The 144,179-nt window shown below is 42.2% G+C and overlaps 1 protein-coding gene across 1 annotated transcript; it reads left to right on the top strand.

The window, feature by feature from the left end:
- Positions 1-22,634: 22,634 nt before the first annotated feature.
- On the top strand, positions 22,635-133,464 carry ca9 (carbonic anhydrase IX). The gene is made up of 12 exons (XM_060821209.1): positions 22,635-22,885; positions 50,837-50,866; positions 56,778-56,945; positions 69,638-69,780; positions 74,881-74,973; positions 76,469-76,532; positions 87,188-87,345; positions 94,437-94,566; positions 103,683-103,727; positions 114,668-114,691; positions 120,631-120,718; positions 130,349-133,464. The coding sequence occupies exons 1-12, from the start codon at positions 22,780-22,782 to the stop codon at positions 130,407-130,409; spliced, it is 1,110 nt and encodes a 369-aa protein (XP_060677192.1). The 5' UTR covers positions 22,635-22,779; the 3' UTR covers positions 130,410-133,464.
- Positions 133,465-144,179: the final 10,715 nt, after the last annotated feature.

The raw sequence follows: 144,179 nt of genomic DNA, 5'->3' as shown, positions 1-144,179 counted from the left end.
TCAGCATTTCAGAACTTTACATGAAGTTTCATTTTTATTCTTCCTGCTAAAATGGACAATTTCATATTTTTCACATTATACTCCATTTGCTACAGATTTGTCTCGTCACTTAACCTATCCTTACCTTTTTGTAACCTCCTTGGGTCTCTTCACAACTTCCTTTCCTGCCTACTTTTGTGTCAGCAGCAAATTTGGTAACATATATCCATCCCTTCATCTAACTCACTCATATAAATAATGAAGAGTTGAGGCCCCAGCACTGTTTCCTTTGGCACATTATTCATTATGTCTTGCTAACCTTAAAAAGACCTTATGCCCCATATTATAGAGGACCTATTATAGTGGAGGCAATGGCCTAGTGGTATTATCGCTGGACTCTGAATGCAGAGACCCAGGTAATATTCTGGGCACCTGGGTTTGAATCCTGCCACAGCAGATGGTGGAATTTGAATTCAATAAAAATCTGAATTAAGAGCCTGTGATCCATTTGTTGGAAAAACCTACCTGGTTCACTAATGTCCTTTAGGGAAGGAAATTGTTACCCTTGCTTGGTCTGACGTACAAGTGACTCCAGACCCACAGCAATATGGTTGACCCTTAACTGACCTCTGTGATGGGAAATAAATGCTGGTTATCCAGAAATGCCCATGTCCTGTGAATGAGTAAAAGAAAATACTACATCCTGTTAGCCAGCCAATCTTCTAATTGTGTCAACAGACTATCCCTTACACCATGAGTTTTATGTTGTGCAATAACTTTTGATCTGGTACCTTCTCAAATGTCTTCTAAGAATCTAAGTGCAATGCACCTACTGGTTTGCCTTTATCCACAGTACAAGTTACCTCCTCAAAGAACTCCAATAGATTGGTCAAACATAACCTCCCTTTCACAAGACCACGTTGACACTGCCTGATGACCTTGAAACTATCCAAGTGTCCTGCTGTAACAACATTAGTAATGGCTTTTTAACATTTTTCCTATGACAGATGTTAAGCTAACTGGCCTGTCATTTCCCTAGTTTCTATTTCTCTTTTAGGATAAAGTAATTAAATGTAATTAATAGTGACAGTCCCAAATCAAGAAGGTTTAAGACATCAGCAGGCTCACCAGGCACTTCTTTTCAGACACTAAGTTGAAGTTCATCAGGATCCAGACACCTGCCAGCCTCCAGCTCCAACTTGCTCTTATGAAAACAAAATATACTGAGCATGCTAGAAATCTGAAATAAAAACACAAAGTGCTGGAGAAATAGTTGTGGAGAAAGAAACAGAGTTAATGTTCTGAGTTTGATATGACTTCTTCACAGACATGATGGGCTGAATGACCTCATTCTGCTCCTATAGCTTATGGTCTTATGTAAACCAGAATGGTACATAATTTTCCAACTATGGCCTAACTAATATATACAGCTACATCATAACCTCCGTGCTCTTGCATTCAATGCCTTGATTAATAAAGGCCAATACCCCATATGCCTTCTTAATCACTTTATCTCTCTGTCTTGATGCCTTCAAAGATTTAGGAATATGCATGCCAAGGTCTCTCTAATCCTTTGTTTTTCTTAAGTTTTACCTTGCCTTATCTTTCACTTTGTTGGTCCTCCCTAAATGCAATAACTTACACTTTGTAGAATTAAATTCCATCTGTCCTGGAGTAAATGCTCCCCACCTGCTATTTACCACACCACCAATTTTGTGTTATCTGTGAACATACTAATCATACCTTTTACATTCATGTCTATATTAGTAATGCACACAATAAACATCAAGACACACGGCATTAAGCTCATTGTACTCCACTGGACATAGGCTTCTAGTCACAAAAACATCCTTCGACTATTTCCCTCTGCCTCCTGCCACTAAGCAAAGTTTGGATCCAGTTTGTAAAATTTCCCTGGATTCCTCAGACTCTTAGTATATAGACTACGTAAACTGTACTACCTTCAAATGCATGCCTAGTCATCTCCTCGAAACTGTCATAATTTATTAGACGTGATTTCCCTCTTACAAAGCCATACTGATTATCCTTGAATAATCCTGGAATGTCTTTATAGAGATTAATTCTGTTCCTCAGGATGTTTTCCAATGGCTTCCGTACCACAGATGTTAGCCCCTAATTTCCTCCATTGCCTCCCACAGCAGCATCGGATACCTATCATCTGGTCCTGGGAATATATCCACTTACAAGCCTGTTAAAATCACTAAGACCTCCTCCTCTTCAATGTTACTTCCTTGAAGTCTATCACAGACCCCCTTCTTAATCTCTAGATTTATATTGTCTTTCTTTAGTGTAAACACAGATGTAAAGTAGTCATTAAAACCTCAGCTATGTCTTTTAGCTCCAGACACGGATTGTTATTTTGACCTCTAGTGATCCTTACCGTTTTTCTGGTTATTCTCTTGCCCTCTAATGTACCTATAAAACACATTTGGATTTTCTTTACGTTACCCACCAGTGTTTTTCCATGTCCCCATTTCTTTTTTAAAATGCCCTTCTCACTTTCTATACCTCACTCTAGAATCTGCTGTTTTGAGACTTTGATATCTACCAAAAGCTTAATTTCCTTATATCCTTTGATATCCAGGGTTCTCTGGACTTGTCAGTCTCACCTTTTACCTTTAAAGAACATGTAGGTCTTGCATTCCCATTATTACCGTTTTGAATGTCTCCCCTTGCTCTGCTGTAGAATTTCCAGCAAGTAGCCGCTCATAGAGTCATAGAGATGTACAGCACGGAAACAGACCCTTTGATCCACTTGTCCATGCCGACCAGATATCCCAACCCATTCTAGTCCCACCTGCCAGCACCCGGCCCATATCCCTTCAATTCTATTCATATACCCATCCAAATGCCTCTTAAATGTCACAATTGTACCAGCCTCCACCACATCCTCTGGCAGCTCATTCTATACACGTACCACCCTCCAATTGAAAATGTTGCCCCTTAGGTCTCTTTTATATCTTTCCCCTCTCACCCTAAACCTATGCCCTCTAGTTCTGGATTCCCCCACTCCAGGGGAAAGACTTTGCCTATTTACCCTATCCATGTCCCTCATGATTTTATAAACCTCTATAAGGTCACCCCTCAGCCTCCAACCCTCCAGGGAAAACAGCCCCAGCCTAATCAACCTCTCCCTATAGCTCAAATCCTCCAACCTTGGCAACATCCTTGTAAATCTTTTCTGAACCCTTTCAGGTTTCACAACACCCTTCCGATAGGAAGGAGACCAGAATTGCACGAAATATTCCAAAAGCGGCCTAACCAATGTCCTGTACAGCCGCAACATCACCTCCCAACCCCTGTACTCAATAATCTGACCAACAAAGGAAAGCATACCAAACACCTTCTTCACTGTCCTGTCTACCTGCAACTTCACTTTCAAGGAACTATGAACCTGCACTCCAATGTCTCAAAGTTCAGCAACACTCCCTAGGACCTTACCATTAAGTGTATAAGTCCTACTAAGATTTGCTTGCCCAAAATGCAGCACCTCACATTTATGTAAATTAAACTCCATCTGCCTCTTTTCAGCCCAATGGCCCATCTGATCAAGATCCTGTTGTAACCTGAGGTAACCTTCTTCACTGTCCACTACGCCTCCAATTTTTGTGTCACCTGGAAACTTAGTAACTATACCTCTTATGCTCATATCCAAGTCATTTATATGAATGATGAAAAGTAATGGACCCAGCACCGATCCTTGTGGCACTCCATTGGTCACAGGCCTCCAGTCTGAAAAACAACCCTCCACCACCACCCTCTGTCTTCTACCTTGAGCCAGTTCTGTATCCAAGTGGCTCATTCTTCCTGTATTCCATGAGATCTAACCTTGCTCACCAGTCTCCCATTGTTGAATTCCTTACTGAAGTCCATATAGATCACATCTTCTGCTCTGCCTTCATCAATCCTCCTTGTTATTTCCTCAAAAAACTCAATCAAGTTTGTGAGACATGATTTCCCACACACAAAACCATGTTGACTGTCCCTAATCAGTCCTTGCCTTTCCAAATATATGTACATCCTGTCCCTCAGGATTCCCTCCGACAACTTGCCCATCACCAATGTCAGGCTCACTGGTTTATAGTTCCCTGACTTGTCCTTACCGCCCTTCTTAAACAGTGGCACCACGTTAGCCAACCTCCAGTCTTCCGGCACCTCACCTGTGACTATTGATGATACAAATATCTCAGTAAGAGGCCAAACAATCACTCCCCTAGCTTCCCACATTGTCTAGGATCTGATCAGGTCGTTCTAAATTAGAAAAATTGACTTTCCCCAATTCAGAACCGTTTCATCCCTTCCTTTTTCAATAAGTATGTAAATTGTCCTAAACTATGGTCACTATCATCAAAATTCCCCCCCAATACCACATCTGTCACTTGCCTGACTTTGTTCCCCAAAAGTCCCCTTTCTCTTGAAGAACCTTCTACAGGCTGGCTTCAAAAGGACACATTTTAAGAATTCCACCTTTTCTCTCAGCCTTTCACACTTTATCTATCCCAGTTAATATTGTTGAAACAAGTTGAAATTCCCTTTTAATATATTACCCTACATATCTGTCTTTCTGTCTCTCCCTGACTGGGGGTCAAAACTATACCTTCGAAAATATGAGAAACAAGACAGAGAATGCTGGAGAAACTCAGCAGCTCTGGCAGCATCTGTACAGAGAGAAACAGAGTTAGCAGTCTGAGTCTGGTATGACTCTTCAGAACAACCCTAAGATATCATCCCATCTTACTGTAATAATTAGCTCCTTAGTCAGTATTGCGAAACCACATTCTCTTTTACACTGTCTCGTCATTTTGTCGAAGGATTCTACACACCCAATATTGAGCGGCCAGTCCCTCCTTCAACCATGTCTCTGTGATAGCAATGATATCACACACCCCTGCTTTAATCAACACTGTCAACTCATCTGGTCTTATTTGCAAGACTTCTTGCATTAAGACAAATGCCTCCCAGCCTTGCCATGCTCCCCTGTGCCTTTATTTGCACTGCCCTCTAAACTGACTTGATTTTTCTCCTATGTTAGTCTGTGGATCGTCCCCTACTATTCCTCAACTCCATATCCCATCCCCCATCAGATTAGTTTAAACCCTCACCAACCACACAAGCAAACCTCACCACCAGGATGTTAATCCCATTCCAGGTCAGAATGAGCCTTTAGTAAACACAAAAATAACCAAGCATTATAGGGGAACGTTAACTTTATGTGAATAAAATGTAGACTAAGAATTTACAGAGAGGGATGGGAATTAATTAAAAGAAGATTAAACTAAACCACAGCAAATAGAAGAATGTTAATACTCAATCTTATTGCACATTGTAAAGTAATTATGATAAAATTTTATAAAAAGGCATAACTTAAGAGAGAAGTACAAAAACAATAGGTTATCAAAGTTTACCAGACACATTAAAAAACCAGTGAGTGAATATTTTATATTGCAACCAAAAAGGAGCAATGAAACTTTATTGGTCATATCATATTTACTCATGTCTCTCTTTCAGCATTGATTCTTCTCAGGTTGGTCACATTTCACCTTTTGATAGAAATGGGATTGTCATGAAATTTGAAGTCAGTATGGAATTCTTTCAGGTATTAGGCTGGAGTATGAATAGATAGGCAATACTGTCGGTCTACTTCAAATACGATTGGATAGAGGTAAATGCAAAAAATGTTTCAGTTTCCTGGGGTTTTTGCCATCCTTTAACTCCAAGCCTGCTGCTCCACCTTTTTATTACAAACACAATCAACATTTTCTGATTTATCTTTTTTATTATTCCCTCTCAGTATTGGACTGTCCTGGACTACATGACTTGACCCTTCACATCAGTTTCTTAAATAAAATAAGTTCCACAAATCTTTTTCAAAGTAGTTAAATTCCTTGTTTTGTGGAAACTGAGTGAAGATTTCTCATTTACTGAGCTGGAGATTTTCCTGATGTAATATTAACCCATCTGTTGATAATACACTAAGTGTTTTCTTATCAGTTTTCCTCTTGCAACGCAGGTCATTGAGTTTTTCTTGTGTTTGTGATTTTTCTTTTATTTAACCTTGTCTCACTAAGTTAAAATCAACTAGGTAAAAGTAAGGACTGCAGAAGATGGAGATCAGAGTCAAGATTAAAGTGGTGCTAGAAAAACACAGCAGGTCAGGCAGCATCCGAGGAGCAGGAAAATTGATGTTTCGGGCAAAAGCCCTTCATCATCATTCCTGATGAAGGGCTTTTGCCCAAAACGTCAATTTTCCTGCTCCTCGGATGCTGCCTGAACTGCTGTGCTTTTTCAGCACCACTCTAATCTCCATTCACTATGTTAAAAAATCATACTACACCAGGTTATAATCCAACAAGTTTATTTGAATGTACAAACTTGGACTATAACCTTGTGTTGTTGTATGATTTTTAACTTTGTCCACCCCAGTACAACACCAGCACCTCCACATCGTAGTTATCTCACTAAATAATGTCTGTGTGCCCCTGTTGATAATAAGAGAGTTTTCTCAGATTTCTTGAAATGGGTTGTAGGGGTAAGGGTTTTTACAAGGAAATTAGAAAAATAACTGCCTCAGGTTGGTTTGCTGATGGGTTGCTACCTCTCGCCTTTGTTCCTGGGACAGGTTGATGGAGAAATTGGGGACATCATTAACTGAGGCCACAATGTAAGTTATTAAGAAGGTGATTAAGAGATTTTCCCTCTCAGATTTCAAGCTAGCAGTCAGGAGAAAGTGAGAGTGCAGGAGAAGAAATTCTTTGAGTGCCAACTGACAATCTGTGAAAGCTTTGATCAGTTACAACTGCGGACCTAACCAGGCTTAGGGGTAATCTTGCAAAGAATGCCAGCTCGGGAATGCCAGCATAGCTTGAAAGGTGAGTGCCAACTGCCTGCACTTCGCACTGACCAGCACTTTGCCTGCTACAACTACACATACCCGCTGCAAGCCAACAAAGGGATACAGGAGAGCTTTATGCAGCTTCTTTCTCCTATTCTACACAGGGGCTATGGCACGGAGGTTCTTGGGAATTGATACAATCTGAGACCAGGCTGAATTTGATTGCAATACAGATCCTTCATTAATACAGTCTGTCCATGTTTCCACTATTCCATCTACTAGTGTTTTGCAAAGCAATACAAATGATTTGGATGTGAATATAGGAGGTATAGTTAGTAAGTTTGCAGATGACACCAAAATTGGAGGTGTAGTGGAACAACAAACCTCAGAGTACAATGGGATCTTGATCAGATGGGCCAATGGGCCAAGGAGTGGCAGATAGAATTTAATTTAGATAAATGCGAGGTGCTGCATTTTGAAAAGGCAAATCAGGACAGGATTTATACACTTAATGGTAAGGTCCTGGGGACTGTTGCTGAGCAAACAGACCTTGGAATTCAGGTTCATAGTTCCTTGAAAGTGGAGTTGCAGGTAGATAGGATAATGAAAAAGTAATTTGATATGATTTCCTTTATAGGTCAAAGGACTGATTGCAGGAGTTGGGAGGTCATGTTGCAGCTGTACAGGACATTGATTAGGCCACTTTTGTCAAATTGTATGCAATTCTGGTCTCCTTTCTATCAGAAGAATGTTGTGAAATTAAGAGGGCTCAAAAAAGATTTACAAGGATGTTGCCAGATTTGGAGGATTTGAGCTATAGGGAGAGGCTGGAGCTGTTTTCCCTGGAGAGTCAGAGGCTGAGGAGTGATCTTATAGAGGTTTATCTTATAGTGGTTTATAAAATCACGAGGGTCATGAATAGGTCTTTTCCCTGGAGTAGGGGAGTCCAGAACTAGAGGACATAGGTTTAGGGTGAGAGGGGAAACATTTGAAAAGGACCTACGAGGCTCAGCAATCACTTCTCTAGCTTCCCACAGAGTTCTCAGGTACACCTGATCAGGTCCTGGGGATTTATCCACTTTTAACCGTTTTTAGTAGAATGTGAGATGACTGGAATGAAACTTATAAAATTCTGCAGGAATCTTCAGATGGTAGGTGTAGAGAGGATGTTTCCTCTTATGGGAGAACCTAGAACTATGCACTATTGTTTAAAAGTCAGAATGTCACCAATTGAAACAGAGATTATGGAATATCTTCCTCTCAGCAGATCATGTATCTTCACTTCCTAAAAAGGTGATGAAAGCAGATTCCTTGAATATTTTTAAGACAGAGATAATTCATAGAACCCAATGAATCATAGAGTCCCTACAGTGGAGAAATAGGCCATTCGGTCCATCGAGTCCACATTGACACTCTGAAGAGCATCCCATCCCGAGAAACCTGCATTTCCCATAGCTAATCCATATAGCCTATACATCCCTGGACACTATGGGCAATTTGGCATGGCCCATCTACCTAACCGACACATTTTTGGATTGCAGGAGGAAACCGGAGCACCTGGAGGAAACCCACACCGACACAGGGAGAATGTGCAAGCTCCACACAGTCAAGTGAGACTAGAATCAAACCTGGGTCCCTGGCGCTATGAGGCAGCAATGCTAACCACTGAGCCACAGTGCCATTGTTAAGCAAGGGAGTGAAAGGTTACTAAGGGTAGATGGGAATGTGGAATTGAGATGATTAAATTAAATCAGCTGTGGTCATATTGAAAGGCAGAGTGGGCTCAAGGGGCTGAATGGCCTACTCCTGCTCCCAATTCATAGCTTTGTATGAACACCAAAAAGACTAAAACAGTGGAGGAAGACATGTGAACAATGTAGAGTGAAGATCGAAGTGGGTTATTCACTCTGAAACAAGTTGAATAGTTTGTCTGCTTAGGTCTTAGGGAAGAAGTCTACAAGCTTGCTCACTCTAACTCCACTCTGACAGGGAATGAAAAGAATTCAGCTGTCTTTGGGTGCAGCTCTTCCAAAGGAAATGAATTCACCGCAGATAAATGTGAGGGAGTTCATTTTTGTTGGTAGAATAGGGAGGTCACCTATTACTTGGAAACTGCATGTCTGGGTGGGGAAGACAAACACAGGAATCTCCAAGTACAAATACATCAATCACTAATTGCTATGGCACAGGCCAGTGAAGTCATAAAAAGTAGTTAAAAAAAAGTTGACTTTATTTCGAGTGGAAGAGAATTGAAATGGAAGAGACTTATGCCTGTATTAAAGACTGGTTCGACCACTCTTACACTGCCGTAAATAAACAGGGCATTGAGACATTGGAGAGGGTACAATCTGAGAAGATTCCAAAGGGTGGTACAGGCAATGTGGGAGTGTGAATTCTGAGAAGTACCAACTTGATCTTGATAAAAAGATTTGATCCTTTCCCTCTTGAACAAAGACATCTGACAGGAATTTGAAAATGATGGAAGTTTTGACAGTGTGGGTACAGAGGGAATGTTTCCTCCTGTGGGGAAGAGGCCATCGTTCTGAGATAGTCACCAAGAAATCCAATAGAGAATTCTGAAGAAATGTTTTTACTCAAAGAGTGGTAAGAATCTGAAACTTTTTATGGCAAAGGATAGCTAATTGGAAAAGATCAACATTATTTACTAATTCGCTAACTTGGGCCACTTACAGACTCCACTTGTTTTTCTGGAGCCCACAGACCAACCTTCCTGACTGCCAACTCTGCAGACCCTTCCTCTCCTGTCTGCCAACCCCTACAATCCCTAACTCTCTAGACCTACCCATTGGTCTTAGCTCTCCTGCTTGTTGATCCTTTCAATCTATAAATCTCCTGTCCCTCTTGCTTGCTGCATCTCTCATTTGCCAACCTTTCCCACTTGCTGCTTCTCTCTCCAAATATGTTTTCGTCTATGTTAACTAAATCTTTCATGGCCTTTTACACCACTATTAGCTCTCTTTCCAAAGTTCTTTGCTGCTCATGCCAGCACATATAGGTAGGATCAATCCCCTTGTCCTAAAACTGCCCTAGTACACCTCCTTTGTATCCTCTCAAGAGCATTCACATCTTCCCTACTGTGTGGTGTTGAGAGATAGATACACAACACTAGCTGTGGGTTAACCAGGGCTATACTAATGTTTTGTAGAACTTCACTGTATTTGTATGATGTCCAGTATGCTTTGTCAACTGCTGTCTCAATACATTCTGTCACGTTCAAAGATCTATTCACATTGAACCTCAGGTCCCCCTCTCCCTACACACTCTTTAGAACTGTGTTATTAAGTTTTTAATGTCTCTCCTTATACATTCTGATAAAATGAATCATCTTACACTTCTTTGCATTCAGTGTTATCTGCCACTTGTTTGCCCATTCTGCCACCCACCTAAATCTCATCACAGAAAACTGGCACACTCGCCACTGTTTGCTATACATCCGAGTTTGGCAATCGTTGATAAATTTTGAAATTTTAGTAAAGATTAGTCAACATGTAAACCCAAAGGACTTAAAAATCCTTTTTGATGGTGCTGTTAAGGAGACATTCCGATTTTAACCAATGAGCAGACGTTCAGCTTTCTGACTGAAAAGATTTGGTTGTTCAAATCTGAAATGGGAGCCATAAAGATCAGCATCTCAAGCCAACTGACATTGTGATCTGCTTCCCCATTGTCTTTAATCACATGGTCTTGGGCCAATACTGATGCCCATGTCAACATGATCAATATCAGAAGTCACTGAACTTGGAGGACTAACATGTTGGTGCTCAAAGGCCATTCATTGTGCTGAGAATATGGACTCAACACAATTGATATTTATGGCTAATAATGCAGGAAATTTGTACATTAATGCCAGAAAAGAAATTCTGCCAGGTGATTAAAAAAAACAATGCCCTTCAAGGAAGGGAGCCTGATAATCCTAACTCAATGAAGGAATTCAGGGATACAAATCCTGGAAAATTCTGCACAGGTTTGTGAGGCAACAGTACGTTCAAGGGATGGAAACCAGAAAATGCTGGAAATGCTCAGCAACGTTTTTGGAAAGCAAAACGGAGTTATTAATATGGTTTAATGGCCTTCGTCAAAGCTGGTCATCAATCAAAAGTCCTGAGGGCCAAGTGGTGAGCCACTGGGCAAGATCTGCCTGGAAAGTGCAGTGATTGTAACCAGGTCAGCCATCTGGACCTCATAGAATAGGAGGTGTTTGAGTGGGGCTATTAATCTGGTCCAATCAGGGAGCCCTGGCTGACAGATAAGAACTGGAGTGTCAGACATCCTGTTCACTCTGCGAAGCTCTCCCAGCATCACCCTGTTAAAAAAAAAGAAGATGAGAAGCGAGCAGGAGCTCAGTCCTGGTTTCCTCCAGATGCCATTGAGAGAGCCAATGTGGCACCAGGGAAATGAAGGCCGGAGGTGCAAGCAATCCAGGGACATGCCATTTATCCCATTGAATCCCAGAAAAGAAGGGAAAGTGAGAAGAGGCTGAAAGGTTGGAAAGTGAAAGAACATGCCAAGGTGTCAAGGACCCCTCCCCCACACCCAACGGAGGAAGAGGAGCAGCAGAGTGGGAATGAGTTCCAGCTCCAGGAAGTGGGTCAGCAGTAACCTTAGAACCAAACAGGTGGCATGTGTCAGGGCATGGGCATAGGGGAAGGGCACAGAGGAGCATGTACCCAGCCTTCTAAATGAAGAAGACATCACCTAACCTCCTTTCCACTGTTCCTAATGTGGAGCTCCATGTGTCCAGTAATGGATATATGGAACACTATGCCTTGGGTTCTCTCTGGGTTCCTTCTGCCTCTTCATTCAGATACTCACTTGCTGTCTTATATGTCCCACTATACTGTCCTCCATGAGGGTCAGGATGGAACTCCTGCCCCTGTCTTCAGCCTTTCTAGATATTCTGGATCACCTTCTGCTTCAAACTGAAATGTGAGCATCTCCCAGTGAAAACAGACACAATGCCAATGCACCACGTCAGCCAGGAGCCTGTGATGGGGTACATGAATGCCTCTGTCGTGTGGGCACCCTTGAGGAGGTCAGCAATGATTTGCCATCAAGGTGTAGCTGTCCCTCTGGCAGGCTGTGCCACTGACTAACCTCGTGTGCTATTGTCTGGGATGGTCACTCCTTCTCCACTATGCACACCCACTCGCTTTGCTCCAATCAAAGGGATAAAAAGCACTTTGGCAGAACGAACATGGCCAGTATCAGGATTGTGGCATTGGGTCCTGGTTCCGTTGATATCCCTGTGGCTGTTAACCTCCTCAGTGGCTTCCATTCCAGTTTGCTGAATGAGTCACCTCCTTCTGTCTTGGCCTTGCATTCTGGAGGAGAACTTGCTGGGAGGCTTCGCTGAACAAGCAATGGGGCTAGTTAGGCTCTTTCTTCTCAAGAGAGTGGTGCTGGAAAAGCTCAGCAGGTCAGGCAGCATCCGAGGAGCAGGAGAATTGACATTTTGGGCATAAGCCCTTCATCAGCACTCCAGATCAAAGGCTGATGCCTGAACCATCGATTCTCCTGCTCCTTGGTTGCTGCCTGACCTGCTGTGCTTTTCCAGCAACACACTCTGAATTCTGATCTCCAGCATCTGCAGGCCTCATTTTCTCCTCAGCTCTTCCTTCTGCCATTATCATTATCGCTTTCCTCCTTTCACTAAGGGGTTTCAGACAGTCATTGTTCCTTTCAGTCTTGACAGCCCTTCAAAATATAATGGGATGAAAATTCCCAGCAATTTCTATTTTTGTTTCTGACTTACAGCATCAGGAGTTCTTTTGGTTTTTATTTAACATGATTGGAGGCCTTACTTTTGATGATAGTTGGGACGTCATTTCTTTAGAAAATTCTATATGTGGAGACTAGGACAATATACACAAGCAAATTCAACTTCGTTCCCTCTATTGATCAAGGCTGATCATTGTAATGTGTGACGGGAATCCTTTCTGAGGCCCTGTGAAATGCTGGCCTGAGCGATTTGCATGACCTTTCTTCACTTTGTGAATGGAGCTGCATGCCAATCTTGTGAAGAGAAGCAGAGCTGCCAACCAAATCTGCCTCAGTCCAGACACGCTGGGAAACAGCCCAGTCAGAGCAGATTTAGTTCAGTCAAACCTAACGCCTGCAGGTTTCAACACACCGCCTGTCACTGAGCAGAGTTTCTGGGTATTGTCAGATGGCCTTCCCGTGAGTAGTCCCTGGAAAATAGAAAAACAGCAGCCAGGAATTACCCTCCATGAAACAACTATTTGTGTGGTATTTCTAGAATTTCATCTTCAATCTACATTATTTATCCTTGCTTGCCATTGTTATGTTTTCCTTTGATTGATTTCGATTTATTTTCCTTTGATTGATTTATTAAGTGAACTGCTCACTTTTGCCTGCCCTTGATCAGACGCCAATCTGGACTGATATCACATCTTTTACAGTTAGCAGCCTTTCAAAGTGTTTATCATCCAATGGGACTGAGGACTGTTTATTCAGGTGGACTTACCTGGAAACTTCTGTGCATCGATACAATAAAGAACCAATTTAAATCACGAGCCATCTGAGTCTGCTGTGGACCTCATTATGTTACTCAAGCAGAACCTCATAAAAAACAGAGGTAGGAGGAAAATGAACCCTGTCTACCTCCTGGCAAGGTGGAGAGAGAAATTTGCTCCTACATGTCACAGTTCTTTCAACCGAATATCAGGAAATGTTGCACAAAAGGAAATGCTCCAATTATTTTGCTTTTGGTTCTTATGACAAATATTACCTCCTTGACCTTAAATCCATTTCCCCTAATTTCCTCACACAAGCTGGGCCAAGCCATAAGAATCATTGCCATTATGCTCAGACCTGAGCTTCCCACTGCACACATTTTTCCAACAGGAGCAAAGCTCAGTAGTGCTCTTCCTGCTCCACATTGGAAGCTGGGAACATTTCCAATACTCAAGGTCAGCATATGTGCAGTACGTGTCTCCAGCTACAGCTCTTAGAAACCTGGGCTTCAGAGCTGGAGCATTGCTTGGGGACACTGTGGAGTATTCTCAAGGTGGAGAGTAATGTGGAAAGCACATGCTGAGAGATGGTCACACCACAAGCTCAGACTCCACACACATGAGACAGAGCAAGAGGATTAAGCAGGCAGTAGCTATTTCCCTGCAAAACAAATAAGCCGCTTTGAGAATGGCTACTCAGGGAAAACCAGCCAACTTCTTGCACACGGTTGACTCTGCTGCACGGGGGTGAGGGGGTTGGGGGGGGGGAGAATAAAAATGTGGAAATTCAATAGTTATAGAGGATTTAATTGTAAGAGGAATAGACAGACATATCTGTGCCTGCCGATGAGACTCCAGGAGGGTATGTTGCCTCCCTGGTGCTAGACCTGCTGAGTTTCTCCAGCCATTTCTGTTTATTGGCCTTTTCTCTAGCTGGTTCCTCAAGATATTGGTCAAGGAAAAATTCCATATGCACTCCAGAAATTCCTCCTCTATGGTATGCAGATGTTGGAGATAAGAGTGAATAAATATGGTGCTGGCAAAGCACAGCTGGTCAGGCAGCATCCGCAGAGCAGGAGAATTGACATTCAAACATAAGCTCTTCACGATGAAGAGCTTATACTCAAAACATCGATTCTCCTGTTCCTCCGATGCTGCCTGACTGGCTGTGCTTTCCCATTACTATACTTTTTGTCCCTGGTGCTAGAGTCAAGGATGTCTCAGACCGGCTGCAGGACATTCTTGAGGGGGAGGTTGACCAGCCAGTGGTCATGATACACATTAATACAGACGACATAGGTAATAACAAGGGATGAGGTTCTAATAGTAGAACATAGCAAGTTAGGAAGTAAGTTGAAAAGTAGAACCTCGATGGATTACTATCAGTGCCACATGCTAGTCAGAGGAAAAATCCAAGATACATCAGATGAACATGAGGCTGAAGCGATGGGCAAGGGCAGGATTTCAGGTTCCTGGGGCCTGTAGAGATCGGACCAGTACAAACTCGATGCATTATTCCCGGGCAGGACCAAGGGGGGATATTTTCTACAGTGGCTGGGGAGGAGTTAAACTACAAAGAGATGGAAACCTATGCAAGGAGTCAGAGGAAAAGAAATCTAGGACAAGAATAAAAGACAAAGGATAATAAGTAAAGTGATAAGTAGAGAAACCAAGGGTCAAACAGGGATACGGTGAAAAATAATGTGATAACTAATGTTAAAAAAACAAGCCTCATGCTTTAATGTGCTGGGCATTCACATTAAAATGGATGAATTAATCATGCAAATTGATAAAAACAATTATGATATAATCAGGATCGTGGAGACATGGATGCAGGGTGACCAGAGAATGAAACAGTCAAGGGTATTCAATATTTAGGAAGGATGGACAAAAAGGAAAAGGTAGAGGAGTTGCATTACTAGTTAAAGAGGAAAGTAATACCACAGTCAGGAAGGATATTAGCTCTGACAGTGTGGAATCTGTATGTGCAGAGCTGAGAAACATCAAGGGGACAAACAACATTGTAGTGTAGGTCATATATGGACCCCCAAATTATCAGGGTGATGTTGGCAATAACAATAAATGTGCAATTAGGGATACATGCAATAAAGAAACATCAGTAGTTTTGGGTGACTTCAATCTGCAGATAGATTGAGCAAATCAATTTAGTAACAATATCATAGAGGAGGAATTTCTGGAGTGCATATGGAATTTTTCCTTAACCAATATCTTGAGGAACCAGCTAGAGAAAAGGCCAATAAACAGAAATGGCTGGAGAAACTCAGCAGGTCTGGCAGCAGCTGTGGAAAGAAAACAGAGCTAATGCTTTGAGTCCAGTGACTCTTCTTCAGATAGATCTTCTGTTCAGAAGGAGGTCACAGCACTGGATGTGTTAGCTGTTTCTCTCTCCATAGGTGCTGCGTTTCGTCAGTAAAGTCCGGTTTTGTTTATTTCAGATTGATAAGATCCACAGCTTTCTGTTTTATTTTAGAGAACAGGCTGTCCTAGGTTGAGTATTGTGTAATAAAACATGGATAATTGGCAATGAGCAACCATAATATGATAGAATTCCTCTTGAAAATGGAGAGTTGATGTAGCTGATTCTGAGACTAGGGTCCTGAATGTAAACAGAGGAATCTACCATGGTATGGGCTGTGGGTTGGCTATGATAGATTAGACACATTACTTGAAGGAATGATGACAGAAAGACAATGGCAAGCATTCAACTTGCACATGGGTTAGCGGTAACAATTCATCATTCCTGCCTGGCAAGAAAGCAATAGGGGAAAGTTGGTCAAACATCGCTTACAAGGGAAATTGAGAAAATGATAGATCCAAGGAAGAGGCATACACAAAAATACAACAGACCTTTGGAATAGGAGCAATTTAAAATTCAGCATTAGAGGACAAAGTGATTGATTAAGGTAAAGAAATTAGAGTACAAGAATAAACTTGTGGGGAACGAAAAAGACAGTAAAAGCTTTTATAGTTATGTGAAGAAGAAAAGATTGTTGAAGACAAATGTAGATCTCTAACAGTCAGAAACTGGGCAATTTCTAATGGGGAGCAAAGAAATAGCTGACCAACTGAATAAATACTTTGGTTCTGTGCCAAAGGAGGACACAAAGAACATAGCAGAGATAAAACAAGGAACTGTGGACGCTGAAGATTAAGAATGATGGGGAACACAGGGTTTAATGAGAGTGAGGAACTGACAGTAATCAGTATATTAGTAGTAGAGAAATGGTTGTGAGAATCCCCACACCCTGACAATGATTTCCCAGAGTTGTTAAGAAATTATGGATGTATTGGTGGTCATCTTCAAAGATTCTTCAGACTGTGGAACAGTCCTACAAGTTGGATGGTGACTAATATAACCCCACTATTTAAAAGGGAGGTAGAGAGAAAACAAGGAATTATAGACCAGTGAGTCTGAAGTTGGTAGTGTCATAATCATAGAGTCATACAGCCTGGAAACAGACCCTTCAGTCCAGCTAGTCCATGCTGACCAAGTTTCCCAAACTAAACTAGTCCCACTTTCCTTTTTTGGCCCATATCCCTCTAAATCTTTCCAATTCATGTACCTATCAAAATATATTTTAAATGTTGAGTCTGGTGTAGGTTGTAGGGAAGATGCTAAAATCCATTATCAAGGATTTTATAGTACAGCACTTAGCAAATAGTGGTAGAATCAGACACAGTCAGCATGGATTTACCAAAGAGAAATCATGATTGACAAATCTACTGGAATTCTTCGAGGATCTAACAAGTAGAGTTGAATAGGGGAAGTCACTGTATTTGGTTTAATTGGACTTTAAAAAGAATTTCAACAAAATCCCACATTCCAAAATGTAAGTATATGGGATTGGATTTGGGATATTGAGATGGATGTAAACCTGGATAGCAGACAGCAAACAAATAGTTGAAATAAATGGATACTTTTTCTGAATGGCATACATGGTTAATGGGGTACCAGAGAGATCAGTGCTGGAATGCCAGCTATTCACAGAATATATTAATGATTTGGAGGAGGAAACCAAAGGTAATATCTCCTAATGGGTAGATGACTCAAAGCCGGGTGGAAGGGTGAGCTGTCAGGAGGAAGCAGAAATGTTGCAGTGTGATTTCGACAGGCTGAGTAAGTGAACAAATGTATGGCAGTACATTACACATAAATGTGAGATTATCCACTTTGGTAGCAAAAACAGAAATGCCAATTATTATCTGATTGGCTATAAATTTAGAGAGGTGATTGTGCATACAGGTATAGCAAGTATATAGGTACAGCAGGCAGGAAAGAAGGCATATGGTATGATTTGAGTGCAGAGCAGGCAGATTCTGCGTCCACCCAGGACGTGGATGCACTGGCGTTGAACTGGGGTGGACAAAGCCAGAAGTCACACGGCACCAGGTTATAGTCCATCAGCTTCATCTAAAATCACAAGCTTTTGGAGTCCTGTTCCTTCCTCGGGTGGAGTGAAGAGAAAGACGCAGGCACAGAATGTGTGGGCAGAGAGATCGGAAGATCATACAAATAGTGTGAGTGAGTGTCGACAGGCTAAGTAACAAGTCTCTGAAGGTGAGTAAAACGTCAACAGCTGAATAGCCAGTGAAGGCATGAGCTAAAATTTGATTAACTGAGACAGAGATAATCATAAAAAAAATTTAAAATAAGGTGGTGCTGGAAACAAACCAAACGGCTCGAATAACATGATAGATATAAGAATCGTATGCCAAGGGTCTAACCAAAATAACAAGCGAACCAAAACATAGAACACAGAACATTACAGCACAGTACAGGTCCTTCGGCCCTCAATGTTGCGCTGACCTATGGAAACAATCTGAAGCTTATCTATCCTACACTATTCCATTTCCATCTATATGTTTATCCAATGACTATTTAAATGCCCTTAAAGTTGGTGAGTCTACTACTATTGCAGGCAGTGCGTTCCATGCCACTTCTACTCTGAGTAAAGAAACTACCTCTGACATCTGTCCTAAATCTATCACCGAGTAAAAAGTGAGGTCTGCAGATGCTGGAGATCCGAGCTGAAAATGTGTTGCTGGTTAAAGCACAGCAGGTCAGGCAGCATCCAAGGAACAGGAAATTCGACGTTTCGGGCCAGAGCCCTTCATCAGGCTTTGGCCCGAAACGTTGAATTTCCTGTTCCTTGGATGCTGCCTGACCTGCTGTGCTTTAACCAGCAACACATTTTCAGCCTAAATCCATCACCCCCAGTTTAAAGCTATGTCCTCTTGTACTAGCCAACAGCATCTGAGGAAAAAAACTGTCACTGTCCACCCTAACTCTCTGATTATCTTATATGTCTCAACTAAATCACCTCTCAACCTTCTTCTAGCAAAAACAGCCTCAAGTCCCTCAGCCTTTCCTCATAAGACCTTCCCTCCATACCAAGCAACATCCTAGTAAATCTCCTCGAACCCTTTCCAAAGCTTCTAAATCCTTCCTGTAATGCGGGGACCAGAACTGTACACAATACTCCAAGTGCGGCTGCATTAGAGTTTTGTACAGCTGCAACATGACCTCATGTCTCTGAAACTCAATCCCTCTACCAATGCACACTGTATGCCTTCTTAACAACCCTATCAGCTTGGGTGGCAACTTTCAGAGATCTGCAAATTTCTGATTCAAACTGCCAAATCTTCCTCAATCCAACGCCTCTGTATTTTGTGCAAAAGCCTACTGTGGTGAACCTTATCAAATCCATATACACTTTACCCTCATTGACCTGTTAGGTCACCATCTTAAAGAACTCAATAAGGTTTGTGAGGCACGACCTACCCTTCACAAAACCGTGCTGACTATCCCTAATCAACTTGTTTCTCTCAAGATGATTATAAATCATATCTCTTATAACCTTTTCCAACACAACCAAAGTAAGGCTCACTGGCCTGTAATTACCAGGGTTGTCTGTACTCCCCTTCTTGAACAAGGGGACAACATATGCTATCCTCCAGTCTTCTGGCACTATTCCTGTAGACAATGACAACATCAAAGCCAAAGATTCTGCAATCTCCCTTGACTTCCCAGAGAATTCTTGGATAAATCCCAATCAGCCCAGAGGACTTATCTATTTTCACACTTTCCAGAATTGCTAACACTTCCTCCTTGCGAACCTCAACCCCATCTAGTTTAGTAGCACTGTATCTCAGTATTCTCTTCGGCAAAATTTTCTTTATTCAATGTGAATACTGATGAAAATATTCATTTAGCACTTCCCCAATATCCTTGGACTCCATGCACAACTTTCCACTACTATCTACTATACAAATTCTGTACAAACTAATTAAGGAAGAGAGATTATCAAAGTGACATGTGTCAAGACAGGATAGTAAGGAAGATTTTAGAAATACAGAACAGTATGATGGGGATTACATGTAGCACGATGTGGTTCCAAGATCACAGTTGTGGTGATCTTCATGGTGTGGAACTTGGCTATCAGTTCCTGCTCAGTGATTCTGCGTTAGACCATATGATCTTAAGACATAGGAGTGGAAGTAAGGCCACTCAGCCCATCGACTCCACTCTGCCATTCAATCATGGCTGATGGGCATTTCAACGCCACTTATCCACACTCTCCCCGTATTCCTTATTTCCTTGCGAGATTAAGAATTTATCAATCTCTGCCTTGAAGACATTTAACGCCCGGCCTCTGCTCCGCTCCAAGGCAATAAATTCCCCAGGTCGACCACTCTCTGGCTGAAGAAATGTCTCCTCAATTCCGTTTGAAATTGACCCCCTCTAATTCTAAGGCTGTGTCCACTGGTCCTCGTCTCCTCACCTAACAGAAAAAATTTCCTAGCGTCCACCCTTTCCAAGCCATGTATTATCTTGTAAGTTTCTATTAAATCTCCCCTTAATCTTCTACACTCCAATGAATACAATCCCAGGATCCTCAGCCGTTCCTCGAATATTAGACCTACCATTCCAGGGATCATCCATGTGAATCTCCGCTGGACATGCTCCAGTGCCAGTATGTCCTTCCTGAGGTGTGGGGACCAAAATGGGACACAGTACTCCAAATGGGGCCTAACCAGAGCTTTATAAAGTCTCAGTAGCACATCGCTGCTTTTACATTCCAACCTCTTGAGATAAATGACAAAATTATATTTGCTTTCTTAACCATGGACTCAGCCTGCAAGTTAACCTTTAGAGAATCCTATACTAGCACTCCCAGATCCCTTTGTACTTTGGTTTATTTGAATTTTCTCAGTTAAGAAAATAGTCCATGTTTGTATGCTTTTTTCCAAAGTGCAAGAAGTCGCATTTGCTCACATTGAATTTCATCGGTCATTTCTTGGACAACTCTCCTCAACTGTCTAAATCTTTCTGCAGCCTCCCCAGCTCCTCGTTGTTGTGTATTTTGAAGGCCGCCTTGGAGGGCACTTACTAAAAATTGGGAACTGAGGTCCTTGACCACTGAAATGTTCCCAGATTGGGAGTAAGCATCCCTGCCTGGTGATTGTTGCACAGTGTCCATTCCTCTGTTGCTATAGTGACAGCATGGTCTTACCAATATACCATACCTCAGGGCATTCTTTCCTACAGCGTACGAGGTAGACAACATTGGCCAAGTCACACGAATACCCACCATGTATGTGGTGGGTGGTGTTGCTACATGTGATGGTAGTATCCATGTCGATCTGGCATGACTTGCAGAGTGGCAGGGTTGTGTGGTGTGGTCGATGTTGGCCGGAAGACTGGTAATTTGCTGCAAATGATGGCCTATTTAAGGTTTGGCAGTTTTTTGAACAGCCTTATACAGGGCCTTGGTGAGACCACACCTAGAATATTGTGGGCAGCTTTTGTTTTCCTGTCTGATGAAGGATGTTCTTGCTAAAGAGGGAGAACAGTAAAGGTTTACTAGACTGATTCTTGTGATGGCAGGCCTGGCATATAAGGAGAGATTTTATTGATTAGGATTGTTTTCACTTGGATTCAGAAGAATGAGGGGAATCTGATAGAAACCTATGAAATTTTAACAGGATTGGACAGGTTAGATGCAGGAAGGATATTCCTGATGGTGAGGGAGTCCAAAACCAGGGGACATAGTTTAAGATTAAAGAGTAAACCTTTTAGGACTGAGATGTGGAGAGATTTCCTTACCGAGAGGGTGGTGAGCCTGTAGAATTCACTACCACAGAAAATGTATTCAGAAAAAAACCTACTTGTTCCAATTAATTTGTTCCTGTCTGCTAACCAGATTTCCATCCATTTCTATATCCCACCTCCAACCCCATGTACTTTAATTTTACGCATTAGTGTGTAATGTGGGATTTTGTTGAAAGTCTTTTGAAAGGCCAAATAAACCAAATCCACCGGCTCCCCCTCATCAACTCTACTGGCTACACTTTCAAAGAATTCCATTAGATGTGCCAAGCATGATTTCCTCTTGCTGACTGTGTCTGATTCTATCACTGTTTTCGCAGCTTTAAAATCATTGATAATGGACTATAATGTTTTCCCCACAACTGACACCAGACTCACTGGTCTATAATTCTCTGCTTTCTCTCTACATCCCTTTCTAAATAGTGGGGTTACATTAGCTACCCTCCAATCTGTGGGAACTGTTCCACATCATAGTCTGAAGAATCTTGGAGGATGATCACCGATGCATCTACTGCTTATAGAACCACTTCCTTAAATACTGTGAGATGCTGATTATCAGGATCTGGGGACTTAATGACCTTAAAACTCATCAATTTCCCACGACCCAATTTCAGTTCCTGCCTCTCACTAAACCATGTTCCCCATCATTTCTGAACTTCAGCAACTGCAGTTCTTTGTTTTATTTCTGCAAATCTTCTCCTATTCTTCTCCACCATTTTCTTCCTGTTAAAGAAAATTCACTGATGGCTGAGGTTTCATTCTCCTATTTATACCCTCCTTTGATCTATGCCTTTCCACTGTGAAACCACTGGGATTTATTTTGTCCAGTAAAAGTATTCAAATGCCATGTTTTGAAACTAATTGGTATAGTTTCCTAGTAACACATTAATGTAGAAATTTAAAAATGTAAATAGAATTAATAAACAGGACAAGAAAATCTGCTGTTCCTCTTTAAAACACCCTAAAAAACATTACCTTTAATCCTGCACTTTGTTCCTACTATTGTATCAGTGTTGCACACTGTGTGGAATCGCATTACAGGCTGTAACTCTCAGCAAAGACTTATTTTTTGCCTGCCAAAATAATGCAATGTGGACACAAGGACGAAATATCACCTTTAATTGTTGTTAGGTATTTAAGACAGCATGCCTTTCACTTGACGTTTAACACAGAAAGCATTGGAGAAGGCAGAGCTACAGAAACAGAGATCACTCAGTGCTTAATGCTAGTGAGACCGTAAATTAGCTGAATAGATTTGAGACAGCCTTCAGAGTTGATTGTGAGCTCACTTCAGGCTTTTTAAGTGAAGGCATAATAGTAGAATGCTTTATATAATGCGCAGATTATTGTTTCTGATACTGACTCAGCTGTTAGCAACTGGTACATGTGATATAAGCCCAGGTCCTGAGCAAGAAGGAAAGCATGAAGGTAAGGCAATTTGTTCCTAAGTCAGGAAATGTTTTATTTCAATTGATTTGAACAGTTGTACGAAGGGGAACAAACTGATTTCTTGTATTTGTTTCTGCAATCTCAGAAATGTACTTTCAGCAAATAGCTGTTAACAATGTCAAATTCTTTTTGATAAGAAAAGGAATAAAAGTTTAAAGATTTGTATATGTTTTAAATTATGTGTTAGAATTTTTGTTAAATTTTAACAAGAACTCATTTCCCGAGCCACCTAGTCAAATGTTTCAAAGGCAGACTGATACCTTAAAAGTATAAAACAATCTGTCAGGGCTTTTGTATATAGCTTCTGTACAGTGCAGTCACTTCAGTTTGTGAAGCCTCAAGACTACTCGAGAATTTAAATTGACCCTGAAAGTGCAAATGTATTTATTCACCTCCAAGTGATCATGTGTTGTTAGTATTTGCTGTTACTAACTGTTGCTGAATGTATACAATATGTTTTACTGTTTCCATATAATCAATTTTTTTCACTGATCAATTTATCCTGCATAGTCCTTGTAATAACATGCACAAATAAGTACTTAACAAGTACTTAAATAATCAGACATTTCAAAGAGTATAGGAGTTGGGAGGTCATGTTCTGCCTGTGCAGGACATTGGTTAGGACATTTATGGAATACTTTGTTCCGTTCTGGTCTCCCTGCTATAGGAAAGATGTTGTTAAACTTGCAGAGGTTCAGAAAAGATTTACAAAGAGGTTGCTGGGGTTGGAGGGTTTGAGCTATAGAGAGAGGCTAAATAGGCTGGGGCTGTTTTCTCTAGAGTGTTGAAGGAATATGGGTGACCTAATAGAGGTTTATAAAATCATGAGGGGCATGGATAGGATAAATAGCCAAGGTCCAAAACTAGAGGGCATAGGTTTAAGGTGAGAGGGAAAGATTTAAAATGGACCTGAGGAGTAAACATTTTTCAAGCAGAAGCTGGTATGGGTATGGAATGAGCTGCCAGAAGAAGTGGTGGAGGCGAATACAATTGCAACATTTATAAGACATCTGGATGGGTATATGAATAGGAAGGGTTTCAAGGGATATGGGCTAAATGCTGGAAAATGGTAACATATTAATCTAGGATATCTGGTTGGTATGAACGAGTTGGACCGAAGGGTCTATTTCTGTGCTGTACATCTCTATGACTCGTCATGGGTGTTCGTGTGCGCATGTATAGGAAAATGTATGAAAAGTAGTCAATTGAAGCAAATTTAGAAAGAATAAACTCTTTTAAGCTATGGAAAATAATGCAGATGATCATCTGGCTTTGTACATCAAGATATCAGCAACTATATATTTAAAAAATATTGCAAACCATTTTGGGGGGTATGAACTTATGGACAAGAGAAGCATTTTACCATATCAGGTGAATTTAAAAGATCCCACTGTTATTTGGAGAAGAGCAATCAAATTTTCCTGGTATCCTGGCCAACGTCACTCAGATTTCCTGGTTATTGATCTCATTGTCACTTATGGGATCTTGCTATGCTTGAGTAATCTGCCATGCTTCCTTACATTTTCACAATATGACCACTATACAGTAATAACTAGTTGTGAGTAATTCTGAGGTTTTGAGGTAACGAAAATTCTGTATAAATATAGATAAGTATATATAGTGACACTGTGTAGCGCACACACAACTATTTTGTCTTTAAGTTTAAATTCATACTCAATGCTTTTTTTTGTTTAGTCTGTGTTATAATCTCTTTCTCTACTCCTCTCTCTAATTTCTTCCTTCCTTGTTCGGATCTCATTTCAACTCAAGGCCTAAAATTGGTTAGGATAAAAAAAAAGCATCAACTGAAAATAGCCACTAACTGTCTTGGTGAATCTGAGAGCTTTTTGATATTGCGCGCTCTCAGTAGCTGTTTTTGAAACCTGATAGGACGGTCACTTAAACTTTAAAGGGTTCTTTTCCACTTCTCTTTCCTCACTTGTCTTTCTCTTGAGTATATTAACTTGTGTTGATAGTTGAATGCTGGTGTGTTAACAAGGAGTGGGTGAATTTAAGTGGGTGCATTTAGCGGGAAGCAGAGATGAAATGCAGGACATAAACCGCTGTGGGGAGCTCTGTGTAAGGTAGGGCCATTTTACCTTGTGTCTTGTTTGAATAAAACAGGGCAGATTCCCACACACACTAAGAGTGACATTATGGGTGGCAGACCGGGAAAACATTCCAGGCATAAAGGAATGATTCCTGACGTAAAATAAGCACTAGGGTGGGCAACTGGGAGCCAATCCATTTCCATGCTTCTGTGATGCCATTGCCAGGAGAGAAGACCAAGATTAGGGACATGTCCGGATAACTTGCAGATCCGGGTAAGGCCTTCCAGTTCCTCCCCATTCAGGAGGTTTCCAATGCAAATTAAATCCAGTTCACTAATCTTTCTCCAATCTCTCCGACAGCTACCATGGTTCAGCTGTCCTGGTTGACACTCCAGTTGGCCTTCTGATTCTAAAAGTCAAAAACCTATGGCCGTGCTCTTTAGACTGGGCTTCCAGGTCTGCAGAAGGGCCCAGCCACCTTTCCTGGTCTCCGATATATTAAGAAAGCTGTGGTGTGAGGATCTGGAGGCAGTATTTGGGAACAATCAAGGAAAGAAATGCAATCACAGACTACATTGCTCTGTTTTAAGAAGATCTTAAAATCTACTTGAGAGTTTCAAGGTATAAAGGGCAATTGCGAACTTAATAATCTGCCAAAATTAAAAACATCAAAATCTGTAGCAAATTTTGTCCTGGCCTAAGCCCACAAGACATAAAAGCAGAATGGACAATTCAGCCCATTGAGTCTGCTTGGCCATTCAATGAGATCATGGCTGATCTGATAATCCTCAACTCCACTTTCCTGCCTTGGCCCATAACCCATGATGTCCTTATTGATTAAAAAATCTGTCCACCTCAGCCCTGAGATTACCTGACAACCCAACCTCTACAGTAATGAATTCCACAGATTGACTGCTCTCAGGAGAAATAATTCCTCCTCATGTCTGTCTTAAATGGGCCACCCCTAAATTCTGAATATTGAGTAGAATTGCATTTTTCTTGTGCTTAAAATGGCTCTTTATGAGGAATCAATTAATTCTTCAGAACACGCTTGGGTTTGTTATTGAAGCATCAAATATAGTTAACCCATCATGGGACTTGTGCAGTAATGAGCAGTGACCGCAGTCTGATCAAAGGCACCATACTGACAGTAGACTGCAGCACTCCATTGGCTGTACGATGCTTTGAAAACATCTTGAATTTATGAAAGGCAAAAAATAAATGCAATTGTTTTTTCAGTCTTTGCCTGAGACTGGTAGATGCTGAGTGACAAGTTATGGTTCAACCAACCCACCATAGAAATTGTTGTTGACTTTGGACTGAGAAGCGCTTGCAGGAGAGTTATGAGATGCTTAATGGAGGAATTTCCATGAAAATCTGCATGAGGTTGGCTTTAGAGTGGCTAATCACACGCATAACCTACCAGTGGTCATATAGCTGTAATTTCAGAACAAAGGGTCAGAAACTAATGCTAAAGAAAAGGTTTAGGCCTCCTCTCCCTCAGCTGAGTACAAAAGATTATTACTCAGTGGTCTCCTTCTACCCCTGCCAGTTGGCCTTTCCTTGCATCAGTCTACATGGTGGAAGACATGAGTGAATCTGGGGGCAGAGGTTTATTTGATAGCCATTACCAAGGAGAAGATGCTAGAAAAACTGAATGGTCTGAAGGTGGATAAATAACCTGGATCAGATGGACTACACAGTGTTCTAAGAATATAGCTGAAGAGATAATGGAGGCATTAGTGGTGATCTTTCAGGAATCACTAAAGTCAGGGAACATCCCAGAGAACTGGAAAATTGCTAAGGTTACTCTCCTATTAAAGAAGGGAGTGGGGCAAAACATTGGAAATTACAGGCCAATCAGCTTAACCTTGGTCATTAGTAAAAAGGATGAGCTTTCTGAATACTTGGAAATGTATTGTAAAATAGGAGAAAGCTGAAAATTTGTTGCTGGAAAAGCGCAGCAGGTCAGGCAGCATCCAAGGAACAGGAGAATCGATGTTTCAGGCATGAGCCCTTCTTCAGGAATGAGGAAAGTGTGCCAAGCAGGGTAAGGTAAATGGTAGGGAGGAGGGACTTGGGAGAGGGGTGTTGGAAATGTGATAGCTGGAAGGAGGTTAAAGTGAGGGTGATAAGGTGAGGGTGATAGGCCGTAGTGGGAGTGGGGTCGGAGAGGTCAGGAAGAAGATTGCAGGTTAAGAAGGTAGTGCTGAGTTCGAGGGTTGGAACTGAGACAAGGTGAGGGGAGAGGAGATGAGGAAACTGGAGAAATCTGAGTTCATCCCTTGTGGTTGGAGGGTTCCTAGGTGGAAGATGAGGCGCTCTTCCTCCAGCCGTCGTGTTGCTATGGTCTAGTGATGGAGGAGCCCAAGGACCTGCATGGGAGGGAGAGTTGAAGTGTTGAGCCACGGGGTGGTTGGGTTGGTTGGTCCGGGTGTCCCAGAGGTGTTCTCTGAAATGTTCCACAAGTAGGCGGCCTGTCTCCCTCCAACCACAAGGGATGAACTCAGATTTCTCCAGTTTCCTCACTTCCCCTCTCCCCACCTTGTCTCAGTCCCAACCCTCGAACTCAGCACCATCTTTGTAACCTGCAATCTTCTTCCTGACCTCTCCGCCCCCACCCCCACTCCGGCCTGTCACCCTCACCTTAACCCCCTTCCACCTATCGCATTTCCAACGCCCCTCCCCCAAGTCCCTCCTCCCTACCTTTTATCTTAGCCTGCTTGGCACACTTTCCTCATTCCTGAAGAAGGGCTCATGCCTGAAACATCAATTCTCCTGCTCCTTGGATGCTGCCTGACCTGCTGTGCTTTTCCAGCAACACATTTTCAGCTCTGATCTCCAGCATCTGCAGTCCTCACTTTCTCCTAAAATAGGAGAAAGTCAGCATGGTTTCAAGTTCTTTTAGGAAGTAATAAGCAAGTTAGACAAAGGAGCTAATAGATGTTATCTACTTGGACTTCCAGAAGGCCTTTGACAAGGTGCTGCACAGGCAGTTGCTGAGTAAGATAAGGACCTATGTTTCAGAGGCAAGGTGCTAGCATGGATAGAGGTTTGGCTGTCTGGCAGAAGATAGAAAGTGGGAATAAATGGGTTCCTCTCAAGATGGCAACCAGTGACTAGAGGTTTTCCACAAGGCTGTATTGGAACCATAACTTTTTACTTCATACATTAATGATCTGGATGAAGGAACTGAGGGTATTCTGACTATGTTTACAGACGATACAAAGATAGGTGAAGGGGCAGGTAGTATTGAAGAGTCAGGGAGGCTGCAGAAGGACTAGGAGAGGTTAGGAGAGTTGACAAAAAAGTGGCAGATGGAGTACAATGTGGAAAAGTGTGAGGTCATGCACTTTGGTAGGAAGAATACAGGTGTAGACTATTTTCTAAATGGGGAGAAAATTCAGAAATCTGAAGTGCCAAGGATTTGGAAGTCCTAGTCCAGGATTCTTTTAAGGTTAGCTCGTAGGTTGAGTCAATAGTTAGGAAATATGATGTTGGTATTTATTTGAGAGGACTTGAATATAAAAGCAAGGATGTACTTCTGAGGCTCTATCAGGCTCTGGTCAGGCCACATTCGGAGTATTGTGTGCAGTTTTGGGCCCCATATCTCAGGAAGGATGGACTGCCCCTGGATCAGGTCCAGAGGATGTTCACAAGAATGATCTCAGGAATGAAAGGTTTATCGTATGAGGAATATTTGAGGACTCTGGCTCTATACCAAATGGAGGTTAAAAGGATGCTGGGGGATTGAATTGAAATTTTCAGAATACTGAAAGGCTTGGATAGAATGGCCATTGGAAAAATGTTTCCATTGGTAGGAGAGAGTAGGACCTGAGGGCACAGCCTTAGAGTAAAGGGAAAACCCTTTAGAATGGAGACAAGGAGAAAATTCTACAGCCAGAGTGTGGTGAATCTATGGGATTCATTGCCTCAGAAGGTTGTGGAGGCCAGCTCATTGAGTATATTTAAGACAGAGATCGGGGTTCAAAGGTTACAGGGAGAAGGCAGGAGAATGGGGTTGAGAAACACATGAATCATGATCAAATGGCAGAGCAAATTCGATAGGCCAAATGGTCTAATTTCTGTCCCTATGTCTTATGGTTTTCCTATGGTGCCAGAATGGGGAGCTGACTGAGTATTTGCATAAGTTCTGAATGAGGTTAGAATGGCTTGCTGGTTGCTTCTGCATGTGCAGGGCTGACTTCCACCTGGAGTTAAAAATGGGCTTTATCCAATTGGTGCAAATTAGAATAAATCATGACCCGTAATAATTAAAGACAATGCCAACCATGCATTGACCCACCAATTAACTGAATCAATTATAAAATAATAGCAGAAAATGCTAAAACAAAAACAGGTATTGATGGAAAAGCTCAGCAGGTCTGGCAGCATATATTGAGAGAAATCACTTTATGTTTCAGGTCCAATGACCCTTCTTCTGATCTAGTAGAAAACACTGGATTCACTCAGTAGGCTGCCTTCATTTGTGGCAACAGGAAAGCAAATGTTTAAAATTGGAAATGCCTCTAAGCAAAGTGAGGAAACGGAGGATACATTATGATGCCTTGTGGTATTTTTGGGTTGATGGTGCAAAAAGTGATGGCCGATTACTTCAAAAACAATGTCTGGCCGAGGTGTAAATGGAATGTGTAGAGTCACCACCAAGCATTGCTAGGGGCTCAATACTGAGTATGGAAAGCTGTAAAATGCCTATTTAAAAGATCTTGTGTTGAGATCATTAGAACAGTTTAGAAAACCATGTTCAGACACATCAGACTAGTAGTGGAGTGAAGAATAAAAATGATGCGCAATAGGATGCTTTGGGTGTTGCTTGAGGACTGCTTGACAGAACACCTCCAATATACATTTATGCCAGCTGCTAAACCATGCTCAACCAAATCTGGTGCTTGGACTCAAATCATTCTATTATAAAGTGCGCCTGACATAAAATATACAACAACATTGAGATTATGCTTGGTTTCCCCCAGAGTAAAGTTAACTACGAATGCTGTATTGTAAGTTGAAAGACCGAGAACTCAATCACTGTTTATTTGGAAGGACTATTTGGCACCTCGAATGCTGAGAGGGAAGGTCATAAAAGAGCAGATGCTGCACCTCCCGTGTTTCCACAGAAGGATGCAATAGGGGGGTGTAGATAGGTTTGGGGGAATGATAACAGCAGACATGTGGGAAATGGAACAGAAATACTTGGGGGCCCTATGATGAGGATAATCCTCTGTTAAGAAAAGGGAAGGTTTAGTTTAGTAAACTGCACGACCAAAAGAATTGGGAGAATGGAGTATTGTCCTTTTTGGAAAGCCAGGCAGGAGGAACATTGGAAAATGAGAAAGGAAACCAAGCATAATCTCAATGTTGTTGTATATTTTATGTCAGGCGCACTTTATAATAGAATGATTTGAGTCCAAGCACAAGATTTGGTTGAGCATGGTTTAGCAGCAGGCATAAAAGCTATATTTTAGGAACAAACTTTGACTTAATGGAGATGAGAGATGTGGAAAGGCAAAGATGTTTAGGCAAGGAATTCCAGGGTTTAGTGCCTCAGCAGCTGGTCAACACGAAAGCCATTGCCATATGCCAAGACCTCTGGTTCTGCAATTAATGGTTCAGTTTTTTAAACTTCTCACGCAGAAGCAGGCTTATCAGCAACACGGTAAAAACAAGGACTGCAGATGCTGGAAACCAGATTCTGGATTAGTGGTGCTGGAAGAGCACAGCAGTTCAGGCAGCATCCAAGGAGCAGTAAAATCGACGTTTCGGGCAAAAGCCCTTCATCAGGAATAAAGGCAGAGTGCCTGAAGCGTGGAGAGATAAGCTAGAGGAGGGTGGGGGTGGGGAGAAAGTAGCATAGAGCATAAGCAACATGGTCTGGATATTTTAATAAGGCTTAACAGGCAGGAGAAAGTATGTGAAGTGTCATATCTCAGATTCCGTCAGACCCTCTGGATTGATTACAGAATGTGGCCCTACAGCTGCATAAACATTTTAGTGTTTTTGTCTTTTCTAATGGGGAATGATGCAAAGGAATAAGAAAGAAGGAAGAGAAGCAAAATAGATACCTAATGAAAGACTGGTGAACCTGTCTCAGGACAGTCAAAAGCATCCCATCACTCTGCATCTTTTTAGTAGCCTCAATAAGAAATAATATGTAAAGTACGATTTTCTCTTTTGGGGAGAGGAAGTTTATCACTTAGATTTTTTCACTTGTGAAATATGAAGTTTTCAACAGTAACTTGATATAGTTGTATTCTACAGTAGCCATTATTATTCATCAACAGGAGAATTAAAATCATATTTCAAGGATCCTGATTTAAGATTTTCAGGCATTGATCAATTCAAGCAAGACTTCATCAAAAACAAAAGATCTTCCTGTTTTGTTCCACTCATGGGTATCTGGCTGTGGTCTGAGGGAATAAACAGCTGCCACTTGACCTGTTGACTTTAACAGATGGAACTGACCAAAGCAGACTGTTCACATAATTGTCTTCTTTCTACATTCTATGGTTTTATGGCTAACATTCGCAAAACTATGCACATGAAGTGACAAGAATACAGAACATGCTACCACGTGGAGATGTTGAAGTGATTGGTCAAGAATTCATCCAGGATGTTGCTTGATGAAATGAGGGAGAATGGGTTACAGGAGAAGTCGTTGGAGAAGGAAGAGTGGAATTATTCACTCAGGCCTTTGCAAAGTCCCGGCCTAAGTCCATGGCCTTGTGAGCTGACAGAGCTTCATGGTGGCAGGCTACTTGAAGCCCCCTACTGCCAGCCCCACCTCCATACCAACAGTCGCCATGGCAACAAGGCCATAGCGCAGCTGTAGGCCTCCTTGAGGAGGTGCTCCCTCCTCTACAATAGTGGTCTGGGAGCCCTGGTAATTTTGATTTTACCCATTTTATGAATTGGTGCTGAGAATCTTTCTCTTGCCTGCCCGCCGGGCTGTCAGTGCCTCAGGGCTACAGAAACTTCTATTACCCCTCCAACATCCGGGCAGGCTAAGTCACCATAATTGCTCAAGGAGTACATCCTCTAACCATTCGTCGGATCATATAAAAATCGGGTGCAGGACCACATCTGACATTATGTAGTTGGGAATCATATTTGATTCCAAAATTGGGTCTTGGTCTCAAAACAAAAATGCTGCCTATAACATTTTATAACATTTAAACCTTCCAAAGAGTACCATCAAAATTGGCACCACGTCCACACAACATTTCATGAGTATAGCCTTTTTGGAATGTGAATGCCTTCTAAAATTTTATTACAGAATTATTAGATTAGATTCCCTACAGTGTGGAAACAGGCCCTTCGGCCCAACAAGTCCACACCGACCCTCCGAAGAGTAACCCACCCAGACCCATTTCCCTCTGACTAATGCACCTAACCTATAGGCAATTTAGCATGGCCAATTCACCTAACCTGTACATCTTTTGACTGTGGGAGGAAACCAGAGCACCCGGAGGAAATCCATGCAGACACAGGGAGAATGTGCAAACTCCACACAGACAGTCGCCTACCGGAAGCAGCATACTTGCTTAGAATTTGTTCAATGAATCTTTGTCAACAAGCATTGAGGTCTGTCTCAAGATTACCCATATAATCACACCCAATATTCTTGTGGGGTAAGCCTGGAATGGGGGAAAGGTGCTTTGGGACAGCATGGTGGCTCAGTGGTCAGCTCTGCTGCCTCACTTCACCAGGAGCCTGAGTTCAATTCCACCCTCGGGTGACTCTGTGGGGTTTGCATATTCTCCCTGTGTCTGTGTGGGTTTCCTCCAAATGCTCTGGTTTTCACCCACAGTCCAACGATGTGGAGCTTAGGTTGATTGGCCACACTAGATTGCCCTGTAGTGCTGGAGGATGTGCAGGCTAGGTGGGTTAGCACGGGAAATACAGGGTTACAGCGATAGGGTGAGTCTGCGTAGGATGTTCTTCAGAGAGTTGGTGTGGACACGATGGGCCATACTGCTTCCACACTGTAGAGGGATTCTATGATGCTGAGTGGTGTCCTCCAGTTGGGAAAGTAAAATGTACAATAGTTTCTCTGTTACTTCCTGAAAAATCTAAAGGAGCAGTCATGCTCAAAAGTATTTCCCCAAATATCACCACAAAATAATTAACATGCATAATAAGAACAAGTTTTAAAGTCACAGGAGTTGATTGAATAGCTGATAGTGCTATTACTGTTGCTGAGCATTATTCCTTTATTATCTTTTATCCATGCTGTCAAATGTAAAATTTACATACATCACAACAAAGGGTAAAGAACACTGTTACTGAATTAGAAACCTGTTACTGAATATTGGGACTTAATCATCTTCCAAATGCGTCTGGTATTTCTTGATATATAAAACTGTAAAGTTGTAGATAATTGCCAATTCTGCACTATTGGATTCTGGGCAATCCTGCCCTTGAAGGTGGTGGGGAACTACCTCATTGAACTGAAGTCCATCGGGTGTTTGTAAATCCACGTGCTTTTAGGGAGGGATTCTGATCCAGTGACAATGAGGAGTGGCAATAGAATGCTGAGTGTCTTGGACAGGAACCAGCTGGTGATGCTGTTATGAATATGCTGCCCTTATCCTTGCAGAGGATATGGGTTTGGAAGGTGTGTTGGGAGGTGGGGGGGGAATTGTGATGAGTTGCTGTGGTATAACTTGCAGATGTGTAAAAAGTGAGGTCTGCAGATGCTGGAGATCAGAGCTGAAAATGTGTTGCTGGTTAAAGCGCAGCAGGTCAGGTAGCATCCAAGGAACAAGAAATTCGACGTTTTGGGCTAAAGCCCTTCATCAGGAATCTTTAGCCCAAAACGTAGAATTTCCTGTTCCTTGGATGCAGACTGACCTGCTGCGCTTTAACCAGCAACACATTTTCAGCTATAACTTGCAGATGCTAAGGACTACTGGTACTTTGCATTGATACAGCAGTGATTGTTGAAAGTGGCTGATGGAGTGCCACTGTGGACTGCTTTGTCTTGGATGGTATTGAATTGTGTTATTGAAGCCGTAAATGAAGTGTATTCTACTGCATTCCTGAATTATGCTTTATGAATAATGGTCAGTGACTGGCAACTGAGATGAGTTTTTGATGTAACTATTATGTTTAATCATAAAACTTAGAACATAGAACATTACAGTGCAGTACAGGACCTTCAGCCCTCGATGTTGCGCTAACCTGTGGTACCAATCTGAAGCCCATCTAACCTACACTATTCCATTTTCATCCATGTGTCCATACAATGACCATTTAAATGGCCTTAATGTCGATGAGTCTACCATTGTTGCAGGCAGGACGTTCCATGCCCCTATTACTCTCCATGTAAAGAAACTACTTCGGACATCTGTCCTGTAGCTATCACCCCTCAATTTAAAGCTATGTCTCTTCGTGTTAGCCATCACCATCTGAGGGAAAAGGCTCTTAATGTCCACCCTATCAAATCCTCTGATTATCTTATATGGCCCAATTAAGTCACCTCTCAACCTTCTCTTTAACGAAAACAGCCTCAAGTCCCTCAGCCTTTCTTCATAAGACCTTCCCTCCATACCAAGCAACATCCTAGTAAATAGGTGAAAATGAGGACTGCAAATGCTGGAGATTAGAATTGAGAGTGTGAAGCTGGAAAAGCACAGCAGGTCAGGCAGCGTCTGAGGAGCTGGAGAATTGACGTTTCAGGCAAAAGTCCTTCATTAGGGGCATCTTAGTAAATCTCCTCTGAACCTTTCCAAAGCTTCCACATCCTTCCTATAATGCGGTGACCAGAACTGTGAAGAAAGTATATATTGCATGGAGTAGAATACATTCTGGTCTAAAAAATTGCCCTGTGTCTGAGCATCAGCATACTTTTTTCCCCTTTGGCAAAATTTCATTTTTCATTTCACATTTTTGTGAAATTAGGAAACTGGGTGTGTAATTCAGTCTTGTGCAAATAGAGACGGCACAGAAATCAGCAATTAGTTTGCAATAGGCAATGACTAACAGATAAAAGCAATGACTGCAGATGCTGGAAACCAGATTCTGGATTAGAGGTGCTGGAAGAGCACAGCAATTCAGGCAGCATCCGAGGAGCTGGAGAATCGACATTTCGGGCAAAAGCCCTTGGGGAAAAAAGTATGCTGATGCTTAGACACAGGGCAATTTTTTAGACCAGAATGTATTCTACTCCATGCAATATATACTTTCTTCACAGTTCTGGTCACCGCATTATAGGAAGGATGTGGAAGCTTTGGAAAGTTTCAGAGAAGATTTACTAAGATGCTCCTGATGAAGGACTTTTGCCTGAAATGTCAATTCTCCAGCTCCTTGGATGCTGCCTGAACTGCTGTGCTCTTCCAGCACCACTAATCCAGAATGACTAACAGATAACAGATCACTTGTCCTTTGTTTTTCATTGGGAACAGATAGTCTCTATGCTTGCTTGTAGTGTGATCCATACAGACCATTAGGAATTGTCCTCATACAAGAATCTAATGTGTGAGTAAAACATATATCAATTCAAGTGCATCAAAACTGCGGAGAAAGAATGTCTTTTCATTGCATTTTCATGGCATTATGCCATCATAAAATGTTTGCAAATCAATGATTTACTTTAAAAGCAGTCTGTGTTGAAATGCAAGGTAACTAAAACCGCTCCAAATTTTCTCAAAACAACACCTCACAAGGAACAATTAAGTTAAGTGAGCAGATAATCTGTTTTAGTTTGTTGATTTAAAGGATAAATATTAGCAAGGCAACTTAGCTGTTCTTCAAATTGCAACTTAGAATTTCTTTTTTTGATAGCCATCTGTTAGTTGAGATTGCACATGTTTTTTTTATGGGGAGGGAATAGGATGTGGTTGGGTGGTGGTGAAAAAAATGACAGCAGAAGTAATTGCATTGGATTGGCTATCCAATGAGTTCCCATCTCTGACTATTTTTTTCAAACCAAAGCATTCAAATTGGTGACTGCAATATACCCATAAATAGCTGGAATTCAGTTTAAGGCCAATTTAGAGGCAATTTAACCTCCAGCCCCCTAACGTGACCATCTGGAGACAAATGCTTGCAATCGTTTGCTCATCACCCACAGAGAGACCGAGAGAGAAAGAAAGGGCATGAGGAACTGGCTGCCAGACCCATCAGTAGTGTAGTACCTCTGCCTGTGCTTCTTCTCCTTTCACCTTAGCAGTATGTATCATTTACACTGGGTCTCCCAGACACTCTGCTTTGGCCCTGCCCCTGTTCTCAGACCATTCCAGTTTCCCAAGCACTTGTCGAAGCGACTTCTTTATTTGTATCTTCTAGGGGAGATCATTTCCAATATTGTGTTGTATTCAAGTTCTGTTTGTGAATTGAAAAGGAAAGTTCAGCCCAATTGTCTCTGTTTAACACTTCACCAAAAGGCGTAATCTCAACCCTCACCAAAAGGCGTAATCTCCAATAGTGCAACATTTCCTCAGCATTGCTCTGAAATGTGAGTCTGGATTATTAGCTTGGATTTCAAGAGTAGGACTTCAAACTACTGCTTTGAGGTGGGCAAGTCACCCCTGAGCCAACACATACCTTTTGAACCTGAAGTAGTGCTTTGAAAACTCGGGTATAGTTTTCTAATTAAATTCAATACTCTATCAATCACAAATGCCAACCTTCCATCTAAAGAATTCTTCCACCAGGCCCGCTGTCTAGGAAAGGCTGTCAGCATTCTCAAAGATCTATCCCACCCTGGCAATGCTTTTCTTCAACCTCTACCAACGGGAGAAGGTACAGAAGCCTGAACACACACATACACACACCAGCTGGTTTTGTAACAGTTTCTACCCACTGTTGTTAGAATACTGAATGGACTCACAAACTCTTAACATTCACCTGTACCTGTGTTTTCGTTTTTGCTGCTGTTTACCTATTATTTACTGTCTATGCTACTTAACTCTGTGATCTGCCTGTATTGCTCACAAGACAAAGCTTTTCACTGTGCCTTGGTACACGTGACAATAAATTCAATTCAATTTATATCAATCTGGTCAAATAAGGGAAGATTATGGTTGTTTAGCCACTGCTTAGCATTGTAAAGTTGAGATTGCATTATGAAGTACTTCATTATGAAATTGTTTAGTTCCCTAGTTTGACAAGAGATTAAAGTGTTAATGTCTTTATTAAAATATGCATAGAGAAATTACAATTGTGCCGTGAAGGTATGTTTTACTAATAGCTCACAGCAAAATTTCAACATAATGTTGACAAAAAAATGGTAGTCAGGAAACTACTAGCACATAAAAATAAGCCATTAATATTCATATTTAAACAATTTGTTCTACACAGATTAATTCTGATAAACTCTGCACATTGTCGGTATTCATGTAGCCAGTGGTGAGAGCGCAAAGAAATTCCCACCTACACAGTGGATTCAGAAAGCCAAATGGCCATATCCAGAACCATTTGTTCAAAATTTCCCCAGTGTTGTTCCGCTGCATTTATGGTAGTAAACCTTTTGCTAATATACCAAGACTTGCGTCATTAAGGATTGTTGCACTTGGTTGCTATGAATCATGATACTGATCAAAGTGGCCTACAATTATTAACCTGTTTTCATGGACCATTAATAATCTGCTTTCAACTATTACTATAAAAGCTTAAAAATCATTCTTTAAATGTATTAACTGGAGTGAGGAACAAAATAACCAACATAGAAAATCAACATGAAAAATAACCAGCATAGAAAATCAACATGGGTGACTTTTACACCAGTTCAATAGTATAGTTGTTGCAAATGCTTTGGGAATTAACCTCCAAGCATTATTGTACTTCAATGACATCGATCAATTGTCTGAAAGGAACATTCAATAACTCTAATTCAAAAACTGAAATTCAAAAATCAATCTGCCTGGTTTAGATTTAAATAACTTATAGTTAACTTCCAAATTTTAGAGAATGCATCTCATTGATTCATTCTCTATGGCACACATCTATCAATCAAAGTAAAAAATTGCACAGCACCAGCTTATAGACCAACAGGTTTATTTGGAAGCAGTGCTTTTGGAGCACTGCTCCTTCTGAAAGCTAGTGCTGCCAAAAAACCTGTTGGACGACAACCTGGCGTTGTGTGATTTTTAACTTTGTCTACCCGAATCCAACACCGGCACCTCTAAGTCAGCTATCAATGAGTCTACTTGACAACCAATAAGCACTCTCTTCTCATACAGTACGAAATGTTATTTTCCCCAATAACTTTGATATCTCTTGTGCCACTTCAAAAGCATACACTTTAACCCTTAGTAAGTATAATTTAGTAAGCTAACTTGGGATGGCACAGTGGTTCAGTGGTTAGTACTGCTGCCTCACAGCACTAGGGTTCCAGGTTCAATTCCAGCCTCAGGCAAGAGTCTGTGTATTCTCCCTGTGTCTTTGTGGGTTTCCTCCCACAGTCTAAAGATGTGCAGGTTATGTGAATTGGCCATGCTAAATTGACCATACTGTTAGGTGCATTAGTGAGAGGGAAATGGGTCTGGGTGGGTTACTCTTCAGAGGGTTGGTGTGGACTTGTTGGGCCGAAGGACCTGTTTCCACACTGTAGGGCAACTAATAACACTATCGGCTAAGTGCATTTTTGTACACAATCGGGCATTTGGTCAGCTTCTGATTTAGATCTAACTTGGAAGTTAATCTATATGTCAGAACTTGGTGACCAATTCTGTGTTCCATTTGATTTATCTCTGCAAAGAAGTCTTCTTGCCAATACTGGGATGATGCCATATCTGAATGTGATCATAATCTTTTGAGAAAACAACATATCTCATTTCTCAGCTGCTGTACTTTGCTAATGCCTTGGATAGTTTAGACATTACCTTGAAGGTAAAATGGAAGATTTCTGTGCTTCACAGCTTAAATGTAGGATTGTCACCTCTTTTTATAACTTCTCTGTATGAATTCCATTGCTTGCAGCTTTAATAAACAGTTCTTCCATTAATCATAGTTTTACTGAATAGTTCTTGTGCCTCATGGTTTAAGTGAATGATTCTTACCTTTTCATGGCAGCTTTAATAAAGGATCACTCATTTTCCAAAGCCTGAATTGTCTCCCAAATTTTCTGTTCCAGTTATGGCAGGTCTGCTTAAGCTTTTAATCTGCCTAACATTGCATAAAATCTAAAGAACCAGGCAATTTTCTGGGGACTTTGGTTCAAATCCAACCAAACGGTGAAAGTTGAATTTTTAAAATCTAACAATCACCACGAAACCATTGTTGCAGCATTTACAGAATGGTCATTGGACCTGAAGCATTGACTCATTCTCACTTGACTATGCTGAATATCTGCTGCAATTTCTGTTTTTGGTTTCATGAGACATTTTTGTAGAAGGTCATCTGGTTCACTAAAGTCCATTAAAAAAGAATTTCTGCCATCTAGTCTAGTCCCACAGCGGTGTGATTGACTCCTAACTGCCCTCTGAAATGGCCTAGCAAGCCACTCAGTGGTATAAACTGCTTAAAACATTTCAAAAAGGAATTAAAGCAGATGCAACAGCCAACAATGAGGAAGACACCAGAAATGACTTTGACAATACAGTTCTGTTGACCCACCAAAGCCTCTTTATTAACTTCTGGGGGCTTGAGCCAAAGTTGGGAGAGCTGTCTTTCAGGAGAAAGTGAGGACTGCAGATGCTGGAGATCAGAGCTGAAAATGTGTTGCTGGGAAAGCGCAGCAGGTCAGGCAGCATCCAAGGAGCAGGAGAGTCGACGTGTTTCGAGCATGAGCCCTTCTTCACCTGGATATGCCCTGTCCCACTGGTGAGTGACACTGGGAGTATACAGTCAGAAGGAAGTTATCCTAGGAGTCCTCAACATCAAGTCCAAACCCCTTTTAAGGTCCTTCACAAGTGGGAGTGGTGGTGGTGGTGGGGGGGGGGGGGTGGTTTTGCGGGGGTCAGGTGCGTCCTGTTGTTTATAGCGTACCATTGTCCCATGACTGATGAATTCATAGTCCTCCATGCATGAAGCACTGAGGATGACAATGGCATAGAATGGACTCTGGGTGGGGATTTCAATGTCCACTACAAAGAGTGGCTTGGCACCACTACAACTGACTGAGCTGGTCAAGTTGTAAGGGACATTGCTGCTTGACTGGATGTATCACAAACAGTGAGGGAATCCGAGGGAAAAATATACTTGGCCTCAGCTTTAGTGATTTGCCTGCCACACTGAATCTATCCATGACAGCATCAGTACGAGTGACCACTGCACAGGCTTCATGGAGATGAAGTTCTCCTCCACTTTGAGAATGTTTTCCATGTTGTGTAGCACACCACCATGCTAAACAGGATAAATTTCAAACAGCTTGAACAACTCCAGACTGGGCTTCCATGGGGAGCCATGGGCCATCAATAGCAGTAGAATTGTACTTAAATACAATCTGAAATCTTATGGTCCAGCATATCTACCACACTATTAATACCAACAAACCAAAGAATCCACACAGTAGGGAAACAGGACCTTTGATGCAACAAGTTCACAGTGACCCTCGGAAAAGTAACCCACCCAGACCTATTCCCCTACCCTCTATTTACCCTTAACTAATGTACCTAACCAAACATCTCTCAATACTATGGGCAATTTAGCACATTTTTGGATAGTGGGAGGAAACCCATGCAGACGTGGGGAAAATGTGCAAACTCCACACAGATAATCAAACGCAGGTCCTTGGTGCTGTGAGGCAGCAGTGCTAGCCACTGAGCCACCGTGCTGTTCCATACTTCAATGGAAAATGTAGGAGGGTATGTCCCATCAGGCAAACCTAAATGTGAGGTAGGGTGAAGCTATAAAATAAACTACTGTGTGCCAAGCAGTAAGTCCCGAGTGGTAGAGAGAGAGCAAAGCAATTCCACAATCAATCTGATCTGGTGTGCTGCCACTGGTAAGGAATGTGAAGGATGGTGAGACCACTTCAATGGCCAATTAATTATGGTCTCTTCCTACCATTGTTGGCACTGTATCTCTGGCACTTGGGCCTTCTGCTGTGTGGTGATAGCCCCTCTGTGACCTGTGGCAATGCCAACCTGCCAACCCTCCATATTAACAATGACTTCCTGCCCATAACCACCAATATCAACCAGCCCCACATCCAGCCTTTGTTGGGTCCTGCCTGACTGCCCCTTGTCTGGTGGTGAGACTGACATGCATCAATGTGTGTCTATCTGCTGGGTCCAGGCCAAATTCTTGTGGCACCATTGGGATTGCACTTGCCCAGCAGCATTTGGAGGTGGCCTCTCATCCCATTTTTAAAAGGACAAGAGGCTTGACGCAACTCCTTCGCCACAAGTTGGGGAGGTCACATTGGCACAAAGGTCATTGGAGAGGCTGGAACAGTGTTGTCCGGCTGCCCTGAGAAAATGCAGCCCTTTGACTGATATTTACAGCCAGACAACATTGTCCATTGCTCACAAAACTCGATTGTTCCTCAACTCTAACAATATCATCAAGTTCTTCATTTAATATCCTATGTGCCATTCAATTTCCCAGAATGTCATTGAACTGTTGTCTAACTGAAGCCTGGCACAGCTTTCATGGCAGCTTAAAGTGGATGAGTATTGATTTATTATAAAGGAGAGAATAGGAATGTTCCCTTGTTTCAGTGAGCATTGTGGCCTTTCAGATTCCAGTTGGTCATTAGAAGCTGAACAATGTTCTGGTAAACATAGTGTTGGTGCAGTCAATGTTGTTACCTTGAATGCAGGAACCAATTATGCTCAAAATCCTAGAAGCAGTCTTGAGGCAATGCCTAAGTTTCTGTTTTTGGGCTCAACTATACAATATTTGATTTTGTTTTTGCATTCATTCAGTGTTGGCACCGCTGGCTAGGCCAGCATTTATTACCCAACTCTAATTGCTCAGAGGGTAGTTAGGAGTCAACCACATTGCTATAGGCAACAGATAGGCCAGACCAGGTGAGGATGGCAGGTTCCTTCCCTAAAGGACATTACTGAATCAGATGGGCAAGAGATCCATCAACAGAGCCAAGATGATTCCCAGTGTAAAAGACTAGTCACAACCATTAAAGGTACTGGGGTGTAGAGTTCACAAGGAGGTCAACTGGAGTCCGTGACATGAAGGTAGTGGGAGTAGCAATTTTTAGCTTGTGGGAAGTGGGATTTAAATAGGTTTAATACTCTATAAATAGAAGAAAGACAGACTAAAATCAACCCAGTGCATCACAGTCTACATGTTGATTAAAAATAACTGGAAAGGATTTGAACTTGTGATTAATAAGACAAATTTTGGATCTGAAGCCATACAGTATACAAAGTTGTTCCTCACCCACATTTTGTCTGCAATTGGAAAAAATCATAGAGACAATTGGAAAATTACTCCTGAGATTTATCCCTCGTGACTACACTCTGAAAACAGCAATTAAACATGAAGCAATCGCATCATGTTGTGTAACTTCGGGCACAGATCATCGCTAAAAAGCCAATAAAAACACTGCCTACTGAGACCACAAGCAAAGGTCTAACAGGTAAGGTGCAAACACATGCTTAAATAAAAGAATTCACAGGAAAGTTTCTATACAGGTCTTTCCAATGGGAGGTGTAATGGACACATGGACTATTAATTCTGATCAATCTCCTGTGGTCTTGCATGAGAATATGGCAGGCACTGTCTTTTGGTGAATATTTGACAGGATTGATGGTGCTAGGAGTCTGAGCTATTTTAATGATAGGCTTTCATTTGGGTGGGTTTGGAAAACTATTGAAACTGATGCAGCATTCACCAATAGCTTGCTGATGAATGCTTGTGTGGAAAATATCCTCCCACTCTTCCTTAAATCTTTCCTGGAACACACCTTTTTATCCTCATCACATCTGTGATGTAGTAAATTTCATGTAAATTGTGATGCTGTAATTGGTCACATGACTTCAACATCAATAAAGTCCCCATTGTCCTACCACACCGTAGAGCTGCTCTCTTATCAGAGAGAGGTGATTGGTGGTGGTTTAACCTGAGGATCACCAATGCCTCAGGTGAGGGGAAGAGGTTTAGAAGGAAAATTGAACCCATGCTGTCGGCATCATTCTGTGTAACAAATCAGCCAACTGAGCTAACCAACCCCATACAGCATCAATAAGAGAAGACAGCAGCCTGGAGTGAAAATGTGAGCATCTGAGAACCTATCGTGAAGAAATATAAATGAGTAGTGCAACTGTATATGGGTGTTTAAGCTTTATTTACTGATAAGGAGCAAGGAGCTTCAAGATAAAGCAATATTTTCTGTCACCTCATCCTCCCTTTATCTCCTTTTTTCCCTAACACTACTTCTTTCCCAACATTACCAAACCCATCTTTCAACCACCAACTTACTTCCTATATTTTGCCCTTCTCAGCTCAACTAACAATCAACTCCTCAATCATTCTTTTCAAGCCCTCCATCCCCCAACTCAAAGTATCAGCTGTCTCTCTCTCTCACACACACAAAGGATATCTCCCCATTAATCCTTTTCTCTCCCTTTAGCTTCTCTTAACCTGATTCCTCCAAAGAATCTTGACCAAGCAGTGGAGGTTCAAGCTGACAGTGGAAATAACAGACAAAGTGAGATTCAATATTAGTATGTACGCTCATGTGGAATCAAAAAGATAGTAAGTTAAGCAGAATTTATTCAAGACTTTGCTGAGGCTATGATTACAATACTGGTTGCAAATATACCAGTTTATTGACCGTACAATACTTGCAGTTTTGTGCAGCTACCAATGATCAATTTTAATCCAGAACCTTTCACTAGAGGTCAGAGGCAATAATATTTTTTCTAACAAAGTATGAAAGGATAATAATAAAGCTATTCTGAGGTCTGTACCTCCTAAATGAAATGAATGGCCTCTTATTGTGGTGTGACCTCAATTCTATGAAATGAATAATATTTGTTCACAAATCAAAGCTGTTTTCCTGACTGCAGATTTTTTATTTAAAAATAAGAGTATATTAAACAAAATTGCAGTGAAGTCTGCTTAAGGCAAAAGAGACCAATCATAGTTTCCATGCAATCCACTTCAGTTCACCTACTTGAACCCTCTAGGTCAGTTTAATGTATTTGTGCCCTCAGTGTGGAATTATTTGTGTGCATTTGAAGTACATTATTGTAAGCCCTATGGGGCATGCATTTTCCACCCATAAAAATTCATGAATGTAAATTTGTGCAAGATATACTGAACACAATGTCATATCAGGAGTGCAAATTTGCAAAGCCTTTAATGTTGTATGAATTATCCAGCATATTTTCATAGCTGTCAATTTACTAAAGCTATCAGATCTGGCTATTTAGAAATATTATTGATGAAGTACTTATTTCTTCTTATACTTTCTTGATGCTATCAGAATCCTTCTGATGCCTTTTAATGTACACAGCATACTCTCTGTCAAGGATCTGATATCTGACATGGTTTGTTTTAGTTCCTGGTTGAACGATCAATTTAATCTTTTTTTTTAATGTTGGTCACATACGTTCCACATATATTCTTTGGTATTTCAATCAAACATGCCAGTAAGTTTATTTACGCATCTGATTTGGAGCAAACAATATTAAAGATGTATGTTTCAAAGTCTCCTTGATCTGTCTCATGTGGCACTATGGTGATTTTATAATGACAAATTTCATTATTTTCAGTTATGTTCTCATTGTTTCTGATATATCTGCATCAAGCCAATGTACTTATCCCAGCATACTGCCATGGTGAGATTTGAACAACTGGTGAGCTCAAATCCCACCATGGCAGTTTAAGAATTTTACTTAAGCTAGGGACCTTCCTTTGTTTCAAACACCTCTACTTTATACTTAAAACTCTCTACCTACCTTTTATTTAAGCTAATATTATACTCTTAAAAACTGTTTTAAAAACAAAAGACTCTGCAGATATTTCTTAGTCATTGGCTGTTTCCATTAAGACCATATCATGTTTTGAACTCCGCAGACTGTGTGTGTGTGTGTGTTGATTCTCATGATGATTCAAGCTGCTGTGGGAGAAGTGTGAAGTATTCTATTTAGCAGAGGTTGCACATGTGATGTGTACACAAATAGAATCCAAAAAAACCACCTGACGATTTTTATAATGTTTCCCACCTCCATCAGCCAATGACTTGTGACTCCTCGCAATACTTGGAGAAAACACTGATATCAAGAAACAGTTGGAGGTACAGGATACTCAAGGCTGTGGGGCCCTAACAACATTCCAACAATAGAACTGAAGACTTGTGCTTCAGAACTTGCCACTCCCTCAGCCAAGCTGTTCCAGTGCAGTTACAAACTGACATGTGCACTCCGATGTGGAAAAGTGCCCAACTGCCCTGACCATAAAAAACAGGACAATCCCAACCCGGCCAATTACCGCCCCAACTATCTCCCCTTGATCATCAGTAAAGAGATGGAAGGTGTCATCAACAGTACTTTCAAGCAACATCTGTTCAGCACTAGCCTGCTCAGTGACGCCCTGTTTGGGGTCCACCAGGGCCACTCAGCTCTCGACCTCATTACAGTCTTGGATTAAGCATGGACAAAAGAGTTGAATTGGAAGTGATTACACCATATGTCATGGTAGGATTCAAACCTGGGTCCTCACAATATTACCTGAGTCTCTGGATTAAAAATACCACTAGACTATCGCCCTGCTGTGTAATCCAGTTGAAACCTAGAAGATCTTGTTGACTGGAAAAATTGTATATCTGGAGGATATGTCCACTGTACGGGAGACTAAATCTTGAGGACATAGTTTTACAATAAATTATTTCCCTTTTTAAGATGGGTGAGTAGAATTTTTTTGTTGTTTTTAGCTTGAACAATTCTCTTCCCCAGAGCATAGTGGCAACAGTGCCTTTAATTCCCTTACAAGGCTGAGTTACATTTCTGGTAGACAAGGGAGTTTGGTGGGGAGAGAGCAGACAGAAAAGTGAAGTTGGGACCATAGATCAGCTGTGATCTTTTATTAAATGGCAGAAGAATCTCAAAGGACCAGATGGCTTATGTCTGCTTCTACATTCTGTTTTGAGCAATAACAATGTTAATGTAATGCTAACCTTGCTGACCCCACATTGCAACTTTGTTTTAACTATTCTTGTTGCAGATGGTACCATGCTCTGAGATTGATCTTTGCTGACCAGATGTGTCCTTTGTAATTCCTTGTGGTCTCTGTGGGTTTATGTGTTTTCTCAGGACCTTGCTTTAGGGGCTGAGAACAAAGGTTCATGACATTGCCACACTAGTCTGTTTCTATATGGAGTTACATACATGGATGTAAGAGTTTTAAAAATATTTTTAGAACTACTTCTCACAAACTCAAAATAATGCTCGATATAGTTGAACAAAAGATGCACTTGGATAGTCAACATATTAACTGAGGGGAATTGCACATTGATAAGATAAAAGAAAGATGCTGGAGATCTGGAACTAAAATAAACTTAGCAGATCTGACAGTATTGGGGAAGAGCAAGATGGAGTTGATATATTGAATTCAATGTCACTTACATTGGTAAGAGGCATATTTTCCTAATGTTGAAAATTATTGAAGCAATTGGTGAATTCTTCTCCTTCTGCTTCTATATGAATCAGCAAAAGTATAGATAATCCTGGAGACACAGTCAAAATAACTTATTTTGTGCCAAAGTCTACCCTATCAGTTACATCCTCAAATGTAATAAATTTGTCAATGATTTATCTTAAGTAATACTATGCTAGTAAGGAACTTGGAAGGAATGCCGGCTGGAGTAATGCCACTGATTCTGTTCTGAATGACGAAGCTTCAATGTCCAATGGAACAAAGTGTGTATTACTATCTGAGTCCACAGCCATCAACTTCCTGATGGTTATGATCAGCTAGGAACTAAACTGGGAAGCCATATAAATACTGTAGCTGCACCGCAGGTCCATAGAGGATGAGAATTGTGTAGTAAGTGACTCAATGCCTGATTCCCCAAAGCTCACCAAAATATATAGTGGGAATGTGATGGAATACTCCCCCTTGTCTAGATGAGCATTGCTCCAAAACCACAAGTGTGATGCCATTCCAGCAAAAGAACCCAGTTTGATTGGCACTCCATCCATCACCTTAAACATTCACTCTCTCCTTCACCAAAATGCAGTGACACCAATATATACCACATACAAGATGTACCACTGTAATTTTATCAAGGCTTCTTTCACAGCAATATATGGTGACCCCCTACCACTTAGAAGAGCAACAGAATTTCACCACCTGTGAGTTCCCTTCTAAGCCATGAATTATCTCGAGTTAAATATATACCTATAACCTCCACAGTCCAAAAACTATTTGCTCAAAATACTAATTTGTCCAGAAATTTCTTAAGCAAGGTACAACATCATTTTTGTGCTTCAGGGAACAGAACATATAGTACTTGGATAACTAACATTATGTTAATTACTGCTTTATTGTATGTTATCACTGCTTGATGCTGCAGGTAATCTGTTTTCTGCTTCACAAACTTTTGGTTAGGCACTCTAACATCTTTCCTTCTGCAATCCATATATTTGTAAAATTACAATGACTAATCCCCAAAATTTCAGACTGGAAAAAGTTGTAGAGGTGGCAGTGGAAGGTGAACCCACTGCAGGAATAATCAGGGGATGCAAATTTGCAGAAACTTTACATGTGGGAGAGACAGCAACTGAAAGGTGGAATCACGAGCTGTTTCTCTCCCATCCGAGCCTCACAGTGAAAAACAGCGGTGATTGGAGGGGCAGCAAGCAGTTGGGAAGCTAAGTGGCAGTGGTGAGTAGATCATAGGGGTGTGGCAGTGGGTGCTGGAGGGATAGAGAGAGGCTTTGGCTGGGCAGAGGCTGCTGTTGTCTTGGGCTAGGGTGAGTGGATGATGAAATTGTCCATCACAGCTGAGGTGGGGGTGTTAGGGGCAGCTGGTTCCAGGGCTGGTGGGGCTGCTGGCCCTGGGGCTGCCCATTAGGGGGCAATTGTCTGGTTCAGAGGGATTCTACTGGTGAATTTTATGGGGGCTGGAGACTGTAATGGTGGGACAGGGAGCCTCCAAGGTGGTTTGGAGGGAAGCTACAGAAGTGGTTGGGTTGCAGGGGGGAGGGGTAGAAGGAGGCTGCAAATACCTTACCAACAAGGGATTACTGCCTTCCTGTAACCAAGGCTAACTATGAACCAAGAAAACCTGATTTCACTGGGGTAATAAATTCCTTAAAAATGCATGCAAGAATCTCCAGCTCTCTTGCCTATGTTCAGGAACTATAATTTGGAGGGAAGAATGCAGCAATACTTTAGAGGAGAAAACACTGTCAATTATTAAATTTTAAATTTGAAACTAGGAACTGAGATGGAGTAAAAAGTGTAGTCACAGCAGAAATAATGTCCTGCAGCTTTATGCAGAAGTGACGCAACGCATTAGGTGTGATGTCATCAGTCCCCAAAAGGGATGTTCAGGTGATTTTTTTTTTCTCTCAGTTATTTTGTTAACTGTGCACTTATCCCTGTTGCACTAATTTAATTTGTTGATGAGAAAATTAGTGCTTTTCTTAGATGTTCTGGCTTTATTTTCAATGGAGGATTCATAATTATTCAAGATGAATTTTTCCATTTCTGCTTCTGTCATATGTCGAGATGAATAAAAGCATGCTGTGACGAATTACTGAGAATAAAAAAGGAATGCCCCAATACCAAAAAGATGTCCTTGAAAATCATACAATCGCCCTTGAAACTCAAGATGATCCATCTTAAAATTATTTTTGCCTCCAGTGCATCAGCATTTGTCCTATGTCACCAAAGTCAAAATTGTGGAACTGTAAACCTTACAGCACTGTGTAGGTCCACTTAAACCACCTTCTCCAAAGCATTGCATGGCCAACCTCATGATGGCTTTGTTGTGAATGCTTGGTTCAGCTCCAAAACTAATGAAGTGACTACTTAGGAGCTGCTTGTTTACTCAGCTGCAAAGGAACCATCTAGCTCTGTTTGACAGTTTTGAGCTAGCAATAACTTGTCTCTCTTTCAAGCTGTTTCCTTCATGTCATTGTGTCCACTTGGACACAAATTAAGAGGAATTAATTGGATTTAAAAAATTTTTCAGTGGGACATCCTCTGGCGGTGTTTGTTTTTTTTTCTACAATATCAAAGGGACTTTCTTTCAAGGGAATGTTAACTCCTTTCTCCTTAACACTTCTTGAGCATTTCAACATTTGTTTCTGTACATAAAAACTGAAAGAACAGCGGCTGCTGTAAATCAGAACAAAAAACAGAAGTTCCTGGAAAAACTCAGCAGGCCTGGCAGCATCTGTGCAGAGAAATCAGAACTAACATTTCAGATCAGGTGACCCTTCCTTAGAATGGGGAGAGTTACTGGACCCGTTATGTAAACGCCGATTTCTCTTCACTGATGCTGCGAGATTTGCTGAGCTTTTCCAGCAACATCTTATTTTGTTTCTGAACCTGGTGGGAGAATGCAAGGGATGCACACAAGAGGAAGTGAAGGACACATAGGAGATATGAGGAAGATGTAGGTGCATGGGGAAATAAAATGAGATGCAAAGATTATGGAGCTGGCAGAAGATGAGAGTTACTGTTCTGGAAGAGCATGAATGGAACTGGGGCAGTGCCCAAATAAACAGACTGGGACTTTTTACTTCACTGGCTACACTATCAGCTTACCTGCATTGCAGGCTTGGGAGGTATCAGGCCCCCTCTCAAGCTTGCAGCAACTCCCAGAGAACAAAATACCAGGTGAGTGAGTTCAATTTTAGAAATCCGGAATGGGACATCAAGGAGCAGCCTGCCCATAGTTTTGGAGCGGTGGACAAAGCATTTCAGAATTTATCCTGAATTTCGGAACTATGAACTTCTATCTAGATTTGTTGGGTGCCAGGAACGCCTAAATGGATAAAGTCTTTCGCAGCACCATGAAAAATTATATCATGAAATATTATCACTTATGGACCATAAAATGTAAATTTTGGTACCACAGAAACCTACCCATTCCTTTTAATGAAATCAGAAAGACGTTGACCTTGTCATCAACTCTGTTTCTACTTCAAAGTTAGGAATGCAAACTAGGGAACAAATATGTCTTTGGAGTCCTGTGGTCTATTTACAGAAACATATTTTCCTAAAGTTTTCATTTATTAGAGCATGGTAAATCCTTTGGGTCAAAAATCCCACAGCGCCAATGCACCACTCGAGACACATTAGAGAAGAACCTCTTCTTCCCACGATTTCCAAAGTTTGGGTTATTTAAACAATTGCATTGGAAGGCCGGGCCTGTAGGGGAGGTCCACCCTGCTGAGACAACTGTACCTCCAAGTAACTGATCCTTCTACAATTGTTTTCTCTTTGCCTTTCGGATTAGAGGCTTCAATGTAAATCCAAGTGGTGACCAGGTCTGCTTTCAGCAGCTGTTGATCAGAGGATTTTAGGGAAGAATTCACTGCGTAGTCTGTGAGTGACCTCCTGGAGACATCCTGAACATACCGCATTAATAATGGTGTATGACAGAAATGTTTTCCCCGTAAGGTAATTTGAATAGTGTAAAAGGAGCAGAAACTCTCCAATATGAATTTCCTTTGTTTTTGAACTCTGTTGCATGAGGATCATCCCAAAGAGTATCAAACATGTACTTTATGATCAGAATCAATTACATGCACTCAGCAGTAGGTCTTTTTCAAGCCCTAGACGTTTATCCCAAATGATAAACAAAAAGACTAGGACAGTAATAATATTTGTTTTATAGTGTAAAATGGCCTGTTTTGGCCTGTTAGGTCTTACCGCTAAATGCTGATAGGACTTTTAAAAATTGCTGTTTGTAACTACTCTTCAAATTTGTTATCTTTCTTGGTAAACAGCTGTTGACATGCTAACAGTTCTTTTTCTGTTTTCTTCCCCCAAGGTAAAACGCTTGCCCATTGGAATTATGAAGGTAATCTCAGCTGTCTGGATATGCAATCTGATTCGATGTTAATCTTAACAGTTAAATCAAAGATTAATAATGATGGACAGCAGCTGCTTGTTTAACATGAGCTGATGTTGTCTCTTAACTGCACGAGTCAAACAACGAAGCAGCTACACTGAGAAGTTTTCTTTTATTCACTCGTAGGATGTGGGCATCAGTAGCTGCCCAGCATTTATTGCCATTCCCAATTGCCTTTGAGAAGGTGGTGAAGAGCTGACTTCTTGAACTACTGCAGTCCACATGATGTAGATTGACCTACAATACATTTGGGGAGGAAATTCCTGATATTGACCCATTTCCTGAGGGGCCTCTCAATTGGCCTGTAACACCTTGACTGGATGGCCCAAAATCCTGTTCAGATTTTTTCCATCAATGTTATGCTTGCTAATGGTAGGAAATTCCCAATGTAAGCTCTGTCTTGCTAAGCCAGTTCTGGTGTCTGAAACGTTGTTTGTTGTTGTAGACAAGATATCTTCATTTTAAAAAACTTTAGCACCATCAAAACGGGCATGAGTGCATATTTACCACAGGGATGGGAATACATTGGCTCTGTAGCCTTAATGACAACTCATGTAAGGTCAGTTTGCAGAGATGCGAAAGTGAACTGATACTTCAAATAATTCATTTTTGACTTTTTTTTGTCAATGATCACATCAATAGAGGTTTATGTAGACGACAAGGTGACCGTCAAGCTGCTAACTGCCTCCAGTAAGGGGCAGAGACTTTAGGGATCAGGTCTTCTCATCGAGCTCATCTTTCTAACACCAATTTTTGAGTCAGGAATACATGCTATCTTCATCAGAAGAAATGTCCTACCAACCCTTTAAGAATGTTCTGAAATTCAATGAGGTCACCTCATTCTTAAATTCTAGGGAACACATAAAACAATCTCACTTAACCCCAGGATTAGTTTGGGATGAACCACTGTTGCATTCTTACTGGAGGAGATAGATCGGGAGACCAAACTATATGCCAGTTTAAAACAAAATACTGTGAATGCTGGAAATCTGAAAACAAAACCGAATATGCTGAAGAAACTTGGCAAGTCTTGCAGTATCTTTGGAGACATAAACAGTTAATGTTTTGAGTCCAGTGTGATTCTTCAACAAAACTGTATTCAGTATTGCAGGAATAATCTTACCAAGGCTGTATCTAATTGGAGCAACACATCTTATTTTTGGAGAAAGTGAGGACTACAGATGCTGTAGATCAGTGCTGGAAAAACACAGCAGGTCAAGCAGCATCTGAGGAGCAGGAGAGTCGATGTTCCGAGCATAAGTTCTTCATCAGATTCTTGATGAAGAGCGTATACTTGAAAGGTCAACTCTCCTGCTCCTCAGATGCTGCCTGACCGGCTGTGCCTTTCCAGCACCACACTTTTTAGATTTAGATTTAGATTACTGACAGTGTGGAAACAGGCCCTTCGGCCCAACAAGTCCACACCGACCCGCCGAAGCGCAACGCACCCATACCCCTACATATACCCCTTACCTAACACTACGGGCAATTTAGCATGGCCAATTCACCTGACCCGCACATCTTTGGACTGTGGGAGGAAACCGGAGAACCCAGAGGAAACCCATGCAGACACGGGGAGAACGTGCAAACTCCACACAGTCAGTCGCCTGAGGCGGGAATTGAACCCAGGTCCTTGGCGCTGTGAGGCAGCAGTGCTAACCACCGTGCCTCCCGTTGTTGACATCTTTCATTTTCACCATCACATTTAGGGTATTGAAGTACAAAGCAGTATACACTGATTTTATTGATGTTGTTTCACCTTCATGGTAGCTTTTGTTGACTTGAAGTTGGACATTCAGGCCCTTTGAATATTAACACTTCCTAATCCCTTGTTTTCTGTCAGGCAAGTCAGAAAATTTCCCAAGTTGAGCTATTTGCCTCTGGACGAATTCCAGCATTTCATTTGCAGAGCTTTAATAAAAAAAATGATTGGCAGTGATTAATAATAGGTAAAAACAATGACTGCAGATGCTGGAAACCAGATTCGGGATTAGTCGTGGTGGAAGAGCACAGCAGTTCAGGCAGCATCCAAGGAGCAGTGAAATCAATGTTTCGGGCAAAAGCCCTTCATCAGGAATAAAGGCAGAGAGCCTGAAGCGTGGAGAGATAAGCTAGAGGAGGGTGGGGGTGGGGAGAAAGTAGCATCGAGTACAATGGGTGAGTGGGGGAGGGGATGAAGGTGATAGGTCAGGGAGAAGGGTGGATTGGATAGGTGGAAAAGAAGATAGGCAGATAGGACAAGTCATGGGGACAGTGCTGAGCTGGAAGCTTGGAACTAGGGTGAGGTGGGGGAAGAGGAAATGAGGAAACTGTTGAAGTCCACACTGATGTCCTGGGGTTGAAGTGTTCCGAGGCGGAAGATGAGGCGTTCTTTCTCCAGGTGTCTGGTGGTGAGGGAGCGGTGGTAAAGGAGGCCCAGGACCTCCATGTCCTCGGCAGAGTGGAGGGGGAGTTGAAATGTTGGGCCACGGGGCGGTGTGGTTGATTGGTGCAGGTGTCCCGGAGATGTTCCCTAAAGCACTCTGCTAGGAGGCGTTCAGTCTCCCCAATGTAGAGGAGGCCGCATCGGGAGCAACGGATACAATAAATGATAAAAGTGGATGTGCAGGTAAAACTTTGATGGATGTGGAAGGTTCTTTTAGGCCTTGGATGGAGGTGAGGGAGGAGGTGTGAGCACAGGTTTTACAGTTTCTGCGGTGGCAGGGGGAAGTGCCAGGATGAGGGGGTGGATTGTAGGGGGGCGTGGACCTGACCAGGTAGTCAGAGGGAATGGTCTTTGCGGAAGGCGGAAAGGGGTGGGGAGGGAAATATATCCTTGGTGGTGGAGTCTTTTTGAAGGTGGCGGAAATGTCGGCGGATGATTTGGTTTATGCAAAGATTGGTAGGGTGGAAGGTGAGCACCAGGGGCATTCTGTCCTTGTTATGGTTGGAGGGGTGGGGTCTGAGGGAGGAGATACGGGATGTAGACGAGATGCGTTGGAGGGCATCTTTAACCATGTGGGAAGGGAAATTGTGGTCTCTAAAGAAGGAGACCATCTGGTGTATTCTGTGGTGGAACTGGTCCTCCTGGGACAGATACAGCGGAGGCAGAGGAATTGGGAATATGGGATGGCATCTTTGCAAGATGTAGGGTGGGAAGAGGTGTATTCCAGGTGGCTGTGGGAGTCAGTAGGTTTGTAAAAAAAATGTCAGTGTCAAGCGTCATTAATGGAGATGGAGAAGTCCAGGAAGGGGAGGGAGGTGTCAGAGATGGTCCAGGTAAATTTAAGGTTAGGGTGGAATGTGTTGGTGAAGTTGATGAATTGCTCAACCTCCTCGCGGGAGCACGAGGTGGCGCCAATGCAGTCATCAATGTAGCGGAGGAAGAGGTGGGGAGTGGTGCTGGTGTAATTACGGAAGATCGACTATTCTACATAGCCAACAAAGAGACAGGCATAGCTGGGGCCCATACGTGTGCCAATGGTTACCCATTTGATCTGGAGGAAGTGGGAGGAATCGAAGGAGAAATTGTTAAGGGTGAGGACCAGTTCGGCCAAACAAATGAGTGTCGGTGGAAGGGTACTGTTTTGGATGTCGTGAGAGGAACAAACGGAGGGCTTGGAGGCCCTGGTCATGGCGGATGGAGGTGTAGAGGGATTGGATATCCATGGTGAAGAGGAGGCATTGGCGGCCAGGGAAACGGAAATCTTGGAGGAGGTGGAGGGCATGGGTGGTGTCTCGAACCTATGTCAGGGGTTCCTGGACTAGGGGGGGATAGGACAGTGTCGAGGTAGGTAGAGATGAGTTCAGTGAGGCAGGAGCATGCTGAGACAATGGGTTGGCCAGGGTGGTCAGGCTTGAACCGGGGGTAGAACCGGGCAGTGTGGGGTTCCCAGACTGAGGTTGGAAGCTGTGGGTGAGAGATCTCCTGAGGTGATGAGGCTCTGTATGGTCTGGGAGATGATGATTTGGTGATGGGAGGTGGGGTCATGGTCGAGGGGTGGTAGGAAGAGGTGTCCTCGAGTTGGCGTTTGGCCTCCTTCACCGCCGCACCCTCGCCACAAGATGCCTGGAGGAAGAACGCCTCATCTTCTGCCTCGGAACAATTCAACCCCAGAGCATCAATGTGGACTTCAACAGTTTCCTCATTTCCCCTTCCTCCACCTCACCCTAGTTCCAAACTTCCAGCTCAGCACTGTCCCCATGACTGACTTGTCCGGACTTGTCCTACCTGCCTATCTCCTTTTCCACCTATCCACTCCACCCTCTCCTCCCTGACCTATCACCTTCATCCCCTCCCCCACTCACCCATTGTCCTCTATGCTACTTTCTCGCCACTCCCACTCTCCTCTCATTTATCTCTCCATGCTTCAGGCTCTCTGCCTTTATTCCTGATGAAGGGCTTTTGCCCGAAACGTCGATTTTACAGCTCGTTGGATGCTGCCTGAACTGCTGTGCTCTTCCAGCACCACTGATCCAGAAAGTGATTAATAATAATTGATACATTGTGAAAAGAAACTCTTGACAGCAGACCTAAATATAATCAAATATACATTGACATTAAATGTTTTTAAATAGGCATATTGTGTCACTTCTATCAAGCTCAAGCTATCTGTACAAAGTTAAAAATCACACAGCACCAGGTTATAGTCCAACAGGTTTAATTGGAAACACACTAGCTTTCAGAGTGACGCTCCTTTATCAGGTCTATCACCTGATGAAGGAGCGTCGCTCCGAAAGCTAGTGTGCTTCCAATTAAACCTGTTGGACTATCACCTGGTGTTGTGATTTTTAACTTTGTTCACCCCAGTCCAACACCAGCAGCTCCAAATCATAGCTATCTGTAGTGAGTGTAGTACAATCTAATCAGCAAGCACTATAACTCTACATCATTCAACTCATAAAGGTCCCAGAATTGGTCTGTGGTCTGTTCCAACTGTGCTGATCTTAGCTAAAATGTGTTTTAATTGGTCTTCGTGCCTCTAGTTTAAGGAAAGGAACTCTTCCTGTTTTAGATCTGCTGGCCCAATTGGACGGTTGGAGATTTGGATATCAGATGAGGGTTGAAACTTGCTCAGCAGTGATGGTCCCTATGTTTTTGAATAACCTGTTGCATTAAGCAATCACATACCATGAAGCGAATGTACCAGTTTGACATGGAGTCAGAGGGCACCCATGGGAATTGTGACAATGTTTTGGCAAACAATTAGCTAATGTTGGCTAAGATCTTGTATTGCAAAATAACACTGCTCCTGCCTGCAATTTCCCACCCATTAACTTTAAGACAGGGGTTATATAGGGCAAGGCAATATTTTCTTGATGGGCATGAAGGGCATCACGTTAGAATTTTATTTTCATATTCAAGCTGAGTAAACACCTATGGGATGGGAAGGAAGAGGAACAGGATGTTTGTGGTAAAGCTACTAAAATATACAGTAGTAGGAAAAATGCTTGCTTTAAGAATATCAACAGATTGACAAAACTAAGTCAAAGTTGTTAAAGTTGATAATAATAGTACATTATGTTTTCATGTAATTTGGTCTACTGTTTACTGAAGTAAGACTAATTATGGTCTATTTAATGTAATAGCTCTTGGGAGTATGGGTGGTCATGTTGATGTGCCAAATGTTAATATATTTCTTAATCTGAAAAGAGTATTCGTCATCTGGTTAGAAGTTGTTCAACTACATCAATAGCTGTGTAAACTAGAATGTAGTATAAATGTATAACAGCTGTTCCAATTGGAATTTTCACCCTATGAATTCATTGTGTACACTTTTACCTCCAAAAATACACATAATAGTAAGAAAACATTTGCAGCCCATCTGTTAATTGTAAGGAATCATACCTCATGGTGGTTTGTGCTTTTGTTTTCCTTTAGATCAAGACTGGGTCAAAGGCTATCCATATTGTAATGGGGATGCACAGTCTCCTATTAATATCAACACTCGAAAAACCATAGTCAACAAAGAACTTCCTTCAATCACTCTTGAAGGATACAATCTAAAAGAAACTGAACAGCTTGATTTATCTAATAATGGGCACACCGGTAAGTGTGAAATCATCATGGTTTTCATCTTTGCATATCATTTAAATTCATCATAAAACATGAGTAAATGGAAATGGGGTACATAAAAGACAATGAAATGTTCGATCAGCCTGATCATATTGAATGGTGGGGCAGACTTCACAAACTGAATGGTCTACTCCTGCATTAGATTTTATATTTTGACAATAAAATCTAAATCTTAAAATCTAATACCCACGGTGGCTGTCCCATTATTCAATAGGCTTATGGCTAATATGAGATCTCAACTCCAATTTCCCCTCTTTCTCCATCCCTGGAGTTTATCAATCATTGTCTTGAATATCGTCAACAACAGATTATCCACAGCTCTCTGGGGTGGAGAGTAGAGATTTCCAAATCTTTCAGCAACAATATTTCTCCACATCTCAGTCCTAAATCATCAATGCTAATCCTGAGATTATCACAAAAAGTAACAAAGAACTGTGGATGCTGGAAATCAAAAATGAAAACCAAAATTGCAGAGAAAACTCAGCAGGTCTGGCCGCAACTGTGGAGAGAAAGCAGAATTAATGTTTTAGGTCCAATGACCCATCTTCAGAACAATTGAGATTATCACCTTGAGTTCTAGAGGGAAACAGCTTACCATCAACCAATCTGTCCCATTCTGTAATAATTTTATATATTTCGATAGCATTGCCTCATATTCTGCTAAATTCCAGAGAATGTAAGCCAACTCTCTTGAATCTTTCCTTAAAGGACAAATGTCTCATCCTGTGAATCATTTAAGATAAGATTATGCAGAATGGGGGTGATATGTTGTGAAATCCAATCATATCCTATGAGGTGTAGGTGCATAGCTCCTTGAAAGTGGTGTCGCAGGTTGACAGTGTACTGAAGAAAGCATTTGGTATGCTTGCCTTTATTGGACAGTGCATTGAGTACAGGAGTTGGGAGGTCATGTTGCAGCTGTACAGGACATTGGTTAGGCCACTTTTGAAATATTGTGTGCAATTCTGGTCTCCTTCCTATTGGAAGGATGTTGTGACACTTGGAAGGGTTCAGAAAAGATTTCCCAGGATGTTGTCAGAATTGGAGCGTTTGAGCTATAGGGAGAGGCTGAATGGGCTAGGGCTGTTTTCCCTGGAGCGCAGAGCTGAGGAGTGACTTTAAGAGGTTTATAAAATCTTGATGTTTATGGATAGGGTCTTTTCCCTGGGGTGGGGAAGTCCAGAGCTAGAGAGCATAGGTTTAGGGTGAGAGGAGAAAGATGTAAAAAGGACCTAAGGGGCAACGTTTTCACAGAGGGTGGTACATGTTTGGAATGAGCTGCTAGAGGAAATGGTATATTTACAACATTTAAAAAGGCATCTGGATGGTTATATGAATATGAAGAGTTTAGAGGGATATGGATCAAGTGCTGACAAATGGGACTAGATTAAGTTAGGATATCTGGTCAGCATGGATGAGTTGGACCAAAGAGTATGTTTCCGTGCTACACATCTCTGACTCTATATCCCTTATGCTTCAGATCGAAGTAATACTGATGATATTTTGGGAAATATCATTGATTGTTTTGACCAGGCAGGTCTCATGTATTTACCTAGATTATAATAAAAATGGTGGCTGGCAGGTTTGAGTTTGGACTACTCCCAAAACCCACTGTTGCCTTTATAACAAAATGACTTCTGGCTCATGAACGATACCACGGAAGATGCTATACCTAACACACATTGCATATCATGCTGATTGTTCCCAATTATAAAATTGATACACTGTTCCCTCAGCAGGGTTACAATTTCAGATTAAGGAAAGCAAATTGTAACTGAGCAAATATGGAGTGCACACATCAACATGTTGCAAGCAGTCATCTAATTTCTGAAAGCTCAATAGCAAGGAGCAGATGAAGCATCAATTTTAAAATTGCTCAAAAGTCAGCTGACAACTCCTTTTTATAATTATCTAGTGTCAGAAGTAAGATTTATAAACCAATAAGCAAATATTATGAGCATCTGATTATATCATAATATTGTGTCTTAACGTTTCTGATGTTCTCCATCAGAGTTCAGTTTTTGAGCCTTTCCAAAGCCTTCACTCATGAAGAAATTAATACAATAATAGGCACAGCATAAGCATCCATCAATGTCTGAAATCACAAGGTTCAAAAACGATTAATATTAATGTTGGCCAGAATTTTATCTCACCATTTGTTTTTTCATTGAGAAAGATGAGCTGAAGAAACTCGTAGGATTTGATCTTTATTTCTCTCTGTGGAAAAAGTGTCAAAACAGCATGAATCATAGGCTTTGGAACTGAGCTGAGGTAACATGCAAAAGAATTGCAACCTGTTAAAAATCCATGCTGTCTGCCTTATCAGAAATGGGGTGACCTGTTTCAACTGAGGAATTCTGCTTTCCACAAAGATGTATACCTGACTCCAAGTGTTTGTCCGGCTTTTGGAATAATCTGCATAATATTTCCAGGTTCCCAGGGATTAAGGGTAGCAAGTGGCTAAAGCAAGCCTTGGTGACCATCCACAGCCAAAGTTTGCTGCTAACCTCAATGTAAGTTCATAAACAGAAAAAAAAATTTGTGTGCATGAATCCAAGCAAGATAGAACCACTGAATATCAAGGCTAATCAAACAGTGCCTTACATTTTAGTTTTATTATGGTTATAATGGGCAGATATTATACTGGATGACATATTTCCCTTAATATTGCTGCAAGGGCACAATTGCCAACAGATGTACGCACATATGAAATAGGAGCACAAGTAGACCATTTTGCTCCTCTGATGCTCTGTCTATTAATAAGATCATAGTTCATCTATTGTATTTTCAATTCTACATTCCTGTCTACCCACAATTTCCTCTGACCAGCTAGAATCTATTTGGCTCTATCTTAAATATGCATTGACCCTTCCTCTATCCTCTTTGGAAACAGAGCTTCAGCGTTACGCAAATCTCAGAATTTCTCCTCAATTCCATTCTTAAAGAATGGTAGGAAATTTTATACAGTGCTTCCTAGTTCTGGACTGACCAACATCAGGAAACAACATCATCTACTTGTAAAGATCATTTATGATCTTATATATTTCAAATAAGTCACCCTTCACTCCTGTAAACTCCACAGGAATCACTTTGGATGCTGCCTGAACTGCTGTGCTCTTCCAGCACCACTGATCCAAAGGAATCAAGCCGATCATGACCAACAACTCATCTTAAGCCATCATTTAAATATCAAATTTGTAAATTTCCTCTGAACTACTTCTAATGCATTTCCATCATTCCTTAAAGAAGACCAAAACCACACCCAGTATTAAGGATGTGGTCTCACCAACATCCTTTAAAATGGAGAATAACAGCCTTACTTTCATGTTCAATTATGTTCTTCATAATCAAGAAGACTAGGGGAAGGTTGATGGTTTGAGTTATACCTGCAGACTAGGTTTTTCTGACACACTCACCAGAACATCTACATCCCTCAGGAGCTCAGAACTCTGTAGCTGTCCTAAGTTTTCCTCATACTCCACATGTTTATTCTTCCTGCAAAAGTGAACAACTTCACATTTGACAATTTTGACAGTATTAGGCAAGAACTTTCAAAAGTTGAATGGAGACAGATGTTCACAGATAAAGAGACAGCTGGAAAAAGGGAAGCCATCATAAGAGATAACGTGAGTCCAGAGGCAGTCCTGTTAGGGTGAAAGGAAAGGCTGGTAGGTGTAGGGAATGCTGGATGACTAAAGAAGTTGAGGTTTTCATTAAGAAAAAGAAGGAAGCATATGTCAGGTAGAGACAGCAAACATCGAATGACTCCTTAGAAGAATGTAAAGGCAGTAGGAGGATACTTAAGAGGGAAGTCAAGAAGACAAAAAAGGGACATGAGATAGTTTTGGCAAATAGGGTTAAGGAGAATCTAAAGAGATTTTATAATACATTAACGACAAAAGGATAACTAGGAAGAGAATAAGGCCCCTTAGAGATCAGCAAGGTAGCCCATGTGTGGAACCACTGGAGATGGGAGAGATACTAAACAAATATTTTGTATCAGTACTTACTGTGGAAAAAGACATGGAAGATATAGACTGTAGGGATATAGATGGTGACACCTTGAAAAATGTCCATATTACAGAAGAGTAAGTGCAGGATGTCTTGAAACACATAAAAGTGGATAAATCCCCAGGACCTGATCAGGTGTACCCAAGAACTCTGTGGGAAGCTAGGGAAGTGATTGCTGGGCCTCTTACTGAGATATTTGTATCATCAATAGTCACAGGTGAGGTGCCAGAAGACTGGAAGTTGGCTAATGTGGTGCCATTATTTAAGAAAGATGGTAAGGAAAAATCAGGGAACTATAAACCAATGAGCCTGACGTCAGTGGTGGGCAAGTTGTTGGAGGAAATCCTGAGGGACAGGAATTACATGTATTTGGAAAGGCAAGGACTGATTCGGGATAGTCAACATGGCTTTGTGCGTGGGAAATTATGTGACACAAACTTGATTGAATTTTTTGAAGAAGTAACAAAGAGGATTGATGGACCAGAGTGGTGGACGTGATCAATATGGACTTCAGTAAGGCATTCGACAAGGTTCACCATCGGAGACTGGTTAGCAAGGTTAGAGCACACGGTATACAGGGAGAACTAGCCATTTGGATATAGAACTGGCTTGAAAGTAGAAGACAGTGGGTGATGGTGGAGGGTTGCTTTTCAGACTGGAAGCCTGTGACCAGTGGTGTGCCACAGGGATCAGTGCTGGGTCCACTACTTTTTGTCATTTATATAAATGATTTGGATGCGAACATAGGAGGTATTCTTAGTAAGTTTGTAGATGACACCAAAATTGGAGGCGTAGTGGACAGCGAAGAAGGCTACCTCTGAGCACAATGGATCTTGACCAGATGGGCCAATGGGCCGAGAAGTGGCAAATGGAGTTTAATTTAGATAAATATAAGGTGATGCATTTTGGAAAGGCAAATCAGGACAGGACTGATACACTTAATGGTAAGCTCCTAAGGAGTGTTGCTGAACAAAAAGATCTTGAAGTGCAGGTTTATAGCTCTTTGAACGTAGGGTTGCAGGTAGATAGCATAGGGAAGAAAGCATTTGATATGCTTTCCTTTATTGGTCAGAGCATTGAGTACAGGAGTTGGGAGGTCACTTTTGGAATATTGTATGCAATTCTGGTCTCCTTGCTACGTAAAGATGTTGTGAAATTTGAGGGTTCAGAAAAGATTTACGAAGATGTTGCCAGGGTTGGTCCTATCAGGAGAGGCTGAACAGGCTGGGGATGTTTTCCCTGGAGTGTCAGAGGTTTACAAAATCATGAGGGTAAATAGACAAGGTTTTTCCCTGGGGTGAGGGAGCCCAGAACTAGAGGACATAGGTTTAGAATGAGAGCAGACCGATTTAAAAGGAATCTAAAGGGACAACTTTTTCATGCAGAGGGTGGTACGTGTATAGAATGAGCTGCCAGAGGAAGTGCTGGAGGCTGGTACAATTGCAACATTTAAGAGGCATCTGGATGGGTATATGAATCAGAAGGATTTATGGTCCAAGTTCTGGCAAATGGGACTAGATTAGGCCAGATGATTAGATTAGATTCCCTACAGTATGGAAACAGGCCCTTCGGCCCAAAAAGTCCACACCAACCCTCTGAAGAGTGACCCACCCGCACCTTGTATTTTGCCCTGACTAATTCACATGGCCAATTCACCTAACTTACATATCTTTGGACTGTGGGAGGAAACCCACACAGACACAGGGAGTATGTACAAACTCCACACAGACAGTTGCCTGAGGCGGGATTTGAACTTGGGTCCCTGGTGCTGTGAAGCAGCTTTTACCTAGCAGTGCTAACTACTGAACCACAGTGTTGCCCCAACATCAGTATGGATGAGTTGGACTGAAGGGTCGGTTTTCATGCTGTACATCTCTAACTCCATGACTCTTCCTGCTAGATGTTTGCCCACTCATTGCATCCGTCTATATCTGTCTACAATGTTCTTATGCCTTCTTCACAAAATACATTTCTAACTATTTTGGTATTGTCTGCAAGTTTTAGCTCCCAATACCTTCACCCACCTCATCAAAGTCATTGATGTAAATTTGAAAAAGGTGAGGTGCCAGCAAAGAACATATGGGACTCTACTCATTACATCCTGCCAATCAGACAAAGATCCATTTATGCATATTTTGTTTTCTACCAGCCAGTCAATCCCCTATCCACATCAGTATATGACTCCCTACACCATAAGCTTTTAATTTCTGCAATAAGTTATGTTGTGGCACATTATCAAATACCTCTGTAAATCCAAGGTTAGCACATTGACAGGATCCCCTTTCTGCACACCATGCGTTACTACTTCAAAGGATGCCAACAAATTGGAAAAATAAGGTTTCTCTTTGATAAACCCATGCTGACTCTCCCAGGTTATTTGAAGTGTGCAGCTGTAATTCCCCATGACAGAGGTCAAGCTAATTGGCTTGTAGCTTCTTGTCTTCTGTTTTCTCCCCCCCCCCCCCCCTTACTGAATGGTGTAACTCTGCCAACTCCAGTGTCAGGAGGCAATGCAGCTACTGGAAGTACATTTGCCATCCAAATTTATCATAGTCAACCAGGGGAGCTGATAGAACTATTATCCAGTTCTTCCTTTTAAACAATTTAGACAACTCCAACCAGAGTATTTATGAATGAATTTACCCAGGCATCCCACAATACTGAATCCGTCAAATCAGTATAAACACAAGCTAGTACTGACGCAAAACAACCCCAACTTTATTAGGAAACAATGCTATCTCTAATCTTGTTCAGCCGTTTACGTTTACAATACTTCCCAAGTCTCTGGGACACCCGCACCAATCAACCACACCGCCCTGTGGCCCAACATTTCAACCATCCCTCCCACTCTGCCAAGGACATGGAGGTCCTGGGCCTCCTTCACCATCGATCCCTCACCACCAGACGCCTGGAGGAAGAACGCCTCATCTTCTGCCTCGGAACATTTCAACTCCAGGGCATCAGTGTGGACTTCAACAGTTTCCTCATTTTCCCCTTCGCCCACCTCACCCCAGTTCCAAACTTCCAGCTCAGCACTGTCCCCATGACTTGTCCTACCTGCCTATCTTCTTTTCCACCTATCCACTCCACCCTCCTCCAGCCCCTGACCTATCACCTTCATCCCCTCCTCCACTCACCTATGGTACTTGATGCTACTTTCTCGCCACCCCTACCCTCCTCTCATTTATCCCTCCACTCTTCAGGCACTCTGCCTGTATTCCTGATGAAGGGCTTTTGCCTGAAACGTCGATTTTACTGCTTCTTGGGTGCTGCCTGAACTGCTGTGTTTTTCCAGCACCACTAATCCAGAATACTTCCCAAGTCTCTTGTAGATTTGTGCAGTTGTGCTCTCTGCCTCTGTAGGACTGCAAGGCCTCACATTCCCTCGTGCTCTCTCTCTCCACACAGTCAGTGGGTCTCTGCCTTTAGTCATGCTGGTTTCCTCAGGAGGCCCAAGAGCATCCAAGAGAGAAGTCTGCACGTCAACCCTGTTTTTACAGCTTTTTGGATAGTTTTCTGGGTCTTTCTATAGTTCTGACCAATCAGGGAGACTCCCCTATTTGTTTGAAACATATCAGTCATTTAAACGGCATGTTTGTGTCGCAAGACCCAGTGCCTTTCTGTCTGTACTCACCTTTGGTGGATAAGTTATTGGAGGTATGTCTGCCCAGGATAATACTTGCTTTTTAGATAGGTGCTAATGATATTAGCATTGACTGTTGAGTTTGCATTGTGTCTGGCATGAGAGCTTTTGTGATATCAGATTTTCACTTAGTCAATGTACACAGCATCCCTTGCTGTTTGGCCAAGTTAGCAATCTCTCTGTTTTAACAATGAGTAGGCTGCTACATAATGCAGGTAAGTCACTATGTTTTAAGAGAATGCTAGTTTGGCAAATATAAGGGGGTAATAGTTCTGGAAGGGCTGTGTCATTATTCAACTTAGAGGGTATAAATTAATGTATAAATAAAATGAATTTAGATGTATTGCTTTAAACAGAGTATTTTGATAACTTGCACAGACACTTGGTTAATGAAAAGGTAAGATTCAAATTAGTTTGTTCTTCTTAGGTCGACATATGAACAGAAATAGGTCTTCAATCTCTTGAGCTTCTTTCACCATTCAATTACAGAATGCCAAAACTTTATTTACTTACATTTTGCTCCCCAAGGCTTTCATACACTTGGCTAACAAATATGTAATAGCCTTTTACATGCCCATTGGGACTTCATGGTTGTGAATAAAAATTCATTCTCTAAGCAAATGTGATGCGTGCTTATTTGATTTTTGTAGGTAAGCGGTTTGTTTTTATGAAGAATCAAATGATTTTCAAGTCCCTCCAAAGTGGCCGACAGGAACAGGAAATGCATTACTCGTTATGAGAGTCAGTGCCATTTCCTTTCCACTGCTATGCAAATGGCAGATAGAACAAGTATCTTTCTTAATAAGTGTCCAATTGACACTGTAGCCAGCAGTAATCGATTGGCTTTGGCGGAAACCTCTTTGTGGCTGAATAAATAGAAACATTTTAACTGCATCCATCAGATTTACCTGTTTTAAAAAGTGAAACAAAAGCAAACAGTTCTCAAGAAGAGTTGCTGATTCTCAAATGTTAACTCTGCTTTCACTCCACAGATGCTACCAGACCTGCTGAGTCTCTCCAGCAATTTCTGTTTTTGTTTCAGATTCCTCTACTTAAATATGTTGGAGAAATTTAGAGACAATTTTGTCATTTTAGTGCAAAAACATGAGCTATTATTCAGATCATTCGTCTGTTTACTTTGTAAAGTGAAAAGTGCATGGTCTTCTCACACTCCACTAAGCATTTCCAAATCCCTCCCCTATTAGTGCCATCACATGAGCAGTTATAGTCGTGGTCATAGAGATGTACAGCATGGAAATAGATCCTCTATTCCAACCTGTTCAAGCCGACCAGATATCCTAGCCTAATCTGGTCTCCTTTGTCAGCACTTGGTCCATATCCCTCTAAACCCTTCCTATTCACATACCCATTCAGATGCCTTTTAAATGCTGCAATTGTACCAGCCTCCACCACTTCCTCTAGCGGTTCATTCCATACACGTACCACCCTCTGTGTGAAAAAGTTGTCCCTTAGGTCCCTTTTATATCTTTCTCCTCTCACCCTAAACCTATGCCCTCTAGTTTTGGACTCCCTAACCCCAGGGAAAAGACTTTGTCTATTTATCTTATCATTGCCCCTCATAATTTTGTAAACCTCTATAAGGTCATCTCTCAGCCTCTGACGCTCCAGGGAAAACAGCCCCAGCCTATTCAGCCTCTCCCTATAGCTCAAACCCTCCAACCCTGACAAAAACAACCTGTATGAAACAAAACTGCCAACTGCATAAGTTTGAAACTGCTTCATACACAAAATTAATCAAAATATGACTCTGTAATCAAGCCAGCTCTCAAAATGACATAAAACAATTACTTGAACAGAAAAGCAAAACAATTAACTATTTTGGCAAATTATGTGGTTATATCACAGTAAAATTGCATTCAAATGTAACTTTGCCATTATGATGGCCTAACTGTGGTGTGTATGAGGGAACCAAATGATTGTATGTATCTACCTGTGGTAGATAGAGAACACTTTTTTCCACACCACTTAAAATTCTAACTGCACCAATTCTGAGCTCATCTCTTACAAACATCTTTCCACTTAATTTCAGTATTGATGTACCTTTCTCCACTAATCCTCACAATTTCCCTATTTTTGCAGTGAAACCTCCAATTTATCATGAGCACCAGGTTATAAAATCAATAATTTCACGTGGGACATGCTTGAGAAAAAAACAATAATCCATAATGCATTGAAAATCTTATTTTTGTGAATATCTGTGCTAGCTGGAAAACCTTATTACTTGTTTTTAACAATTCCCCTTCTACAATTAGGGGAAGCTTTGTAGTATTGTCATGGATGTTAATCCAGAAGCTGAATATTATAATATGGGGACCTGGATTTAAAATGCTGCCATTGCATAAGTTGGAATTTGAATTCAATTTTTTAAAAATCTGGAATTAAGAGTCTTATGATGACTGTGAATAGATTGTCAGAGAAAGACCCATTTGGTTCGCTCATGCTCTTTCGGGAAGGAAACTGCATTCATTACCCGGTCTAGCTTACATGTGACTCCAGACCTACAGCAATGTGGTTTACTCTTAACTGCCCTCTGGGAAATTAGGGATGGGCAATAAATGCTGCCTAACCAGTGACACCCTCGTTCAGTGAATGGGTTTTGTTCTTTAAAATCCGATCTTCATGTGTACAGTAGGTCTAGCAGCAGCTGTGGAGAGAAAGCAGAGTTAACATTTGACATCTGAAGACTCTTCTTCAGGTTGTTAATTCTGCTTTCTCCCCACAGATGCCACCAGACCTGCTGAGTTTCTCCGGATATTTGTTTTTTGTTTCAAATTTCTAGCAGCCAAATGAAATAGTACAATAAAGGCCAGTGACCCATCACCAAATCGCCCTTTATTTACATGTGCCTTGTACATTGACAGCACAGTTCTCTTGTTCCTTGTCTAAGTTTATAGTGAGAGATGCCTGTAAATGAGTCAAAATATTGTACAGTGCGATAGCTGAACTTAAAATGGGGAAATGGCTTTCCTTGATTCAATAAACCCTTGCTTCACCTGAAGACACCATGTGCTTTCCAAATCCTGTGTGTATCCAGGAAGGTCAACTATAAATAAGATTTAACAGATTATTGAGTCAGAGTATTGAGTACAGGAGTTGGGAGGTCATGTTGCGGCTGTACAGAACATTGGTTAGACCACTGTTGGAATATTGCATGCAATTCTGGTCTCCTTCCTATCGGAAAGGTGTTGTGAAAGTTGAAAGGGTTCAGAAAAGATTTACAAGGATGTTGCCAGGGTTGGAGGATTTGAGCTATAGGGAGGGGATGAAAAGGCTCGGGATGTTTTACCTGGAGCGTCGGAGGCTGAGGGGTGACTTTATAGAGCTTTACAAAATTATGAGGGGCATGGATAGGGTAGATAGGTAAAGTCTTTTCCCTGGGGTTGGAGTCCAGAACTAGAGGGCATAGGTTTAGGGTGAGAGGGGAAAGATATAAAAGAGACCTGAGGGGCAACATTTTCATGCAGAGGGTGGTACGTGTATGGAATGAGCTGCCAAAGGAAATGGTGGAGGCTGGTACAATTGCAACATTTAAGAGGCATTTGGATGGGTATATGAAAAGAAAGGGTTTGGAGGGATATGGGCCAAGTGCTGGCAGATGGGACTAGATTGGGTTGGGATATCTGGTCGACATGAACAGGTTGGACCAAAGGGTCTGTTTCCATGCTGTACATCTCTATGACTCTATTTAACAATAATATGTTTTGTATATCTCAGATTCTGAAGTATAAATTTAATTCACTGCATATAAAGTTGTATACAGTGTTATAAAAACCAATATCTTCAAAAGTGTGAGAAGGCTGATATTAAAGGATAGAAAAGACCATTGAAACATTACAGCATGACAGAAGTGTTAACATGGGAGCAAAGAGGTTTATTGAAATGACAAGGTCACGGTTATTCCTGCAGTTAGAATGGAGGTCTGAGTCACCCAGTCTGCATTTAGCTGCACCAATGTAAAAGAGACCACATTGTGAGCTGCAAATGTAATAGACTAGGTAGAAAGAAGTCCAAGTGAAATGCTGTGTATTTGGGGTCTTGGACAGTGAGGAGAGAGGGGGTTAACAAATATGTGTGACACCACCTTCTGCGATTTTACATGGGTAGGTGCCATGTAACACTTCTTCCTAGGCCCGGTGGAGTGTTCACAAATGAAGAACATCACAAGGTCAAAGAGCAACATCTCATTCCCCATTTAGGTATTTTATAGCTTTGAGGTCTCAACAGTGAATTCACTAACTTCTGGAACTAATCATTTTACGTCTGCCCTCTATTTTTCTAATTTATTCTCCCCCACTACTACCATCACCCACAGCCATTTCATGTTTGTATCTTAATTAGTTTGTACCTAGTAGAAAGGACAAATTCTCTCCCTTTCAGACCATAATTTGCATCCTTTTTTACTTTTCTCTGCACTTTTAACAATCCCTTGGTCTTTTGCATTAGTCCTCTTGGTCCTCCTCTGCCCCTATCAAATGTTTAGAAAATAATTTATTTTCTAGCATCTTTCCATTCTGAAGAAGAGTCATACCAGACTTGAAAGATGAACTGTTTCTCTCTCCACAGATGCTGCCAGACTGGCTGAGTTTCTCCAGCATTCTGTGTTTGTTTCCGCAGTGTTTTGCTTGATAAAATTATCCTGTTGGGTCGACAGCCTGTTTCTGGGCTTGAACCTCTAACCTTTATGTAAGAATTTGCTAATGACTCCTAAACATGAGAATGAATTGTTTGTGAATATTTTCTGAGTTCTGGGAAATATTCTTTATTTCAACACAGCAATTGCCTTGTTCGTGATTTTTGTTTCTGATTACAGATACTCACCATCCCAAAATACCTGTGATACTAAGGTGAACCTGTGTGGAATATAACTCGCGGCACCAGTTTGTGCTGCTTAGTAATGTTGATTAAAATTGTAAGAGAACATTCACGTGATTCCATCTGGTTTAATATAAAAGAACAGTAACATTGTTGCACTTCTTGTTTTTTTCTCAAGTTCAACTTTCACTCCCAGATTCAATGAGCATAAGCGGCGGTTTCACACAGAAATATCTCGCATCGCAGCTGCATTTTCATTGGGGATCAGCGAACACTCCAGGATCTGAGCACACAGTGAATGGTACCCATTATGCTGCTGAGGTAATACTGTCGGCCTTTGTTGATTTTACTATGCAAAAATTGGTGATTATTTTGTTGATTCATTACAGTTTCAGTAATTATTTTTCATTTGGATTCATTTTAAAGAAAAACGTCTTAAGATTTAATTTTTCTTTAGCTATGGGCTATACCACAACTGGATAAATGAAAGAAAACCATTGCAGCATGATGTTGTCATAGAATCCACAAAATGTGGAATGAGGCAGTTTGGCCCATCGACTCCACACCGACTGTCCAAAGAGCATCCCATCCAGACCCACCCCACTACCCTAAACAATGGTTAATCCATCTATCCTGTACATCCCTGGACACTATATGGGCTGGTTAGCCTGGCTAATCCACCTAACCTGTACATCTTTAGACTGTGTTGGAGGAAACTGCAGCACCCAGAGGAAACCCATGCAGACTTAGGGAGAACATTTTCTGAGGCTGGAATCTAACTCGGGTTCCTGGTGCTGTGAGGCAGTAGTGCTGGCAGCATGAGGTGGGTGGCACAGTAACTCAATGATTAGCATTGCTGCCTCACAGCACCAGGGAACCGGGTTTGATTCCCATCTTGGGCAACTATCTGTGTGGAGTTTGCACATTCTCCCAGTGTCTGCATGGGTTTCCTCCCACAATCCAAAGATGTGCAGGTTAGGTAAATTGGCCATGCTAAATTGCCCATAGTTTTAGGTGCATTCGTCAAGGGTAAATATAGGGTTGGGGAATGGGTCTGTTAGCTTTTTGGACCGAAAGGTTTGTTTCCATATTGTATGGAATCTAATCTAACCACTGGGCTACAGTGCCAACTGCATCTTCCAAAGATGATGGTTTTTGAAAGATGTTATTTCTGTGCCAAGTGCCCTTTGCTAGTTGTAAGATGCACCATGTTTGCTACCATGGCCAATGGTCATTGAAGATTGATAGTTAATATTGGAATAATTCCTCATTGGGGAGAAAGTGAGGACTGCAGATGCTGGAGATCAGAGCTGAAAATGAGTTGCTGGAAAAGCGCAGCAGGTCAGGCAGCACCCAATGTGCAGGAGAATCGACGTTTTGGGCATGAGCCCTTCTTCAGGAATGAGAAAGTGAGGAATGCAGATGCTGGAGATCAGAGCTGAAAATGTCATTCCTGAAGAAGGGCTCATGCCCGAAACGTCGATTCTCCTGCTCCTTGGATGTTGCCTGACCTGCTGCGCTTTCCCAGCAACACATTTTCAGCCATAATTCTTCATTGACCATTTTAACAGGTGCTCAAAGTGACAGTCTGGAATATGACAATTAATTACATTCAACCTTGCTTTGGCTAAAAACATCCTACTGCACAGGGCACATTAACCTGAAGCCCAACGTCATACAGCATGTGCAGGGAATCTGTAGGGCAAGTCTGAATTCCATGTTCTTGTTCTGTGATGTGGTTTGCTGAAAGAACTCATGGTGTCACAAACAAGAAGAATATCGGTATTGTTTCCCCCTTTATTGTCAAAATGACTAACCTCAATGTGAAGTAAGCAACAGGTTCTAACCAGGAGAAATGGTTTGTGTGCATTTTTTGTTAAAACTTTATTTTTTGCATGTGCGAACTGCAATTTAAGAAATTGATCTATAACTGAATTCATCATTCAGTGAAGTATTGCTTTTACAGGCGCTTTTCCAGCAACTCATTATGCTGAATGTCATTAAATTTTTTTGAAATTTAGGAATTTTTAAAAAGCACTATTTGAAATTTATTTGTCTTGTATGCATTTAAGACAGTTCACAAGAATAGCAGATGTACATTTTTATATTGCATGAGAAGAGTGTGCAAATGAGCTGACAGGCTGACTCTGGCAGAGTATTGCCATAGAGAATGGTCTGTATTTAATTCTGTAACGAGAGTGAATCTAAACAGAAGAAATGACTATAGTATGAGAAGCAAGTTGGTTATAGATTGGGGAGCGTTACTAAAAGGGATGACCATGAAAAGGCAATGGCAAACATTCAAAGAGCGTGAATAACTTACAAAACGTGTTCACTCCTCCCTGGTGCAAAGCCTGTAAGATAGCCAAACCACGGTTTACAAGAGAAATTAGAAAGTATTAGACCTAAGGAAGAGGAATCCACATTGGCCAGAAAAAAAACAGACCTGAGAATTGGGAGCAGTTTAGAATTTGAGAGTGCAGGATAAAGGAGGGATTGAGAGAGGGAAAATAGAGTATGAGAGTAAGGCTGTGAGGAGCAAAACAAAACTGCCTGTAAAAGTTTTCTTGTGAGAAGAAAAAGATTGGTGAAGACAAAAGTAGGCCCTTTATGGTCAAACAGGGGAATTTCTAATAGGGAACAAAGAAATGGCTGACCAACTAAATAGATTTGGTTCTGTGTTCACAAGGGAGGACACATAATATAACAGAAATATTGGAGAACACCAGGTTTAGTGAGCGAGGTGTTAAAGGAAATCAAGATTAGTAGGTAAATGGTGAAGGGAAATTTAGATTGAAGCCTGAATTCCCAGGCCCTGATAATCTACATCTGAGTATTTAAGGAAGTGATCTTAAAAATAGTGAATGCATTGGTGGTCATCTTTTAGGATTCTATAAACTCTGGAAAATTTCCTTTCACTTGGAGGTTAGTTAATACAACCCCACTTTTAAAAAAGTGAGGTAGAGAGAAAACTGGGAATTATAGGTCAGTGGGTCTGAAATTTATAGTGGGGGAAAATGCTAGTGTCTATTATTAAAGATTTAATAACCGAGCATTTTTGGGGGAAGGAAATGGCAGGATCAGACTGAGTTGGCATGAATTTGTGAAAGAGAAATAATGCTTGACAACTTTATTGGAACCCTTTGTGGATGTAACTAGTAGGGTTGATAAAGGGATATCTCTGGATATGGTTGATTGGACTTCCAAAAGACTCTTGACAAAGTCCCACATCTAACAGACTAATATATAAAATGTAAAGCACACATGCTTGGGGTTGGTATATTGAGATGGATTAAAAAACTGGTTGGCAGACAGGAAACAAAGTGTAGGAATAGACAAGTCTTTTTCAAGTGACAGGTAGTGACTAGTAGGGTATTGTGGGAATGTAGGCAAGGACCCCAGCTAATTGCAATATATATTAATGATTTAGATGAGAAAAACGTAATATCTCAAGTTGTAGATGATACAAAGCTGGGTGGGAGGGTGAGCTGTGAGGATAAGGCAGGAATGCTTTAGGGTGATTCAGATAAGTTTAGCAAGTGGGTAAATAGATGCAGTGTAATGTGAATAAATGTGAAGTTATCCACTATAGTGGAGGAAGGCAGGTTATTATCTGAGATAGAGAAATGTGCCCATGTACCCTAGTCACTGAAGGTAAGCACACAGGTGCAACAGGCAATAAAGAAGGCAAATGGTATGTTGAGCTTCATAGAAAGAAGACTCAAGTGCAGGAGTGGAGATGGCTTGCTGCAATTATACAGGGTCTTGGTGAGACCCCACCCAGAATATTGTGTTCAGGTTTGACCTCCTTTATCTGAGGAAGCATGCAGTGGAGATGTATGAGTTTGTATTGGCTCGGCTTCTTTCACTAAAGTTCAGAAGAATAGGTGGCGGTGCCTAGAAATCTATAAAATTCCAGAAGACTATGCAGGGTGGATGCTGAAAGGTTGCTCACAATGGTGGTGGGTAGTTCAGAAGCAGCGGTCATTATCTAAGGATACAGTATAAATCATTTAGGACTATGATCAAGCAATATTTCTTCACCCAGAGTGAGCCTGTAGAATTCACTACCACAGACAGCAGTCAGGGTGAAAAATTGTATGATTTTAAGAAGGAGTTGGATATAGCACTTGGAGCAAAAGGGATCAAAGGATAAGGGGGAAATGCAGGAACATAACTCCATAATAATGGCAGAGCAGGTTCAAAGGGCCTATTCCTTCTATTTTCTGTTTCTATGAATCAGTTACAGAAAGCCTGAATGACAGTTAACTGCCAAGCGTAAACCAGGTGTGTTGACCCTGTTGGGTTAAAGAATTACCCTGAAGAAGAAACCAGCAGCACGGGTGTCACCATTTTTAGTTTTCCAGGTATTTTGGCCTTCATTGCAAGAGAATTTGAGTTTAGAAATGGAGACCTTTCAGTCCAGTGTTATACAGGCCCTTGCTGGGACTACACCTGGAGTATTGCATGCTGTTTTGTATACCCAAGAAAGGATATACTTGCCATAGAGGGGGTGCAGCAGATGTTCACTAGACTGATACCAGAGAAGGCACAATTGTCCTATGAGGAGAGATTGATTTACTTGCATTGCTGTTCATTAGAGTTTAGAGGAATGAAAGGGGATCTGATTGAAACATATAAAGTTGTAACAAACTGGGTAGACAAAATACAGTGAAGATATTTTCCCTGTTTGAGGGGGGAGCTAGAAGCAGGAACTACAGTCTCAGGATATATATTCTCCACGTACTCTCCTGTGTTATTTTTCTACCACAAAAGGCTGCAGAGGCCAAGTCACATGAATATATTCAAAATAGAGCCAGTTTTTGATTTCTAAAAGCACCTTAGAGAATTGGCAGAAAGTGGGAATATGCCATTGAAATAGACAATCAGTCATTGGGTGCCATGATGGCTCAATGGTTAGCACTACCACCTCACAGCGCCAAGGACCTGGGTTCAATTCCAGCCTTGGGTGACTGTCTGTCTGTGTGGAGTTTGCACATTCTCTGTGTCTGCGTGAGTCCCTTCTACGTGGTCTGATTCCCTCCCACAATCCAAAGATGTGCATGTTAGGTGAATTGGACAAGCTAAACTGCCTATAGTGTTCAGGGATGTGTAGGTTAACTGCATTGGTCATTCAGGGTCTGGTTGGGATACTCTTTGGAGAGTCGGTGTGGACTTGTTGGGCCTAATGGCCTGTTTCCACACTGTAGGGATTCTACGATGATAATCCTATTGAATGGTGGAGCAGGCTCGATAGGTTGAACAACCTACTCCTGCTCCTAGTTTAAGTTTCCGTGAAATGTCCTGGATCAAACTCTCACTGTAAAGTAAAGACAATACATGCCAGTAGCTAGAATCATTACAGTGGGGCTGAATTGCCTACTCCTATTCCTAGTTCTTATGTACTTCTTATTGCTGCAGATGCACATTGTTCACTTTGCTACCAAGTATGGAAGTTTGGTCAATGCATCACAGAAAGCAGATGGTCTCGCTGTTCTGGCAGTATTTCTTCAGGTAAAGTGCTATTAAGATGAGGTTTGTTAATTTTCTTTGGGAGATCACTTTTTAACAAGAAATATCCCTTTCAATTCAGTTTCTTTGTACATAGCAGTTTCTTTGTACATATTTTGTCTTTTTCCTGCAATGTTTGAAAGCTATGGTCGTCTGTTAATGCTGACACAATTTCTCCTACTTTTGTTGTGCAATTCCACCTTCAGTGAGCCCTTGTTCATCTTGCATCATCACAATTCAACCTGAATTACCACCTAAGTTTTTAACTATTTGATTCTGCTCATGCCTGTATAACATGTCCTCAACTTTGCTTCCTCAATGGTAAAGGTTTTCAAACCTTTCCTCCATCCTCAAACAGCGCAGCTCCCACACACTGAGGCTTTGGGATCCTGTTCCTCTAAAAGTTGTGGAGCAGAGTCCGAGTATTGGGTGGATCTGTTCTTGGTATGCAAGTGGGAAATAGATAATTGTGGTATGTGGTATTGAGTTGCCAACAACTTAGCCATGATTAGCCATTAAATGGCAAAGCAGGCTAAATGGTCTATTCTTGGTTCTAATTCATAAGTTCATACATAACAGAAAATCTGGAGCAACAGCAGCCAGCCTCAAAAGCAGGTGTCAACAATAATAACTTCCATTAAAAATATTTTTCAAGTTTAATATCCCAAGGCATTTCATCAAAGGCATCATAAAAAATGGGCCAAATGCTGACAAATGGAATGAGATCAGTTGAGGATATCTGGTCAGCATAGACGAGTTGGACCGAAGGATCTGTTTCCGTGACTCTAAATCACGTTAACTCTTCACATACAACCTACTCTTAATGTGTATTTTCTTGTCCTTACTAGAAGTTTCAATTAACTTTTCATAATTTTTTTTCTCATTTGGGGCCACTTTGCATGAGGAATAATTTTTTAAAAATATGAAATCAAATGTAAAACTTACAAAATATGCATTTTTAGGTGAAGAAATGTTCCAGGTCTTGCTGCTCCATCTCACAAATGGGTATTTTCTGTACTATCGGTAGTTGATGTCTATTTAACTGCAGCAAAAATAACATTCGCAGTGTTCTGTCTGACAGGGTTTGATGGTTGTGGTTAGATAGTGAGCTGACAGACTGGGGAGGTCGGGGACAGTACCTTGTTTAGCCTGATGAAAATAATCCAGCCCTCCAAGCCTTCAGCGGTGCTATGGAGATCATTTACATGTTGATGCAAACTTGCCTGCTTCCATTTAGGCTGCTAACATTCCCACAACCCAGAAATATCAGCCACCTATACTTAAAAATGGGCTGATGATCAAAATGGACTGGCAATCAAAATGAAGGTGAATGGCCTTTTGGTAATAATTAGCCAAGCTAGTCCCCAGGATTAGGTTCAGTATGCACTCTGTGTAGCACTTCACGCTGGAAAAGAGCTGGCTCAAGGTGAGTATACTTTAGCTTTTTTTTGTTATGTAACCTCTGACATTTTCCTAACCTAATGTGTTTATCTTGCAGGTTGGAGCACAACACAATAAAAACTATGATCACATATTTGATAAGCTTCAAGATATTGCTGAAGGTAATTGGTCAGTGCAAAATACAATTGGCCTGCCATATGTGCAATCAAAAGTATTTGTCTTTTTATCTTTGAGGAACAAAATTCGAATTATTGTTTTATTGCTGTCTAATTAACTCATCACATTGAGCTGACATTGAGTCCAAGTTATTCTGAGGTCACCAAGACACCAATGACTTTCTTGAGCTTTTTGTCACTGCCAGGTATCTGAAGATAAGAGCCTAATTCCAATTCAGTCAACTATTTCCCTTGGCCAGAAGTGGTCCTACCAGCAGCTTGTCACATCCCTACACCGAGTCCATGTCTTATCTGATTGGCACCAATTTTCCAACTCATTGTGTACATTCAAAATGCAAAGTATTGCAGATGTTTGAATTGTAGAAACACCCTGCAGGTTACACAGCATCAGCAGGGTGAATTTTCAAGTTTGATATTTTAGGTTTGGAGACTTCCTCTGAACTGGAAGATATTTTGGATGAACAGCATTGTAAAAATGATGAGCACAAGTGGAAGGAGATTCTTCTGGCACCTAACCGCCCTTAACCTAGCTGCTTGCTGCCTTGTTAATTGTTGCTTTTAGTCTTTGTTCCCATATTTACTCACATTTTTTCCACATGTATCTCTGTTGCCTCTATCTTTAGGGCCGTTGCCAAGGTTTTTGTTGCTGACACTGATCCTATCAGTTAATTATGGAGTTAGTTAGCAATATCTTATCAGAAGCATACGATAGAGTTGTGGGAGACCACTTTAGAACTGACGTTCTTTAATGTTAGTAAGGGAAGGGAACACAGCCAATTTGGGTTTTAAAAGTCCATCCAGACTGGAAGTTGTTGTTGTTAGACTGAAAGTGTTCCAAACGATTTTTAGTTGTTCATTCTAATGCTTTGGGCCTTAGATGTTGTACTGGGACAAATGCTTTTTCTTCTGATTTGAAAGGTTAGATTGAAACACCAATTATCTGATGTCCCCATTTTCCTCCTTTTTGAAAACATCAATTTTGTTGATGGGTCATAAACATTAGACTTTTCCACTCTTTTCATGGTTTCATGTACTAACTCAGGTGAACTGGTTTATCTGTGTGTGTGTGTGTAAATGATCACTCGGCATCTGTTGCTGTAACAGCAGCACTTTTTACCTGTTGTATGGAGTGATGGATAGTGATCAGTAGAGGCTTTCCCATTGTTTTCCATCACATACCTGACCAGGAATCTTCCTTTGTGCTTATTACCTGCCTTTAGCATCTGGTGGATACATTTACCTGCTTGGCCAAACCACTTTGGCCATCAAGTCCTGGAGTGGAACTTGTATGTGGAACTTGTGGCTCAGAGGCAAGGATGTCATCCCCTGTGCTAAAGGACCATCTTATGAGCTATATTGAAAACTACATTGACTTTTTTCTTCCAATGGGAAGAATAGTGGCTACTATTATGATTTTATGATATTATGATACAGATGGTCATGTTCACAGCCCAGATCATCATGGAAGCCAACCTTCCATCCATTGACTCCATTTATACGGAATACTGCCGCAGAAAGGCAGCCAACAAAGACCCATCACATCCTGGCAATGATCTCCTCCAACCTCTTCCATCAGGCAAAAGATACAGAAATTGAACACATGCACCAGCAGGTTCAGGAACCATTTCTTCCTGGTTGTTATTAGACTGTTGAATGCACTCTCTAGCCTCAAATCATGCTGGTCTTGCTAAGGTTGATCTTGCCAAGTGCGATGTAACCTGCATGCCTTTGTCCCAGAGATCTTTTCACCCTCTGATTTGTATGTCCTTGCTTACTGCCCAGCTAGTAAACCAAGGTACAGGTGGCAATAAATCAAATCCAATTTTAAAAAACATATACAGCCGGTCCTTGATGATCAACTGCAGCCAGCTTCCTGAAATCTCTCTGCAATCCACAAACACCAATAATGTTAGAGTTCTGAAGCTTGCTTCAACTGTACAGAAGTCTGGTGGGACCTCACCAAGAGTACTGTATGAAGTTTGAGTCTCCTCAATCTCAGGAATGATCTTATTTCCTCAGAGGGAATGCACCAATAGTTAACAAGACTTCATTCTGGGTTGATAGAACTGTCCCGTGAAGAGAATTTTCACAAAAGGAGCCTTTATTCTGGAGAGTTTTAACAAATGAGTGGTAATCTCATTGACATTCACAAAAGTCTTTCAAGAAATAGACAGGGTAAATGCTTCATCTCAATCCAGGGTGTACAATTTTAAAAAGGGAATGTCATTTGGGTCCAAGCTGAGGAGAAATAATTTTACTCTGAGGGTTTGGAGGTGAATTCTGTAAGTGATGAGACATTGGGTATGAATGGGCTGCAGCCAAGGCCCCTGGGTAAGGATAGTGCAGTTGCCAGAGGGTTAGGATTAGGGCTCTGTTGAAGTGAACTCAGGTGACAATATTTGATGCACAGCCTACAGAAGAATACTGACCAATGTGCACAGCGAAACACTGGGTGCATTGGGAAGCTGATCAGAAAGCTATGGTCCAACACTAACTTCAGAGTATGGACTGCACCGTTTCCAGCCAGGACATGGCGAATAACTCTATTTACATACTTTTGGATTCAAGCATGATGCAGGGTCTGGCTGATGTGACATCCCAATTTCAGCAACTGCAACTCAATGTCTAAATGCTGCATTGGAATAGCTGGCTGCTGTTGTCTTGACTCTGGATTACTGTGTTATAAAGGCCCCCACAGACTGTCCCAACAATTTATCAGTCAGTCCCCAAACAGGTCACTTAGGTCCCCTCCCAAAGAAGAATGGCTTCATGGACCATGCCCCTGCTGTCCCTTCTCAGGATGACAGTGCTCATTCTCCCACCCCTTCCATTCCATTGCCCCCATATTTATATTGACCTTCAGCTAGCCAGTCCCAAATGCTGTCACCACTGATAAGATGGTACAGGCTACAAACAGGCCTTCCAAGTTCACAGCTACATGAAATCCTCCTCCAATGCCATCTGCAGTTGCCCTGTGAAAGTCAGCAACATTTCACCAGCCTTACTACAGCTATTGTGGTAACACCGAATAGCAGGAAGGCAGCTCACCACCAGCTCCTCAGTGGCAAATAGGATCAGGAAACAAAATACTGGCCAGCCAGCAATCCACATCCCACAAGTGAATTTAAGAAAGAGACCAGGACAGGCAGAAAACAAGAACTAAGGAAATGCACAAGTTGATTACTGACCTCCAAGTGCAATATTGCATGTTATCATTTATACACACAGTTTGGAACACTTGTTTTGCTGATGGTTTTATTTTTGTAATTTTGGCCAGCTGGATGGTGACATAATGGGAGCGAGGGTGAGGCACTAATCCTGAATTTGGAACTGGAGCTGTAATTACTCACATCAGACTATCCTTTGCTCTTTCACAGGATTGGCCAATACTGGCCATACCCACAATTATTGCCTGGTCCTAATTGCAATTGACCGGAGTGGTGTAATGCCCATTTTAGAGTTCAGAGTCGTGTGTTTGACTCTGAACCTGGAGTCAACCGTCAGTCAGTCCAATTAAGGATAGCAATTAAAATTCCCATTTCATTGTGGGGAGAGCTCTTAACAGAAATAGAGTTGGTCTCCTGTGTTTGCTTTTTGAGCCATGGGCTGTGTAAACAAATGAATCCCATAAGGTGAGACTTACTGGAGAAGATAGCAGACCACAACGAGTGATACTCCCTCTGGAGAGTAAAGAAGTTGACAACCAATCAGACTTCTGATGTTGTGTGGTCATTTTGGAGGTTGAAGAGAAGATCTGAGGAAGATTGCTGTAAGATGGAGGAGTCTTGGAAGGTGCCTGGAAGGTGAGCACATACATAATTGTAGTTGCAGAGGAGTTGAGGATTAGAATTCTTTCCTGTGCAAGGATCTCATTATCTGGTGCAGAGCCTTGATGTGCACATCAAAATAATTTCCTCAGCATGTGGGGGAGTCCAACATTGATGGTCCAACATGCCGTGACTTCATAAGTCCATGCATTCACAACTCTTACACAGAGAGTTGTGAACGCATGGAATGCATTGCCAGCGGTGGTGGTGGAAGCAGAATCCATTAGGGGCATTTAAGTGACTGCTGGACATGCACATGGACAGCAGGGAATTGAGAGGTGCATAGGTTAAGTTATTTTATTTTACAATAGTCCTCGGCACAACTTCGTGAGCCAAAAGGCCTGTTCTGTGTTGTACTTTTCTATGTTCTATGTCTGTCTTCATTTGAATGTGTTGTCCAGCTCTTACAAAGTGTATTGCCCAGTGAGATGCAAGATAGCATGTAGTTATTTGCAAGGTGCCACCAATGTCTGCATTTGATGCTTGGAACATCTGAGAAATAAAGAAGGTGTGAGCTATAATGAGCTGGAAGGCTATAAACTGTGGATGGCGAGAAGGTCTTAGAATCATAGAATTCCCTACAGTGTGGAAACAGTCCACACTGACCCTCAGAGTATCCCAACCAGACCCATTCCCCTACCCTATTATTCTAATGCACCTAGCCTGCACATCCCTGAACACTATGGGCAATTTAGCATGACCAATCCATCTAAACTGAACATCTTTGGACTGTGGGAGGAAACCAGAGCACCCAGAGAAAACCCACACAGACATGGAAAATGCACAAACTTCACACACTGTCACCCTGGGCTGGAATTGAACCCAGGTTCCTGAGCCACCATGCCACTGATTGTGGTGTGAGATTTTTGGTGATGAGGGCACAGATGGCTGCTGTCATCCAGCTGGGAAATTACCAGGTGGAACCTTGTTGTGGCGATATGGGGTATGGGCTGCCAACTGGCTGTCTTTGAGATGGTTCCCATCCTGTATCCCTATCAGGTCAGTGACAGGCTTTTCTCCATGGATCAAGGACCCCACAGAAGGAGGTCCTCCCCTCTGAGAGCCACTGGCTAATCAAAGGCTGACTGCACTCCTGTACTTCCAGAAGTGCTTCCAGAAGCTGTGGTTTCTGCCAGTACTAGTTCCATCTGAGAGCTTTGATTGTGGAGGGATCGAAGCACAGCCAAGTTATTGGTTAGGAGGGTGTTGTGGAGTGGTAGGTTACAGGGAAGGAAGTTGACAGCAAGGGGAGGACTGAGGAATATTAAAAGTACACTGACAGCCATTTTCCTCATACACAGCTGCCATTGTAAATCCACCAAGTTTATGGCTCCATTCAGTATCCAAGCACTAAGGACTCATTGTCTCTGCCAACTTGCGTAGTACTGAGCTCTCATATTCCCAAGGTCTGTAATGCTGCCCTCTAATGTCTTAACAGTTCCTGCCTCTACCAACTTCTTTCAAGTTGAGAGTTTCAGATGCACACAACCCTCTGGGTGAGAAAATATTTCCTCAAATCCCCTCTAAACCTCCTGCTCCTTAGCTTTTAAACTGTGCCCCCTGGGTAGTGACCTTCCACAAAAGGGATTAGTTTCTCCCTATCTACCAAGTCTATGCCCCTCAGAACTTTTGTACACTGCAGTCTGATCCCCCCTTTAGGCTTCTCTGCTCTATGTAAAACCACTGCAATCCATCTAGTCTCTAGCCCATAATTGCAATTCCATAAAATTGTATTTCCATTAATTACAACATAAAGTTACAATGGGAATTTAAGGCAAGTAATTATTTTTCAGCTATTGATGCTAATTTCCCTGGAAGTTTTGCTGATCTTTCACCAACATTAATCCAGGGATCTGTAGAAAGCCCCATGGAAATTCAAAGCAATCATTTCAGCAAGGCCTGGACATTTCTACACCTCAGTGCATTGACCTGCTTCAGTGCACTGGCTGCTCCTTCCCACAGATGAAGTCATTTATATGAATTTGGCAAGATTACCTTGGTGCTGATATGATTAAGTGACAAATCATTTTCTGAGGCCCTAAATAAGCAGGAGGATAAAATGATGTATAGGTTACAAGACTGTGCACTCCAAAAACAGAATTTCTCTCTCAAACTCTGACCAACTAACAGACTTGGAAACCCTATCCATGAAAGACAGTTTCCCAATCAGTTGAAGAAGTGAGGAGTTACTGTCAGGCCTTACTGTCAGTAATAGGCCAAACTAGTTCAAAATGGACAGAACGTCTGACCGAGGGAAAAGGTTGGAGAAGGGAACTAAACTTGCTGTGGTTTGTTTTGTTTACATGCCAATACACTGACAGTTTTCTAGTCAAACGTCTATTCTTTTGCTAGTGTTCCTCATGCACCACTGCCTGTGTGTCTCAGCAGTTTGATGTTAAGTGTATTGTAGTTCAGAATGCTGATGGTAAACGCCAGCATTGCTGCTTTGATAACATGACAGATAACACATTAACCTGCACGTAAAGAACTTTGAGATAAGGGCATTGAGTTTCCATAAAGATAATTTCTTTCTCTCTCTGGTTCAGATGCTTGCTGTTTATTTTGTCAATTCCTTAGTGAGTAGACTTAAGGATTCCAGCTCAGCCTCCAGCTAAATATGACTCTAGTCAAAATTTACAAGTGTGCTGTTGCATGCTGTCCATCACAATGCCATTCTAAACATGTTGTGTTTGTATAGTTTGATGTTATCACCATTTGCACCCTGCCCCTCCCCAATTGTCTGTAAATCATCAGCCATCATCTTCAGTATCTCAAAGTTTCCCCAGCTCTCTATAGAATGTTTTCCATAGCCACTGACTCCATCTGTCCCCTTGGCAACTCTGAGACTAAATCATTCTGCTTCCTGTCATGTTAATGGTTTAATAATCAAATGTTTGTCAAGGATTAATTAACTCTGTGAGTTAGTTTATTTACAACAGTAAAACTAATTACAAGGCTAACAAAATCAATTGATTTGCGTGTGCAGCCTTCAGACTCTAAGGAGACTGACAGGAAAATTCAAAAGATTATATAAGCACAGTAAAGTTCTAGAGTGCTTAACAGGAGAGCTTTCTTAAAGGCAAAGGGCATACACCTAACATTTCATGGTAGGTTTGACTGAGATGATCATCTGGCCAAATACCCACACCATTATTGAGACTACCCATTTGTACCTTTTGTAACATCGCTCAACTTTGCCCTCATCTCAATTCATTTGCTCATCACCTCTAAAGATAAAAATTCCAATAGACACTCAGCCCTCGGTAAATTTGACATTATCCAAATTCTACCACACATGTTCTACCTTGCAGCCAGTTCCATTCACTTATATGCCTATTGATCTGTACTGGATTTGGTTAAGAAATGCTTCAATTTTAAAAGTCTCAAACTCATCGCCAATTTCTTCCAAGCCACCCTTCCTATCTCTAATCTCCTCTCATTGTGACCTGTTGACCCAGTTGTTAGCCATAGTTCAGCTGGCAAGGCTCTGAGATCTGGAATCCTCTGTCTGCCTGTCACCCCAATTTCTTTAAGATGCTCCTTAATAATGTTTCTAACTAGGCTTTTGTTAATTTGTCCTGATCTCTCCTCATGTGTGTTGGTGTCATAAAAGTAAACAATGGCGATAAATGGGTGTTTTTCTGGTTGGTGATCAGAGGCTTGTGGTGTTCCTCAGATCAGTGTTGGGACACCATTTAATTAGATAATGTGGAGTTATGGACCAAGTGTAGTGTGTCTATGTTTGCATGTGACACCCAGATGAGTGGTAGAGCTAAGTGTGCAGAGGACACAAAGTCTGCAGAGGGATATAGATAGATTAAATGAGTGCGCAAGGGTCTGGCAGATGGGGCACAATGTTGGTAAATGTAAGGTCATCTATTCTGGACAGAATACCAGCAAATGGACCATTATTTAAATAATGAAAAAAATGCAGCATGTTGCTGTACAGAGGGACGTGGGTGTCTTTGAGCATGAATCACAGAAGGTTGGTCTGTCAGTGCCACAGGTAATCAAGAAGGAAAATGGAATATTGACCTTCATTGCTAAAAGGATGGAGCTTAAAAATAAGGAGGCCACACCTTTCATACTGTGGACAGTTTTGACCTTCTTACTTGAAAAAGAACATACTGGCACAGGAGTGGGTACAGAGGAGGTTCACGAGGTGGATTCCAGAATTGAGAGAGTTGGCTTATGAGGAGAAACTGAGTAGACTGTGACTGTACTCAGTGGAATTTAGAAGAATGAGAGGGGATCCTTATAGAAACATATAAAATTATGAAGGGAATAGATAAGATAGAAGCAGGGAAGTTGTTTCCACTGGTGAGTGAAACTAGAACTAGGAGGCAGATCCTCAAAATAAGACGGTGCAGATTTAGAAGAGGAACTTCCTCTCGCAAAAGGTTGTAAACCTGTGGAACTCCCGGCCCAATGAAGTGGTTGAGGTGACCTCAATGAATGTTTTTAAGGTAAAGATAGAATTTTTGAACGGTAAAGGAATTGGTGAGCGGGCGAGTAACCACTCAACTTGGTGTCATCTGCACTTTGACACACTACACTCGGTCCACAACTCCACATTATCTAATTAAATGGAGTCCCAACATTAATCTAAGGAACATCACTAACCTCTAATTGCCAACCAGAAAAACACCAATTTAACCCCACTCTTTGCTTTTATGACACCAGTACACATGATGAGAGATCCGGACAAATGAGTCCATGAAACAATCAGCCATGATCTTATTAAATGGCAGAGCAGGCTCGATGGGCCAGATGGCTTACTCCTGCTCCTAACTCGTATGTCCTATAACACTCCTGCAAAGTTCCTTGGGACTTAAAGATGCTATAAATCCAAGTTGTGATTATTATTGAAATATGCAGTATATATTGTGTATTTAACACCTATATCAAGAATCTGGAAATAGTGATGCTGGAAAAGCACAGCAGTTTAGACAACATCCAAGGAGCAGGAAAATCGATGTTTCGGGCAAAAGCCCTTCATCAGGAATACAGGCAGAGAGCCTGAAGAGAGGAGAGATAAATAAGAGGGTGGGGGTGGGGAGAAAGTAGCATAGAGTACAATAGGTGAATGGGGGAGGGTATGAAGGTGATAGGTCAGGGAGGAGGGTGGAGTGGATAGGTGGAAAGGAAGATAGGCAGGTAGGACAGGTCATGAGGGCAGTGCTGAGCTGGAAGTTTGGAACTAGGGTGAGGTGGGGAAAAAGGAAATGAAGAAACTAGTGAAGTCCACATTAATGCCCTGGGGTTGAAGTGTTCCGAGGCGGAAGATGAGGCGTTCTACCTCCAGGCATCGGGTGGTGAGGGAGCAGCGGTGAAGGAGGCCCAGGACCTCCATGTCCTCAGCAGAGTGGGAGAGGTAGTTGAAATGTTGGGCCACAGGGCGGTGTGGTTGATTGGTGTGTGTGTCCCAGAGATGTTCCCTAAAGTGTTCTGCTAGGAGGCATCCAGTCTCCCCAATGTCGAGGAGACCGCATCAGGAGCAACGGATACAATAAATGACATTGGTGGATGTGCAGGTGAAACTTTGATGGATGTGGAAGGCTCTTTTAAGGCCTTGGATGGAGGTGAGGGAGGAAGTGTAGGCGCAGGTTTTGCAATTCCTACAGTGGCAGGGGAAGGTGTCAGGATGGGACAGTGGGTTGTAGGGGGGCGTGGACCTGACCAGGTAGTCACGGAGGGAACGGTTTTTGCGGAAGGCAGAAAGGGGTGGGGAGGGAAATATATCCCTGGTGGTGGGGTCCATTTGGAGGTGGCGGAAATGTCGGCGGATGCTTATACCTTTCTATATCAAGAGCTCTGTCTGGAATCTGTTTCTACATTATGGCTTTAAGCCACCTCTGAGTAACTGTTGAGAATGTATTTAAGTTGCTAAATCCCTAGAGTGTGGAAACAAGCCAATCGGCCAGTTGAGTCCACCCTGATCCTCCAAGGACCATCTCACTCCTATACTATCCTGTAACCCTGCATTTCTCACGGCTAATCCACCCAGGATCTTTAGAATGTGGGAGGAAATCAGAGCACCCAGAGGAAACCCACATAAACTCAAGGAGGTAGTTGCCTGAGTGTGGAATTGAACCAGGATCCCTGATGCTGTGAGGCAGCAGAGCTAACCACTGAGTCACTGTGCTGCCCCACAGCATGACTGTTTCTCTTGTGATTCTTGTGAAGAAAGCTAACACTTCATCTTTTTTCTGTCTCTTCTTCCCAGCCCTCTCTTCCCATTCTTACTTATTTAACTTGCTTCTCCTGTTTGTTCCTGACTGGTCTCTCACCCCCCTCCTTGAAGAAATCCAATTAATGAGCAATATTTTGGGTGAAAGCAGAGTTCTGTGGATGTAGCTCTGTTTAAATGTCAGGAGTTACATTCTCCCATTCAGCACATGCCATAGCTGCTCAGAAACCTGGCAGGGATAAAGTTGATATAATGGTATGTGGTTTGGATAAAAGATGTTACCACATCAGACCAATGTGGTGTACCTCACCAGACTGCAATTTATTTTAGTCCTTTTCAAAGGTTTATTTCACAGTTTTTAAAAATGTGACTGAGGTGGCATTCATTTAAATTAGTATTTTAAAACATTTCAAATAGATGAAATTAATTTATGTAACTTAAAAATAGTTTTAACATGAATTGATTTGAGATTGAAGTCAACATTTTAAAGTATTTATGAAGACAAAATTACAGTAGTAAAATAAATGCAAATCTTTGAGTTGATCTCAGATTTTTATAGTCCGTTTCTGACATTTTGATCTTTCTTGTGATGCTCTCATTGTTTTGTTTTGATTCCTTTGTAGGTGCCACTATAAAAATTTCTGGTTTCGACATAAGCACATTGTTACCCAGTCAGCTACACCACTTTTTCCGCTATACTGGATCTTTGACAACGCCGCCCTGTTTTCAGACAGTTACCTGGACTGTATTCAATGAGGTTGTCCTAATTTCTCAAGTACAGGTACTTCTGCAACTACCAAAGTTAGTTTAGCTAATAGTGAAATAGCATCAAAGTTAGTGTGTCAGCCAATGCCTCTTACTTTTCACCCATTGTTACCTGAAGTTATGTGCACAGCTTGCATTTAGCAGTTGAAGGATCTGATACAGGTTCCTACCTCATGGTTACGAATAAAAAAAAAACATAATTGAATAGATTGAGGAACCATATAGCTTACTTCTGCTCCTTATTGCCTCAATGAGACCTGCTTTCTCCTTTACTATCTATCAGTCTTTTAGTTTAGCAACAATAGGTAATGCTAATGTAATAGTACTTAACACAATCGCAAAATAATTCTTACAATGTTTAAATTAATCAGTTGTAATAGCAGAGTTAATTTAGCAGATTCAGGGATAGGATTTAATGCTCCATTTCAGATGGTGCAGGGAACAAGTTAAATCCAGCAGGGGGTCTACCATGACCTACCCGTCTGCCCCCGCTTTCACCACAACTATACTAGCTGCAAGGTAACCTACGCATTAATGAATTATCAGATCAGTCATGATCTCATTGAATGTGGAAAAGACTTAATGGGCTGAATGGCCTACTTTGCTTCTATGTCTTTTGGTCCTATGGACATGGGACAATTGAAAGTGGATCTTCCAGTTGTTAGTGGCATGTAACCTAAGACAGGAGAGACTATACAATGCAGGTAAACTATACAGCATGGACTGGCATGAGAGAGCTCACCTTTTGACACCTCCATCCACCCAGTGACTACTCTTCCTGATGATGTCTGAAAACCCAACCTAGCTGACCTCACTGACACCTCCTCCCCACCCCCAAGCACTACGGTTCCCCCCCCCCCCATCATGTGCAAAGTTCCAAACAAAGGCAGTTTGCCACCTTGTTGTCCAGGTGCAATCCCGGCAATGACCTGTAGTCCTGTCAGCACAATGACAGCTATACTACTGATTGGCAGACATTCTCAATTGGCCACTAAATGGGCATAGGGCTTCATGAGTGAGATTCATACTGACCCTATAAATGGAGGTTCAGGTGGGGACCACCATACCCTGGATAACACCTTTTTCATTACTTTAATGGCAACAATGCTTTGTCCTAGACTGTTGTCTTGATGCAGAGAACTCCTGCTCTGGCATGGCTACCAGAAGAAATTGGGAATCCAAAATTTCATGCCTCAATCCAGCATTTTTCATTATTGCAGGGACAGGATTGGGGTCATTTAAATAATTTTCTGCCTCTGCTGAAATTAGATTTTGGATTTCTGTTTTCCCCTTGAACACATAATGTGATGGTTAGATGAGTGATGAGCTGGTTGACTTAGTGTATTTCATTTGTATTACCAGGGTGTCCTTTTGGAGAGCTGAGATGTCCCCCATTGATATGGTCCTGGGCACCATAGACATATGGACAGGAATTCTCCTGGCAGGAATGGGATTAGCCATCCTTTTGAGGTTGGGGATCAGGAATCCTTTGGGGGTAATGTGCCAATGCCCTTTGGGGCTGAACTGTGGAGCTGATTGTGCATAATCTCCTTGGAACTGTCCAACTTGTCAAGACCTCATAAAAGTTATCTTGAAGTGTCAGCCTGTCAAGAAGTATCAAAGTGTTTTTATGAATGGGAATTTTTTTCAAAAGTGCAATATAGAATGTTAAATTAATCTTTTTGTTCCCATATGCATGGGCATATGAATACTGAATTCATTAGATGGTCAGTGAAGAATAGAAAGGGTGGTAGATGGAATGCACTAAATTTCCATAAGAGTGTGAGGGATCAAGGGGATGGGTAGAGGACATGGGTGTTATGAAGGGCTATGAGGGAAGAGGGCATTAGGTTCAATGGGTTGACATGGTAGGGTATGGGGTCTGTCTAAGGGAGAGGGGGGAGCAGGAACAAAGCTTTATTATCATGTCTCTTCTTAAACTTTGAGTACAGCACTGGAGCCCTGAAGTAGGTTTTCTGCCCTTGCCTGAAACATCCATTTTCCTGCTCCTCAGATGCTGCCTGACCTGCTGTGCCTTTCCAGCACCACTCTAATCTTGACTTTCTGCCAGTCCAGTTAGTCTGTTTCTCCAGATCAGCAGATCAAAATCCAACCTGCCTTTCCATCCAGAGCAAATATCCAGACCCATGAAAGAAAACTGGGGGGCTAATGCAAGTCCATGTATCTCCTGTGCTAAATTCCTAGCTGTTTTAAGCTGGGAACCAATAATCAGAATGGGGTGGATTTTTCATGGAGACAAATCAGCCTCCAACAATCTCAATTAGTTAGGACACTGCCAACCAGAAATCTGGCTGCCCCACTGTGATCTCTCTCTCTCATATGGCTCTTATGGCACAGTGGGAGTGTCCCTACTTCTGAACCAGGAAATCTGAGTTCAAGCCCCACCTGCTCCAGAGGTGTGTGATAACATCTCTGAACAGGTTATCTTTTTTAAAAATTGGCTCAAAATCGGGCTTGTGCCCCCAACATGGAAGAAAATCTTGTCCTAGAAAGCTGCTATGCAACCTGATTGGCTGGCAGCCTCTGAAAGCCCAATAGTGCCAAAACAGAGTGGTGGCCACTGCTGGAACTACAACTGGTACCAAGGAAGAATAGCAGATGTCACCCATAGTTTAAATAAGTCACATAATTTTGAGCGGACTCTGCTGGGAGACCACAATGATGGAAGAGTGGTGTGAGGGGATCAGAGTGATGACAGGATCGAGGATGCATGATTAGAGGAGGCTTTGAAGGTGGGAGTGGGGAAAAGCTTCCTGATGGGTGCAGAGTTATGGTTAAAAGCTTGTTTCATTTTTCCCCATAGTCTTAAAAAAAATTGCAGCAGAGATGGATTAAATTTCTCACAGGCAAGTTAATTGGGACTCAATAGACCTGAGGATAATGGGCAGTGGAGTTGAACCATAGGATTTACACCTAGACTGATATCTTCTCAATTACAAACCTAGTTCACAATAAGGGGAAATTATGATCCAACTATCAGGGCTGGATTCTAGCCCATGACCTAACTGGAACCTGATTCTCCAGAAACCTTGAACAATTAGAGACACCAGCACTGTCTAAAATGCTGATAGAAGGAACACTTGCATTGTGTGTGAAACACATCAATAGTTATAGAAGGGCTACAAGTACAGAAAGAGGCCATTTGGCCCATCATGTCTGCATTAGCTCAATACAAAAGCAATTCACCTGTGCCGGATCCCTGCCTGTTCCCCTAGCCTGAAAAAATATTTTAGCTTATTATCCAATTCTCATTTGACAGCCATGATTGAATCTGCCGGTGTCACACTCTCAGGCAGAGCATTACATCATCTCTTAACCACTCACCATGTGAAAACCTATTTTCATTGCCCTGCTTGTATTCCACAAACACTGCTGGAAAGTCACTTCCAATTCTCCATGGAGTTCAAACCTGGAGGGTATAATTTTAAGGTGAGAGAAGAAAGGGACCTGGGGGTCCCTTTTCTCTCTCTGAAGGTGGTTCATTGGTGGAAAGAACTAATGACGAAATGGTAGATGCAGGTACAGTTACAACATGTTAAAAGACATTTAGACAGGTACATGAATAGGAATTGTTTACAGGGATATGTTTACATGAAAATAGATTAGTTTAATTTGGGAAACTTGGTCGGCAAGGATGAGTTGGGCCAAAGGGCCTGTTTCCATGCTCTGACTCTGTGACTGTATCTGCACCTACCATCAGCTGTACAAGTTTCTCAAACTCAATTGACCAGGCTTAAAAATGGATTTACCTAAACTGCATGATTTCTTCTATTCGAGGGTGGGTAGGCCATGGTTTAGTAATAAGGCTGTTGCATTATGTGACAATACTGCTCCTTTAACAAGGTTATGCTGTCCATTTTTTTTCCAGTGAGGTTGCAAAAGACACAGGCTCCGAAAAGTCCAGGTTTGAAGGGTTTTAGGGCCAATTTGGTTACAGCCAACAGATACTGCCTCAGAAAAAAGGCTTTCAAGTTAAAAAAAATCTTGTACAATGAAAAGGGAGTGGCCAGTTTCCCAGCTCAGCTTTTCTCTGCTTTTAGTGAATAGCCAGACCAATCATGCAGCTGTGAAGCTGCTAGACCCAAAGAAGCAGGTCCATGCTGAACCTCTCTCTCTCTGACTTCTCTCCTGCAAGAGCCTGGGGTTGATTTTACCTTTTGTGCCAAGGGGTGTTTATGGGGATTGTTGCAAGTATTTGGAACAGCATCATTAAATGGGGATGATCTATTGGGTTTTCGGATAGGTTAAGTTATTCAGTATTCTGTTCCCTTTTGTTCAGTCAGTGACCTTGTAAATAAACGTTGTTTTGCTTAAAACAAAGTGGTTTGACCAACTGCACCATTCCTGGAATATCCGCATTATATCTGCTTAAAACAATGACCACAGTTAGGGTCTGGGCTACTGAAATGTTTTGAGGGGGTCTGACCTGGTCCATAACAATTAGTAATGCAGCAACTCAGATTAATGTTCTGGGCTCATGGATTGGAACAATGGCAGTGTTGGGAAAATAAATGATTCGCTAATTTCCTTCCTCTCAGGGAAGCGAATCTGCCATCTTTACCTCATCTTGCCTATATGCAACTCCAGACCAATAGTAATGTTAATGGCCTTTTGAAATGGCTTGGAAAGCCCGTCCATTGTGTCAGACAACTACAATGTCTAAAGAAAGTGACAAAATTGAATGGACCACCCAGCATTGATCTAGGCATCAGAAATGATATTGGCAAAAACAGCCTTGTCTTGCCTTCTATACCAATATCTGGGGTCAATGCCAAAATAGGAATAGCTTTCTCTCAGACTAGTCAAGCATCAACCTGACTAAATTAAAGTTTTTAAATCATATTGTACAGACACTGTCCCAGACAGTATCAATAAGACCTTTTGGATATACCCGTCCAAGCAGTGTTAGTGATGGTACAATGGTATACAATCAGGAGGGTTTGCCCTGGGATTTTTCAACATTTGACTCTGGATCCCATGAAATCTCATGGTACCAGTTCAAATATAGGCAAGGAAACCTCCTCCTATTACTGCTTACCACCTCCCTTCAGCTGATCAATCAGAACTCTTCCACATTGGACACCAACTGGATGAAACACTGAAGGTGACAAGGCACATAGAATAGTCTGAGTGGGAGATTTCCATGCACCATTAAGAGTGGTTTGCCAGCACTACTGATCAAGCTGGTTAAATCCTAAAGGACACAGCTGCTGGATAAAGTCTGCAGCAGTTGAGGGAATTAACAGGAAAAATATACCTCACTTGCCCTCACTAGTATGTCTGCTACAGATGTGTTTATTCATGACAATGTATCGCAGAATCCCTACAGTGTGGAAACAGGTCATTAGCCCAACAAGTCCACATCGACCCTCAAAGTATCCCAACCAGACCCATTCCCTTACATTTCCCCTGACTAATGCACCTAACCACTACACATCTCTAAACACTGTGGGCAATTTAGCATTGCCACTTCACCTAACCTGCACATCTTTCGACTGTGGGAGGAAACTGGAGCACCTGGAGGAAATCCACGCAGACACGGGGAACATGTCCAAACTCTTTAGATTACTTACAGTTTGGAAACAGGCCCTTTGGCCCAACAAGTCCACACCGACCCACCGAAGCGCAACACACCCAGACACATTACCACATATGTACCCCTTCACCTAACACTATGGGCAATTTAGCATGGCCAATTCACCTAACCTGCACATTTTTGGGCTGTGGGAGGAAACTGGAGCACCCGGAGGAAACCCATGCAGACACGGGGAGAATGTGCAAACTCCACACAGAGAGTCACCTGAGGCGGGAATTGAACCCGAGTCTCTGGCATTGTGAGGTAGCAGTGCTAACCATTGTGCCACCATGCCACTCTTTTTTTGTTTTAACCATCCAACAAACTAATTAGACTCTAATGGTGTAGTGGTAGTGTCCCTATCTCTGATGCAGCAGGCCCTGGTTCCGGTCCCACACAGACAGTCACCCAAGGCTGGAATCAAACCCAGGTTCTTGGAGCTGTGAGGCAGTAGTGCTAACCACTGAGCTGCCGTAGGTAAGAGCATAGCACAGACCTTGTGGACACTTCTTATCATGTTGTGTAGCACTATCAGCGAGAGGTAAATGGAAGAAACTTCAAGCAGATATAACAACTCAAAACTGGGCTTCTGTGATAGCTGTGGGCTAGCAAAGAATTGTGTTCTACCACAATTGATAACTCGTGGCCTGGAATGTACCCTCACAAGCCCACAATTTTGGTTGATGATGCCCCTGGCTATCATGACATACATTCAACCTGGTGAAGATACAACAGAGGACTTAGCAAGCTTCATGGCAGAACTAGCATGTGATAGATAAGACTAAACAATCTTACAATCATTGAATCAGATTTCAGCTGTACAGTCCTGCCATCTCCAGTCATGAAAAGTAGTGGACAGTTAAACAACAAACAGGAGGAGGAAGCTCCACAAATATCCCTATCTGCAACCATGGAGGATCCCAACACATCAGGTCAAAAGACAAGGCTGAAGCATTTGCGTTCATCTTCACCTAGAGGTGCCAAGTGGAGGTCCATCTTGACCTCCTCCTCAAAAATAATATCCTGGAACTCCCTTCCTAACAACAACAAACCTGGGAGTCCCTACACCCAAAGACTGCAGTGGGTCTTGAAGGCAGCTTCCTCTAGGGCAAAGTGGGAATGGGTAATAAATGCTGGCCTAGCTAGTGATGCTCACATCCCTTGAACCAATTTTTAAAAGGTTAAATATGAGATCGCCTTCATTAAACTCAAATGGGTGAACATAGATGAGGTTGATTTTGAGATTTTAAATTTTCCACCTCTCATCTGACTGCAATTAAACTGCTTTTCAGTGTTAAAATTACTCCCGTGGAATCCACAATAAGATAATGTATTCTCTCACAGTTCTATAAATTTAAGACTATAATATTGGAGCATTGCATGTGAAGTTTCACTATGAGCTATTATAGGGATAATTGTAATAACTTACTGATTCTACACAGATTCCAAATACATTTTCTATTAATTTATCTGAGAATGGTTACTGAGACTGTACCCTGTCCTTTCTGCAGCTGGACAAATTGAAGACCAGTTTAAAGGCTAACCATCACACGTTGGATTCAAACTTTAGACAGGTTCAGCCACTCAACAGAAGGAGTGTATTTGCTTCCTTTTCATCACTAACATCATCACGAAGCAAAGGTAAACAAGTAACTAGTTAATGATTACATCTTTTGCTTTTCAGCTCTTTCTATTTGCCTTTCAGTGCTGATCATTTCCAGGTCATTGGTTTCTTGAATAATCTGAAAAATATGAGCGATAGAAACTAGTCACTAGTCAAAAGGATTTCCTCCGAACTGCCATTTTACAGTTATTTCTGACTCACTGAGGGAAGGTTTTCTGACCCTGATAATTTAGACATTGCGTCAAATTTGAGGAGTTGCGGAAATGACTAGCACTTTTTCTTTGAGTCAAAACAAATGTTGCAATCTATTAAGGATTGAGAAAGATATAGCTCAATGGACTGTATTTGCTGACAATTTATCTGAACATATATCTGCTGTGATATAGCGAGTGTGAGTAAAATTCTGAATATTGCAAACTATTTTTATATTAAGTTATAGGTGGAGTTTGTATACTTGAATTACCTGGTTTAAAAGAATTGTAACAATCCCTGAAGAGAACAGTTACATGTTTAAAAAAGAAATTTGAGCTTCCAGTTTGAAAAGATGACAAGACCAGATGTAATGTTTTTTTTAAGACTTTTGAGTAACAATGACTTAAGTATTACATGTTTTTGCAGCTCGAACTTTAAACTATTGAACAGAACTTTCCCCTTTTACCTTTTAACCCAAACCATCTCACATGTGTGCTCTCCAACACATCCCTGACATGGTGATCCAGTTTTCCTGGAACCAGTCCAAAGTGATTGCAGAAGGGCAGGAGATACATGGAAACACATTTCCCTCCAAGCTACTCACCACCCTGACTTGGAAATATACCCTTCACTGTTGCCGATCCAAATCCAGGAATTCCCACCCCAAGAGCATTGTGGGTTAACCCATAGTAGGTGGACAGCAGCTTAACATCACCACCTCTTCAAGGGCAACTAGGGATGGGCAATAAAATGCAGGCCAGCAGTAACACCCACATCCCTCAAGTGAATAAAAAATATTGATTCTTAGGTCCTACAAGTTTACTTCCTTTCTTTAATAAACTTTAACTCCAGAACGCGCTCTCAGTGAGGGTTTTTCCCTAGAAGTTTTCCCTTTTGTTCAGTCTGGGTGGATCTTCCAGCCTGTCTGTCTTGTTTTTTTAAATTCTCGTTAATTTGGTCTTTTCTGAGCATGAGCTCTCACCAATGTTCCAGCATGGTCCCCCCACCCCAGGCACATCAAGTTATCTTTGTAGTAGTTATATTAGATATTTACAAATTATATCTTTTTTACATCTTTTTATATCTCAATGCTGTTTGAAAGTTCATGTCAGTCATTCCCAGCCTGAGTTTGAGACAGGTGAGCTCTGAGGCCTCTCTACCATTCCGTAGCAGGCCTTTTGAAAATACAATGATTCAGACACTGTGTCTAATGATTTTCAGAGTACACAGCCAACTCCAAAACTAATATCAAGGAAATGTCTGTGGCTATGCAATTTCAGCTGCATTATATCAATGACCTATCCCAGACATGGAATTTAACACCATTACAGATATTGAGACTATTGTGTGGCTTCATACCTGGAACAATCACATTTCAGTCCGGCACAAAATAATAGGTTGAATGTTTCACTAACGATTACTGAAAAGAGGCAACCTGTTCTGGGTCTCAAGTGATACATCAGCTTATTATTTAAGTCAGATTCAAGTTGAATCTTCTGAACGGCCTTATTTTACCTGACGCTGTAACTCTTTCTTGGGCTAGTAAGACAACATTGGGAGCTGAAGACTTGTATGTAGAATCATAGAATCCCTACAATGTGAAGTGGATCATTCAGCCCATTGAGTCCACAATGAAGCTCTGAAGAGCAGCCTACCCAGACTCAGCCCCGACCCTGTCACCCTGCATTTCCCATGGCTAATCCACCTACCCTGCACATTCTGGACACTATGGACAATTTAGCAGGGTCAATCCACCGATTTTTTTCCAATATTTTTGGATTGTGGAAGGAAACCGGAGCACCTGGAGGAAACCCACACAGATAAGGGGAAAATGTCTGTCTGTGTGGAGTTTGCACAGTCGCCTTAGAGTGGAATCGAACCTGCATTTCGCTATCAATTCATCGAATCTCTGACATACTTCTTTTTAATCCTTTGGTTGCTGGATCTAGCAGTATCTATTTGGAACAGCACTAGTTTGAAGTGAATGTAACAAACATCTACTGCAATTTATCACATGCAAATATCTACAGCAATTTATCACGTTATAAATGCAAATCGTTGTTAATATGTCTGTCTTTTATAGCTTGAGGATTGATCTAGCCCATGAAAGGTACATCTGTCCCTTTACATTTCTTCCAGTAAATGTGGGGAAACAGAAATCTGTTTCGACATAATGTCATGCGCAGTCAATGCAGAAAAAACCTAAAACACAATACCTAATGAACAGCAACCACAAGTATGGAGTAAAGCATTAAATACTTGGATGTCTCTTTTTCAGTTGGCATCATGCATGTTTTTTAAGCATATATGTGCTCTGATACCCCTGATCCAATTACAGCTCTCTCCCCCTCACACTCTGATGGATTGCTCTGAGACACAAGGCCTCTTTTCATGGTCTCATCCATTTTGACACATTGATTAAGTTGAAATGTAATATTATTGCAGTTTCTTCTCTTTCTCTCCAAAAGTTACCAGAAGGCAAAACTCATGGAGTTCCCAGGAGAAAGTGCTCTAAGAAGAAAGCTGAAATATTTATGGTGCCTCCTCCCCCTCCTCCAAATGGAGAAAGGTGTCTTTTCACTAACATTAGCAAATATCAACATTTAATTCCCTGGATAAGATCATGATGTTTTTGATTGTCCCAAAGTATTTCACAGCTCAATGATCTCTGAAGTGCAGTTACATGCAGCTGCTATTTTATTTGGCTGTCGACCTGAAACGTCAATTCCTCCAACTCCTGATGCTGCCTGGCTTGCTGTGTTCTTCCAGCCTCCTGCCTGTCCATTCTGGATTCCAGCACCTGCAGTTTTTATGTCTCTAACCAATTTTATTTGGCTGGGCAGGGCCTCGGGATAAAGTTCAGAATTCTGCTCAGAAAGCCTGGCTGAATTTTTCCTTCCTGACCTCAGGGCTGATGAAGCTAATTATAGCAACTCAATTAATTGTTGTCAGCCAAGAACTGGACTTTGCTTGTCAAGCGTCTATGATTTAAGCCATTCGTTTCCCTTGAGCTACGAGTTCATATAATGAATGGTTGCAGCCAGGAGGAGGCTCATCACACAGTTGAAATCAGGCCTTTACTGCAATGCTGATTAATGCCTTTAGTCTGAGTATCAGCGTGACTGTTTTTACTGTTATAGCTGAGAGTAACTTCAGTTTAGTCATTGGCCAATTATCATTTTTAATATGGTATAGACAATTTGTAATACTGCAATTTATCAGTTAGGAAACTACTTATGGCCCTTAATGGGTACCTTTTTGTTCAGTCAGTAGCTAAAAATGATAATTTAATTGATTTATAGCATCAGTAATAAAGGAAAATTGATAATTTTTATAGTTATTCTCTTAAGTATTGCTAAACAGACGTTTTGAGAAAATATTGTGACTTGCAGTCATTTGGATAATTCACAAGAAATATCAGTGTAAAGGGAAAACACATTTTATACAGTATATGAGAACAGTAGCAAATTTTAATTCCATATTAAGGCACTACATCATTTCCACACCCTGAAAATCCTCGACTTACGAGCACAGGTTAAGACATAAATGAGAGAATGACTCATTGGTTCTTACACCTTTTACAAATCTCACAATCAATAAGTTTTATAATGACTATAAGGAACCTGACCTTTAACTTGAAATAACTGGGTGTGTTTCCTGATGTATATACTGTGGCAATAGACTGAGTTAAACTTCCATCCCATGCACTTTGCGTTAGGTTCCTATCTATGAAAGGAAAATGTGACACTACGTAGATTTATTACTTCAGTTATTATCTACTTATATGGAATTTTCCAGCTTTTATTGGGAATCATTTTTCCATCATCATTTGCAGGAAACTTCTTTTTGCTTTGCTTTGTATCATTCCAGTGTATCCCTCCAGACTTGGATGCCTGAAACCATAAAGAATTACACATCCCTTCATGGTGCCATGTTGCCCCAACAAGGTTAGAGCCAGTTTAGGACCTGATCATAAAACCATAGAAATGAAACAGCACAGAAGAGGGCCATTTGGTCCATCTTATCCATGCCAACCCAAAGACACCCAGATGCCCTTTCAAATTCCATCTTCCTGCACACGGCCTTTAGTCACAGCACTTAAGGTACAGATACTGGTTCTCCTTGAGGGTCTTTGTCTCTATTACCAGTTCAGGAAGTGAATTCCAGACACACCCACCCTCTGCATAAAAATATTTTTCCTCCCGTCCTCTCTAATCCTTCTGCCACTTAGCTTGAATCTGTAACCTCTGTTTTTTTTTTTAAACTCTCTTCCAAGGGAAATAGGTTCCTCCTGTCTGTTCTGTCTCTAATCCTCACAATGTTATGTACCTCAGTCACGTCACCCCTCAGCCTTCTCTGTTTCAAAAAATACAATTCCAATTTCTCCTCATAGCTACAATCCTCCAGTCCTAGCAACATTCTTGTAAATCTGCTCTGCATTACCTCCTGAGCAATTGTATCCTTCCACTAATGTGGTGACCACAACTACACCAAGTACTCCAGTTGTGGCCTCCTCAGTGTCTTTAACAGTTTCATCATATCCCTGATTTTGTACTCTATATCTCTGCTAACGAAGGAGAGCATTCCATATGCCATTTTTACCACCTTATCTACCTGTACTGTCACCTTTAGCCACCTGTGCACTTGCACACCAAGAATTCTCACTTTGTGTATCCCTCTCAGTATTTTGCTTTTTTTTGTGTATTCCCTTTTACTCTGTGACCTCCCTAAATGCATTATCTTGTGAGAGTTTAATTCTGCCTGCCACTTTCCTGCCCACTCCTCCAACCCTTGTTTCTCAATTTGGAGCTTAGAGCTATTCTCTACAATTTCCTCAGACCCCCATATTCAGTCTAGATTTTTAATGTATCAAACAGACAGCCAGGGTCCCAACACTGAGCCCTGAAAAACACTACTTTTGAAACAGCCTTCTATTTGTAAGGTCAGCCATCAATTATTACCCTTTTTTTTATCACGAAGCCAACTTTTGGATCCAATTTAACACATTACCCTGTATCCCATGGGCTTTTACTTCTTTAATGTGGCTGCCAGGTGGGACCTTGTCCATGTGGATTTTAGTAAATTTTTTGACAACATCCACTGCACTACCCTCGTCGATCCTCCTTCTCTCTTCCCTAAAGAACCCAATAACATTGTAAAGCATGACCTTTTCTTAACAAAGCCGATGTAATGTTAAATTAGAATCAGGATATAATTTGACACAAGAAATGCAAAACTCAGTGATGGCCTTGGTGTTGAGAAGTGGCTTTGCTGGCTGGACAAACACACTTGCCGAAATTATCATGGGGTCATGTACTTGCATACGGCTGAACAAGCTATTTCCACAGGCACTGAGTTAAAATTGAGCCTAATGTTTTTGGATATTTACACTAGATAGTCCATGAACTATACATTCTATGAACCAGAAAATGCTCTAATCTGTCTCTCTTCACGCAAAATACAGTGAGACTCTTTGGTTGGACAGATATCCTCTGTAACTTTATTTTTACCTTGAGATTACTAGCACATAGTAGGCTCCTCCATCTCCACTGGAGAATTGAACCAGATTGGAGGGGGGGTGGGGTGGGGGGGGGTGGGGTGGGGAGGTTGCTTTTGCTTTTGCTGTCTTACTACTAAGTAAAAATAGTATCATTTACCCGAGCATGAAGCTGCCTTGTCTTCAGCTGTAATGTTAAGTGCTGAAGCATATCGGACAAAGTGCAGTTCTGACTATAATGAATTGAAACCCAGTCCAGTTGTAACTACACAACTTCTAAACTGCAGAATGTTCAGAGAAAACTCCTGAATCACAATTCTATACAGATGGGATGCTTGACTAGGAGGAGGTGTTGAACAAAGTCATAACTGTGTGACACTTGTGAGACTAGAAGATGAATGTATCATTGAGAATCTTTAAAGTGTTTCCAGCTGTCACATTTCTTGTTCGCAACTTTACCCCATGTTGTCCATTCCACGCCCTCTTTATTTATTGCCCATATAACTATCCAAGTTTCAGAATGACTCTGTTACAGTTTTATACTGTGGTTTATAATAGGTTATTCACCTTGAAAATGCAGTAAACACAGTTGTGGATTATTATAGCTACTTTGTTTCAGTAAACAATTCTTTTTAAAATTGATAGGCTCTTTGGAAGAGTTGTTTGATGCCTTTGATTTAGTTACAAGAATTGAAATGTAACGACAAAGAAATATTTAAACAACTTGTTTTTTAAAGCGTTAAAAGAAACCTATGCTTTAAAATGTTTATAATCAAAGTGAAGACTGTGATTCATCCCCATTTAGGTTCAAAATTTGCTGCAAGACTTTTAAACACCATTTGTTTAATATATTTTGGAATATATTTATAACCCCTGAGGTGAATTCAATATGTTATCACAACAGGAATTTGAACTACCGCTCATGTGTAATTTTTATAACAGGGGCCTTGGAGGGCTTCTTTCGTTTTATTCAAAATCAAGTAAATGCAAGATTATACAATGGTTTGAGTCAGTATTATAAAATTTCAGTGTGTTGCGATGTCATGGACAGTGCTTTTATACTTGGTGATTTTCTTATTTCTCATTCTCCTCTTACATAACACAATGAGATGCAGTCACTTTCAAAATTACTATTGGAGAGGAGAGAGAGAGAGAACATTCGGGTACATTTTGACTTTCATTGAGTTTCCAGTGGACTGTGACAAGTCAATGTATCCCCATCCATTGTGCCGGAAGCTTCCAAACGTTTAACAGGCCAGGCTTCATGAACAGGGTGCCACTTGATTCCCTGATAAAAGGTTTGCTGGAATTGGCAATCCCTTGAAAGCTTTGGGGATAGAAGTGGGTGAAGGGATCTGCACAGAAGGGTCTCAGGGAGGAAAGGGGTGTCCAGGATTGTAGAGACTTGAACTTGTTAGTGGGAGTGCCAGGGAACCACTCCTACACCTTCAGCTCAACAAGCAAAGCCCAGATCCCACCCTGTTTGGAAGTTTTTCCTACTTTGCAACTGGTTTTAGCCAGTGTTCATCTGGATTCAGGCTGGAGTTAAAAGTATATTGGGACATAATTGACTTCTGCATCTCTCTATTCAAAGAAGGGTTCTTTTGGTTTTGGGCAGAAGCTAGAAGTCAAAGTAGAGGCCACCGCTGGTGGGATCATGATGGTTTTCTGCTGTAAATGTGGTGGAATGGGCTTAACTGTCAGGTTTCTGTCATGTTTAAAATAGACAAATTAATTTTCTGATATCCAACATGAATTTAATGCAGCTTTATTAAAAAAATCAGCAACCATGATTGTACATTGTTCATGTTGGTCTGTGCAGAGCAGCAGTAATGCCAGATATTTGTGGATCCATTGTCAAAGACTAACTTCAATAAAGGTAGAAAAGGAGCAAAGAACATTAGCAAATAATGCAGGTTTTTTTGAGTTATTAGTACTATCTGCTCTTGAACTGTACACCATGGCTTTAGAAAGCCTGACTAACCACAAGAAGTAAAGATTAATACCTCATCTGGGACTTTCTGCTTTGGTGATACCTGTTGTAATATTAGCAATGGTGAACTTTGCTCTCTGCCCACTGGCTCTGACCCATGTGGCATTCCTGGATGCCGGCTTATTAATATGTCCCTGTCAGCAGGACTGTATGCAGTGACGTTAGGCAGGCCGGCAGCTGCAGAAAGTGGATATAAATTTGTTAAATGGGCAATAATACAGAACACTGGAGAAACTCAGCATAGCTGGCAGCATCTGGAGAGAGAATTACAGTAAATGTTCCAAGTCTGGTATGACTCGTCTTCAGACAATATGCTAAATGGGCAATTGGCAGCAAACTTCCAGGGACAGTGTGATCTAGATTGTGTCAGACCAGCCCAATATTTTCAGAATCAGATAGTCAAATGAGATGGCTATAAAGTGGGAGGTCAGGGTGGCATGAAATCACAAAGCAATCTGACTATGCAATAATGCAAGCACCATCATGTAGGTACTGCCACACTGGTTATTACATGGGGAAGTGCCCTTCACAATACAGCCTGTGACTGCAGCTGTGTGCCATTGACTCCTGCCGTGCTGGGATTGGATTTAAAGGAGGCCAGACTTGGTCCCTTCCCCCAACATTGAGACTTCAGGTTTCTGCTGGACTCTGGACTCTGACCAAACCAGGGAACCCATCACCATCAGAGAGATCACAACAGTATTATCAATTTACCCCCAGGTAGTCTCTTTAATATTTGTTTGGGCAGGTACCTGATGCTGGACTCATCCCATCTTTATTGACAGACATTTCATTAAATTCACTGTCCTCCCATCTCCATGTGACTGACTGAGATTATATCCCAAGTCTGGAAAATTTAACACCTAGTGTCACTATATTGTAGACTAATTTTAATCTTTCCAAGCATATTTGGATGAGTAAATTCATGAGCACTATGTCTTCAGGCACAAAACCCGGTTGTGGCAGCATCAATTTTCCCAGTTAATCTTCCACCTCTGCCTGATCCAGGGCCACCACAAGACTGGAGCCAAATACACTAGAATGTATTTCCTGTGGTCTTTGGAAGGGGTCAAGTGACCTTTTCCGTTTTACACTTTCTTAATTCCACACAGGACAGCATCAATTGTAATAGAGAAATGCACTTTATTAGATTCTGTTTCAAATCAAATGCATGAAGGTCATAAAGTTAAAATGCAGATTTTATATCATTCTGTTAGTTTGCTTCAATTGTTTTAACTGGTTGATCATAGGCCATCAAGATTTAGCTAATAATTAGCCAAAAGAGACAGTGTCAGTGACCAAATTGACCTGTGCTCCTAAAATTGCTGATTAACTACATGTTTGTTTTGATTATATATTCAGCTCATTTAATCAGATTTTACGAGTCAAGTACAAAATTAGAGAGACCCATCCAGCACTTTGAATAATGCAGTGTCTTTTTACATCCACAGTTCCAAACGTTGGTTTTACTGACTCTGATGGAAATGCCAATTCAGGTATAGTAATTTCTAGATTTATTCGTGAGTCGAACAGAAATTGTTATAGTTAAATTGTGCTTCCCTTGAGTTTTTCTGGAATTATCTTCTATGTTAACATAACCTGTAAGAAAGATGCATTGCAATTCAATATCATTGTAGATGTTTTGTTTCACACATCCAATCAGCTCTGGTGAAATAATGCGACCAGGTTTTTAGAGATGGCTACTATCAATTTATAGTGTCATAGAGAGAGGAGTCATACAGCATGGAAACAGATCTTTCCGACCGACCAGTCCATGCCGACCATAATCTCAAACTAAACAAGTCCCGCCTGCTTGCACTTGGCCAGATCCCTTCAAACGTTTCCTATTCATGGATTTATCAAAATGTCTTTTAAACCTTGTAACTGTACCTGTATCCACCACTTCCTCTGGAAGTTCATTCCACACACAAACCACCCTGTGTTTTTAAAAAAGAAATAGTTATGTTCTGCTCAGTTACTTCTGTTTCTCATCCTCTATGTATCGCTTCATGTTTGTTAACTTCAAGTGACTGGAGGTCAAAATGTTATTTCATTTAAAAGCACTTTTTTTTGATTCATTAATGTTAACCCATTTAGAATCCCGATGTCACTTTGCATGCCCTTAGCTCCCAGGACATATTTTTGAGAAAAATGTGGTACTTCAGCAAAGAACAGCATGAATCCTCACTACTGCTCAGGATTCTATTGGGAACTGAGAACAACTTCCCAGGCAGGAAAACCATCAAAATTAATTAAACACAGGGTAATGCATTTTAGATGCTCCACAACGTTGCATGTGATTGCAGGGTATGTGCTGTCTTTTGATTAATAAGATCAACTTATTGTTTTGACATTTGACAAAACATGTTGCTTATTTGTATAAACATCAGAATTGTTAGATAAAACTGTTCCTATTAGCAGAAGGGTTGAGAACTGGAGAACCCTGTTACAAGGTGATTGGCAAATGGCTCGACAATGACGAAAGTGGAAATATTTTGCTCAGTGAGTATTAAGGATCTGGAGTACACTGTGTTAGAGGTTGGTGGAGGCAGATTCAATCAATGCTTTCGAAAGGGAATTGAATCAGAACCTGAAGAGAACATTTGGAGGCCGGTAGGAAGAGGGCAGCAAAGTGGAACTAGATTGTGGATTTTTTTTTGAGAGAACTAGTGCAGATGTAGAGGATCGATTGGCCTCTTCATGTGCTGAGTGATTCTATGAGGCTCCTTTATCACTCAACTCTGAATCATGTCAACAACAACCTGGTACCTAAAGCTATCTTATTTTGAAATGTTGTTTCACTGTATAGGGGAATTAGACAGTCATTTGAGCACACTGGTTGGTTGAATGACCCTATTCAACTCCACATAAAAGCTTAACAAGGGAGAAATATTAACCAGGATACCAGGACAATTCTCAACTCGTATGCAGATCGTCTGAACGATAGAAACAAGAAATTTGAGCCCATTGCCTCTGAGTAAGACGTGAATAAACAGTAAATCTTACAGCAAAATTTAGGATCATAAATGGTATGTGCTCTAATCTTAATGTACAGCAATAAATAGTCTTGTAGCGTTGTAATGAACTCCTTCAAAATATACATTGAGCAGAGAGGTGGCAGTCTTTTGTTGAAGTATTTATTGTTCTTCTGAGTCATGTGTTTACCCAGAGATGCTCTGGTACAAGGCCAAGGGGTTGAGGAGAGAGCAGGCTGAGATGAATAGCTTTTACACGTAAGTTATTGAATGTATTTAGTTTGCTTGCTGACATGAATTGGATGTCATATAAATTAACTATGGCAGTAAAACTTACCTTGAACTTTGCCTCAAGTCCAAACAAGAGGATGAAAATGTTATAATGTTAAACCTACTGTAGTTTGCTGTAGCCTTTTTCTTCTGGTTTAGTTTTGAAGCTAATTCATCAAGTCAAAGTTAATTAACCGAAGAGAGAGAAATTGGTGAGCAAGGGTGAGTGATTAAGCAAGATTTTCCATACAGGTGGGGATGGGCCAAGGAGCGATCTGCTGTGTCTTCAGTATCAGATACTGTTCCAAAATAAAATATTTCCACCCCTATTTAGTTGGGTCGATACAAATGATGTTGCATATATGGCATGAACATTGCTAAAGGAGCAGATGACATTAGGGAAAGCACCAGATAAAGCAATTATTTTCAAAAAAATTTTACTGTTACTCTGCCAGTCACATGACTCCTCAGCATGTGACCAACGCCAGATGCAAAACTTTTCCTCCCTCACCGAAAGACAGGCTATCCTGTATAGTTACGAATACTGTCAGCAAAACATTCTGATTATGTACATGAATGATGAGTCAGGGTGATATGAATAGGCTTGGCCTATGATATGTGGCATTCCGACTGGATAAAAAGCCTCGCCATTTTGGTGTTGTTATAATCTGCCAAATTGCGATGGTTGGGTGAATTGTTTGAAACTGATTGTTTGTTTTCAAAGCTCCTTTGCTGTTCAGTGTATTCCCTAACACTTTTTTGATAATACATATTTTTCCAGACTGAATCTGGTGAATCATATGACAGAGTCAAAGCCCATGAGAGAATTTTAATATTATTAGAGAATCTGATGCACAATATTAATTGTAGTTGATCTGCAATATTCACAATTGTCTTACTAGGAAAAAGGATGTATAAGAAGTACGTGGAGGCCAAGTTTCCCTTGGCTGATCTACTGGACTTCAGTGATAAAGGGTTCAGAAAAGATTTACAAGGATGTTGCCAGGGTTGGAGAGTTTGAACTATAGGGCGAGGCTGAATAGGCTGGGGCTGCTTTCCCTGGAGCATCGGAGGCTGAGAGGCAACCTTCCAAGTTTATAAAATCATGAGGGACATGGATAGGGTAAACAGCTAAAGTCTTTTCCCCAGGGTAGGGAAGTCCAAAACTAGGGGGCATAGGTTTAAGATGAGAGGGGAAAGATTTAAAAGGGACCTGAGAGGCAATATTTTCATGCAGAGGATGGTGCATAAATAGAATGAGCTGCCAGATGAAGTGTTGGAGGCTGGTACAATTACAACATTTAAAAGGTATCCGATGGGTATATGAATAGAGGGATATGGGCCAAGTGCTGGCAAAAGGGACTTAATTAATTTAGGATATTTGGTCAGCATAGACGAGTTGGACAGAGGTTTATGTTTCCGTGTTATACAACTCTATAACTTTGAATTTGTAGCACCAAGTTGGTGGAGTTGCAGATGGTGAGGAGGATTGTCAAAGGTTTCTGTAGAATATAGATAAATTGCAGATTTGGACAGAGAAATAGCAGATGGAGTTTAAGCTGGACAAATAAGAGGTGTTGCATTATAGAAGATCATATTCAGGTGCAAGCTATACAATAAATGGCTGAACTCTTAGGAACATTGAGAAACAGATGGATCTGGGTGTGCAGGTCCACAGATCCCTGAAAGTAGCAACACAGATGGGTAAGGTGGTCAAGACACATACAGCACGTTCGCCTTCATTGGCCTGAGCATCGGATATCAAAGTTGGCAAGTTGTGTCACAACTGTATAAAACTTTAGTTAGGCTGCATTTGGGATATTGCGTGCAGTTCTGTTGCATAGCGACCAGAAAGATATGGATGCGTTGGAGAGGATGCAGAGAAGTTTTCCCAGGATGTTGTCTGGTGTGGAGGGTTTTAGGTATGAGGAGAGGTTGGATAAACTCAGATTGTTATCCCTGGAAAGACAGAGATGCAGAGAGATCTACAAAACTGAGGGGTGTAGATAGGGTGGATGGTCAGAGCCTTTTACTCAGGATGAAAAGGTCAACTACAAGAGGGCACAGGTTCAAAGTGAGAGGGGAAAGTTTTAGGGGAGAATTGCAGGGAAAATGTTTCACACAGAAAATGGTGGGTGTCTGGAATGCACTGCCAGTGGAGGTATTTAAGGCGTACCTTCATAGATACATAAATAGGAGACTAACAGAGGGATAGAAGCCACTTATGGGCAATAAGTAGCAGTTTAAATAAGGGCTCGGAATCAGCCAGGCTTGGTGGACCGAAGGGTTTGTTCCTTGTTCTTTTTTTCTCTTAAAGTACAATGGTAGTTTACCAGAGTGACTTGAATAAACATTGTCACTTGGATAAGTAACCTTCTATCCTTGGTTGGGAGAAGCTTGACCCTTTAGAAGGGCATGGATATGGTTGGGTGGGTTGGAGGCGGGCCTTCCCACTTGCTTAGCCTTCAAGGGAGCTGGAGTAACACTGGAGGCCAGTAGAGGTGAGAAAGTTTATAATGACCTCTAGGAGGTGCGTTGAGTGGTGTGGAGGAAGGGGAGGATAACGTGAACTCAAGATATTTGTTTAGATACTTGTTTCTTTAAATTTGATATATATTAGACAAATCCTAGTAAAGCACTGGAAGGTGCCAGTCTGGCATAACTGCCAACAGTTTTCGGGACTTAGTGTCTGAAAGATGTTAATCTATTTAACCAAATCATATCTCTTTAATTAGACAGCTATATTTTATTGAGATAAACTGACTTTGCCACTGGGAAATAAAATTAATGCAAATTTTCTCCCTCTCTAACTTGTTGAGAGCAAGTAGCCAGTACAGGTAAAGGACTGAAGCTGGAGTCACCTTGTCAACATAGTTTAGGAAAACTCCAGGTTATGTCCAAAATATTTCTTTCAGGAAATCATCATTCATAATTCAACTAGACCTTCAGAAAGCTAATAATTTAAATACACTCAGCTAATTTAGGTAGTGTACATCACTGTTAAAGCAATTAACAAACATTAAGTTTGGTGAGCTGAACACAGTGACATTTCTGTTAGTAACACTGAGGGAATGAGGCAAAGATGTTGGTGGGTTTTTCAGTCTTGGTGTCGGCTTTCTGGAATGATGATTATGCCTGTACGCAGTTTTATTGTGGTCGCTGTTATCAGGCTGGGTGCAGCTTTATAACTATTTCAAACAAGAACTTTGTAAGTCATGAATGCTGCTCTTTCTGACTGGATACTCTCAATGTCAGGTCATGTGGTGATTTAATTTCAGTGACCCTCAACTGAATGTATTCGATTGAATGTTGTTGACTGACAGACTGCTGTCCTGAAATATCTTTTAATCACAGCAGAACATTTCCCATAGGCTTCCCTCTGGCACTCACTAATCCTTCAGACTAGGTAAATTGGTGCATTGCAGCCTAGAGACCAAATGGATTTGCAACATTTTTTATCTCCAGTTTTAACTTCAAACTTCTCCCTTTACACATCTCTTTTCATTGGCCACCTCTTACTGTAGTATATTTACATAAATGGAGATGATTTACACAAGACCTCGTTTGGGTTGAACAATGAAATATACATATTCTGCCGCGGCTAACAAATGGTTTGAAATGATTGGGAGACTGAAACCAATTGGCCTTCAAGGATTAATTCATTGTTAGAATTTTGCACAGCCTCAGGTGTAGAGTTTCATGTACAAAGGAAGGTGAAAGTAGTCCATAAGTGGGATTTATGGAAAGTAAGCAAAGTCAAATATACAAATCAAGCATATGGATCAACTCCTAACTCCACGGGATGAACAATTGATATGAACAATAAATATCAACATAGGGTCTGGGTGGGTCACTGTTCAGAGGGTTGGTGTGGACTTGTTAGACTGAATGGCCTGTTTCCACACTATAGGGGTTCTTGATCTATGATATGACGCCAGACCTACAGCAATGTGGTTGACTCTGAACTGCCCTCTGGGCAATTAGGGATGGTGCCTCGCCAGTGACGTCCTCATCCTTTGAACGGATAAAGAAAATCAAAACACCCCATTTACAACTGCAGTTTCTCATGACCTTTCCCACTTACCTGGATGGGTGTAGCTGCAATGACGCTCACAAAACTTGATACCATCCAGGACAAAGCCCGCTTGGTTGGCATCATATCCGCAACTGCAAATGTGTTGCTGGTCAAAGCACAGCAGGTTAGGCAGCATCTCAGGAACAGAGAATTCGACGTTTCGAGCATAAGCCCTTCATCAGGAATAAGAGAGAGAGAGCCAAGCAGGCTGAGATAAAAGGTAGGGAGGAGGGACTAGGGGGAGGGGCGGTGGAGGTGGGATAGGTGGAAGGAGGTCAAGGTGAGGGTGATAGGCCGGAGTGGGGTGGGGGCGGAGAGGTCAGGAAGAGGATTGCAGGTTAGGAGGGCGGTGCTGAGTTGAGGGAACCGACTGAGACAAGGTGGGGGGAGGGGAAATGAGGAAGCTGGAGAAATCTGAATTCATACCTTGTGGTTGGAGGGTTCCCAGGCGGAAGATGAGGTGCTCCTCCTCCAGCCGTCGTGTAGTTGTGTTCTGCCGGTGGAGGAGTCCAAGGACCTGCATGTCCTCGGTGGAGTGGGAGGGGGAGTTAAAGTGTTGAGCCACGGGGTGATTGGGTTGGTTGGTTCGGGCGGCCCAGAGGTGTTCTCTGAAGCGTTCCGCAAGTAAGCGGCCTGTCTCACCAATATAGAGGAGGCCATATCGGGTGCAGCGGATGCAATAGATGATGTGTGTGGAGGTACAGGTGAACTTGTGGCGGATATGGAAGGATCCCTTGGGGCCTTGGAGGGAAGTGAGTGTGGAGGTGTGGGTGCAAGTTTTACATTTCCTGCGGTTGCAGGGGAAGGTGCCGGGGGTGGAGGTTGGGTTGGTGGGGGGTGTGGATCTGACAAGGGAGTCACGAAGGGAGTGGTCCTTGCGGAACGCTGATAGGGGAGGGGAGGGAAATATATCCTTGGTGGTGGGGTCCGTTTGGAGGTGGCGGAAATGGCGGCGGATGATACGTTGTATGTGCAGGTTGGTGGGGTGGTAGGTGAGAACCAGTGGGGTTCTGTCTTGGTGGCGGTTGGAGGAGCGGGGCTCAAGGGCGGAGGAGCGGGAAGTGGAGGAGATGCGGTGGAGGGCATCGTCGATCACGTCTGGGGGGAATCTGCGGTCCTTGAAGAAGGAGGCCATCTGGGCTGTGCGGTGTTGGAATTGGTCCTCCTGGGAGCAGATGCGGCGGAGACGAAGGAATTGGGAATATGGGATGGCGTTTTTACAGGGGGCAGGGTGGGAAGAGGTGTAGTCCAGGTAGCTGTGGGAGTCAGTCGGTTTATAATAGATGTCTGTGTTGAGTCGGTCGCCCGAGATAGAAATGGAAAGGTCTAGGAAGGGGAGGGAGGAGTCTGAGACAGTCCAGGTGAATTTCAGGTCGGGATGGAAGGTGTTAGTAAAGTTGATGAACTGTTCAACCTCCTCGTGGGAGCACGAGGCAGCGCCGATACAGTCATCGATGTAGCGGCCACCAACACTCAGCAGTAGTGTGTACCATCTACAAGAGGCACTGCAGAAACTCACCAAAATCCTCAGACAACACTTTCTAAATGCATGACCAGTTCTAGATAGAAGGACATGCGTGGCATATACATTGGAACACTACCACCTGCAAGATCCCCTCCAAGCCATTCAAAATCCTGACTTGGAAATACATTGCTGTTACTGGAGTGTTGCTGGGTCAAAATTCTGCAATTCCCTCCTAAAGGGAAATTTGCATCTACCTGGGTGTGGACTGTAGTGGTTTAAGAATACAACTCACCACCAGCTTCTCAAGGGCAAACTAGGGACCGGCAATTGAAAAATGCTGGCCAGCCAGCAATACCCATTTCCCATGAGTGAATGGCTTACATCACTAAATTATTGGACACCCTACATTTAAATAATCTTTAAATCAAGTGACCACCTTTTATGAGAAGAAAGTTTGTCTGCTACAGTCCACTAGCCATGGAGAAATTGAGAGTGTGACACAGTGAGCAGAGATCTGACACATCTCCACATACGACTCTGATCAGGATCACTTGACGTGTTGATGAAATCTTCATCAAAAAGTCTGAGATGGAATGTCAATGGACCATGAAAGAAGAGTCAAAGCTATCCTCAACAAGGATTATCAATCATTTTCTTTTAGGGAATACCAGAACAGAGAACCTAGGCATGTTTTTTTTTTAAGTGCTTTCACAGTGTTAATATCCTCAAGGCCTCATTGGTGAAGTGCAGCATTCCTACAGACACCTGAGAATCATTGACCCAAGACCTTAAAAGATGGAGGAGGCGCATCCGGGAATATGTCAAGCACCTCGAGACTTGCCGTTGGGGGAGAAAATGGAAGCTAGGCAAAACCAGCGTAAAGAGCACACTGCCATACCAATACCCCACCCACCGTGACCACCAACAGAGCCTCTCGTAGCTGCATCAGTCTGTACAGCCACCTCTACACTCCCCCTGGGAGTGGAAGAGAGTCATTCTCGTCTGCAAGTGGCTGCCAGTGACGATGAATATCTCAACAGCTGAAGTTGGGAGCAAATAGCTCAATGTAGGACAACAAGAGAAACTGGGGCTGATTTCTTTCATATAGCTAAGCCCACACTCTTATATCTGTATCCAGCGGTTTCAGTTTTATATATTTATGTATTTATTTGTAAAATAATAGCCCATATCTCAGATAATATTCAATTCTTAAAACATTGCTATTGATATCTGACAACTTGATAAAACAACTGGAAAATCTTTTAAGGATTTCAAAATACATATCTAACTTGGGAACCTGCCAACTTGGAGAGGAAAAAGCTGCTTATTTTTAACTGATTCCTGACAGGGGTGGGACTTTCAGCTAGGTACTGGATTCCAAAACATACCAGATCCACAGTCTTCGAAATTACGTCAGTTATTTATAATCTGTCATTAACTGACAAGATGTAGATATTTTCTTTCTTTCCCAGAAATTGATGTGTTAAGAGGTATTTTCAAAGGTAAAAGTTTGACAACTTGTTTCTTGGTAATGTTTATTAAATAATGTATTATCATGATATCATTTATACTCATGTAAAGTTTGAGTTTCTAAACTTATTCTTTGGGTCAAAATGTAAAGTGTTGACTTGTACATAAGCTAGATTTTGGCAAGTTTGAAATCTACTCTGTCCCATTGCTAATGTAGAGTTTTCGGGATCAGTGGTGCTGGAAGAGCACAGCAGTTCAGGCAGCATCCAAAGTGCAGCGAAGTAAACGTTTTGGGCAAAAGCCCTTCATCAGGAATAAAGGCAGTGAGCCTGAAGCGTGGAGAGATAAGCTAGGGGAGGGTGGAGGTGGGGAGAAAGTAGCATAGAGTACAATGGGTGAGTGGGGGAGGGGATGAAGGTGATAGGTCAGGGAGGAGAGGGTGGAGTAGATAGGTGGAAAAGGAGCTAGGCAGGTCGGACAAGTCCAGACAAGTCATGAGGACAGTGCTGAGCTGGAAGTTTGGAACTAGGGTGAGGTGGGGGAAGGGGAAATGAGGAAACTGTTGGAGTCCACATTGATGCCCTGGGGTTGAAGTGTTCCAAGGCGGAAGATGAGGCGTTCTTCCTCCAGGCGTCTGGTGGTGAGGGAGCGGCGGTGAAGGAAGTCCAGGACCTCCATGTCCTCGGCAGAGTGGGAGGGGGAGTTGAAATGTTGAGCCACGGGGCAGTGTGGTTGATTGGTGCGGGTGTCCGGGAGATGTTCCCTAAAGCGCTCTGCTAGGAGGCACCCAGTCTCCCCAATGTAGAGGAGATCGCATCGGGAGCAACGGATACAATAAATGATATTAGTGGATGTGCAGGTAAAACTTTGATGGATGTGGAAGGCTCCTTTAGAGACTTGGATAGAGGTGTGGGAGGAGGTGTGGGCACAGGTTTTACAGTTCCTGTGGTGGCAGGGGAAAGTGCCAGGATGGGAGGGTGGGTTGTAGGGGGGCATGGACCTGACCAGATAGTCACGGAGGGAATGGTCTTTGCGGAAGGCGGAAAGGGGTGGGGAGGGAAATATATCTCTAGTGGTGGGGTATTTTTGGAGGTGGCGGAAATGTCAGCGGATGATTTGGTTTATGCGAAGGTTTGTAGGGTGGAAGGTGAGCACCAGGAGCGTTCTGTCCTTGTTATGGTTGGAGGGGTGGGGTCTGAGGGCGGAGGTGCGGGATGTGGACGAGATGTGTTGGAGGGCATCTTTAACCACTTGGGAAGGGAAATTGCGGTCTCTAAAGAAGGAGGCCATCTGGTGTGTTCTATGGTGGAACTGGTCCTCCTGGGAGCAGATACAGCAGAGGCGGAGGAATTGGGAATACGGGATGGCATTTTTGCAAGAGGTAGGGTGGGAAAAGGTGTAATCCAGGTAGCTGTGGGAGTCAGTGGGTTTGTAAAAAATGTCCGTGTCAAGTCAGTCGTCATTAATGGAGATGGAGAGGTCCAGGAAGGGGAGGGAGGTGTTAGAGATGGTCCAGGTAAATTTAAGGTCAGGGTGGAATGTATTGGTGAAGTTGATGAATTGCTCAACCTCCTCGTGGGAGCATGAGGTGGCGCCAATGCAGTCATCAATGTAGCAGAGGAAGAGATGGGGAATGGTGCCGGTGTAATTACGGAAGATCAACTGTTCTACAAAGAGACAGGGGCCCATACATGTGCCCATGGCTACCCCTTTGATTTGGAGGAAGTGGGAGGATTCAAAGGAGAAAATGTTAAGGGTGAGGACCAGTTCGGCCAAACAAATGAGTGTGTCGGTGGAAGGGTACTGTTGGGGACATCTGGAGATGAAAAAATGGAGGGGTTAGAGGCCCTGGTCATGGCAGATGGAGGTGTAGAGGGATTGGATATCCATGGTGGATATGTAGAGTTTTGCCAACCCCACCCCCAAAATTAGTACAATAGGAGCCAAAAGATTTTTATTCTTGACTGACCAGCCATTGTCAATGGTCTGCTAGTCTATGATTTTATCAGACAAGGGTTTACAGCAGGCGGTTTGTTTGACTTAACCACCGAGCTGATGGTAAGTGGTAAGTGAATTTAAAAATTGGAGATTAAATTATTATACACGAAATTGACCATGTTACATGTGTATATGCAGCAATTTAATTGTGTGTAACTTCTATTTCTTCTTTTTTCAATTCAGCAAATGGCAACCATTTCACTTTAGGTATGTATTTTGAAATTCAGTGCTTTTATTCTAAAGAATTTTTGGATGGTAAATAATATTTTTAACTGGTAGTTCTAACTCAGTGGTGCAGGTTCGTATTTGACTAAATGCTTCATGTTAGCAGATGTCTCTCTTCTGTTAGGATAATATTTACTCTGTGAAATATTAACTAAAGGATCTAAGTTTCAAAAGTGTGTGCAGTCTTTCAAGTTTGTAGCAATAAAGAAAGATTTATAGCAAGATGGAATTTTTGTTTTTGTTCCAACAGTCAAACATAAAACAAGCATTTTCAATTTCCTCCAACAACAAAATATTATATCTAAAATATTATTCTGCACTTTTCAAAAATACAATTATCCCAATGCAGTTCAAAATTGGAATAAACATCAAACCATTGGGGAAAGAGTTTAGGAAAGAGCTGATCTGATGTAAAAAAAAAGTTAGAATTTTTTTAGAATCCCTACAGTGTGGAAACAGGCCCTTCATCCCAACAAGTCCACACCAACCCTCCAAAGAGTAACCCAACCAGACCCATTCCCCCTACCCTATATTTACCCCTGACTAATACACCTAACTCACACATCCCTGAACACTACAGGCAATTTAGCATGGCCAATTCACCTACTCTGCACATCTTTGGACTGTGGGAGGAAACCCACGCAGACACAGGGAGAATGTGAAAACTCCACACAGACAGTCGCATGAGGCCGGAATTGAACCCGGTTGCCGGTGCTGTGAGGCAGCAGTGCTAATCACTGAGCCACCGTGCCACCCCAAACTTAACAAGGGAAGTGGAAAGAAAATGTGAAAGGTATCATCTACAATGAAGTTGGCATCATTATTTCAGGGTGCCAGCTATGGGTGCGACAGTTGATATGACAAAGCCTGTCTTCAGACTCAAATCCACATGCCCCTTCTTGTTGAGACTAGAATATGTCCTTCTCTCCTTTTAGATGCATCAAGTGATTGTTCCTGAGATGATGAAGCAATCCATTCTGCAAGTTAATATCTGCAGCATGTTCCTCCTTTTTAGTTTGTACAGTCATTTTCAACTTATGACTATTGTAGTGTTATTGACATTATTTTCTTTGGCTTGAGTGTCAGATTTGTGATTTGTTGAGTTAGAAAATAGAGAAATACCAATATTGAGAAAGTAGATGCCAATCTCAGATCTTTAAAAGTGAGAATTCAGAAAAACCACAGAAGTAATTATGGGGAGCACACATCTTGCAAATCCATCCCACAAAATTTCACTTTGTGGTTGGGAGGGGGTGCATCCATGGCAACCCTAACAGTGATACCAGAAACTCCATCAGGATTTGGCTGGTTGGGCACAGTGCCAGATAAGGGGTGGCACGGTGGCTCAGTGGTCAGCACTGCTGCCTCACAGACATGGGTTCAATCCCCAGCTTTGGGTGACTGTCTGTCTGTCTGTGTGGAGTTTGCACATTCCCCCTGTGTCTGTGTAGGTTTCCTCCGGGTGCGCCGGTTTCCTCCCACATTCCAAAGATGTGCAGATTAGGTGGATTAGCCATACTAAGTTGCCCATAGTGATAAATGCATTAGTTAGGGGAATGGGTCTGGGTGGGTTACTCTTCAGAGGGAATCTAAACTAATCAACTCCTGGTAAAACAGTGCCCTGTGACTCCATTACAGAAGAGACTTCCCTAAAAAGTAGTTTTGACTCCCTGTTTCTTACCTTTTGCCTTTGGTAACTTGATCCATATCTTGAATCTCTAAATGGGCTTGATTTTAGTTTGAACAAGGCACAAACCCATGCCACTAAATCCCGCATCCTGACTAAGCAGCTAGAATAGGAGCTAGGATAAAGTGAGGACTGCAGATGCTGCACAGTCAGAGTCGAAAATCGTGGTGATGGAAATGCACAGCAGGTCAGGCAGCATCTGAGGAGTGGGATACTTGAAGTTTCATCAGGAATGTGAGGGTGGGGATAGGGGGAAAGTAACTGGGAAGGCAATAGGTGGGTGCAGGTGGGGGGTAATTGTGATAGCGGATTGGTGGAGGGGAAGGGAGATTTGGAAACTGGTGAAATTGATGTTGGTGCCATATGGTTGAAGGATCCTGCGACATTCTTCCTCTAGTCATCGGTTGATTTTGATTTGGTGATGGAGGAGGCCTAGGACTTGCATGTCCCTGGGGGAGTTGAATTGGTCAGCCACAGGGCAGTGGGGCTGTTAGGTGCATGTGTCCCAGAGATGTTCCCTAAAACACTCCGCGAGTTGGTTTCCTGTCTAGAATAAGAGTGCCTGACCTAGAGATTCCCAATTGTATCATCTCTTATCGAGTGTGGGCTCCAGACTGGAATCTTTCCAGAATACATATCCACTTCAAGGTCAAATGTAGCAAGTCCAGACCTTTAATGTTTGTGGCATACGTTAATAATTTAATGAAAATGTCAGAGGTATAATCAAGCAGTTTGCAGATGACCCAATAATTGATGGTGAAAGTGAGGACTGCAGATGCTGAATTATAGTCAAGATTAGAGTGATGCATCGCAGGTCAGGCAGCATCCGAGAAGCAGGAAAATTGACGTTTTGGGCAGGAGCCCTTCCTCAGGAATGAGGCTGGAAACCTCTGGGGTGGAGAGATAAATGGGAGGGGGTGGGGCTGGGGAGAAGGTAGCTGAGAGTGTATAGTGGATGGAGGAAGGGGTAAAGGTGATAGGTCGGAGAGGAGGGTGGAGCAGATAGGTGGGAAGGAAGATTGGCAGGTAGGACAGGTCATGAGGTGCTGAGCTGGAAGTTTGGAACTGGGGTAAGGTGGGAGGAGGGGAAATGAGGAAACTGGTGAAATCCATATTGATGCTCTGGGGTTGAGGGTTCTGAGGCGGAAGGTGAGACTTCTTCCTCCAGGCGTCTGGTGGTGAGGGAGCGTGGTGGAGGAGGCCCAGGACCGGCATGTCCTCAGCAGAGTGGGAGGGGGAGTTGAAATATTGGGCCACGGGACGGTGGGGTTGATTGGTGTGGGTGGCTCAGATGTTCCCTAAAGCGCTGTGCGAGAAGATATTGAGTCTCCCCAATGTAGAGGAGGCTGCATCGGGAGCAACGGATGCAATAAATAACATTTGTGGAAGTGCAGGTGATACTTTGATAGATGTGGAAGGCTCCTTTGGGGCCTTGGATGGAAGTGTGGGGGGGAAGTGCGGTGGCAGGGGAACGTGCCAGAAGGGGAGGATGGATTGTCACAGAGGGAACAGTCTTTGTGCAAAATGTATAGGGGTGGGGAGGAAAATATATCCCTGGTGGTGGGATCCGTTTGTAGGTGATGGAAATGTTGGCAGATGATGCAGTTTATTAGATTACTTACTTACTTAGATTAGATTACTTATAGTGTGGAAACAGGCCCTTCGGCCCAACAAGTCCACACCGACCCTCCGAACAGCAACCCACCCAGACCCATTCCCCTACATTTACCCCATTCACCTATCACTACGGGCAATTTAGCATGGCCAATTCACCTAACCTGCACATTTTTGGACTGTGGGAGGAAACCGGAGCACCCGGCGGAAACCCACGGGGAGAATGTGCAAACTCCACACAGACAGTTGCCTGAGGTGGAAATTGAATCCAGATCTCTGGCACTGTGAGGCAGCAGTGCTAACCACTGTGCCATCGTCCCAACCAGTTTATGTGGAAGTTGGTGGAGTGGAAGGTGAGGACCAGAGGTTTTTTTTTAGATTAGATTAGACTTACAGTGTGGAAACAGGCCCTTCGGCCCAACAAGTCCACACCGACCCGCCGAAGCGCAACCCACCCATACCCCTACATTTACCCCTTACCTAACACTACGGGCAATTTAACATGGCCAATTCACCTGACCCGCACATCTTTGGTCTGTGGGAGGAAACCGGAGCACCCGGAGGAAACCCACGCAGACACGGGGAGAACGTGCAAACTCCACACAGTCAGTCGCCTGAGGCGGGAATTGAACCCAGGTCCCTGGCGCTGTGAGGCAGCAGTGCTAACCACTGTGCCACCGTTCTGTCCTTGTTACGGTTGGAGGGGTGGGGTTTGAGGGCGGAGGTGCGGGACGTGGAAGAGATGCATTGGAGGGCATCTTTAACCACGTGAGAAGGGAAATTAGGGTCTTTAAAGAAGGAGGCCATCTGGTGTGTTCTGTGGTGGAACTGGTCCTCCTGGGAGCAGATATAGCGGAGGAATTGGGAATTCGGGATAGCATTTTTGCAGGAGGTAGGGTGGGAAGAGGTGTAATCCAGGTAGTTGTGGGAATTGGGGGGGTTTGTAAACATGTTGGAGTTGAGTCGGTCATCGGTGATGGAGATGGAAAGGTCCAGGAAGGGGAAGAAGGTGTCAGAGATCGTCCAGGTGAATTTAAGGTTGGGGTGGAATGTGTTGGTGAAATTGATGAACTGCTCAACCACCTCGTGGGAGCATGAGGTGGCACTGATGCAGTCATCAATGTAGCGGAGGAAAAGGTGGGGAGTGGTGCCGGTGTAACTATGGAAGATGGACTGTTCTACGTAGCCATCAAAGAGACAGGCACAGCTGGGGCCTGTACAAGGGCCCATGGCTACCTCTTTGGTCTGGAAGAAGTGGGAGGATTCGAAAGAGAAATTGTTGAGGGTAAGGACCAGTTCAACCAAATGAATAAGAGTGTCAGTGGAAGGGTACTGGTGAGGACATTGGGAGAGGAAGAAATGGAGGGCTTGAAGGCCCTAGTCATGGCAGATGGAGGTGTAGAGGGATTGAATATCCATGGTGAAGATGAGGTGTTGGGGACCAGGGAAACAGAAGTCTTGGAGGAGGTGCAGGGCGTGGGTGGTGCCCCGAATGTATGTGGGGAGTTCCTGGACTAGGGGGGATAGGACAGTATCGAGGTAGGTGGAGGTGAGTTCAGTGGGCAGAGAATAATGAGGAAGAGGTCAACAGATTGGTCAGCTGCACGGAACACTGGCAAATGAAATTCAACCCAAAAATGTCAGGTAATACCCTTAGGGAGGGCTAATAAGGCAAATAATTGCGTTATGAATGGTGGGACCCTGGAAAATACTGAAGATCAGTGTGACCCTTGTAACATTTAAGCCATGTTTAAATGTAGTCTCCATGGCTTTAGTCTAAAGGCTGAAAAACTGAATTTGTGTAATCAGAATTTTATTGACGACATGATGGACTGGATGCCCCCCTCCTCTGCTGTAAATACCTGAGTCACCTAGGAGACTCCTGTCAGACCCTCTGGTATGGGTGTATTTGAATGACCAACTAATTCTAGGACTTAAATCCTCAGAGCTCAATATGTCTGTTCCCTCAATATGATCTGTACCAGACCTCTGCCTGCCCCCACCCCCTCCACCCCCCCCCCCCACCCCCCCCACCCCAGCCTCCCACCCCTCTGCAGTTGGGTTGGGGGACAATCAAAGGTCTGTTGTGAAAAAGAGGTATGCATGTGTTACAAGGAAGTTCCACTTGACCCTCAAATAGTCCACTCTGTCACATTATAGCAACTAGTGACTATCTGTAAGCAAGAGGCCTTGCTGCTAGAGTTTTCATAGTGGGGTGAAATAGGCGGAATCCATCAACTGCCTGTTTCAATATTGAGAGAGTTTAAATGGTGTTAGCGGATCAAGAAGAAAAATGATGTGAGTTTAAAGCTGACAGGTCTGACTAAAAAAAAAGAGACAATATCCAGTTGTACAACTTGTGGTATGGCCTTTATCACTTATAGGAGTGTTCCAGGCCTTCAGCACAGCCTGTAACAGGCCTCTGAGCCCCTCTTACTCTGCTGTACTGACACTTGCTCATGGTCAGGAGGCAGAACAGCAGCTGACAGAGAACATTTCTCGAAAGAGCTCTCCCTCAACACCTACCCCCTGACCTAAAGATGCATTGTCTTTGAGGAAGGTCAGGGCCTTTTGTCTTGAAACAGAAGTTCTGATCTTATATGTCTGTTATATTCTGTAGGTGATACGCTGGCTGTTATATTTGGGACCTTATTCGGATGTACTGCCTTGGCATTTGCGGTTTATGTGCTGAAACAAAAAAAACAAAGGTGAGAAGAGTGGATGCTTTTTATAAACTTCCGAAATTTGTAGAAACCTCGGTATGATTTAGTGCCACCAATTAATCTATTCAAACGTAAAGGCGACATTTTTTTTAACAAGTGTATAAAGAAGCAATAAGAATAAAAATGATGGCTTACCACTGGCTGATTCATGAGGAGTAGAAAGGCACTGCATAGTCAGACAATTATGATCCCAGTCAATCTAATACTGGACAAGTCTGATCCCAAAGACAAACCTGGCTTGGTGGATGATAAGTTTTATTCTTTTGCAATTTCTTTAACATGGTGTACAGTCACTGTTGACACAAAGCTGCCATTATACATTTAACAAAGAACTTTAGTTTGTTGTACAAATAGCTGACAATGTTGAAAGATCTTCTCATAAATAGCATTATAACAGTGATTTAACCCTTTTTCTAAGAAATGTCCTTTAGTAAAGTGAATTATCACTTCTATCTTTGGTTGAGTAAGAAATGTCAATATGACAAATTCACAAGCATTTCCTTTGGCAACTGTCTGCATGTATGGCCCTCTCCATCTCTCCATGGGACACACAGACAAGCTAACACATTGACCATTTCATCCCTAGAATCTGAGAGAAACTCGAGGCTTTTCTAGCCCTAATTTTTAATTTTATTTACTCTTGGGCATTTATTGCCTGTCCATAGTTGCCCCTGAGAAGGTGGTGGTGAACTGCCACCTTGAACAATTGTAGTCCATCTGCTATGGGTTGACCCACAATGCCATTAGGGAGGCAATTCCAAGATTTTGACCCAGAAACAGTGAAGGAGTGGTGATAGATAACAGGTGATGGTGTTCCCATATATCTGCAACCCTTGTCCTTCTAAATGGAAGTGGCTGTGGGTTTGGAAGGTGCTATCTGTGGATCTTTGCTGAATTTCTACAGAGCATCTTGCAGATAGTATACACTACAGCTACTGAGTGTTGGTGGTGGAGGGAATGGATGCAGTGTTAATTCAAGGGATTGCTTTGTCCTGGGTGGTGGAAAGTTTGTATTGTTGGAGCTGCAGCCGTCCAGGTATGTGGAGAGTATTCCTTCTCACTCCTGACTTGTCCCTAGTAGATGGTGAAGAGGGTTTGAGAGTCAGGAGGTGAGTTCCTCACCACTGACCTGCTCTTGTAGCCATTGTTTGTGGAGCACGTTTTGAGAAGATTTGTAGCTCAGGTTGAGGTTTTGGATGTACGTTTGCTCGCTGAGCTGGAAGATTCATTTCCAGACGTTTCATCACGCTACTAGGGAACATGTTCAGGGAATGGGTCTGGGTGGGTCGCTCTTCAGAGAGTCGGTGTGGACGTGTTGGACCGAAGGGCCTGTTTCCACACTGTAAGTAATCTCATCTAAACCTCATGCAAAGCAATGCTGAAAATTCTTGCTTTCTATTTATATGTTTGGGTTTCTTTGGGTTGGTGCTAGATGGGGGTCTAACTCGATGTGTTTGTTGATAGAGTTCAGGTTGGAAAGCCATGCTTCTAGGAATTCTCATGGGAGTCTTTGTTTGGCTTGTCCTAGGATGGACATGTTGTCCCAGTCGAAGTGGGGTCCTTCTTCATCTGTATGTGAGGATACTATTGAGAGGGGGTCATGTCTTTTTGTGGCTAGTTGGTGTTCATGTATCCTGGTGGCTAGTTTTCTGCCTGTTTGTCCAATGTAGTGTTTGTTGCAGTCCTTGTATGGTATTTTGTAAATGATGTTAGTTTTGCTCATTGTCTGTATAGAGTCTTTCAAGTTCATTAGCTGCTGATTTAGTGTGTTGGTGGGTTTGTGGGCACCATGATGCCAAGGGGTCTGAGTAGTCTGGCAGTCATTTCCGAGATGTCTTTGATGTAGGGGAGAGTGGCTAGGGTTTCTGGACGTGTTTTGTCTTGTTTGTTTGGGTTTGTTGCTGAGAAACCAGCGGACAGTGTTCATTGGATAACTATTCTTGGAGCAAGTCTTGTTGAATTTCTGGTCAATGGTAACCCCCAGGATGTTGATATGGGGGATTCAATGATGGTAACACCATTAGATGTCAAGGAGCAGTGGTTCGACAGTCTCTTATTGGAATTGATTATTTGTGTGGTGTGAATGTTCCTTCCGCTTGTCAGCACAAGCCTGGATATTGTCTTCATCTTCTACATTTGAACATGGACTGTTTCAGTATCTGAGGAGTCACCAATTGTGTTACAGTATCATTCCAGCTTTGGTGGCAATAGAGATATCAAAACTGAAACTACCCTTTTGCTGTGTGTTTCTTTTCCTTATACTGAACTGAACCTGCTTGAAGACTCTAACCTCTCTCTTTTCCATAAGTTGTAAAAACTTGATTTAGTAAACACTTTGGTGACTATCTCCCTAAGTAGCTTATCTAGTCATTTAGCTTAAGTCACATACTTTTAGATTAGATTCCCTATTCTGTGGAAACAGGCCCTTTGGTCCAACAAGTCCATACCAACCCTCCGAATAGTAACCCATCCAGAGCAATTTCCCTTTAATTAATACACCTAACACTATGGGCAATTCAGTATGGCCAATTCACCTGATCTGCACATCTTTAGACTAGGATGAAATTGGAGCACCCGGAGGAAACCCACATAAACACGGGGAGAATGAGCAAACTCCACACAGTGTCCTGAGGCTGGGATCAAACCCAGGTCCCTGGCGCTGTGAGGTGGCAGTGCTAACCATGGAGCCACAGTGCCGCCCTTCTTGGGGATTCTGGTTGAACTCACTGTTCAGCGTTACTCTCTTATCTTTCGCTCTTTTAAAAGATAAGCACAGAACAAAAACCAAAAACTCATTGGCCTCTATCTTGTAAAACAAAAAGTCCCAAATAATAGAACATTTAGAACATTACAGTGCTGTACAGGCCCTTCGGCCCTCGATGTTGCTTTGCCCTGTCATACTAATCTGAAGCCCATCCCACCTACACTATTCCATGTGCGTCCATTTGCCTGTCCAATGACAACTTAAATGTACTTAAACTTGGTGAATCTACTACCGTTGCAGGCAGAGCATTCCATACCCTTACTACTCTCTGAGTAAAGAAACTATCTCTGACATCTGTCTTATCCCTATCTCCCCTCACTTTAAAGTTGTGTCCCCTCGTGTTTGCTGTCCCCATACTTGGAAAAAGGCTCTCCCTGTCCACCCTATCTAACCCTCTGATTATCTTGTATGTCTCTATTAAGTCACCCCTCAACCTTCTTCTGTCTAACAAGAACATACTTTGTTGGAGTATAACTCTACATTGGCTGATGGCCTACAGTGCCTCATGGATGCCCAGTCTTGAGTTCTTTTAGAAACAAAAACAGAAATTGCTGGAAAAACTCAGAAGGTCTGGCAGCATCTGTGGTCAGAAATTAGAGTTAATGTTCCAGGTCAAGTGACTCTTCCTTAGAACTGAGTCCTTGAGTTCTGAGGAAGGGCCACTGGACCCAAAATGTTAACTCTGATTTCTCTCCACTGATGCTGCCAGATCTGCTGAGCTTTTCCAGCAATTTTTGTTTCTGTTTCTGATTTCCAGCATCCACAGTTCTTTCAGTTTTATTGATTTCTTTTAGATCTATTTGAAATCTATCCTATTTAGCATGATGGTGGTGCCACACAGCACATTAGAGGGTATCTTTACTTTGAAGATGAGACTTCATCTCCACAATGTCAGTGTGACAGTCATGTCTAACAATACTGTCATGAACACATGCATCGGCCGCAGGTGGATTGGTGAGGACAAGGTCAAATATGATCTTTTCCCTCTTGTTAGTTTCCTCACCAGTTGTAGCAGACCTAGTCTACCAACTATACCCTTGAGGTATTGGTCTATAGTAGAGCTTCTGAGACTCTTGGTGATGTACATTGAAATTTCCACTTGCCTGGATGGATGCAGCCCCCAACAATGTTCAAGCTTGACACCAACCAGAACAAAGCAGCCCTCAAAGCATCTACTCCGCCCTGCATCACCGGCACTCAGTGGCAGCAATGTGTGCCATCTGTATGATGCACTGCAAAAAATCAGGCTTCTTTGACAACAATTTCCAAAACCATGACCACAACCACTTAAAAAATCAGCACCTATGTGGGAACACCACCATCTTTCCAAATCTCACACCAACTTGATCCAAACATATTGCTTTCCTTCAATGTCATGGGGACAAAATCCTAAAACTCCTTCCCTGATGACGTTTGAGTGTCCCTACACCAAACAGTCTGTAGTGCCTCCAGGAGGCCACTCCAATGGCAATAAATGCTGGCCCAGCCAGTGAATCCCACGCATCCCAGGAAGTCTTGGGAGTCATCTACAGGCCCCCAAACAGTAGTCTGGATGTCGGATGTAAGATGAATCAGGAGCTGAAATTGGCCTGTTGCAAAGATGTTACTACAATTGTTATGGGGGATTTTCGAGTAAAAAATGAGGTCTGCAGATGCTGGCAATCACAGCTGCAAATGTGTTGCTGGTCAAAGCACAGCAGGCCAGGCAGCATCTCAGGAATAGAGAATTCGACGTTTCGAGCATAAGCCCTTCATCAGGAATAAGAGAGAGAGAGCCAAGCAGGCTGAGATAAAAGGTAGGGAGGAGGGACTAGGGGGAGGGGCGATGGAGGTGGGATAGGTGGAAGGAGGTCAAGGTGAGGGTGATAGGCCGGAGTGGGGGGGGGGCGGAGAGGTCAGGAAGAGGCTTGCAGGTTAGGCGGGCGGTGCTGAGTTGAGGGAACCGACTGAGACAAGGTGGGGGGAGGGGAAATGAGGAAGCTGGAGAAATCTGAATTCATACCTTGTGGTTGGAGGGTTCCCAGGCGGAAGATGAGGCGCTCCTCCTCCAGCCGTCGTGTAGTTGTGTTCTGCCGGTGGAGGAGTCCAAGGACCTGCATGTCCTCGGTGGAGTGGGAGGGGGAGTTAAAGTGTTGAGCCACGGGGTGATTGGGTTGGTTGGTTCGGGCGGCCCAGAGGTGTTCTCTGAAGCGTTCCGCAAGTAAGCGGCCTGTCTCACCAATATAGAGGAGGCCACATCGGGTGCAGCGGATGCAATAGATGATGTGTGTGGAGGTACAGGTGAACTTGTGGCGGATATGGAAGGATCCCTTGGGGCCTTGGAGAGAAGTGAGTGTGGAGGTGTGGGCGCAAGTTTTACATTTCCTGCGGTTGCAGGGGAAGGTGCCGGGGGTGGAGGTTGGGTTGGTGGGGGGTGTGGATCTGACACGGGAGTCACGAAGGGAGTGGTCCTTGCGGAACGCTGATAGGGGAGGGGAGGGAAATATATCCTTGGTGGTGGGGTCCGTTTGGAGCTGGCGGAAATGGCGGCGGATAATACGTTGTATGCGCAGGTTGGTGGGGTGGTAGGTGAGAACCAGTGGGGTTCTGTCTTGGTGGCGGTTGGAGGAGCGGGGCTCAAGGGCGGAGGAGCGGGAAGTGGAGGAGATGCGGTGGAGGGCATCGTCGATCACGTCTGGGGGGAATCTGCGGTCCTTGAAGAAGGAGGCCATCTGGGCTGTGCGGTGTTGGAATTGGTCCTCCTGGGAGCAGATGCGGCGGAGACGAAGGAATTGGGAATATGGGATGGCGTTTTTACAGGGGGCAGGGTGGGAGGAGGTGTAGTCCAGGTAGCTGTGGGAGTCAGTCGGTTTATAATAGATGTCTGTGTTGAGTCGGTCGCCCGAGATAGAAATGGAAAGGTCTAGGAAGGGGAGGGAGGAGTCTGAGACAGTCCAGGTGAATTTCAGGTCGGGATGGAAGGTGTTAGTAAAGTTGATGAACTGTTCAATCTCCTCGTGGGAGCACGAGGCAGCGCCGATACAGTCATCGATGTAGCGGAGGAAAAGGTGGGGGGTGGTGCCAGTGTAGTTGCGGAAGATGGACTGTTCCACATATCCTACGAAGAGGCAGGCATAGCTGGGGCCCATGCGGGTGCCCATGGCAACTCCTTTAGTTTGGAGGAAGTGGGAGGATTGAAAAGAGAAGTTATTCAGGGTGAGGACCAGTTCAGTCAGTCGAAGGAGGGTGTCAGTGGAAGGGTACTGGTTGGTGCGGCGGGAAAGGAAGAATCGGAGGGCTTTGAGTCCTTCGTGATGGGGGATGGAGGTGTACAGGGACTGGATGTCAGCAGGTAGACTGGGAGAATCAGGATGGTATTGGACCTCAAGAAAGAGACTTTGTGGAGTGCCTCAGAGATGGATTCTTAGAACAGCTGGTGCTGGAGCCGACCAGGGAGAAGGCAATTCTGGATCTGGTATTGTGCAACGAACCAGAATTGGTCAGAGACCTCGAAGTGAAGGAGCCATTGGGAAGTAGTGACCATAATACATTAAGCTTCAATCTGCAATTTGAGAGGGAGAGGGTACAGTCGGAAGTGACAGTACTTCTGTTGAATAAAGGGAACTATGGAGCTATGAGGGAGAAGCTAGCCAAAGTTCAATGGTCAATACCTTAGCAGGGATGACCATGAAGGAACAATGGCGGATATTTCTGTGTATAATGCAGAAGTTGCAGGATCAGTTCATTCCAAAAAGGAAGAAAGATCCCAGGAGGAGGTATGGGCGTCCGTGGCTGACGAGGGAAGTTAAGAAACATATAAAGTTAAAAGAGAAAAAGTATAACATAGCAAAGATAAGTGGGAAAACTGAGGACTGGGAAGCTTTTAAAGAGCAACAGAGGATTACTAAGAAGGAAATACGCAGAGGAAAAATGAGGTACAAAGGTAAACTGGCCAATAATATAAAGGAGGATAGTAAAAGCTTTTTTAAGTATGTGCAAGGCAAAAAAATGGTTAGGACTAAAATTGGGCCCTTGAAGACAGAAACAGGGGAATATATTACGGGGAACAGAGAAATGGCAGAAGAATTAAATGGGTACTTCAGATCTGTGTTCACTGGGGAAGACACAAGCAATCTCCCTGAGGCAACAGTGACTGAAGGACCTGAACTTAAGGGAATTTATGTTTGCCAGGAATTGGTGTTGGAGAGACTGTAGGGTCTGAAGGTTGATAAGTCTCCGGGGCCTGATGGTCTACATCCCAGGGTACTGAAGGAGGTGGCTTGGGAAATCGTGGATACGTTGGTGATTATTTTCCAGAGTTCGATAGATTCGGGGTCGGTTCCTGAGGATTGGAGGGTGGCTAATGTTATACCACTTTTTAAGAAAGGTGGGAGAGAGAAAGCAGGAAATTATACACCAGTTAGTCTGACCTCAGTGGTGGGAAAGATGCTGGAGTCTATTATAAAATATGAAATTACGGCACATCTGGATGGTAGTAAGAGGATAGGACAGAGTCAGCATGGATTTTTGAAGGGGAAATCATGCTTGACTAATCTTCTTGAATTTTTTGAGGATGTAACTCTGAAGTTGGACGAGGGAGATCCAGTAGATGTAGTGTACCTGGACTTTCAGAAAGCTTTTGATAAAGTCCCACACAGGAGGTTAGTGAGTAAAATTAGGGCGCATGGTATTGGGGGCAAAGTACTAGATTGGATTGAAAATTGGTTGGTTGATAGGAAACAAAGGGTAGTGATAAACGGCTCCATTTTGGAATGGCAGGCAGTGACCAGTGGGATACTGCAGGGAGTAAAAAATGAGGTCTGCAGATGCTGGAGATCACAGCTGCAAATGTGTTGCTGGTCGAAGCACAGCAGGTTAGGCAGCATCTCAGGAATAGAGAATTCGACGTTTCGGGAACCATGCTGGGACCGCAGCTTTTTACAATATCTGTTAATGAGATAGAAGATGGTATCAGCAATAACATTAGCAAATTTGCTGATGATACTAAGCTGGGTGGCAGGGTGAAATGTGATGAGGATGCTAGGAGATTACAGGGTGACCTGGACAAGTTAGGTGAGTGGGCAGATGCATGGCAGATGCAGTTTAATGTGGATAAATGTATGGTTATCCACTTTGGTGGCAAGAACAGGAAGGCAGATTACTACCTCAATGGAATCAATTTAGGTAAAGGGGCAGTACAGAGAGATCTTGTACACCAGTCAATGAAGGCAAACATGCAGGTACAGCAGGTAGTGAAGAAGGTTAATAGCATGCTGGCCTTCATAACAAGAGGAATTGAATATAGAAGCAAAGAGGTGCTTCTGCAGCTGTACAGGGCCCTGGTGAGACCACACCTGGAGTACTGTGTGCTGTTCTGGTCTCCAAATTTGAGGAAAAACATTCTGGCTATTAAGGGAGTGCAGCGTAGGTTCACGAGGTCAATTCCTGGAATGGCGGGATTACCTTACACTGAAAGACTGGAGCGACTGGGCTTGTATACCCTTGAGTTTAGAAGACTGAGAGGGAATCTGATTGAGACATAAGAGATTATGAAAGGATTGGACACTCTGGCAGCAGAAAACATGTTTCCACTGATGGGTGAGTGCCAAACCAGAGGACACAGCTTAAAAATACGGGGTAGACCATTTAGGACAGAGATGAGGAGAAACTTCTTCACCCAGAGAGTGGTGGCTGTGTGGAATGTTCTGCCCCAGAGGACAGTGGAGGCCCAGTCTCTGGATTCATTTAAGAAAGCGTTGGATAGAGCTCTCAAAGATAGTGGAATCAAGGGTTATGGAGATAAGGCAGGAAGAAGATACTAATTAGGAATGATCAGCCATGATCATATTGAATGGTGGTGCTGGCTTGAAGGGCTGAATGGCCTACTTCTGCACCTATTGTCTATTGTGAAGAAGAGAATAGCCCAGATTATGTACTGTATCCTGTGAAACCCTGTAGTTAGTATTCAAAATGCAGAAGATTCCTCAGCTGGAGAGTGGGCAGTGAATTGGTCAACAAGAGATTTTTTTGCCCATGTTTGACCCAATATCATGAAACTTTATGGGATTCAGAGTCAACGTTAAGGGCTCCCCACCTGTATACCATTGTGTCAATCCCTCTGTTGGGTCTGGCCTGTCAGTGGGGATGGTGATGGTGTCTGGGGCATCATTTGTTTGTAAGATATGATTCTGTGGATATGACTGTCCGACAGTTTCTTTTACTAGTCTGAGACAGTTTGCTCAATTTTGGTACGAGTCTGTAGATGTTAGTGAGGAGTATTCTTGCCAGATTCTATAGGGCTATGTTATGTGTTGTAATTTCCAGTGCCTTAGTTGGTGTCATATGGGCCATCCAGTTTCATTCCTATTGCAGAGTTTCGAAAGTGCCTGGTACTGATCAAATTAGTTTTATTTCCATATGAGTGTAGAACTTGAATGTCAACAGCCACTTTTTATAATGAGCATGAGTAAATCATGTTCAAGGTCTCACATAACATAGCATGTGCTATTGGATAGTGAACAGAATGAAGCAAACTCTTTACTGATTGTCTCCTTTTCTTAGCCCAAAGACACAGACGTTATTTGCCTATAGTGCTGATTCAGCTGTCACACAAGGTGATTTAGCATAGACCCAGAAATTAATGTCCTTCTGATGTGCATGTCTGAGGCATTTATGTATTAATATCCATTGATGCAGATAACTCTTATCGATTGAAAGTATTGTTAAAGAGAAAGAGCAACCAAATTAAAAATTTGAACTTCAACCTTTTGTTGAATCTGTATACCTTGTAAAACAATGCATCAGTTTTCTTCTCTCTTTGATTCCTTTCACAGCAATGTTTCACTTCTCATTGCAAACTTTGTTTTTAACAGATCAAACACTGAAAGAGGACAGAAGGTAATCTACAAACCTGCTGCTACAATGGAAGCGTGAGAACTCAGCAAATCTGTTTACCAGCAGAAAACCTGGAATCGAACCTGGATGTCAGAGCAGAAGTTAATGATTCCTCAAGAACAAATTACCTGTTTGTTATTTGTCCTGTTCAGAACTTTAGCTTAATGCAACTGAAACTGTTTCTGAATAACAATTATTCTGTACAATTCTAGAAAGGGGTCATGCTTTAGTAAAATTCTGCATTGTAATATGTCACGATCTGAATACAAAGTAAAGAAATGCAGTACTTAAAGAGTAGAGCTGTACAGCACCAGGGCAATTTCACTGAGGCTATCGATTGTTCAGATACTGGGAGACTGGTAAACAATTTTGATCAGTTGTGTAAGACAGTTAACTTTACATTCATTATTGTGTGCTTATTTTTTATATGCAATGTGATATACAAGGGCACAAGTTTATTTACTGTATGACACAGGATGTCACATACACTTTCGGTGGTGGTGGAGGATAATGTTCAGTGCTTGGGTATATTTAATTAACAAAATTGCAGAAACAGGGTTGAACTGCATATCTGTTTGGTGAAGTATAATTTTGGGAGGAAAAACATGCGCGCAAAAATATATTTGTATCTTTTCCTTAGTTTGACCTGATGACTCTGTAAAGTGACACAAAGTCAGTAATAACCTCTACTGGAAGAAGTTGCATGATGGCTCTGAGAAATCCTTTTAAAAAACATTATTGTAAACCAAAGCTGACAGCAATGACTGTCTAAAACAAGATTTTTGTTGGAGTAAAGGAAACTATAGTCACAAATCAAGAGATCACCCTCAGGATAGTAAGACTATAGCTTGCATTTTCATAGTATGGCTTATGACAAAGTCCCAGGGCCTTCACTAATTCAGCTAGACAGGGAAATATCTTCCAAGAAAAGAAAATTTAGAAAAGTTGATCACTAGCTAGATCATAAAAATGGGTTTGCAGAGGCATGGAAAGGGAGAAATGGTCTAATGAATGATTTTCGGGAGGGCGTTTGAAGTTTTTATTCATTCACATTGTTGTTTTTGACAAGGCCAGCAGTTATTGTATATCCCTAAGCCAGAACATAGTAGTGAGTGACCTTCAAAAACCATTGCACTCTGTATGGTTCGGAGGGAGAGTTTCAGAGATTTGACACAGTAACAAAGAACGAACAATTGCATTGTTTTAAGTCAGGATGGTATGTGACCTGGATGGGTATTGCTTGTTCAAATGTAGGGTCTTCATAGGTGTTAGCAGTTACAAGTTTGCAATGTACTGTCAAGAAAGCTTGGCAAGTTGTTGCAATGAATCTTGTAGCTGTCACTGTGCAGTGGTGCAGGGAATGAATGCTGAAGGTAGTGGATGTGGTGCCAATCAAATAGTTATGTTATCCAGGATGATAACAGGCCTCTTGAGTCTTATTGGAGCTGCACTCAGCCAGGGAAGCGTGGGGTATTCCATTACATTCCTGACTTGTGTCTTGTAAGTAAGTTTTGAGGAATCAAGCGTTGAGTTTCTTGCCACAGAATGTCTAGCCTCTGACTGGCTCTTGTGTTTATGAGGCTGGTCTAGTATTTTTTGTTAATAGAACCAGGATGTTGTTGGTGAATTATCCGTAATTATAATCACCGTGAAAGACAAAAGCAGATGATTGGATTATGTTTTATTGGAAATGGTCATTACCTGGAACTTCTGCGGCATACATGTTATCTGTTGTTGAATTTTCAGAGTTGGCACAGATTTCTTCAGTAATTGGGAAGTTTTGAAAGAACTGAACATGGTCAGTGAACACCCCTAATTCTAACCGTGTATTAGATTGTTTGAAGCAGATGAAGACAGTTGGGGATAGGACAATATCCTGAGGAATTTCCAACATTAGTCATGGGAAATACACGGTTTTGGGGCAGCACGGTAACTCGATGGTTAACACTGCTGCTTCACAGTATCAGGAGCCTGAGGTCAATTCCACCCTCGGACGACTGTCTGTGTGGAGTTTGCACGTGCTCCCTGAGTCTGCGTGGATTTCTTCGGGTGCTCTGGTTTCCTCCTGTAGTCTAAAGATGTGTAGGTAGGTGAACTGGCAATACGAAATTGTCCATTGTGAACAAGGATGTGTAGGATAGATAGATTAGCCATGGGAAATATGGGTTTTAGCGATAGGAAAGGGGTGTGAGTCTGTGTGAGATGCTCTTTGGAGAGTCAATGTGGACTTGTTTGGCTGAATCCCCTGTTTCCACTGTAGGGATTTTAATTCTAACTCTGTTTTGATTTAGGCCCCTCCCCCTCTTCCTCACCTTTGATAGTCTGCATTGCCCTGAACAGGCTTTGCATGTAAATTAGTCAATTGGAAAACATGGGTGATTTTGTGAGGTAAAGAAAAATATTTAGTTCTGTGGATCCAAAGAAAAAGGGAAAAAATATCCTGTGGAAATGAGGCCTATTGAACTGCAGTGGTAGTGTGGATTCACATTCCAACTGCTTCAGATGTATGCCATGAAATATCCAATCAGGTTGATTGGAAAAATATCTACCCTGGGAAAACCCTACAGTAATGTCCTATGGGTGGCGAATTATCAGTGTTAGGTGTGACTCCAACCAATGGAGGGCTTTCCTCCTGATTCACATTGATGTTGATTTTTCATGGGGCCCCTTAATGTGAGTCAACAGCAGCATTCTCAACATACCTCTGGGATTTAGCCCTTTTGATTTTGTTTGGACCAAGCATGGATGAGGTCTAAATTCAGGTGGTTTCAAAGCCCTTCTACCAATGAAGATGCAAAGAAACAGAAGATTGTGCAAAAGAGCTGAGTCAGAGGATTGTAAAGGATGTGTGAACGGATGCAAGGCTGAAGGAGGCTGCGGGGTAAAGTTAGACAAGGTGTGCCAGGACACAGATGAGTTCATTGCCAGGAAACAGACAAGGAGGTTATAGTTTTAATATTGGGTGGAGCCAGTATAGGACAACCCAAATCAGGGTGATAGGCTGAATTTGGAGAACAAGCAACTAAGTATCTTGCTGTCATGACAGCAGAGACCTCACCAAGGTGCTGAACAATCTCAGCATGACAACCCAATTCCTCAGGTCAGGCAGAATCCAAGGAGCAGGAGAATCGATGTTTCAGGCATGAGCCCTTCTTCAGGAAATCCTGAAGAAGGGCTCATGCCTGAAACGTCGACTCTCCTGCTCCTTGGATGCTGCCTGACCTGCTGCACTTTTCCAGCAACACATTTTCAGCTCTGATCTCCAAAATCTGCAGTCCTCACTTTCTCCAACCCAAATCCTTAACCTTAGGGTCCGAACAATGAAAGCAAATGGTATTTACCCACAGTCTCTAACATTGGCATGAACCACCTCATATCTCAAAATGCTTTGTTCAATTTTGAAGTCGTGCTCAAAACAATTCCTTTAAAAAAATCACTTAAAAGCCAAATAGTATCTTGCGACAGCCCGAAACATCGATTCTCCTGCTCCTTGGATGCTGCCTGACCTGAGGAATTGGGTTGTCATGCTGAGGTTGTTCAGCACCTCGGTGAGGTCTCTGCTGTCACCCTGTTGTAGGAAGGATATTATTAAACTGGAGGAAGATCAGAAAAGGTTTATCAGGATGTTGCCAGGAATGGAGGGTTTTAGATATAAAAATAGCTGGGATTTTTTCCACTGGAGTGTAAGTGGTTGAGGGGTGACCTTATTGAGGTTTCTAAAATTATGCGAGGCATAAATAAAGTGAATAAGAAGGATCTTTTCTCTAAGGTGGGAGAGTTCAAAACCAGGGATTACATTTTTAAGGTGAGAAGAAAGATTCAAAAAGGACACGAGTGGGAAATTTTTTACACTGAGAGTAATTCGTGTGTGGAATGAACTGCCAGAGAAATTAATGGTTGCAGGTGTTGTTACAATGTTAAAAAGACATTTAGCTAAGTCCGTGAATAGGAAATGTCGAGAGGGATATGGGCCAAACGCAGGCAGGTGGGTGGGACTAGTTTAGTTTGGGAACCTGGGTGGCATGGACTAGTTGGACTGAAGGGTCTGTTTCTGTGCTATACGAATCAACTAATAAAGTTCTGTTCCTGACAAATGCCTTCAAGTTATTAATTTTTGTTTGCAAGTTTACATTTGCCTCTTATTGTAGAGTTAAAAATCACACAACATCAGGTTATAGTCCAACAGGTTTATTTGGAAATTCTAGCTTTCAGAGCGCTGCTCCTTCATCAACTGCATTTTACATTGGTGGAGAGTTTCAGATCAGGAAAGGCTGCGGGGAGGGCGTGGGTTTAAAACTGGGACAAATTACAGTACATTGGGGACTCAGTGGGGGGGCAAGCATTTAACTCCAGTGCACTTGGCCATAAGAACACTATTCTCCTGAGAGTGAGCAGGATGCCAATGATCATTTTGCTAACCACTTCAGATTGGAGCGTTAAGTGATGCATATCTCACTGGTTACTCTCAGAAGGTGGCAGCACTCTGGGTGGTCTACAGCTTCACCTCCTTCAGGTTTATCGTGGACTCCTCCAATTTCTCTAACTGTGGTGAGTCCGCTTTTAAGATCAATAATTCTCCTGTTAGTCAACAGCCACAGGGTGCATCATCAGTGTCCAGGGATTGATCTCCAATCCAGACTATCCAGTATCTGTGGAGAGAAGGCAGAATCATGTTCCAAGTCCAGTGACCCTTCATCAGAACTTGCTTCTGACCATCACTGGCCATCCGCTTTCTCTCCACAGACGCTGTAAGACCTGAAAAGTTCCTCCATCAATTTCTGTTTTTATTTAAAATTTCTAGTTCTAGATATCCACAGTTGTTGGATTTATTATTTTGGATTCTCCAGTGTTACTCCATATCTCCTTGTTAACCCTTCCTCACTTGTAAAGTGTGAGCCAGCAGATTCAAAGCCTTACCGGTCCCATCAAGTAACTGACCTACATGTGTGCTGTGTCAGTGCACATTCAGGAGAACTCCACACCTCGACAAACCAGATTTAGCCATTCTTGCTGCACATGGCAAGGGCCTAGGGTAGATTCTTTTTCAAACAAAAAGAATTTGTGAGGACAAGATAAGAATCTTTATCATAAAAGTGTTCATATTATACACACTTTTTATTTTGTTGTCTCACCCGTTAGCTAGGATCATCCTATCCCTCCCTCTCTGATATCCAGGACCTACAATGCACTAACTTTATTCAGCTCCATTATCTCCTCCACCTCTACAGATGTCGGTTGTGTGTTCTATAGAGGACCAACCGCCCACCCCCCACCCCGTCACCTCACCCGCAGTTCTCTGCCTGCCCCGAGTGAGCTGTGTACTCAAATCTTGCTAAGTGAAGAGCTGCAGAAAGGCAAGCATTCATTGAGTGGATAGATGAAATTGGTGAGTATGGCTATGAGAGAGAGATAGGACACAGGACATAAGTTGCCATTGTGTACTGCATACTGAGCTGAGGAAGTACACAAATGGGGAGGGATGGGAACAATTACAGCTAAATTAGGTGATGATGATGGAAAAGATTGTACAGGCAGAGAGTGTGTTCGAACTCACCTTTAACCTTCCAGATTGATGCCTTGCCCCAGACTTGACGAAAAGTCACCAACCTGAAACTTTAACTCTGTTTCTCTCTTCCACAAATCTGCTACGTATTTCAAACATTTCCCTTCTTTGAATTTTTGATCTCCAACATCTGTAATATTTCACAATGGACCCTGTTCCCATGTCGGTCTGCTCATTAAAACCTAGCACACATTTTGCTGTCTTTACAGAGCAGGAAGAATTCCTTTACCTGACCAAAATAAGATGGACTTAGCAACAAAAAAAATGCAATCAGTTCAACTTGCTGCTGGTTTTCAAGTTAATTCCCCACTGTAATACTACATTAACTAATTCCCCACTGTAATACTGTAATACTACATTACTGTAATACTACATTACTAATTCCCCACTGTAATACTGCAGAAAGCGTAGGAGAGTGAACTTCTTGTGGACATTGTCTCAACTGTTTGTTATATTAAACCAGTAAATTGTTGAGATACAATTCAACCATAAACCGACTGAATGGTGGAACAAATTTCAGGGGCTGAGAGGCCTGCTCCTGTGCCTGTGAGGAATACGTGCTGGAGGCTCACCTGCACTTTTTATGGCCTGTTTGCAATAGTTATGCTGCACTGTCACAAAACTATGGCTCACGAATCACGCCCAATACCTTTTAACAGAAGGACCATTAACTTCTGATTTGCTGTGGGGGTCTGCCACTGATTGCATTGAGAAGGAAATATATTTCAAGATGTTTACGATGCATTTTTCTGGTACTGGAGTTGGTATTTGCTGTTAGGGTAGAGGGCAGGGAAACACTAGAGATGACACTGAAAGCCAGCCTTTATCACTCACTCACTCACCATCCGCTATTGCCACTGGTGCTCCTCATGGTTAATGGAAGCCTGTTATTCTTGCCCTGGTAATCCATTCTCTCTAATGCAATCAGGGCCCCTGAGTCAACCAAAAATCAGTGCCCTTTAGGTTCATAGTGAAATTATTCTATCTGAAGCAGCATAAATTATCACCATTCTCTAATGGAATTTGTCATTTCTAATAGTTTGCATTTACTTTGATTGAAGTTTCACAATTCTCCAAAATATTAAAATGTTTTTCCCCTGATTTTATTATTCATAATTATTTTCTAACACTTTCTGATCCTTCACTAGTGAAACAGAATGGTGTAGGTGGCATTGGTTCACAGTTGTATCAGCAACATTGTTTGAGATGTTGATAACAAATTTAAAAGCTAAAGGAGGATTGCTGCTTCTCTGCTTTATCTGGGATGGGCTAAATGGTGGGAACAGATGGTGCATACTGCAAACCACTTGTAGTTTAGTTTAATCTCCCACAGAGGACGCAGGCTGGAGATACTCTCAATATGGTTTTACTTCCTGATTTTCAGGTTTTATATTCTTCCTAAAGACAGGAAGGAAATGAGTGTGAAATAACTTCAATCAAATATGTGTTTTCACAGATCAAAAATAAAACAGTATATTCATAAACAGTAAACTTCACATTAGATTGCAGTCAATGTTAGGGCATTCGGAAATTGTACTGGCTCTATAACCCTTACTATTTCTTACCAAGCGAGGAGCCCTTACACTTGACAGTTTATTAGGTGCTTTACTGTAGTTGCATATGGACACGGAGCCAATTTGCACATATTAAGATCCTACAAACAGCAATGGGATACATGACCAGACAATCTGCTTGTTGAGGGATAAATGTTGGCCTGTTTACTGGAAGAATTCCTTGCTCTTGTTCAAACAGTACCATGTTATTTTCACATCCATTGAAACAGAAGACCACTGCAACAATGAACAAGGGGCTGCCCAGGAGAGAACAGTGAAGGAAGAAGATGTAGTTGTTAAAGGAGGTTACATAGTCTGGGAAACATTTGAAAGCCATCACTGTGAACCCCACACAGTTTGACACTTACGTGATACCAAGGTAAAGAACATCACTTACTGGATGCAGAATATCAGAGAAGAGAGAATGAGACAAAGGTGGTGGCCCACAGTAGCAATGACATAGAAAGAGTAAGCATAATGGCCCTTGGATCAAAAGATCAGGCTTTCAAGATGTAGAGAGGAAATTATAAAGTAGACCATAAAATATTGGAGCAGAATTAGGCTATTCAGACCATTGAGTGGTCGTCTGCCATTCGATCATGGCTGATACATTTTTCAACTCAATTCTCCTGCCCTCTTCCTGTAAGCTTTGATCCCCTAACTAGTCAAAAAGCTAAGCAGGACATTGAAAATAGAAATCTCTGGATTACTCTTAGTTAGTCATATGTTAGTAATAGCTGCAATTAGAAAGTAGAGAGGGTCAATGCATAGCATGAGACATTGAGGAAATAGGCACGCAATAGAAATGGGCAGGTTGCGCCCTAGCAGGACTGGAGCCAGGCATCTTCATGGGGGAGGTCCACTATAGTTGTTAAGGGTTAAGCTGAATTAGCAGGGGTTGTGGAGCTGCATTTAGAAAATGACATGAATAAGATGCATAAAGTAAGAGCATTTGTGAGAATAAGCTTGTAATCTTTGATAGGAACAGACTAAGAAGGCTTATGAAGAACACAAGTCAAGGAGCTGAATATAAAAGGAGGAAAGTTTTGCTACAACTATTTAATGCATTACTGTAGCTGGACCTGGAGTACTTTGTACAGTTCTGGTCAACTTACTTCACGAAGGATACACTTGCTTGGATTCATTTAGCTAATTCTTGGGTGAAAGGCTTGACCTTGGTTGAAAGTTGAATGGGATGGGCCTTTCTCTATTGGAGTTTAGAAGGTCAAAAGTTAATCCTTTTGAACCGCCCCACCCCACCGAATTCTGATGCTTGACAGGCTGAGAGGATGTTTCTTCTTGTGGGAGAACTGAGACTATAAGGGATACAGTATAAAAATAATGGGTCTTCCATTAAAGATGGAGAGGAGAAGAAGTTTCTTCTTTCAGAGGGTCTTTTTTCTTTGGAATTCTTTCTTCACACACAGCAATGGAGGCTGGATCATAGTCAAAACAAGGTAGACTTTTTTTATTGACAAAACAAAAGGTTACAAATAACAGCCAGGAAAGGGACCTTCACAACTAAATCAGCTATGATCTTATTAAATGGTAGAGTAGGTCTGACGGGCCAAGTGGTCTGTTCCTGCTTCCTTTTTTGTTACATCAGAGAGGTCTACAAAACATGCACTTGTGCTTGTGGCTCATCAAACATATTATTTGATAATGCATGCAACTGTGGGAATATGATGTAGTGACAATAACTGAAAGATGGCTTAAATGACGAGGATTGAGCAATTAGCATATGAGAAGATCAACCATTCATAAAAGGTGAAGGCAGCAAAAGGCAGATAAGATGGCAGTATTGGTGAGAAGGTACATTGTGGTATAGGACAGAGAGGATTTCTTCAAGGGGGCAATAACAGCATCCAACTGATGAGAAGAAAGAAAAATAGAATCATGCTGCTGGGTCATGAAGGTAAGGGCATGAAGCTATATAATGCATACTAGATTAATCTCTCAAATAAAATAAATTGATTTAGGGAGTGAAGCAGAAAATTATACTCACAAAGAGAGGAATTTATCATAAAAAGAAATCCGAATATCTTTTAACATGTATGCAGTAGTAGGGTTGGATGAGCCCCTATTGGGACAAATAAGGTAATTTCTGCTTAGAGGTCACAGAATCACTGCTTGTACCCAATGGGACACATCCTAGAATTTTAAAGGAAATAGGTACAGAGGTAGTTGATGCACTGATAGTAACCCTCAGACTTTTAGGTTCTGGAAACGTTTCAGAGGATTAGAAAACTGTCAATGTAACACCATCATTCAAAACCAGACAGAAAAAGCAACTAGCTTGACATCTCTCATTGGGAAAATCTCAAGAGTTTATTACAAAGTATGTAATAGCAGAGCATTTATAAATTCATAATAAAATCATACACAGTCAGCATGGTTTCCTGATCAAAGAACAAAGAAAATTTACAGTGCAGGAACAGGCCGTTTGGCCCTCCAAGCCTGAGCCGATCCAAATCCACTATCTAAACCTGTCGCTCAATTCCTAAGCATCTGTATCCCTCTGCTCCCCACCTACTCATGCACCTAACCAGACGCATCTTAAATCTACCGTGCCTACCTCTACTGGCAACGTGTTCCAGGCACCTACCACCCTCTGTGTAAAGTACTTGCCACATGTATCCCCCCTAAATGTTTCACCTGTCACCTTAAAAACGTGACCCCTCGTTATTGAATCCTTAATCCTGGGAAAAAGCTTGTCTCTATCTACCTCTACGTACCCTTCATGATTTTGTAAACCTCAATCAGGTCCCCTCTCAATCCCCTTTTTTTCTAATGAAAATAAACCTAACCTACTCAACCTCTCTTCACACCTGGCACCTTCCATACCAGGCGCCTTGTAAATCTTCTCTCCAAAGTGTTCACATTCTTTTGGTAATATGGCGACCAGAACTGTACACAGTATTCTAAATGCAGCTGAATCAATGTCTTGTATAATTTTAACATGACCTGCCAGTTCTTATACTCACTACCTCATCTGATGAAGGCAAGCATGCCATATGCCTTCTTGACCACTCTATCCACCTGTGCAGCAACCTTCAGGGTACAATGGACCGAAGGGTCTGTTTCCATGCTGTACATCTCTATGACTCTAAGGGAGATATTTTCAGGAAGGCAACCTGCAACTAGTGGACTGTCACAGTAATCAGTGCTGGAGTCACAATTATTTACAATATATATTAATGACTAGGATAATGAGAGTGAATGTACTACTGCCAAGTTTGTGCATAACACAAAAATAGGTGTGAAGGCATATAGTGAGGGTAGTTGTCGAAAACTTCAAATGAAATACAATGTGAGAAAATATGAGGTTATGCACTTTTCAAAGCTGCTGGTTTCTGAATAATAAGTAGTTCTGCAGTGAGACTTCGGTTTCTGGTGGAAATCCTGCTTCCTGTTTATTAACAACCCATAGATCAGCAAATGTGTATAGGACAGCCCACATGCCCCAAGGGTTAACCCTGACCCAGCTCCATTACTTTTCAGCCAGGAACAAGGAACCCAGCATCTCATAATTCAGCCCATTTGTCATCCCTATGTATTTTTGAGGCCCACACCCAAGGTGATTTTCTGCCATCGTCACAGTGATACTATTTAAACTCTTCAGGCCAAAATGTTCCTAACATTACACTCAACAAATTGCAAGGTTCTATTCTTTGCCTTCACACTTCCATGTTAAACTAATTTCTCTATTCGTATTTGCCTTCAATTTTATCTTGGTCCAATTAACCAAGCCACCTTCAGAATTTTGATAAGTCGTTACGCTATTGCTCTCCTCAGTAATCACAACTTGCCAATTTGTGTATTTGAAAATTTCTATGGCATTTGGTTTAAAGTTGAGGCACGTTGTTAGCTAGTTCACTGTCTGAATTGATTACTGTTGATTAGTGCAGTTCTCTAACATTCTACATTAGACCAGAACTGGGGTGGCATGGTGGCTCAGTGGTTAGCACTGCTACCTTGCAGCACTAGGGACCCAGGTTCAATTCCAGCCTTGGGTGACTGTCTGTGTGGCATTCTCCCCATGTCTACGTGAGCTTCCTCCCACAATCCAAAGATGTGCAGGTTAGGTAAATTGGCTGTGCTTAAACTGCCCAGAGTGTTCAGCAATGTGTAGGTTAGGTGCCTGAGTCAGGGGGGAATGGGTCTGGATGGGATATTCTTTGGAGGTTTGGTGTGGGCTGAAGGGCCTGTTCCTATTCAGTAGAGTTCTAAGCCATATCAAGCAGCTCTTCCTAATTGATCGCTGTTGAAACAAGTTGTGTTTCCCTGCTATTATATATTAGGGCTTCAAATACACCATGATACATCTCTTTCCATGTGAATGATTTGATTATTTTTTGATCAGTTTTACCTAATAACATGCTCAAGTCAAAGATCCAGCTGTATTCACTATTCTGAAATTTGGAATTGCAGATCTCGGATAATTTTATACAGGCTGTTAAGAGAAGCCTGGGAACTATAGACTGACAACACTCACATCAGTGATGGATACGTTATTGGGACAGATTCAGACAGATAGGTTTAACAGGCATTTGGAGAGGCATGGACTGACTAGGTATAGTCAAAACGGCTGTGAATGTGAGAAATCATGTCTCGCCAACTTGACTGAGATTTTGAAGACATAACTACTGAAGGTTGTTTTCCAGACTGAAGGCCTGTGACCAGTGGTGTTCCACAGAGATCAGTGCTGGGGACCCTGTTGTTTGCCATTTATGTTGGATGAGGGTTTAGAAGGCATGGTGAATAAGTTTGTGGATGACACCAAAATTTGTGGAATAGTCGATAGTGAGGAAGATTATCTCAGATTACAAAAAGATCTTAATCAATTGGGCCAATGGGCTGAGGAGTGGCCAATGGAGTTTAATTTGGATAAATGCAACTTAATTCATTTTGGTAAAACAAACCAGGGCAGGACATATAAGGTTAATGGCAGGACCCTGGGTAGTGTTGTAGAACATAGGCACCTAAAGGTTCAGGTACATAGTTTTTTAATGTTGTGTCACAGGTAGACAGGATGGTTAATAGTGCATTTAGCATGCTTGCCTCCATTGTTCAGACCACACTGAGTATGGAGCTTGAATGTTGAGCTTTTGCAGAACGTTAGGGAGGCCACATTGGAATACTGTGTAAAGTTCTGATCGCCCTGCTATAGGAAAGATATTACTAAATTGGACAGGGTTCAGAAAAGATATACCAGGATGTTGCCAGGACTGGAGAGTTTGAGTTATAAACAGAGACTGGATACAGTCATAGAGATGTACAGCATGGAAGCAGACCCTTCGGTCCAACCCTTCCATACCGACCAGATATCCCAATCCAATCTAGTCCCACCTGCCAGCACCCGGCCCATATCCCTCCAAACCCTTCCTATTCATATACCCATCCAAATGCCTCTTAAATGTCGCAATTGTATCAGCCCCCACCACATCCTCTGGCAGCTCATTCCATACACGTACCACCCTCTTTGTGAAAAAGTTGCCCCTTAGGTCTCTTTTATATCTTTCCCCTCTCACCCTAAACCTATGCCCTCTAGTTCTGGACTCCCTAACCCCAGGAAAAAGACTTTGCCTATTTACCCTATCCATGCCCCTCATAATTTTGTAAACCTCTATAAGGTCACCCCTCAGCCTCCGAAGCTCCAGAGAAAACAGCCCCAGCCTGTTCAGCCTCTCCCCATAGCTCAAATCCTCCAACCCTGACAACATCCTTGTAAATCTTTTCTGAACCCTTTCAAGTTTCACAACGTCCTTCCGATAGGAAGGCCAGATTTGCACGCAATATTCCAATAGTGGCCTAACCAATGTCCCGTACAGCCACAACATGACCTCCCAACTCCTGTACTCAATACTCTGACCAATAAAGGTAAGTATACCAAATGCCTTCTTCACTATCCTATCTACCTGCGACTCAAGGAGCTATGAACCTGCACTCCAAGGTCTTTTTGTTCAGCAACACTCCCTAGGACCTTACTATTAAGTGTATAAGTCCTGCTAAGATTTGCTTTCCCAAAATGCAGCACCTCACATTTATCTGAATTAAACTCCACCTGCCACTTCTCAGCCCATTGGCCCATCTGGTCAAGATATTGTTGTAATCGGAGGTAACCACCTTCGCTGTTCACTACACCTCCAATTTTGGTGTCATCTGCAAATATACTAACAGTACCTCTTATGGTCACATCCAAATCATTTATGTAAATGACAAAAAGTAGAGGACCCAGCACCGATCCTTGTGGTACTCCACTGGTCACAGGCCTCCAGTTTGAAAAACAACCCTCCATCACCATCCTGTCTTCTACCTTTGAGCTAGTTCTGTATCCAAGTGGCTAGTTCTCCCTGTATTCCATGAGATCTAACCTTGCTAATCAGTCTCCCATGGGGAACCTTGTTGAATGCCTTACTGAAGTCCATATAGACTGGGATTTCTTTCCACTGGAGCATGGAAGGTTGAGGCGAGACCTTACTGTGGTTAGTAAAATGTTGTGGGGCATAGATAAGGTAAGTAGCAAAGATCTTTCCCTTGGGTGGGATGGTGAGTTCAAAATTAGGGGGCATTCTTTTAATGCGAGAGGAGAAAGATTTAAAAGGATCTAAGGGGCAACACTTTCATACAGAGGATGGTTCATACGTGGAATGAACTACCAGAGAAAGTGACAGAGGCAGGTAGTTACAATAT

This window comes from Hemiscyllium ocellatum, chromosome 1, assembly GCF_020745735.1.
Source record: "Hemiscyllium ocellatum isolate sHemOce1 chromosome 1, sHemOce1.pat.X.cur, whole genome shotgun sequence".
Taxonomy (NCBI): Eukaryota; Metazoa; Chordata; class Chondrichthyes; order Orectolobiformes; family Hemiscylliidae; genus Hemiscyllium; species Hemiscyllium ocellatum.
The sequence above is the reverse complement of the archived record's forward strand: the minus strand, read 5'-3'. Positions and strand labels throughout refer to the sequence as shown.

Coding starts and splice junctions, on each gene's coding strand:
- ca9 (XM_060821209.1), top strand. CDS start 22,780: ATGCTTTATATAATGCGCAGATTATTGTTTCTGATACTGACTCAGCTG. Junction 56,946..69,637: donor ATCTAATAATGGGCACACCG/GTAAGTGTGAAA, acceptor TTTTTTCTCAAG/TTCAACTTTCACTCCCAGAT. Junction 74,974..76,468: donor TTCTGGCAGTATTTCTTCAG/GTAAAGTGCTAT, acceptor TTTATCTTGCAG/GTTGGAGCACAACACAATAA.